This window comes from Manis javanica, chromosome 10 (assembly GCF_040802235.1).
Source record: "Manis javanica isolate MJ-LG chromosome 10, MJ_LKY, whole genome shotgun sequence".
NCBI classification, from domain to species: domain Eukaryota; kingdom Metazoa; phylum Chordata; class Mammalia; order Pholidota; family Manidae; genus Manis; species Manis javanica.
In genome coordinates this window covers 68478764-68622942 of record NC_133165.1, presented here as the reverse complement: position 1 = coordinate 68622942, position 144179 = coordinate 68478764, and the positions used below count along the sequence as shown (strand labels likewise).

General features: G+C 40.2%; 1 protein-coding gene across 2 annotated transcripts; it reads left to right on the top strand.

Moving 5' to 3' along the window:
• The first annotated feature begins 44635 nt into the window (after positions 1 to 44635).
• Positions 44636 to 122195, top strand: TSPAN8 (tetraspanin 8). 2 transcript variants are annotated; one of them, XM_073215598.1, is made up of 9 exons: positions 44636 to 44653; positions 91822 to 91990; positions 103406 to 103468; positions 108456 to 108593; positions 109923 to 109997; positions 110097 to 110204; positions 114036 to 114179; positions 117018 to 117101; positions 120876 to 122195. In XM_073215598.1, the coding sequence occupies exons 2-9, from the start codon at positions 91931 to 91933 to the stop codon at positions 120927 to 120929; spliced, it is 726 nt and encodes a 241-aa protein (XP_073071699.1). In that variant the 5' UTR covers positions 44636 to 44653; positions 91822 to 91930; the 3' UTR covers positions 120930 to 122195. The 2 variants fall into 2 exon arrangements, with proteins under 2 accessions (XP_073071699.1, XP_017495362.1); XM_017639873.3 differs by lacking the exon at positions 44636 to 44653 and having other exon boundaries at positions 91658 to 91990.
• Positions 122196 to 144179: the final 21984 nt, after the last annotated feature.

Genomic DNA, 144179 nt, shown 5'->3' with positions numbered 1-144179 from the left:
AGGTGACCCAGCAACTGGAAGGTGAAAGGGAGGGAGGGAGGGAAGGACAAAGGAATGGAGGAAAAGGGTGAGGAGGAAGAGACGGAGAGGAGAGAGAGATCTCCGTGTATTACTTCCCATCTTGGCTTAGTCTTTTGTTTCGTTTGCCCCTGTGATGAGCCCTAAAGTTTTTCCCTCACCTTCCTTCTTTCCTTTCACATAGTTGGTAAATGTAATTACTTCCATTATCTGCAGCGGCTGCAGTAAGACAAGATCAAACCAGAATAGTTTCTGCAGAGTTGTGGACCTCTCGGTCACTTCTTTTTATCACCTCCCCACTCTTCAGCTTTGGCGTCATACTTGTTGAGGAGGCGGTAAGCGAAACTGAGGTAAGGAAAAGAAAAAGACCACTTCATTCGGTGAATGTTCAATGACTATTTGGTATTTAAAACCATTCACTTTTACTGACTCAATGTCATGTATATGAAGTGATTCACACCGAATCGGGATCAAACAGCTTGTGTCCAGCACTGTGCTTCTTGCCCTGTTGCTGGGTGAACTTTCTTCTCTGACTCTCCCTGCTGAAGATTTTTATCTTATCACATTCCTATCTTTACTCCCTGTTTATTGTAATGAAAGCTGCTAGTTGTACACTAGCCAAGCCGTTCTCTTTAGTGGAAGGAAAGGGTACAATTTAAAAAAGACAGTAAGCCTTTGCTACAAATGTAGTGAAAATGTAATGTTTTAAAATATAGATTGAAGTTAGAGGTACCCGTCAAAAGATTGGCAACTGAAAACATTCACTCTATTGTGATGCATCTTTGTGTGTGTGTGTTCGCAGGTGCTCAGAAAGAAGGCTTAACTCTGTCATCAGAGAAAAACATATGGAATCAGATTTTTAGAGCTAGAGACATTTAGAAACAGATTTTTACTCTGATCTCTTTCTTTGACAGATAAAAAAAGCTAAAGGAAAGAAAATGTAAATGAATTACCCTCTCAGATGAACTAAAAAGTGTGAAACTTTTATATTATTGAAATTATATTTCATATGTTGGATCTTATGGATGGCATATTAGAAGGTAGCTTTCAGTTAAACATACATAACTTGCAAAGGTTTGTTATCTTAAATGTGATTATATGAGTTTTAAAATGAGACTTGTATTAGTTAAGGCCTCCGTAACAAAGTACAGACAGGGCAGCTTAAACAACAGCGGTATTCTTTCTCATAGTTCTGGAGGCTAGAAGTCCTAGACCAAGGGGTTGACAGGATTGGTTTCTTCTGAGGCCTCTCCTTTTGGCTTGTAGAGAGCTGTCACCTCCCTGTCTTCACAGGGCCTTCCCTCTGTGTGCATCTTTGTCCTATATCCTCATCTTACAGAGACACAGGTCATCCTGGATTAGGAGCACCCTAATGACCTCATTTACTTTAATTACCTCTTTAAAGCCCCTATCTCCACACACAGTCACATTCCAAGATACTGGGGGTAGGACTTCAGTATATGAACTTGGTGGTGGTGGGACACAGTTCAGCTCATAACAATACATATGCCAAAACCTTTTTGTGTGTGGATACATTGATAAAAGTATTAGGTAAGTGTGTAAGAAAATAGAATTTATAGGTACTAGCTAATAGAATTTATGAAAAATTTACACTAATTGTTTTAGGAATGCACTTAAAATAAGGAAGCAGAACTAGACAGAATTTTGAAGAAAAGTAAGAGGAAACAAATGAACTATGATGTAAATAAATGGAACAGAGAAAGACAATGAAGACTAAAGACAGAAGATTGAAAAAAAAAAGATGGTAGAAAATGACTAGAGACTAAAGTGGTTTTGTTTGTACGTTTGTGTCTGTGTTTTTCTAATAGTGATATTGGAATTGTTCCATGTGGTTCCTTTTTTTTTTTCTACTAACAAAATCTGATGGTTTAAGACATTAAAAATAGAGAATGGTAAAATATATTTTTGTAGCTAAACAAAATCCACTCCTTGACTCTGATTTTCTGAGGTTGGCCCCCTATAGACATTACTTTTGCCAACTGCTAGTACAACAGAAACCACCAAAATCTCAGGTGAAAAAAGAGCCCTAATAATTTTAAATTAAAGAAAATTTCAAATTGAAAACTGAATGTATTTTTGAATTATTATATGAGTATAGACTACTTATATTTCCAACCTTTCTTCTTACCATACACTTAGGATAGCATTCACTGTACCAAAAAAATCCGATTTAAATGTTGGAAAGATTGATCAAAGCAATAATTCTAGGAAAAAAAGCAGGAAATAAGCACATCCCTCTATCTAAATCTAGGACTCAAAAGACCCTACCAAAATGCAGAAATAATGTACAAGGTATTTTTCATACTTGACACACAATTTTAGCATAAGATTCCTCTGCAAGAATTTTCTAAAGAACAGAAATAGTCCCAAAACAGCTGATGCAAGTACCACATAACTAATCCATGAACAATTTAGTTTCACTCAAGCATTTAGGAGGTAAATGTTACCCATTTCCATGTATTTACATTTTTCGGCCCAAACTATTTTAACCACATAACTTTATAGCACACAGAAAAAATAATACACATAAAAGGGAAAAATGTGTTTAGCAATGAATCTGCAGCTGATATGATATGAGCGTGCAATTAAATGGGCCATGCTGAAGAGAGGAAAGATTGGCTCCTGGGTGGGTGCCAGGATTAGCCTTTGATGCCTCCTGTATATCCGGGTCAGGAAGGTAGAAAACAGATTTTACTCTTAATTATGGGGTTTGGAGGGAATGAGGCAAAGAACACACACTCGATCTGCTGTTAAATATTTCATTTCAAAACTGAGCCCGAAATTGTAGCATAGAATAAATTACTTTTACAGAATTTTTTTCTTACTTGCTTTTCCTGAACTTTGTTGTGGCATTTTTGGATGATGTAGTGTAAGGAGTACTAAATTACAAGACAAAAAACCGATGAGATGTGGCTAGTTATGTGACTAAAGGCTGGTAACTTAGGCATACTAGACCTCTGTGAAATGATAGATCTAAATGAGTATAGATTATATGGAGTGACCCTTGAGTAAATCTGGCTGGCAGATGTGTTTTTGGCCTTTGTGATGTTTCAAGATGCATTAACTAGTAACCAATATCAAAAAAGCAGATTTCACTAAAATATAGGTTTCTAGCTTTTCTTGAAAAATTGGAACAATCTGGTCACTCAGGGCCCATAGTTTTGCAAAGTAACAATATGTTGGTACTGAGTGCAGCAGATTTTTTTATCTGATCGGGAATGTTCTCTTTAGGCTGTCCTGCCTCCAGCCACAGGACCCATTCAACTTGATACATTATATTTTCTTGACCTCCTGACCGTTTTAAACATTTTAGATTTCCATCCCTTGTCTAGAGCAATGGTTTCTAAATGTGTCTTGCAGAGCCCTAGTCATTAGAGGAACCTCATCAGAAATCAAGAGGCCATGGATTGTTGTGGGGGTGGGGAGTCCAACCTCTCATCATACTTTGGCTTCAATCAAAGAGTTCAATTTTTTAATTTGTTTTATATATTAAGACCTAAAATGACCTCTGTCCTTCTTCCATAGTAAGTGAGTATCAGCTGGGCACATGAATGTTTACAAGAAGCATTACGACTCCCAGACTCCTTTGCCTCTAGGTATGGCCATGTGACTGATTTCTGGCTAATGGGATAGGAACAGATGTGATGTATGCAACATTCAGGTTGTGCCTGAAATAGGAATTGACGATGAGCAATCTTTTCCTACTAGTAATGGCAGGGCAACATGATAGAAGGATCCTGGATACCTGGATGACATCATAGACTAGCCTATTTCTTGAGTGTTACATAAGAGAAAGATTAATTTGCATCTTGCTTAAGCCAATGTTAATTTCATCTCTATTACATACATTTAAAAATGTATCTGAATCAAAACAATTTCTTGGGTTCTTTCAAGCTCCAAGATTCTTTAGTTTATTTTGAATTTGAATATGTTTTGACTGAAAAAAGGCAAATCATTGTTTTAAACTTTTTCTATTACTTCCTTGAATACTTTTTTTATTGAGTGGAACTTAAATAAATTTATTTTCTGTCATGCACATGGCTATATTTCTGTGAAATCATTATGCAAAAATGCCAGTGACCTAATGTATATTGAATAGGGAGTGTATGCTGTTTCTTCCAAATGATCAAATGTTATGGACACCCTTTACAGTTCCATTTCATCCAGAGAATGAATTTTCCCCAAGGGAGTGGAGTCAAATGTGCAAAATAAATGATGTGAGTTTGCTCTGTTTAACTACGTGGATGGCTTGAATAGAAAAATATAAAGTTACTTAAGCTGCCTTAGAGAGGTCTTTGAGGTAGACTGTTTCAGGCTCAATTTAAAATCTGGCAATGATGGTCCCTAAAACTTGGGCTGCTACAACTGTTGTTATAAATAAACAGAGGATTTCATTTTTTGAAGTCTGAGGAAACAAAATTTCTGTGCCAATGAATTTTATATTATTTTTAAATAGGGCACCTGAGTAGAGAATACTAATGTAGCTCATCATTTTGAATAAATGTAAACTGCCTAGCAGAATTCACGGATTGTTCAAGATAAGAAATAAATCCAAGACAAGTCAACCTTAGGTGTCATTGAAAGGGTGCCTTGGAAATTAAGTTTTCACTAAGTTTAATATCCATTCCCTCCCTGCCCAAAGTATGTTATATAAAAGACACAAGACCCTCAGAAACTTTCAAATCCTCAAATTTGGATTTTAGATATAAGAGCAACCACCGACAGATTATAAGATAAGAGCAAGTCTGATAAAACTTACATTTTGGGATAGATATGTGCTTGATCTTTGGAAAATAAAATTCTTTCTTCATGATGTTTACAGGATTTGAAGTGACATAAGCATCTCAGAACAATAAACTACACCTTGAACATAAACAAATTCTTTTAGATCAATAGACCATCTTAAAGAAAGGTACAGATATTTTGCATTAATGACTTAATTCATCTTTCACATGTCTCCAATTTGGTCACTTCAAAATTTGGCTTAATAGAGTACAAGAGACCATTCTCATAGAAGTCAGACAGAGAAAATCACTCATTTTTATGGTGTGAATTATTCCAAAACACATCATTACATGTATAGAATTAAAATAGGATCCCACTTTTTATGTGGGTTTTATCAGAATATTTGGAGCTAGGAGTTATTTTAAACAACATCTTTGTGCCCAATGATCAGGAGAATATTAGATTCCTTTCAGGGTTGAGTGTGTACTCTCAAGACTTATTGAAGGAAACCTTAATATGTTTCTCTAATATGCAGAGTCAGAAAAAGAAATAATTGATAAAAACATCAATGTCTCTCAGGAAAGTCTATGAATAGAAAGTTGGGTCCTTTGATTTCATTCTGAAATACATTTAAGTATGAAATTTTCTTTCTTATGACATGTAACTGAGAGAGCCATTTGCTCTTGGATATTTACATATTACCTATGCTAATGTCCTGAAATTCCTGTTGTATGTCTACATATATGAATGTGAAAGAGTAGGAGCCATCTTGTACGAAAACACAAGTGGTTTGGGCTCTAGTTTGTTACTTATTTTTAATTTGTTAAGTCCTTTAGCTTCTCCATGCCTCAGTTTCCCCACCCAAACAATGGAGATATATGCTTTCCTCCTTATTGCCTGGGGCTGTTGTTATGAGACACCCATAAACATATTACATCAAAAAATGCCATCAAATAACTGGGTGGCTACATTGAGCAAACATTGAAATAAGAGCTCTACTATAAAATAAGATGTTCTATTCTGAATGTAATTAAATATTGATGCCTGTGGCAACCATGAAGAAGAGCCTCCCAGAGTTCCTGTGGCAGAAGGCATAATTTACTGATGGGTCAGCTGCTGCACTCTAAATCTACCACTGCATTCCTGTGGAAGCCACACTGACCATAGGCTGCATTTAGTCTGTGATTCAATAAGGTAGAAACACCAAGGCACGGCCATTCCTGGGAGAGAAAGAACTCCTCTGGTGAGGCAGTTTGTCTCAAGGACTACCCAGCAACCTTGCTGAACTTCCTTGGAATTGCACTAAGTCTAAGAGGCTTCCCACCCAGTCTTCCAGCCTTCCTACTTTCCTTCACAGAGGTCCGACTTGCATCATAGTCTGACAGCCTTTGAGCCCCCTCTAGCTCATCTCCTCATTTTCCCTTGCAGATATTTCCTCCAGTAAACCTTTTGCATGACTAATCCCATCTTGATTCTTGCTTTTGCACAATTCCTTTTGGAAAAAGTATCCCTTTGAGATTGCACTGTGAAATTTTTCTATGGTTTTGTAATTTGGTAGCTAAGTTTCCTATCAATCTGCAGTATCCATTCTCAGGGGGATAAGCAATAACCTATTTCATACCATATTACAGCACAGACATTTCAAACTGTTACATTTTTTCTTTATGAATTCCAGGAATAGTTTGTAAGAAGCACATTTGATGCTTTTTTATGATACTTCAAAAGAACTTGGGTAACTGTCCTCTTAAGAGTAATAAGGATAACATACAAACAAAGGAAACATGCATATATGGCACGATTTCAAGTCATTGTGACTATTTTTTCTCTCATTTCTCCCCAAACACCTATCAAAACAGCAAATGCAGAGCTGTGGAAAGAATTTTTATATCTTTATAACAAAGATATAATTTCTGAAAAAATAAAGTGGAAATTTAAGGATTATTCAGCCATAGTTTCTGTTCCACTGAATTAACAGAATAATTGTGCTGCTAAGCAAAAGTACCTTCAGCCCTCTTTCTTTATTCATAGTTTTTATATAGTTAATCATACTGTTCCTAAAGTTTTATATTTCTTGTTTTCTCACTTATATGCACATTTTTCAATTGCTTCTTTATCATTCTCATAAGAATTATATAATTAACTAGAGGCTATATCATGGCTTACAGCGTCTATTATGTTGGATATTTAGATAGCTTCTAATTTTTTACTGCTGAAAATAACGCACAATTTTATAAGTCTCTCATAGTAAGGATTGTTTGTTTAGGATGAATTCCTAGGGGTATACCCATTAAGATTACATATTAACTAATTTGTTTAAAAAATATTTGGATCAATTTACATTTCCCACAGAAATTATGAGATTCTTTCTTTCACTGCACTCGTGCTAGCATTGTTTTCCTTTAGAGAACAAAATCTCTGAGTCATTTATGTGGAAAAGAGATTATTTCCCTAAAATGTGTCTAAATAGTTACCCATATGTTCACTACAAAGCCCTCTTTACACTTCTGTGAACCATTTTTCTTGTACTTTACACAATCATCTATTGAGCATTGTCTTGAGTCATATCCACAGTTAGCTAAAAAAGAAATTCCCCCTGGTCTACTGTATTGGCATCAAATATTTCCTGCAATTGGCTACACTCTCGTTTCCACTTCTGTTTGTTTTGCCTCATTCATTTGTTCAACCAGCTTTTCTTGAGCACTTAAGTTTTTTTCAGGCTCAGTGCTGGGAGCTGAGTATATAATTTTGAACAAAGACCAGTCTCAGGTCTTGTGGCTTCTACAGTATATCAGGAAAAACAGAAAGTTTAACAAGCAGTAATCAAAAACCTACAATATGTGCTGGGTCAGGGAACTAGGTACAGGAATCTACTGGTGTTCTTTATAGGCTTCTAACTCAGTTTAGATGGATCAAGGAAATGCAGGTGGATGAAGAGCTGAAAATGGGAGAAAGGAGCCAGCAGATGGGACTGGAGAAGTAGGAAGTAGTTAAGGTTGGAGGATTTAAGCCGTATTAAGGAGTCAGTTGTTATCACAAGGATTATGGGAAGTCATTTTGTGGTTGTTTAGCAGGAGAGAAACATGATGGTACTTATTTTAGAAAGATCATTCTGGCTGCTGTGTGGAAAATGGCCAGATGTGGAGGAGTAACCCAGGGGAGAGTCAATGATGACCTGCAAGGGCACTGTGTCATGGATGCTTTCCGGAAATATTTAAGGGACAGAATTAAAATGACCTGGGGATGGAATGTGGGCAACAAAGGGAGGGAGATGGCAGATTCTCAGGTTCTGACTTGAGTAACTGGAGCAGGGGTGACATTCTCTGCAGGAACATGTTGGCAGGAGAGTGTCAGATATAGACTTTTAAAAGCCATGTTTGCGTATAATAACATTCTTAGCTATTTGTTATTATATAAAGATTAATGCTTTGTCACCTTTATTTTAAATAAGTAACTTTGAACTTCTTTTGGCCTTAGTTAAATGGAGATTTGTAATTTGCTTTAGGAGAGACTTCCCAGTCTGTCTAAATGACAAGAAGTAGCTTCTTCACTAGGATTCCCAGACTGATGAGAAACTTTTGGGTATAATTATGCATTCTAATAACCCTGAAATTCAAGATTTAATTGATAGTAAAGACAAAGATGTTTTAAAAGAACAGGCAATACTTATTACCTCCAAGGAATACACATAAATACAGATCCAGAGATGATTTATGTTGCCAGTTTGAAACATCTTTACTGCCTTTTGCATATGGTGACTTCCAGCCAGTAAATGAGTCTGTGGTCTATTCTTATACATCTTTAGAATTAGATGAAAGATGATATATAGATGGATAAGATGTTAACTTCTTGAGGGGGAAAAGCTTCTTTCCCTTGAGGGGATGTATTCCTCCAATTGCTGGAGTAGGGATTAAATGTGTAAAGCAGAGAACCTGGGTAATCCTCCAAAGTATGGCTGCAAATATCTTGGCAAAAGGTCCTGGGACACAAAACTTTTACTACAGCTGAACACTAGTGTCTTTTGGGCTCACCTACAAGCACTAAACAAGTTGTTTGCTGGACAGCAGTTGGGGACATTTCTTGTACTTTATAACTTCCTCAATGGACTATTTGGAAGCTAAGTGAATTCCTACTGGGAGTATCATGTTCTCAGGTGGACTAGACGCTTGAGCAGAATGTGTACTTCTGAAACTGGCTATGATGACGTCAAACCCTCATTGTGGTAAAATAACGTTAGCATGCTCTCTCTCTCTCTCTGCAATCATGTAGTTTTGTAGGATATTGCAACAGTTTAGTTTTGTGTCCTACAAACCTTCACACCAAATAATAATCTTCATAGTTCTTGGATTGAATATGCAGTCTGTGCTTTCATAAAAGCAAACTAATGACTTTGAAAAGGGCATAGTGAGTGTGGGTGAGGGGTAGAGTCCTTAGAGCCAAATTAGAACCCACAATGAAACACATTTCTCAAAAAAAATTATTTGGTCTATCCTGTCAAAACTAGAGAAGACTCACATACAAAGCATTTGTTTCCTATCAGACAGACAGCCCAGATGGCCAGCTGGCTAAAGTAATTATGGGACTTTACATTCAGTTTGAAGCCTGTTCAGTCAAATCAGAAGTCATGTCTCTCAAGGAATATAGAGTTGTTACTTATTAATCTGATTTCATATGATATATATATTTCATTTCATATGATACATATATGAAACTTTGTATATATATATATATATATATATATATATGAAACAAGCTGAGATAGATATACATCTCTATATAAGTATATATACATCTGAACTCTAAGGCTCTCTGAACTAAAGCCCCTAGTTATCTTTCTGTTTAAAAATAGAACACAGCAACAATGCATTTTCTCATTTTTTTCAAGTTAACCCAATGGCAATGAGCCATAAGCAAGACTGTAGTGAGGTGTTTCTCAGGCTGTAGTGAGGTCTTCCAACATGGTTCAAAACGGGCTTCTGATTTTGGAAGAACAAAGTTTGCCCCTGGTTTTTCCTTGGTGATAAGGCAATTGTGAATAGTATTACCACTTCTTGAACCAAATTATTTGTTCAATATTTTTCAGGACTTAGGGTGGGGTGGTGTGGTGGGGAAGAACTTTGTCTCATGTACAATTGACTCCTGTTGAATCAGTTTTCAATTTAGCTATGCAAACGATTTTAATATTTCTTGAAATTTTGCAACGTTTTATTACTTGAGGGCTTACACTGAAAGAGCACATATTTTGGTGACCTTCTGGGGAGTGATGGAAACTTATGATAGGACCCAGTCTCACCAACTTTACTATTAGAATCCCGATAGTACCATTGCAGTCAAAGTTTCTAAATTTAAATATGTACATCCAAACAATTCTATTCCCAGAGTCTATGTATGTGATTTCATAACACTGTGACCTGTAAATACTGTGGAAGGGGAACATTTTGTACTTAGAGTAGTTTAGATAGAGAATGGGCATGTTGTTGAGACATACAAACTCGAGATGACTATGTACTTAACAGCTTAACAACCAGATAGGCAAGACAAAAAAACGCTTTGTTTAAGTGAATACTAACTAGAATTCTGGATCCCAGAGAAGAGATTTTTGGGGTTAATGAAGAGGGACAAAAAATGTCTTTTTCTATCTTTCGATTAGCAAGACAAAATTTTAAAACATATGAAATTTAATTTTGGCATCACCTCACCTTGCTTTCTACACTTCTCTCCTGCCATCTAGCCTCATCCTTGGAACTTCTACATTATGCCAGATGCTCCACGGCAACATGCTATTAATATTAGACCTCTGGCTCTCCCATGGCTCCATAAGCCATGGTTACCTGCCTCTCCTGGTCCAGCCAGAAATCCTGATATTTAATGCAATTCACCTTAACCCATCATGAAGAGGAAAGCCACTGGGTCAAGCAAATCATATCAAAATGTAATTGGAAAATACATAATCTTCAAAATGGTATCTACATTTTAAAGAGAAGATGCTTTTCTATCCTAAATGAATGCAAGATTAGTGTCATTCTGACCAGGAACACCATTAAGATCAGCTCTCCAAAGCTAGTTTAATTTTTCAGTTTTTTTTTCTCTACCCCTTTGTCTAAAGTTATTCAAGAGCTACAGACTTTTCTCAAGTGGCTCTCAGAACAACAGAGTGGGTGATTCTGGTTCAGAAGGTAGGAAATTGGTAAGATAGTCATGTCTGTGTATTGATAAAGTAAATGATATGTGTTTCTAAGTATGAAAATTGCCTGATTATAACAGAGTAAAGGTGAAAACTGTTCACCGAATCAGAAACCCCTACAAAAAGTTTTAAGTTTAATCGACTTTTTTACACAGATTGTTTACATACTACTCCATGCTTAAAAAATAAGCAAGCATGATAACATTATATAGGAGCTCAGATATAAAATCTGGCTCTTTGATACTGTTATGTGTGACTCATCTGTCATGTTTCAATAGGACAGAGAAGGTACCATGATTCTTTCCTCTACCCCTTTTCTATTCTGTTTAAAGTTGCATCATGTATTTATAATAATCTTTTAGTTACTTTGAACAACCCAGATAAAATGTCATATTATATCACAAGATTCCCAAGTCAGTAAATATTACCTTAAGATCAAAGAATTACCTTAACAACAATGGAGCTTATTAACCATGACACTGACTTTAGCTTATTGTAGGAGAATTTCCTGTTCCTAGTAGCAGTAAAGGAAACTCAACATTGTATCTATAAGCTAAACTCCAAGTAGAAAGATTGGAAATCAAGAGATGTGATGGATGGTTATGGAAAGATTGGCTAGAAACCATGTTTCTCTCTACAAAACTTCCCACAATACATAGGTTTTTCTTGGCTTGAAGAGGAAGACTTTGCATGCAGTAGCACCCAGTGTTTTTCAGTAATGATAATGGGAATTATAAGGTTCAACTCCATTTTAAAAGCTTTCTGGGGCTGTTAAAATTTGCTAAAAATTTTTCTCCTAACACCGCACATGATAAACATGAAAAAGATAGGGTAAATGTCTATAGAATTCCCGTATACTAGCCTTATTCATAGGTAATGTAGTAAGCTAAATGCATCCCACCAAAAATATTTTTTCTTCTGACTTCCTTGGGCCTGAAAAGCCACTATTAAAAATGAATAGTTTTGAAATGCTGGCAAGGATACAGAGAAAGGGGAACCCTCCTGCACTGTTGGTGGGAATGCCAATTGGTACAACCATCATGGAAAGCAGTATTGAGGTTCCTCAAACAACTAAGAATAGAAATACCATTTGACCCAGGAATTCCACTCCGAGAAATTTAACCAAAGAAAACAAGGTCCCAGATTCAAAAAGACATATGCACCTGATGTTTATCTCAGCACTATTTGCAATAGCCAAGACATGGAAGCAACCTAAGTGTCTATCAATAGATGAATAGATGTGGTACATATACACAATGGAATATTATTCAGCCATAAAAAGAAAAGAAATCCTGCCATTTGCAACAACATGGATGGATCCTGAGGGTATTACACTCAGAAATAAGCCAGGCAGAGAAAGACAAGTACCAAATGACTTCACTTATTTGTGGAGCATAACAACAAAGCAAAACTGAAGTAACAAAAAAGCAGTGGACTCAGACACGGAGAGGGGACTAGTGGTTACCAAGGGGGAGGGGCTGGAGAGGGTGAGTGGGTAGGGAGAAAGGGAATAAGAGGCAAAATTATTCACAATCACAATATACCATCACGGGGACAGTAGTACAGCACAGAAAATACAGTTAATGGTTCTGTAACATATTACTATGTTGAAAGAAAGTGACCATACTAGAGGGGGTGAGGATTTGATAATATGGGTAACTGCTGAACCACTGTGCTGAATATTTGAAACCAATATAAGATTGTATATCAATGAAACTTTAATTTAAAAAATCGATAGTTTTGGGTTAAACATTCTGGTTATCCTTATTGTCTTCTTTCAAAACCTAAATGCCTCTAAGGGGGAAAATTTGTGAAGGGTCATGGTTTTCAGGAGCACATCTAAATTTATTTGTTTACTAACTCAGCAAAAAGCTATTGGCTGTCTCCTGTGTGTCAGCTACATCACTAGCCCTGAGCATAGAAGAGTGAGTAGGTAAGTTTCCTGCCCTCAAAACACATATAGTCCTTTTAGCTGCACTAGGATCATGCATTTCTAGTGTCAATGGTTGAACTTTTTGATGGGTCTGTCAGCCTCTCTAGCTCAGTATATCTGTGATGAAACATATCTTTTCTCACAAATTGGCCATACTTTCCACCATTCTCAGTTCCATCAGTGGTACCCCCATTTTCCAAGGAAACTCAACTCCACATAATCTTTCTCTTCTCAAAACCCTTCTGCATTAAAATCAAAATCATACAGAATGGCACTCAGTTGTTCTCTGATTATTTAATATCTGATCAATTTGCTTCCCAGTACTGCTATAAAATGCTTAAGGGCAAAGATCACTTTGGCCTTTTTTATACCCAGATGAATATGAGTAAGCTAAAGTTTGAGAATCACTGCTTTAGACAGTTGTGTTTCAAATTTTAGTATGTTTACAAATCTTGGGGATTGTGTTAAAATGCAGATTCCAGTTTAGTTGGTCTGAGATTGTTCATTTCTAACAAGCTCTCAGGTGATGCTGATACTTTGGGGATAATCTGAAGATCAAAGAAAGTTTATCATCCTAAGTACAGAGTTTGGTCCATGAGAAGAGGTTCACAAATATTTAGTGATTTCAATCAAGACCACCTTGGCATGAATTAGTGTATACAACTGACTAAATAAATGTGTCTGCAGCTGAGAAAAAATGACATTAAGGATGAGGAGAGCAAAGGGAGATATAATTTACCTATGTAACAATTTTAACCAAAGGCTTACCTGAACCCCCAATCTGACACCTTTGTAAAGTCTTATTTTATTTTCTAATTTCTCTTATATCATTTTTTTAAAATATCCCTGTACAATAAGCAAAAAAGCTAATCTTACCTTTGAAGAAAAGTATGTCTACAGTGTTTATCACAAATGTCAGTCACTTAACTTGACACACCTTGTTAAATTGAGTTCCCTTAAGCAGACTCTTCCTTTTAGGTACAGAAAAAGAAAGTTATACTTCTTTGTATAATTTTAAAGCTTAGCACTAAAAATCATAGAACTTCATAGTTATGTTCTCAAAACAATTGAAAAATGTTGGAATGTAGTTAGTAATTGAATGGCAAATGGAAGAAAAGAAAAAAAAATCTGAAAGCAATAACTGGTGTGAAGTCCATGATTAATCATTAAGCCTTTTTATGGATACATAAATGAAATAATGAACTTCAGTGTCCTGGCCCTGAAGAGTTTTGTATTACACTGTGAAAATTGTATATCCCTGTTTTTCTGCTATTTCAGAGCTATGCTTTCTCAACACAAAGCACTGTCAGGCCTGGAACACAGGGCACTCGCCACGCAGTCAAAAACAATTAAATGAATGGCTTGGACAAAGTCAATTTTCATACATTTCTTGCACATTGAGAAAACAAGTTCAAGTAAACCTCAAACAAGACTTAAATTTTATAATGAGTGGGTTTTATATTTCCTGAGGCTCTTAAGCACAGAGGAGTAACACCTACAGCATGTTATTCTACATCTGTCTCAAAGTTGGAATAAATAGTTATCTAAATGATCCACTTTTGCCAAGATCCATAAATGTTATGACCTTCTCTGAAATTATGGCAAACAAAGCTTTTATTAACTTTTTTTTATGAAGAGGAGAAAGGGACAAAAGTGACACAATTTCCCTTTAGTGACTCAGATTTATGGAAACCTCTCCAAAAATTTCACCTCTAACTGCAGTGGAACTTGTTCACAAGGGCACAGATGAACATTCAGTTCAGGAACCAGCTGTAGGACTCAGAGGAAAAAAAGTAAGTGGACTAACGTATCTCAGATCAAACCAGAATGGAATGCTTTCCAGGGTTTTAAAGCATCTGCAAAATCTTTTTCATATTGTCCCTTCTCTTGGTCCTATCTTTCCACTTCTCTCCAAGATGAGAGGTGGGGGAAAGACTGAAATATCATGAGGAAGCGATATCCAGCTGAAGTTTATGTAAGAAGAAGTGATGCTTTTTCCCATTTGACTTCCATGCCAATGTCGCATACTTAAGGGCTGATCTTTTAAGGGTGCCAGCACTGCCCTGAACCAAAATAAGCAAACATCCAAGTACTTTGAATTCTCTTCCTCAAAAAAAAAAATGCTTCATGATCCTTGGATCTTGATAGAATAAAAGAATGCTGCTAAGTTTTAAAAGGGTTTCATGTTGATCTGAATATGCAATAACATTGAAGAATTTATATGTTGGATTTACCTTTTCTCATTTGAATCCTACCCTGCAGAATTCCTGACAGATCTGAATTATCATCTGTAGAAAGAAGAGGCCATCTAAAGAAATAGTACTCCTGTTCTCCCAGAATCTCAATCCACAGCCTAGTCCAGGCTTAAGGAGGTTTAGTCAAAGGAGTTTTGCTGTGCGACATTGTTCCCACTGACATGCTCACTTTGTTGGAAATCACTTGAATGAAGGCATTGAAGGCCCCCATGAACACACATTTTCCTGTTTTTTGTATGTAAGAGACCCCAGATGACTTGAGACTCGAGAACTTTCCACTGTGGCCCTCACAGATCCTTGTACCCCCTATTCTGACCCCAAAGCTGTTCTTTCCCAGCCCCTCTTTCATAGGACTTTAACCCGTAATTCTTCCTCTTCACCTCTCTCAATAAAATCCAGCCTGCCCAAACAATGACTCTTATTCCGCAAGAACAATCCTTCCATTCCCATTTCTGAAACTAGCTGGACTTCAGCCAAGCCCTGTCCTGCTAAGTCTAGCTGGACTTCAGCCAACCTCCTCTTGCTAAAGCTATGCAAAATTTTCCACTGTCCTTCTCCAAGTCAGAATGCTCCTTTGGAGCCTTCCACCACAGCCTTCTGCTAATGGCTCTCTAATTGATTTTCTTCCACAGTTTTGCTGCTGAGTTTTCAGGATTGGCTCCTTTGCTGCTCAGGCCAGGCCACTTCATAGAGGAGCAAGCCCTTCTATGCATCAGACCAGCGCTTTGATCTCTTGGCCTTAAGCCAAGGCTTAAGCGCTCCCTTTCTTCTTCCTCCTTATTGTCTTTAGTAAATATCTCTTAGTTTGATTTATTCTACCAAGAGAGGTTCTCATAGTCATTGTGGGGCCATAGGGCCAAGGAGATATTGTTAGTTTGTTCAGGACACTTGAATATAGGTTTAACATTCTAAAGATAATAGAGCTAAACATTGGAAGCTCTTGGAGCATTTTAGAACTTCAGTGGCCACCCTGGGGAACTTGGGACATGAATAAGACAATCCATTCGTATGGCATCTTAGCATCGCAGATGCCATTCAAATTTGAAGAGTCCATGTGTTCAATAGTCAGCAGGTTTGTAAGTGGCATGAAGAGGCCTCTTAAAGACAAAAAAAACCCTCTAAAAGACAGCAAAACTATCAAATTACTTCTATTAAGGACTCCTTAAGAAAGGCTAATAAAAATGTGGAGGATCTAAAAATGCAAACTTAATCCCTCTTTTTCCTCTTCTGCCCCATCTTCAGGCTGGATCTTGTCCTGGTCTCCTGTACCTCGGCTTCCGCCCTCCCTGCTCCGTCCGCCCCACCACTTCCTCCTCCTCCTGTGCCTTCTCTCACCCTCCTTCCCTGTCCTCCACTGCTGCTTCTTCAATACAGCCTTCTCACTGGAGAATATCCCTCATAATATCTTTCAATGGCGATTGAAATGGTCCCATAGCTTTAAATGGTCAAAGATCTGATTTCCATAATGTAGCAAAGGATTTTCTGATCCCTCCCAAGGAAAGACAGAGGTTAGTTGAAGAACTTAAGCATTGTCATAGGAATTTGGACTGTGGGGCTCCCTGATCTCTATCAATTAATTCATCTTTTTGTGGAAACCAGAGATGCTAGCCCTTGGTTTGAAAAGCGGAATGGATTGCTTACTAAAAGATATAAAACATGGGACAAAATTTAATTGCAGGTGGATATAAAAAGGATAAAAATAGGACAAGACCTCTTAGCAGCTATTCCTGAGGCCTTTTCTGTGGAAATGGATTGGTCAAAAATCCACTTATATGAGGAGGAAAAAAAATGAATCCACTCCTGGTTTCAGAGACAGTTAACTGCCACCATCTTCCAAAAAACTCTTCAAAAGGAGTGAAGATGTCATAGTGGCTCTAAACCATCTTCGTTATTGATCACTTAAGCCCGAAGTGACAGATTTATTTAGAAAACAGAAGGTAGGATGATAGATTGACTTTTTTTCTGAATTACAAGAGCCTGAAGAGCACTTTGAAGATAGGCTCAGAAAAAAATTACAGATTAATAATGCCTCAGACTAAGCAATTAGATAAACACAAGAACAAAAACACTAATTTGGTTTGTCTAGGCAAAGATCTGGATATTATAAGACAAAAGGACACTGGAAAAACCCTTGCTCTGCCTTAACTTGAGAGACAGAATCTAAAATGATAAAGAACCAACTTTGTGTGATGAAATGACTTTCCTTTGAGTAGGAGTTCCTCTGGTTTGTCCATAATTGCCCTTAAAACAAAATGAGGAAGTGTTCATGCAATTGCAAAAAATCTAGGATGTTCCTTCTTTTGTTGATACCACACCTACACATTCTACCATAAACCCACCTTTCCACAATTCCTTCCTTGGAGTAACCAAAACATTTCAATGACTGGAATCTCAGATACTCCTCTTACTAACCAACGTGCCTTTCTGTGTAGTGATTCCACTCTGGCAGATCTATGGGAGTAAGATCTCCTTTGCAAATAGGGTGTCACTCTTAAATGTGGGTGGGGCAGCCTATTTCTGGAACTCCTTAGATGAGAAGAATTATTTGATGTTAGCACAGATTGATTTCCCAGTACCTGACCCCTTGCCTGGGACAGACTCACCCGGAGACTTCCGTGACTAAAATAAGGCCCTTCCAAAAGCTTCTATGTTTGCACTCCCCAATTACCACAGGCCTTACTTTCTATTTGCATATGAAAGGTCCACAGATAAGTTTTGAGGGTTCCAACTCAATAGAACAATGGTCTTCAGACACCCATCCAGTATAACAACCTCTCACTTTACCCCTTAGCAAAAGCCTAACCTCTTAGTTTGTGTTTAATGCCAACTGCAGCAAAGTTAACTGAGGTTTCTGTTGACTTAATTTCAGGATCTCCACTTAAACTTATGTTACCTCATGTCATTCAGATCTTACTCTTGACTGAAAATACTCAGTGTTTTGCTGCTTCTAAATTGATCTTCTTGAAATCCTTTTTCCACCTGTGGCTCCTAAAACCATCCAACTTTCTTCCTCTCCTAGAGGAAGGAAACCTAATGACTGTCATACACTTATTCAGGAATTTTCTTTGCTTCATTCTGATCTCCTTGAAACTCTTTTAGCCCAGATTTAGAACTGTTTATGGATGAATCCTATGAGACAACTGAACAAGGAGGCTGCCAAGCTCAGTATAAGATCACAACTCCCTCTGACTTGAATATAATCCTTTCCAGAGGCCAAATCTGTACAAGTTTCTGAAATTGTAGCTGAAGGGCCCCCACCAGTAAGATGGCGAACTTCCGGCTTCTCTTCGGGGTCCTCGGTTCCCGCCGGCACCACCTGAAGCCCAATCACCTCTCGCCCCCCTCCCAATCCCAGCACCTAGCCAACAGCCACCAGCCCCATAGAAGTAACATCACAATCACTCCATGCCCCTTCTATATAACCCAGCACCTTTCCCTAATAAAGCGGATTTCTCCGGTAAATTGCTGCTGTGTGTCGCTCCTTTCCTTTCAGTAGCACTTACTACAACTGTAGCCTGTCAATTAGACAGAGATAAGAGAGCAAATAGCTATGCAGATAGAAAGTAGACTTTTGATGAAGGTCATGATTTTGGTATGTGATGGAAGCAATGTGGCTTCTTAACTGCATCTGGTACTCCAATTAGACATGGCAGCCACATCACAGCCCTATTAGATGCCTTGTTTTCCCAAAGGAACTAGTTATATTAAGGTTGAGACCCACAGCAAAAAGCAGACTCAAGAAGCAAAGGGTAATGCTTTAGCAGGTTACTATACTAAATGAGCTGGTTTAACACCTCCAGGCTGTCCAACAAATCTAAGAGGCAAAGCCCAAACTAACTCCTAACTATTGGTACCAGGGCTTGAGTTCACTTCAGTATTAAGGATTTGATTCTGCAGTATATTGGCAAAGATCAAATTGTTTTCTCCTCATAGGTAGGTAGGGTGGTACCATACCCTAAGTACTGAAATATATCTTCTCGGAGAGTGTTACATGTTGTGACCCACCTATGGAGAGGAAATTTTAAGACCATCATAAATAAGCATTGGTGGGGTCACTTTAGTAAGATTTCATAGGATATCTTTCGTGCATTTCCCATTTGTCAAACCTACCATCTTGAGAAAATTGTAAAGCTGGGGCAAAACACAGCCAAACCTTTAGGACCTTTTGAACATCTATATATAAATGGATTTCCTTCAGTTACTCACCTCATGTGGTTATGAATATGTCCTTACTGTTGTGTCTCTGTTTCCTGGTCTTCCAGAAGACTTTCATTGCCATAAAGCAACTGCTTTGACAGTAGCAAGGAAACAGACTCTGGGTTTTCCACTTGGCAATGCCCATCTATTTGTCTTGAATAGAGGCACCCCAGCTGAGACTTGTAAAACTATGTGAGGAACTGTAGTTGCCAAGGTCAAAGGCTTTGCCCTTAGTTCTCATAGCCATTTGGGCCAGTCTAACAGAAATTCAAAGATTATCCCCATGTGAGGTCCAAATTGATGACCCCTGCTTGCTGGCTTGTTACATCTTCGCAAGGCCCTTCCAGCTAGTGTACCCATCTACTCTTTCTTGGCTACTAGCAGTCTCTTTTTCCTCTTAATGTCCAATTTCTATTTTTGTTAGGTTCAGGTTGTACAAGTCTTGTGACATATGCATGACCCATGTGAACAGCCTTCTCTTGGGTGTGGCTTAGCCCAGGACACTACCAAGCCTTCATAAATAGATGTGAGAATCACAAGAGGAATTTAAAATAAAAATTACAGATCCTGGGAGCCTATCCCAGACCTGTGAAGTGAGAGTTTGCTGTCCTAGGACAGTCAGAAATGGGAAAAGGTAGGTTAGGAACCTATAGGTTTAAAAGAAATTCCCCAGCTGATTCCAGTGATCAGTCAGGCACAGAACATGTTGAATAGATTAATTTTGTGACTCAGGATTATTTTAAACCCTAGGATGTCAAGTCCCAGGGACATTTGACCCCAATGATCTTCTGATCCCACCATTTTCTCTTTGCTCTGCCATCAGCATGAGTGGTTAGTACAGAATACACAAATTGACTGGAAATATGGTAAAGAATTAGACCATCAATACAGAGAAATTCCAGACAGAACAACTTTAACATAGTTGAGGGAAGCGCCTCATAGTTTTGTCATGAATTAGCTAAACAAGTAAAAAATCCAAACTGTTTATTCAAGTACTAAATATTATTGGTAGAATGATCAGCACAAAAGAAAATGGCAACAGTTGAAACTGCGGTGGTAACATTTGTTAAAGATGAAAATTTGAATGCAGAATCATGTCTTGATGTTCACTCTGTAACATGCAAATAATTGAATGGAAAAAATAGACATGGCAGAAGTAATCAGCACTCAATAAAACTGCCAACAGCTAGACTGGCATATGATGAAGTTTATGAGTGCCTAAAAATCGATGAAAGCATCCAATATTTTGACTAAGTGTAGGTGCAAATAATTTGACCTGAGACAACTGGGTTTGGTACAAATAATGACCATAAAAGAAACTTGCAATTGCAGAAACTATAATCAGGAAGAATTTGATATGAGCAACAAAGAAAAAAAACATGTCAAATAACATTTTCATTTAAACCTTATGTGGAAAATAATTGATTCAAATGAAAAGAATTTCAGTAAATTAAAAATTAAAGTGGAAAAAATAGAAATGTCTTAATGCCTTAGAATAAAATTTGTCTTGAGAAATTAAAGTAGCTTAATAAAAGTCAGCTCTAAAAATACTTTCCTAATGAGTATTTATTCATGTAAACATAATTGGATGTAAAAGTTGCTACTCCTAAACATAGGGGTCAAAAGATTCTCAGATGAGAAAGTACATAGGGTCAAAATGGATAGCTTAAAACAAAAGGCTCAAGCGTTCCTACATCGTTATTTATTGTGGAGTGTCAAGAAAGGAGTGATGAGGAAAAGTGGAACATGGGGTAAACCCAAGGAAATTGGGTAAAACCCTATTCATGATGTCCTACAATAGGGGGTCTCTGGGCGTCCATATGGCAGTTTAAGGCAGTGTGTACTGGAGAGAAAGCACAGAGGACAAATCTTTAAAAATTTTTCTTATGCCTCTGTCTTCTTACCTAGTTTCTTATTGGGAGAACTGAACTGTAATTCTAAGCCTTAAAGTTGAAATAGTCATCTTTCTAAATGCAAATCCTACTGTAATAAAAAGGATAAATAATGACAAGTTTTGGGGATAATGTAGAGGAATTGGAACCCTCTGCACTGCTGAGGGGATTGTAAAATATCATTGCCACTTTGGAAAATAGTATGGAGCTCCTCAAAAAAGTTAAACATAGCTTATCTTATGACCCAGTAATTACATTCCTAAATATATACCCAAGAAAAATAAATAGAAGTGTTAACATAAAAACTTGTACACAAGTGTTGATAGCTGTATTGTTCGCAAGAGACAAACATGAAAACAATCCAAGTATTTATCACTCGATTAATGGGCAAGTAAATAGGTGGTATATCCATACGACAGAATATTATTGAGCAACAAAAAGAAAGAAAGTATGGATAATGCTATGACATGGATGAACTTGAAAACATTATACTTCATGAAGGAAGCCAGTCACAGATGACCACGTATTGTATGATTTCATTTATAGTAAATGTCCAAAATAGGCAAACATGTCCACTTTATTTCAAATGTCCAGTATAGACAGATAGGAAGTAGATTAGTGGCTGCTTAGGGTTGAAAGGTGCTGAGGAGGAAATGCTAATAAGTAGAAGGTTTCTGTTTGGGGTGACAAAAATATCTGAATTTTACCATGGTAATGCTTGCAAATTCTTTGGAAAACCATTGAATTGTACATTTGAATTGGTGAGTTATAGCTCAATTAAGCCTGTGCTAAAAATGTAGATCTCCATGAATGAAGTCACATTCTAAAGGTTTGGGAGGTTAATTCTGATCTCTGCTGTCAGCCTTTTCTGTGTAATGGCAATGATATTAATACCTGAAAAGGATGTTGTATGAATTAACGAAGCTATGTATGTGAGAATGCTTACAAACTGTATGACATGCATAATAGAAACAGCTAGCTGTGCAAGATCTGTGCTTTTCCTTCCATGGCATAGAATTGGCACAGGGAAGCAGTTGCCCTGGCAAAGACTACAATTTCCTTGGCCCCTGGCATCCAGTTGTACCATGATCTAGTTCTCACCGGTAGTATGTGAACAGAAGTGATGTGTGTGTTAACGTGGTTAGGCAACCACTGTGTCTATTTTATCCTGTTTTCTCTGACATCTGGATGCTGAGCAGTAGATAGAAAGGGTGGACCCATAAGATGGGAGATGCCTGGGTCCTTAAATTCCCAGCTGCATACACCACATAGAGCTCATAGTCTCAGTGAGAAATAAGGTTTTATTTGGTTGCAATGTTTTTGTTACAGCAGCCAGTGTTACTAATACAAAAATGTAAGAAGACCCTCAATAAATTTTTGACAAAAAATAAGACATCTTTGTCATTTGTTGGTATCTCTGGAGTTTTAAATGAAAGCCACTAGAGACCAAGAAGAGGACAAATATGGAAATCTGAAAAGTGGAGGACAAGAATGGGTTAGGGGAGGTCTGTTACTAACTTGATCCCACTCAAAATGTTTTTAAGTGCTTATTGTACCATTCATAGCTCACCTTACATAAGGCATTGGTGCACTTCATCGAATCCCTGGGGATATGGACCAAATGTCACATTAATTTTGAGTCCTCAGTACTATTGCCAGACCTAATCTCTAGAGTGAGCCTACATTCTTAAGGAAGGAGACAGACAATAAACCAAAGAAATAAATGAATTGTGATATATCGGTGGTGATAATTGCAATGGAAATAAATAAAGCAAGAAGGGAGTGTGGGAGTTCAGGATCGGTGTTCAGATTTTAAATAAGTTGGTCAAGGAAATACGTTATAGAGCAGGTAGCACGGAAGCAAAGGCTGCCATACAGTGAGGGAGCAAGTCACGCCTTGCAGCAGAGGGAATGGCAGTAATAAAGCCCCAGAGGCAGGAACAGGCCAGGAATGTTCAAGGAACAGGAGGCCGTCAGTGTGATTGGGGAAGGGTAGGCAGAGAAGAGTGACAGAGAAGGGGGTGGTGCCAGACACAAGCCTGGGGATAGGACAAAGGGCCTAATGGGGCTAGAGGCAGATGGCTGCTGTTTCTGACTTTAGCAGGGAATGCCAGCACAATGCCCAAACACAGCCAAGTCCAGCGTCACCTTAGCAGATGCTGTTAGAGCAGGCAGATAGCTAGACGGCAGCCAAGAGCAGGCTGGGGAGCACCGTTGGGCAAAAGGCCCAGAAGAGCCTCTAGCTAAAGGCCACCTGGGCTTCGCAGCAAAAAGCCCCCCAGGCTTTGTGGTCAGCACAGTTCCACCTTGTATTGCCACCACAGTGTGGTCAGACACATGCAGATAATAGGAAAATGACAACATTTGACTGCTGTATGACCTTCCACTGGGGGCACGCGACCAGGACGGGCAAAATAACCCAAGTTAAGCATGCACAGAATCTCCAAATCCAAACAGCGCCTGCGGCCGCGCCCAGGTCCAGCCAAGAAGCGCGCTGTGGGCTCCCTGCCCTGCCTGAGGTGTGGCTCGGATGGAGCTGCGGGCGGGCGGGGCAGGGAAAGACCCCCAAACCCGGAAGTCACAACCACAGAAAAACGAACCCTTGTGCCCAAAGAGAACACTCGAATCTTTTCTAGCTGCTTGCTTGGACCCTTCCAAGTGTACTTTCGTTTCTATCTAGTAAACTCTTTGCTGCTTTCACTCAGAACCTAGTCTCCCAACCGGATTCTTTCCTTCGAGAAGATAAGAGTCGGGGAGAGCACCCTGCGCCCTCCGGTAACAGCTTCCCGGTGCCGCGGCTCCATCACCGCCCCTGGTAAGCCTCAGAGCCTCGCCCCCTGGGCTGCAGGCGCCGCGAGCTTCCCTCCCACAGTCCTTTCCCCCTTCTCTGCCTCTCATGGGCAGAAACAGCGAACCTGTGAGCTTGGGTTGAGCACTTAAACACCATTAGGGCGCTCACCACAGGAAGACCCCTGTGACAGGACGAGTCGCCGACGGACCGGTGAGGATTGCACTGGGCTCCCCGCCGGCTAGACGGCGGCGTCTGGGCCTCGGAGGTCCACCGTATTAGACACCCTACCTCAGATCCCAGAGTCATGTTCAGTGTGGCCATACGGGAGGCTTTCCTTCCGGCTGTTGTGTCGGTCCTTTGCCAGTTCTACCCTTCCGCTCCACGGAGGCACTGTACCTGGTGGCCCCTCGCTCTGCCTGCACCCCGGACTCCCTTTCCCTCTGTCTCCCAGGCCTCCTCTCACTGCATGGCGCGCAGCCCCCACCTGCCATGTTTGCTTGCTACGCGGAGACATGCTCCGTCCCTCATGTCCCCGGAGGCTAATACCCGTTACTGTCCCGCCTATTCAGGGGACCTTCAGCACCCCCAAACTCCAGTGTTTTCTGACCCATCTTCAGGAGAAACACTGGGCGGAATCTTGGCTCCACAAATTTCTTCCCACCTATGAGCAACTCCTTTACCCCCACTCTCTCCAGGAAGGACCATTCCTCTGGTCATTACAGGGAGCCAGCTGCCTCCTGTATGTCTCCTTCTGCAGCTCACCGAGTTCCTTTCCATGCTGTAAACTAGCTCTAGCCCCACAATACGACCAAGGGAAATACTTCCTCTTACTCTTAAGGCCACTCGTCCCAGTTTCTGGAGCCCTACAATTTCTCCTTTATATGGAGTCCATAACCACTGCCCCACTGGCTCCCTAGGTATTGCCTATGTGAAGGTGTAAAGGCCTTTCATACCCTGGGATTTCAATGCACACCTCTTCAACATACCCTGGGACATGTAACCTACCTAATTCAACAAGTACGCTATCATCCTGAAGGCATCAATAAAACAAAGTGGGGAAAGAGTTCAAATGAAAACCTTCCAATCCTCAGATCGTACCCTGGTTCCTCTGACTGAAGAGGGAAATCACAACTAAGAATTACAGGGGAAGGCCCTCCAACCCTGTACCTTTGGGCTACCATCCAAATTTCAGATTCCATGGGTCATGGGAACGGGAGAGCAGGAACAAGCACTCACTCAACACAGGGGTCAGTGGTGGCAAGGGACTATAGGCCCATTGAGACAGAGACAGTAGGGCCCCCATGACTTGCGTTGGGGCCAGGGGGTACGTGGTATGACTGGTAAGTCTGAAACATGAATAAGGGGTACTTTGGCCTAGTCAGGTCTGAAACCCAGGGGTACATGGTAAGGGGTACCTAAGTCCAGAACCCCTTCTGAGGGCCAATGCAGGGGATGCCCTGCCCAGACCAATAAGATTTTGGGATGGATGAGAGGAACACCCCCTTCCTTCTGCTCTCCTCAGATGGGTAACCATGTCCCTGTCCCTCTAGCTTCCCTCTCATATGTATCCTGGGAAACTAAGATAAATTTGACCCTCAGACACTAAGAAAAAGAGGCTTATTTTCTTCTGCAATATGGCCTGGCCTTAGTATAAGCTAGATGACCAGGAGGCCTGGGTCAAACAATGGGACTATTACAGAAGTCTCTTATGTTCAGGTCTTCATGTCCCTAAGAGATAACCTAGACTTATGCAAAACTTGTAAAATGGACCCAACAATCATCACAGTCCTTAGCTGATCTCCAACTACAAATATAGGAGAAACTTTGGCTGGTCTCCCCCAGGCTTTTCCCCAAGGGGAGGATGGAAGAGGATAAAACCTTCCTCCCACAGCCCCAAGGCCCCTGAATACCAAGACCCAAAAGCGCAGAACCTATTCCACCTTATTCAGAGCCCAATCCCTGGTCAGACCCTCCCAGGCTATGCCCCTTACAAGAGGTTATGGGCCCAACAAGAGGTTATGGGCCCACTGTACCCACTCAGGTCCAAGTACCCTTCTCAATGCAAGACCTAAGCCAGATCAAAACAACTGACAAAGTTCTCAGATGACCCTGACAAGTTTTTGCAGACTTACAGTGAACTTTGACCTTGCCTGGAAGGACATTTCAGTCATTATGGGCCAAACCCTCACTCAAGAGGAACATCAAAATGTAACAGAGGCAGCCCTATGATTTTCAAGTGGACTGCATATGACAAATCTTGAGCTTACCTGGTGGGGGCCACCGCAGTCTCCACCCAGGAACCCACCTAGAACTTCAGTGCTCCAGCAGGGGTTTGGCCAGGGAATCACATGCTCCTGTGCCTGGTGGTGGGAGAGAAAGCCAGCAAATACAAGCCTACAAATTATACCAAACTAGCAACTATTGATTAAGGGTCACTAGAGAACCCTACTGCCTTTTAGAAAAGCGGCAGGAGGCCTGTAAAAAACACACCAACACCGATCCAACCACACCAGAAGGGGAAATGACCCTAAAGGATCAATTCCTCACCCCAGCAGCTCCAGACACAGGGAGAAAACTACAAAAGCTGGCCTTGGGCCCATGTATCCCCACGTCAGACCTCCTTAAGGCTGCTTCCTTGGTCTTTTACAGTCAAGACCTAGGGGAGAAAAAGGGAGTTTGAGAACAGAGGCCCAATGAGAAGTGACATGCCCAGTTGTTGGCCATTTCACAAGCCCATCAGCCACCTCCTGGTAACCCACACAGACCTCCTCTGGACACTGTCATCTCTGCAGTAAGCCTAGCCTTTGGAGAAGGGGATAACCAGAATGGAGACTGCCTCCCAAGATGCCCTGTCCCAGTTGAGGGAAAAGTGGCCGCTGGAGGAGAGACTGGCCCAGGGCTGAGGGGCCTACGGGCCAGAGTCTCAACCCTTGATGGCTGTAAACTAGAAGACCCTCTACTCCTGCCAGCTCCCAGAGCTAGCATCACAGTCGACAGGATGGAGCCAGGGACACTTGCACTTTATACAAGCAGAGCTTGGGGAAGTTTCAAAATATCTGGAAAACAGATTTTGTATAAAGATATTTATACTGGAATCGTGAGTGTATCAAAATTCGCTCAGGGAACAATTTAATAGACAAGGTGATTCAGAGGCAGCCTTCGATATAGTGAAAAGCCTTTGAAGTCTACTACTGCAGGAGTATGGGACAGTAAAACAAGAGTGGACAGCATCTTGTCCTTATTTAAAACTTAAGCATTTTTTCTAGTGCCCGACCAGTAACTAAAGCCTGGACTTGAGAGAAGAGTTATGGATAGAAACATAATCAAGCTTGCTTTGAGAACCAATAGGATATGTATATAAAAAGATGGAGATTTGTCATAGGAAACTGGCTCATGAGATATTGGAGGTTGGAAAGTTTTAAGATCAGCAGTGTGAGTTGGTGAAGCTGAAGGCCTAGGAGAGCCTATGGATGGTGAAGTTCTAGTCTGAAGGTCAGTAGGCTGAAGACTCAGAAAAAGCCAATGTTTCTTTTCAAATTCAGAGACAGGAAAAAGCCAGTGCACCATAGGAAGGCCATCAGGCAGCAAGAATCCCCTCTTACTTGGGGAAGAGTCAGACTTTTTATTCTATTCAGGCCTTCGACTGATTGGACGAGGCCCACCACATTATGGAGGCGGGAAGCCTGCTTTACTTAGTCTTCTGTTTTAAATGTGAATCTCATCCAAAATACCCTCACAGAGGCATTGAATAACTTTTGACCAAATACCTGACATCTTATGGCCAGTAAAGCTGACACATACAATTAACTATCATGCTTCTAATGTAGAAATTGTATCTGGAAATACCTGGATGATATGGTCCCTTTAGGGAAGGTTGATAAAACCTAGTGGCTGCCTCTTCTCAGTGTTTTGCTCAACTATCCATTGAATATGCTGAATACACTACAATCCCAGCCCTGGCCGAAAAAAAAGGCACTTTATGATTTGGTGATGATGATGAAGTGCAAGTCACTTAAATACTTGACAGCTATATTATGGAGCAAGATATTTCCTTTAATACTGTTTCATAGGCAAGAGGGGAAAATCTGCAAACATATTTTGGATAACATATAAATTTGTCAGGGTCTTGAGTTACACCATGCACAGAGTGCAGGAGTCCTTTATGTGAACACAGAACATTCACACTTAATACAAGCAGGGCTTGGGGAAGTTTAAGAATATCGGGAAAACAGACTTTGTATAAATGATATTCACAGTGGCAGATGAGTATTTCAAAATTTCCCCAGGGAATGGTTTAGTAGACAGGGTGATTCAGAGGCAGCCTTTGACATAGTGCAAAGCCTTTAAAGCCTGCTGCTGCAGAAGTATGGGACAGTAAAGTCAAGAGTGGACAGCGTCTCGTATCCTTACTAACTTATTTAAAGCTCAAGCATTTTTAGTGCCAGACCTGGACTTTGGAGAAGAGCCATGGATAGAAATATCAATCAGATTTGCTTTGAGGAAAGTTACTGATGTGGAGTACAAAACATCTGGAAACCTTGTCATGGGCCACTCCGGTTGGTAAATTAAAGGCTAGTATTGTGACACTGTCCTTTGGCAATTACTCCCTTTCCCTTTTCTCCTAATCCAAGCCATAGCATTGTATCTTAGAGTTGGGAGCATATTTAAAGACTGGCTAGTTTTTTTCTCCTACAGTTCAGACTTTGGGGGCTCATCAGTTCTGTCTGGGCTGCATATCTCACCATAGCCAAGCCATTTTCAAAATGCTGTGAGTGCACACCTTCGGGGCGGTTTTAATTGATCCAAGGAGAGCAGGTCTTCTCTCAGTCACATGTGTGCCATTGGTAGATGTACTCATGCTTCCTTCAACAACCACAGTTTAAAAATGTAGATGATTCACTCATTTCATTTCCTTCTTCATGTACAAGTGTTTATTGGTGCTTAGACACTGTGGCAGGCATTGGAGATAAAAGGAGATCAAAGATGGGAAAAGACCCAGTTCTTGGGGAGCTTATCATTTAGTGATTTTATGCAATTTTCATAATAATTTGTTACTATCTAGATCTTTTATATTAGGTCATTTATCAGCATAATGAGAAAAATAACAAAACAAATGAAATTTAAAATTCCCCCTGCTTCCTCTTTTGACTCTTAGTTTAAAAGTTCCTTTTATGTCATGGTCCTGTGCCTATCTTTTTACCTTCATATCAGTCAGGGTGTTCATTTTGGTCTCCACTTTGCATGTGTGAATGATCTTAGTAGACTCTTCTCTATGGATGTTACATCACAAGCATTTTACCTATCACTGTCTTCAAAATGATCATTTCTTTATATACAGATAGTTTGTTCTATAATTTATTTTTCATTATTTTTTAATTTGGGGGCATGTAGTTATATTCAGTAATAAATAACATTGTAATAGCTTCTTTTTTCTTCTGTTGAACTGTGCCTTTCAGAAACTAAAGAGTTGAAGTTCTGTGAATTAGAAAGGTGAGATGGTTTTCTCCTGTAGTGAGCAAGATGAGACATAGACTAGCATACTTTTGGGTCAATCGGTCTATCCTGGAATTCCAGTTGACCAAAGGAACCAGTGTGAAGCATAAAAACAAACCAAACATTTTGTCACCTGATGCATAATACAAAGATGTTTTCCTCTTCTTTTTATTAAAAAGAAAAAAGAAGATAGAAGGAAATATTTCTATGTATACATATTCATAGGATTACATGTACATGAGGAAAGAAACATTGCAACCATTGACAGGGTTTTAAGATGTATTTTTCCAAGTTTAAATTATACTTGTTACATTCTTATGTTAGCCTACTGAATTCTAAAATGTGAGCTCATCATCAAAATGACCATCATCTCTGGTAATATTGAATTATTTTTGTCTGATCTTGTGATAGGTCCATTGTTGGTTAATATTCTTTCCTTTGCCAACCGTACACTACTTCCTTCTTATAAAAATAGGTATTGACTTACTGGAAGAGAAGTCTGTGTTGTTTAACCTCTGCCAGTTTGATTCTCCAAAGGGTTACGGGTGGGAAGTTGAGGGCTGGTATTCCTTCCTACTGGGAGTCCTCATGTGGCTATCATGGGAATGTCACCAATAAACGACAAGCAGGAACTAATGAAGAGCAAGACACCTACAGCAGCTAAGCTGAGTCGTGCCTGCTTCCTCTGGATTTCAGCTGCTCTGGGCATTCTAGTAGCTTCTGAATCACCAGCAGCTGCTCACTGGCTCACTTTCTTGTCTGCCACAGCTGACGGCAGCTGTTCTCTTTCTTACTTTACATCCAGATGCAAACAGCTGTTCTTTCTTTCTTTACAATTGTCGGCAGTGGCTCATTTTGCCCCAAACACACGGACACCTGCAGCAATTGGAATTTTATTTTTCAGTTGTGGTGAAGTCCTGGACAGCTTCAGGGAATGAGAAGTGGTTCGGTGCAGAAGGGAATTCACATCTATTGAATGTTTACTGTGTCCCCAGTACTGTGTGTCATCCTTTACATAGGTTATCTCATTTCATTTTCATTAGGAACTTAGGAAATTGACTTTACTACTCCCATCTAGCTGGTAGGGAAACTGAAGTTGAGAGCATGAAGCTGCTTGCCTAAGGTCACACAGCCAGGGAATGAATGAGAAAGCCAGGACTGGACATGGATGCCCCCACTCCAGAGTACAAGTGTTCTTCACTACAGCCTGCTTCCTTACATGCTTTTTCTTCCTGTTATTCAGAGAATATTAATGTCAGCATTAGAAAATATTAATAGTACTAATTGGGTTTAATATTGTGATTGTAGAAGTAGATGTGTAATGGTCCAAAGGCTTCGTCTTCGATTGGAAATTGGTCCAAGCTTAACATCATCAATTTAAGCTTCAGGGCACTGGTACAAAGATGAAGGAAAAGACAGACACTGAGAGCTCATAGATAAAGTCGCTAACACAAAAATAAACTCTACACCCCCCAGGCTGTTTCTCTGTTGACAGTAAATTTTGAAAAGCATTTAACCAAAGGATGGCATGGAGGACTTGATACCCTCATTTCACATCCTAACTCCATCCATTAATAGCCAAATAATGTTAGTGATTATCTTCTGGAATATTGAGTAGGAAGGACCTGGCTGAAGCTCTAAGGAGGCTTCCTGTAGTTTAGGGAGCCAGTCGGAAAAGCTCCTTATTGTAAAAATTTCCCAGAATTTCAGGTCTGGGTTTCTGTGCTGGCCAAGAGTCAGCCTCAGTTAGGATCCTGCCAAGTTGGGCATCAGCAGCTCATTTGGTTTGGAAGAAAAGAAATGAGAAACAACTGACGTTTGTATACTTGAAATTATAAGCTGTTTCTCTATCAAAGAGACCAAACACTTTCGGCTTGTTTTATAGTAAACATACACATTAGACAATCTGATTGGTTAGCAGCTGGCTGTGCATATGTAAGGCATATGTGAACACGTATGGGTGTGTAACACATGGTCACTTGAAAGGACACTGTCAAGTCATTTTATGGCTCTTTTTGTTCTCTGGGCTCCATTTTTTATAAAATCTTAGAAGCTTAAAAATACTATTTCCTACTGATTTTTGTTCTTTTTTTTTCTTTAAAAAGAACAAGCATTTGGAATGACACCCAAATAAATGAGACTGGTTCTATTTACTACCAAATCCTACTTAAAAATATACAGCAATATATTTTCCAATCAGAAAGCACTAAGAAGGAGACAGTTCATTATGAAGAGAAAAAGAACCATCTCCTGCCCTCAGAGTAGGCATTATAGAATTGTACTCATAAGGTTATTCTCTGGCATTCCAGTGCTTTTAGTCAGTTTTAGATATCACATATGGACATTGGTGACTATGATAAATCCTTTTTTTCCCCATTTTCTATAGTATTTTGGCAATATTCTTCTAGCTTCTTCACTAAGCAAAAATCCTTTCAAAATATCTTTCCTTTGGGCAAAATCAAAATGGCCAAAAAACCTGGGAAGATGCTCAAAGCCAGAACCAGTTGGGAAAACAAAAAGTAAAATAATGATGAATTATCACATTACATCCATCAGGTTGACAAAGAGCAAAAAGCAAAAATACACATTGCTAGTGGAGATGTGAGGAAAAGGGCACTTTCCTATCTTGTTTGATGGAAAAGGGGATTTTAAACAGCTTTCTTGGAATTAAATCTGGCACCGCTTTTCCAATTAAAAATATGTTTATCCTGAAATCTAGTATTCCCCTCTTGAGAATCTCACTCATGGAGACAGAAGCACTAGAATATAGGATATAGATACAAAATTTCGACAGCAGCATTATTTATTGTGCTAAAACAACAAAAATTAAAACCAAGTGAATACCTTTCAGTAAGAGGCTGTTGTTGAATAAATTAAGGTATGTCTAGGCCATGGAATATTATGTATCTTCCCAAAGGGTGAATTGGAGCAATACTAGTTGCGGAGAATGATTGCTACCAGATAGTTTTGAAGGAGAAAAGCAAGATGTATAGAATGGCATATTATATGAGCCCATTTTATAAATCATTGATTAAAACTCTTTTCTAGGCATACCATTCTCTCTCTCCAATTTGTCTATATGCACACACATACATACATTTTATAAGGTTATATTGTGAGGAAAACAAATACAGATGGATACCTAATAAGTTGTTAAGATGGGTTGTTTGGAAAGAGGTGGGAGAAATTGCAGTGGTCATAGGTGAGGAAGATAAACAAAAAGGAAAAGGTGAATATAAGAAAAGTCTGGTATAAGAGATGTGGTAACATTTATGCCAAACTATATGTATCTATACATGCAGAGGAATTTTTGAAATAATATCATTTAAAAAAACATTTTCATCTTCTAGTTTTTAGGATCTCCATAGATTGAGATAAAGGAGGATATGAAAGGTCTGGAAGAGGTCAGATAATTCTGGAAAAAAATTGAACTTGAAGGTTATCTGAAGACTTTTATGAGGCTGAGGTCTAGGATTTTGCCTTCTGTCATTTCAGGGTACTGGTGCCACCAAGTGGTGTCAGGAGCAATTGTTGGTGGTGTTTTGTTAGCCTACTAGTGAAGGAAACTCCTGGCTTACCTATGCAAAGCACTGTGTGGAGGGCCCCACTCTTCTTTGGATGAAGTGCATATCTGTGATCCTGGCACTGATATGAACATGAAATATGTAAATAAAGAGGAAGCGTACAGCTTCTACCCTAGAATCTGAGTTTGCTCTGTTTTTTCCTACTGACAGGGGCTCTGCCATGCCTGACCTTCAGTTCACCTAAGTTTCCTGAGATATGTTCAATATTTTCTAATTATTTGGACTAATTTTTACAACCTGTCTGATTTCTTTGTCTGTTCTCTTAAATAAGTTTTCCCTTTTTATTGCCACCATCCAAGCTTGGCTTCTTGATAATTTCTTTTCTAATGCAATAAATACAACTTCGTGGACTTTCCCACACTCAGAATCTCTCTGCTCCTGTCCAGCCCTAAGCCACTTTCATACCAAGCTTTCTGAAGTTCAGGTTATTTAACGACACTTCTCAAAAGCCTTCAGTTATTTCTCCCTGTCCACCAGCAAACTGACCCTCAGAGCACAAGCTTTTAATAGGGTGACCATATGTCTCATTTTGCCCAGGATGCTCCCAAATTACTTCTGTTGTCCCAATGTAATTATTGTGACTTTTACTCACTCTCAGAAGTGCTCTCGTTTAGATAGTACATCATACGGACATCCTAGCTCTTAACCACTTTGTTTTCCTGCCTCTAGCTTACATATAGTAAGTAACCTAATGGAAGAATGTATAGAGTTTGTGAGAGATGGAAGAATTGGATCTGGGAAGAGAGAATAGCTTTTCTTTCAAACATTCAAAAGCTCAATATAAATTATTTGAGATTTATTATGCTATTAAAAATTTATTTTCATCTATCACTTAAATAAGTGGAGTTTTTTGTTTGAACTTTAGTAAGAAAGCCTACTAGATTTTGTTTTTCACAGATGAGAAGAGTCATGATGAATATCACATTTATAATTAATTACCCAATGTGAAGAATATTCAACTAAGTAATAATACAGTAATTCTAAAAATGTGGAGGCAGTGGAAACCCACTGAACTCCTTCAGCACAAAAGGTCATAGCATATTTATCAAGCAGTTAGTAGAGTGCTTGTGCATAAATGCTGTTGAGTAGAATTTCAGCCTAGAACTGAAATCTGGATAGTGCATTCTGGTTTGAGTATGGTTGTATTAACAGGTTGAATATATATTATTTAAGGAAATTCTTTGTCCTTATCTCACCATTAGTAAGAAGGTGCTGTGAATTTTTGCTGTAGAGCAGAATTTGAGCTCAGCCACCCACTGCCTCTTACTCAGTCCTTTTCATAACCAGTTAAAGACATTTTCAAGATAACTTGAATGGTTTATATTCTTGAAAAGGATTTTGAGTGAGAACTAGACCTACATAAGCTTGGAGCTGCGACTGCATTAACACCAGCTGCTCACCGAGTGACTAACGGTCCTTTAATACCTGCATACCTCCAGTCAGCATGCACAGCACTTTTTCTTTTTCTTATGGCCCAGATTTGAGCCCATCTAAACTCTAGGAAGTTGAAGACCAATTTAAACTACTCTTGAACTAATTGAGAGTCATTCGTTCATCATCATCCATTTATCTTCCCTGTGACCCGCCAGGTTCTGGGTGTACACTGAAGAGCTGTCATGAAATCCTGGGAGGGAGGATTTTCCAGCAGACACACCTAAACCCTCAATCAAGCTCACATGAGCACACCTGTATAGATGGGCACACGCAGGGCAACTTTGTCGTGTTAATGATAATGAGAAACTGCCCTGCTCATCTTCTTACATATAATAATGTAATTTCTTTGATGATACTTTTTTCTTGATTATACCAACATTACCAGAAGTAGAAACAGGCTTTAGACATGAAAGCAGAGCTACAGATATTTGGCACTGTGTCTATGTATCTGTCTATCACTTTACATATTTCTCCTTTTTCATTAAGTGTATGTTTAATGGTTCTGTATCATTTAGAAACAAGGCCTCACATTTGTAAAGATGCCCCAGATTATGAGTTTTTCCAGGTTGGGGACCGTATATTATTTCATGTATAGATTCTCCCTCTGACTGCCTAGATCTGAATCCCAGCTCTGTCAGTCAACAGCTTTGTGACCTTGGACAAATAATGTAAACCTCTCTGTGCCTCAGATTACTTATCTGCATATAATGGGTGGGGCTATTGATCTATCTCCTGGGTTTTAATTTTGTTTTTTTTAACAGCTTTTTTGAAATGTAATTTACATATCATGAAATTCATCCATTTAAAGTGTATATGCCAGTGTTTTCTAGTATATTTACCAATTTGTGCAACCATCCCCACAGTCTAATTTTAGAACATCTTTATCACCCCAAAAAGAGAACCTGAACCCATGAGAAATCACTCCCCATTCCAGCTCCCAGGTTTTCACGAGGATTAAATGAATGCATATGTGAAAAGCATTCAGTGTATTGTCTGGCACCTCGTAGTAAGTGCTATGTAAGTGATTGCCACTATTATCATTCATGTTATTATTACCAATACCATTACTATTATCTTTGTACCCTTGGTTAATGCAGTGCCTGATACTTACTAGGTCCTTGCTGAATAAATGAAATGTCAAAAGATAGTGGGCACCATTATTTCTTCAGCATTCTAACTAATGGTGAGAAGAATACTCTAGATTATGAACACTGCAGACATAATCTAAGGCACCACAGAATCTGTGTTAAAGCATGATACTTTAGCGAAGAAAGATATTTTTAAGTGGGCTTTTACCACATGGCTTGACATGGTGGTGTTGATGACCGAGGAGAATTAGCTCCAAGTCCTGAATGCTGACATGCAGCCTTACATCCTAGGGAAAGCCGCAGACTCAGCCTACATCTAGACTTACAAAGACTCTAGTTAACTGTACAGTGAAATGGGACTCAGTGAATGATTTCTAAACTTCCTCTTTCTAACATCCGGTGATATTGCCCACCAGTGTCGTGAGTATTTTATATATCATTTATATATGGTAACCTAGACACAGAACCATATGACACTCATTTTATGATCTGACTTGTTACAGTTTTCACAGTGTCTTGTGTTCCTAAGGAGAACATAAACATGGATCCGCTCCAGCCTTACATCCTCCATTGGATTCCTCCACCTGTAGGATAAAGTCCCACCCTCTTGGCAGAGCACGCAGGACTCCCGCGGGTCTCCTTTTGCCTGTGGAATATCCACCTGCAGTCCTCCTGGGAGCCATGCAGTCAACGTCAGCTTGCAGACGTTGATTCCAGTGGCAGCAGGCCTGCGGGAACGTTATTCAAGGAGCATTCCGCTCTTCTGGCCTGGATAAGCCAGTTCTTTCCTGGAAATTTTCAATTTTCAGTAAAGAGAAGGAAGGATTGCAATTAGTTGGAATGATTTGTGTAGATTCAGCTGCTGACATGTATTGTAGATTTAGTCCCTGTTACCTAGGTTCCTTCGGCTGTCTGCATCCTAGAATCCGTGGACTCAAGGAAATAGGAGGTCATTTTGTTGACCGCCTATTGCCAAACCATAGCAACTGAGCTCCTTGTTAGTGGTGTCTGCCCTCTGAAGCATCATCTCTGGCTGGCTGGCTTGCTTTTACTGAATTGGGTTGTTCATTTCAGTGGACCTCATGAGTTTTCCCCCCAAAAGTCAGGGTTGTGACCATGGATGGGTATGTTTGCTACCGTGGTAAATTAATAAGGCCTTGAAATGGGCCAAGGCAGGTGCAGGTATTAGTGAAATCAGTTTGGAAACAGTGTTAAGCTGAGGCAGGGCCTGCACATTTCTTGGTGAGGGTCAAGTACATAACGAAGGAGCCGTGGTTTGGTTACCTTCTCTGGGACAGAAAAAACTGGAGCAAATCCAAGAGACATTTTCAGCAATAGAAACTACAATATACAGTTGCCTGTTATTTGGATGTAGACCGGGGAGGGAGAAAAATGATCGGCCTTCTTGATCACAGACTGTTTCAGTGGCATGCATTCTTCTTGCTTTTCAGGGTTTAGCTGCCCTTTTATGTGAACTATTTTTGGAAAATATTGAGGGTGAACAAAATGTGCCACCCCCACATATGCCACATTTGGCATATTGGTTACTTCGAATTAAAGTTACCTAAGAAACACTGGGAGCAAGAAGGACACTTTGACCTTCCTTTGTCCCCCTGAAAGTAGGAAATAAAGCTCTCATGTGAAGGCGCCCTCCTATGCTGGGAGGGCAGAAGGCATCCTTGGTGTCACAGATGGAAACTCATTGCAAGAGTTATATGAACAAACTTTATTACATCTTCACTAATTTGCTACCCAGCCAAACCCCCTCATTTGTTACATCTTCACAAATAATGGTTTCTTTGTCCAAAATGTATACAAGCTGACTGCTTTGGTCACTTCTTTGCATCTCCTATCTTTGGGGCCTGGTGCATATGAAATTAAATTTGTTTTTCTCCTGTTAATCTGTTTTATGTCAATGAACTAATTGAACCAGCCAGAGAGCCTGGAAAGGAAGAAGGGAAAGGCTTTCTCCATCTATAGTATACACAGGAAGGCTGATTATTTTTCTCCCTCCCAGGTCTAGGTGCAAATAACAGGCTCCATGTACTTTTCTTCACTGGCTTGTCCCTTTCCTCTCAACCACGGCCACTATTAAATGAATGACAACTCTATATTGTAGGTTCTATTGCTGAAAATGTCTCTTGGATTTGCTCCAGTGTTTTTCTGTCCCACAGAAACAGCCTCTGAGTTGCTGACCTTGCTCACTGCCTCTTGCTCTCTCTAGCCCTTCCTCTCTCCCAGTGTGACTGGTTACTGTAGCAAAACCAATCCCAGCTACTCACCTGTTTAAAGTACCCGTATTGCCTCTCCATTATTTTCCAGATGGGGTCCCTTGCCGGTAAATGGATATTCACAATCTGGTTTCTGTTGGAACTTTAAGGAAAGATGTGATATAGACCACATATTCTCAGTGCTGTGTTGTCAGGAACGGTAATTTGCCTCATTGATGTGCATATGAAATTAACAAAAAAGCAGGCTTTTTTTGTTGTTTTGGAAATAAATATGTTAAAATGCATCCTGAAGCTTTGGTAGCTAGAATATGGTTAGTGATCTTCCAAAACTGAATTCTTCTAGGTCAATTGGAGTTCCTGTTTAATTGTGAGTGAATACCTAAGCAGAGGTGGCCTTTTCCCCTCACTTTGTTATTTTTCAGGAAAGAAAATGAAGCAAATCTTCCTCCTTCTGTGGAACACATTGAATTGGTTTACCTCAGTTATGTAAGTGTGAGAAAGCAGGAATCATTTCCCTGATGGAAGGGTGTGACTAACTTTTATGCTTGGATGTGTTTAGACCCACACCCAGGAGAGCTCCTCCAGCCTGGGGAGGGAGGCGCGTGGGCAGGGTCCTGGGTGCGCCCTGTGTGGAGGGAAGGAGCCGTGCTTTGGGAAGAGCCCTGCAGGTCCCCTGGACACCAGTGGCCATGGCGGACGGCCCAGGCCCTGTGCTCCAGTTGCTGGCATGGCAGAGGGTGCTCACAGGCTCTCCATCTTGCAGCTCCCAGGAGCCTCACACCCCAACAGGCCCATGTCCAGAGGGTTCCATTATCAGGAAATCAATAGCCTTCTTGATCCCGGAACATTCATCTTCACATTTCAATTTCATTAGTCATCTCTGGTGAAAAGAGATATTTGAAGTCTTGAGTACTGATGTGAGTCAAACATATTTTAAGTCCCCTCAGCTGTACCTCTCCCCGCCCCTGAAAAACAATAGCCAAAGGAATAGCTTCTTTAAAGACTTAGTCTGATGCTCTTCTTCAGTATAAGCTGGAGTTCATACTCCCAGCATTGTGAGTCTGCCATAGTACGTTAGGTGTGGGTTTTTAAAAAACTTTCAGTTTCTTCATGGCCCATGGCTCTCTCTAGCCTTAACTAGAATTGCAAGGTCCTTCATAGATGGTGCATTTATGGCTTCCAAGTGCAAGGATTCCTTTAGTGGGCTTCTCTCAGATGGCAGAGCAAGGATGGCTCAACTTGCAAGCAGAATCTAAGCTGAGAGGGGAGGGGGTGGAGGAGAGGGGAGAGCGGGGAATGGGGGAGCGGTCCTGCAGAACTAGCTGAAGGAACAGATCTGTAATGGGACCTTAACAAAGAAAAATGCCAGTGGACTAAATTGTTTTTCTTTCCTTTCAGATTTTAGGAGAAAGAGGCTAATGGTCACAGCATAACTTTACAACAGAGATTTATGTGCATTTTTAAAACAAGCAAATGACTTTGGAAGTCTAGCTTACATGTGTTTCCTCTCACCTAGAAGGAGGGTGACAAGTGCTTGGCACATTATAATACTCAATAATGTATAATGTATTATTGAGTGATATATCTTATCTTAATTGATGTATCTTGCCTCTTTATTCATTTAGCTAACTCCCTTATACTGTCTCAGTCTTTTTGTTTCACTATTTTCTCTATATACACTCATCTTTAGTGTCCAGAATGTTAATGTTCATTCTTGGCTAATTCTTACAAACTTACATGGGATTATTACTGTTACCAGGTTATATAGACATACACACATATGTGTGTAACATATACATATGTAACATATATGTGTGTGTATGTATACATATACACGTGTGTGTATTTACACAATAACCCTAAGAGCCTAAGAGTTAGGTACTGTTATTATTCTGATTTTAAAGAGAGGACTGAGGCATTGAAAGGGTTAAAAAAACTTGTAAAGTCATATAGCTTGTAGGTGACAGGAGTCAAATCTAGACAGTCACTGTTGGTTGTGTTACCAAACAAAAAAGTCTCTAGACCTCTTCCTCCAGGCCTGCTACCTTGAAACAGGAAAGTGAATCCAGGTCTCTCAAGGACTGAGAGAAGTAGATTGGTGTATAACCTCAGTTTATCAGAAAGCAGTGACTGTGAGCTTGACTCTGACCTCCACGACTTTCAAATAGAAACTCGCATAATCTGGAGAGCTTGACAGTGGTTGGAAGCCTGCTTTGTGCCAGATGCCGTCCTGAGCCCTTTGACAGATAGTGGGTCATGGGACACTCACAACAAGCCCGTGGATCACCCACACTTTACAGATGAGGACAGTGAGGCCTGGGGAGTAGATATCACTTGCCGAAAGTCACACTATTGTTTAGATGGCTGAGCTGGACTTCAGATCTGGGTCTATCCAACTCTAAAGTTTATTCTACCCCTGTTATTATCCCCTATTTTTTAGGCATTTCCAATTGATCTGCTTTCCAAAGTTGTTTGGCAATATGGTAATTGATGTGTATTTTAATGAGCTGAGTATTCCACAGATAATTTCTTCAGCTTTGTTAAATATTAGTGAAGCAAATCCTTACCAAACTCAAATTGGGATCATACCTGTTATATATTTTTCTTGTGCATGGTTGATTAATCATTACTACCACTACATTAGTATTGAATAACCAATGTATTCTAGTTCCAAATGTGGAAAAAATAGAAGCAAAAGAAGCTGTTAGGCAGTCACTTCAGTCTTCACTATACTGCAGATTTCATTATGGGTTATTTTGAATGAAAATGGATACTTCCAAAATTTTCAATGAACTTTGGCTTTCTTACCAGACTGCAATTGACCTTTTAGTGTAACATTATCTGTTATTAACACAGGAAGAACATTTTAGTCATACTTTGTGTGTAAGCATTTGTAAGCACTGTGAAGGTAAAGGTCCTGGTTGCCAAGCACTTTGAATTGTGCAGGAGCTTCGTAAATGCTAAGGAATTAATGGCAAGGATCCACTTAGCCTGAACTATGAAACTGACAAAGTTTGAGTGCTTTCTTCTCTTTGGCCTTTCTCCTCCTTGAATGCCTGATCCCCAAGCCCTTACCTGCTGTTCTTGTTTGCTCCAAGCCCTGTGTTGTATTGAGTAGGGTAACCTGGTCAACACTAATGTGGGTGACTTCTTGAGTTATTTTTTGAGAAGTATTTGCAATCTCCAAAGGAGGCTGGAGACAAGACTGAGTATACGTGGTAGATTTTTACTATGCACAGTGGACAGAGGACCTCCAAGGCCTGTCAGACCAGCCTGGGAGCAGGCGACCATTGATGCATTAGATGAGCCCTTTAGGGTGGGCGAGCGTTAGCATGGATTGCTTTCATGGGTCTGCACTCCTGCCTCTCCCTTTCCTCTAGTCTCATGGTGATTCTGTGCCGTGGGAAGGATCACATCTCAGAGTACCCGCCACCTGGCTTAGGACTTGTTGCACTCCACTGCTTGTCTTCTCCCAGTGCCACACTAGAGATTTTTTTTTATTGCAGTGGTATGCATTTTGTGCACTGTCCCTGATCCATGGGCAAAATCACCCTACATTGGAAAGGGTTAGGGTTAGTGGTACTGAGAACAATTAATAAGCACACAATACAACCCAAACAGACATCTCAATAGAGCCCAGATGAAAAACCTCTATGATTTCCTAGCAGTCATCTAGGAATTGGCAAACTAAGACCCTTGGACCAAGTTCTGGCCAACACCTACTTTTGGACACCCAAGGGCTAAGAATGGTTTTTATATTTTTAAATAGTTGAAATAAAAATCACAAGAAGAATAATGTTTCATAATATGTGAAAAGTAAATGAAATTGAAATATCAGCTACCATGAAGTTTTACAGCCATACTCATTCATTCACATATTATCTATGGCTGCTTCTGTACAATAGCGGCAGAGTTGAGTAGTTTTGACAAAGGCCCTCAAAGACTAAATTATTTATTATCTGGCCATTTACAGGAAAAGTTTGCCGAGTGCTGATTTAGTCACCCATCTGGCATCAACTAGGAGAGCTGCCTGGAAATCACTGGGAAGCAGATCTCTGCCATTTTCTCCTTGCAGGCATTTGCTTTCCCAGGAAGCTCTGCCTGCTTGATTAATTCCATCCATGGACATTAATACTGGACAATCAAGCGCGTATTTGCCTGTGCTGCTGAGCTGTCTAGGTTGCTTAGGAATGGTTGTGTGTTACCAGGGTGCCCTGCAGGGAAATAAAGAAATTATTAAGAAGGAGATTATATATAATAACTTCAAGCTAACATTATTCGTTTTATAATATAATTTTGCTGTCCTATTATACATTTCAGTAACTGAGTTTAAAAACCATTATGGGAGCAGGACAAAGCAAGGCAAACAAGTTCCTATCCATTCAGAAAATGTCAACAAAGGACAGCCCAGGGAAATTAAACAGCCTTCCTACATCACTAGCTACTGAATGGGAAAACCACGGCTGGACCCCAGGTATCCTAACACCTCATCCCATTATGCTGCTTCTTGTTGATGACACGGCCATATGTATGACACTGTGAAGAATGTCCTTATGGATTTCAGACTGTAGCTCTTCTTTTTACTCATTTCCTAGGGAAAACAATGAAGGGTCATTTTGCTAATTAAATTAGGCCTAATCTATTCACTTTCTTCCTTAGTAGGTAATGAAATTAACAAGGTCTTGGGCAGTTTTCTTCCAACTTTGTTACTGGAGAGGACAGGATTATTTACTCTGTAGAATTTGTTTGGGATTAATATTGAATGCATCTATGGCCCTTAGATTGTCACCCTCATTCTGTGGATGGAAGATGCACACACTTATTTTCTCTACAGATTTTTTTTTTTTCCTAGAGATAAGACCCTCTGACACCATAGGATGTGCTCAGGTGGGGATATACCTGTGGTCAAGGGTACCAGGTACCAGGTACATAACTGTTAATGATGCTTTGGCAGCATGAGCTGGAGTTAAGCGCTTTTGACAGTGAAGTTTTTGCCTGCTAGGGATTTTTTTCTTTTTCTTTTTTTATAACTATAACTGTAACTCCTGGGGGTCATGAGTTTTTACTCTTCTGAGTATGTTATCCCCAAAAGAGGCATATGTTTGCAAAGCTGCATCCTAGGAAACTCCAAAGAGTTTTAGTGAACAATACAAAACTTATGGCCTTAGCTAGTAATTTTTATATATAGCAATCCACAGGAATAAAAGAGGACCAGATGTGTAAAATTGAAGAGAATTCAAGTGTTAATGCTATACATTCAAAATGTGTGCAAATTTAGTGTCCTCATTTCCTTTAACTGATTTCCAGGATTCAGGCTTGGCACTTCTACTTTATTGATGGTGATTCTACGTACAGTGTATGGATGAGCATCTCATTAATTTATTAAAACAGAGTGTATTTATGTTAACAGTTAAGATGGTTTCTTTAACTTATTCTTTGACTTCTGCCCATATAGCTCTGTTTCTGTAGAAAAGAGTTGGTTGAATTGCAACCTGTTTGAAACAAAGTGTACTGAAGTCAGATTATTCAGATAATGGCTAGGCAGTGGAAGGCTTTATGCCTCTGACTTGGGCAGCTTCTACTCATTGGTAAATGATGTCATGATAGACAACATGTGTTAAGATTCATCCCTATATTTCAGGTACTGAAGCCAGCAGGGCACACGGATATTCTTGCCTCTGCCCTGATTCCTGTCCCAGGGTAATTGATTTTTGCTAATGATAATACAACTATTATGTCAATTAGCCGTGCCAAAAAAAACCCAGAATAACGGGGGTGAACCCTTATTAAAAAGTCCCTTTTCTTCCCTCCCTCCCTCCCTCCCTTCCTTTCTTTCTTCCTTCCATTCCGCCATTTTAACTGTGAATAACTTGTTCTCCCTATACCAAGTACATTAATATTGTTCATCTACTCTTCTGCTCCCCTGGGAGAAACAGCAATTAACTTTGAATGTGGGGATGGGTGGCTAAGCAGACTTTTTGCAAGTCTGGCTAATCAAGTCTGGAAATGGAGCAAAAAGGAATCCTCAGTGGTACTAATGTGAGAGGAGGGACCTGCGCTACGGCTGTTCTCAGTAAGCTCCTAGAAGGTCTTTTAAATGAAACAAACTGTTGGCTTTGATGGAGCTGCAGCACATGATGTAGCATAAAATGGGAGAACACAAGCCTCCAAAAGTCACACAAGTGATGGGATTTTTTAATTTGTGTCCTTCCCTTGGGTGAAATGGCCTCATATGTGGAATGCTTTGCGTAATTATGAATGTGGAACTGTTTTGTATTTTAAAGGCTGTTGTGGGTTTAGCTGGCATCTGTGTGCAAATTCATTCTGTTTTATTTTCTAACAAGGTAAGCCTAGATAGTTTTTAGACTCTTCCTTGTGGAAAGAAAAAAAACAACCCGTTGAAGGAGGCGGAGTTCTGCAGGCGGCCCCTCCAGCATGCACACACACGCTCGGTTTTTTTGGATGCCCCTAATGTATCTCTGGAGCTGCAGTGTATAGTAAGTTAGCCTTAGAAGGAAAACAGAGTTTTTATGACTTTAAAAATAAGTGAATTTTCCTTTTTTAGCTTTTCTAGCCCCCTCCGGGCCTGATTTATTATTAAAATGGGCCTGTGCTATGCTGCCTTTCTGGGTGCTCGAACGGAAGTAAACAAAACCAGGGCTTGTTCAACAGCCAGAGGATTAGATGTGAGGAAAGTAAAAACCATGATTAAGCAGGTCAGGTGTGGAACTTTCTCCTGAAACTTTGTCTTTGGAGAGGGAGCGCCCAAGGAGAGTTTTCACATTGATTCGACTTCGAAAACATCTCAAGGTCAGGTTAATTTTGTGAGGCAAGTTTTTGAGGGTAAACAATATTGTGTTCTGGTTTGTTGTGAGAAAAGATTGTCCTTTGAATATTGTGAGGCAGGGAAACTCGTTATTAGCATGATTGCTTTAGCATGAGAGAAATGAAGTTGTTCAGGGAAATGCCTTTGTCCTTTTTCTTTTATCAAGTACCATTGATAGACAATCTTATGTTGATTTCAAATATACAACACAGAGTTTCAACAGTTACCTGTGTTATCAAATCCTCACCCCTCCAGTGCAGTTACTATCTATCAACATAAGTAAGATGTTACAGAATCATTGATTGTATTCTCTGTGCAGGGACCAACTTATATGGTGATTGGAAATGCCTTTGTCTTTTAAAAGGAGCCTGCACAACTGCTTGTAGTATCTACATGGCATTGTTAAGCTTTACATTGTACTATGTAAGTCCTCTGAAAGAAAAACTGTTGCATGATCTTACATTTATGTGTAATGAACATCCTTGATTGGTTCTTATATCATGCAAAACAATGAACTGGGTTTAACCAGACAATCCTGCATTTGAATTGCAGGGGAATTAGGACGCACTCTGTGTGTCTCTTTGTATTATCATATATATATAAATGTGTGTCTGTGTGTGCGATTTCCTAAATGGGTATGTTTAAAGTTAATACAAAATATTACACATCAACATCACCTCTGGGACACGTATAGAAGAGCAACAGAGAGAACTAATGAATACAGCTCTACACAGTATATTCCCAGCTACTCATTCAAAGCTTGCTCAAGAGATGGCTCTGTTGCAGACTGTCTCTCAAACTCTCAGGACTAGCAGTCTCAAGCTGTTTGAGGGGGCATGTCGCTTAGCCACTCTGAATCTCCATTTTCTTGTCCATTGAAACAGGGATAACAATATACAACTCATAGTGTTATTGTCAGAGTTGATGAAGCAATGTGTTAATAGTTTCTGGCGTACAAACATACATGTACAGACACACACACACAGAGTTATCACCAAAACCTCAAGAATTCAGGAGGGATGTTTGTTATAGGAGGGAGTGTTTACTTAACTTTGTAGTGGATGTCAGCTGACTGAGTCCATACAAGGACTTGCATCAAATGTGCTGTGGAGTGAAAGGGAGATGGCATCTATGTGCCTTTCCCAGTGGGCCATTGTCCAGGTTAGCCCCTCATTCTTTTGCCCCCAGACCATGGCAGCTGAACTGGTGGCGGCACCTGCAACTCTAGTACTTTGGAGGGAACAAGGCTTGGGTTTGAATCCTGGTGCAGATAATTCAAATTCCTTGAAGTGGGGCTGATATTCTACTTATGCTCTAGGGTGGCTGTTAGGAGAATAACATAAGTTAACGAATGTAAAATGTAAAAAGCTTAGCACATGTATCTGACACACTGTAAATTCTCTATTCTTGTTAGTTATTTGTGTTTGAAGTACAAAGGGGAATGACATAACAAAAGGCCCATTTATGTGAAAAAACTGAGCTGAAAATTAAAAGCCTTGAAAGAGGGTGGAGGTAGTCGATTACATACTGCTCCAGGGTTGTGACATCATATGGAAGATGTGACCCTACAGGACAGTGTTGGTGGCATCCTAGATCAAAATAGCACTAGAAATACACAGAAAAGCTAGTTTGATGCACTTACTGTTGATCTGCAGTCCCTGAGTTAAGTGTAGAGTCTCCAAGTGCTGAGCTGGGAGCTGCCACAGATACCGTTGTTGCCTTGTGTCCTTGACAGATGAAAATAGGAAGAAAAATCTCTTTTAGTTACAAGAGAATTCCAAAGCCCTCTTTGCTATTGTATCAGCATATTTTTTTCCCTGAAGGTATATTCTCTGTAAGCAGGTGCCTTTCAGAGAGTAAAAAGTATGAGTGTGTGTACAAATGCAAGTACAAACCCACATTTACTGTTGCAGGTGTGACTTGAAAAAGAGCAAGAACACTAGCCAGAGATTTGTGGGTGCATGGATGGATCAAAATTTAAAAAAAAATAGCAGAGACAGATTTTGGAAATTAGGAAGATTATGTGAAGTGCCTAGTGAAGATTCACCCACGTGCACTTCCCCTTCCTCCCCTGAGGTCTCAGAGGAGGCTCCCCTCCCCTGTGCACAGGTGTGCTCTCCAGGTCAGCCCGTCCACCCCATCAAGGCCGGGACCTTGGTCCTTCCTTGCGTTCTCTCCCATCTGCATGTTCAACCTCTCTTTATTTTCTGATGCTGATACTGCACCTCATATACGTGCTCAGGCATCTCATATAACTTGTGTCCTTCTTTACCTACCTCCTTAGCTCTTACCTTTCTTCCCCTGTCAAATTCATCCCCAAATCATGTGTGCTTATCTCTACATTGTCACTCCAATTCACTTTTTAAAAATTAGTTTCTGTTTTTATCAAAATGTAAAATCTGGTAAAAAGTTTAAGGTGTCAGCTGCTTCGCTGACACTTGTAATAAAACCCAGCCATCTCCCAAGCTTGGCCTCTCTTGTAGCCCATAGGCAATACACTTCCATTTCTTTTGTCTCTGTTCCCTTCATATTCCTATATAACCTGCTACTCCTGGATTTTTTCATTGTCAGCAATATCTATTGACTCCTGTTCTGTGAAAGATGAGGCTTTTTCTCTAATACCGTGCTTCACATATATACTTCCAAATGCTCCCTTTCTTATATAGCTATAAAAAACATCTTCCAGGGTCTTTTCATGGTGTCATGTCACTGTGACTGTTAAATCTCATTTACAGGTGAATCACATGAGTATGTTTCCCTACCTATACACCTTTCCCTATTCCCTGGAGTTAACAATTTTTCTTTCCCTTATTTGCTTAGTTTTTCTATGTTCTTCAATCCCACCTAAGCTGTCTAGATCTGCCCCTTATTGTGTCCAGACACATCAGGGATTCTATCAGTTGCACCTTTTGAGGATTTCTCTCCTGGAGCTTCCTGACCTGCTCCAGTTTGGGCTGGTTGTTACTCACATCCTGGAAACAGCTGTCCTTCTGGAATCTCTTCATCACTCCTGATTTCCTCTGCTTCACCCTTGAGGTAGGGTCCAAGTTTCCACACCCTCATTTTGGTAGAATGCTTTCAGTAATTTCCAGAGAAAGGGTGCATGGGGGATGCATGTCTAAAAATCTGTACAGTCTATCATCATATTTAATTGCTAGAATGGCTGTATACATATATAAAATGTGAAGAAAGAAGTCACTGGCCTTCAGAATTTGAAGCCATTCTGCCAATGTTCCTTTGTTGTTAAGAAATCCAAATTCTAGTTCCTGATCTTTTCTATGTGACTTAATTTTGTTTGTATTTTCATTTTATTGTGTTTTTCTCTCTCATTGCCTTTTAGAAACGTATTTGTCCACAGTGTTCTGCAGCTTCCCAGGGTGTGCCTTGATGTGGGTATATTTTTATCTGCCATATTTTTTTCTGGACACTAAGTCAATGTAGGAAATGTTCTTGGATTTACTGTTTGATGACTTCCTTTCCTCCATTTTATCCATTCATTCTGAAACTTCTGTTATTTGGAGGGGGGAGGGTCCTATTCTGTCTATGGAGTAGTTGGCTCTGCTTTGCTGTGTAATCTGTACCTTCTACCTCCTAGTTTGTAAACAGGCCTCCTGCTGTACCTGGTGCGTGCTTGATTTCTGGCCTTCACGTAGCTGAGAACCCTCCACTTCGACGGCTCGGGTCTCCCTTGCTCTGTAACAATACATTTCCCCTCTCTGACTGTATTAAGAGTAGTTTTTTGAGGTTTTCATCTCTCTGCATAGTTGATTATTTGCTACTTGTTTTGTTTTATTTCATGTGAGAGGCTTTTGTTAGTTGTCTGGGGATCCTTGGCTGTTTATGTCTAAGGTGATACAGTAAACAGCTCAAGGAAATTTCTGAAGGGTGCGTTCTGCATGCTGGACTGTGGGCTTCATGGTGGAGACCAGGTTGGGTTGTTTCTTTTGAGAATCCCTAATGTCAGTATTTTTTATTTTTTATTTATTTATATTTTTTATTTTTGAGAGGGCACCTCTCATATTTATTGATCAAATGGTTGTTTACAACAATAAAATTCTATATAGGGGACTCAATGCACAATCATTAATCAACCCCAACCCTAACTCTCAACAGTCTCCAATCTTCTGAAGCATAATGAACAAGTTCTTACATGGTGAATAAGTTCTTACCTAATGTCAGTATTTTTAAGTCTTTTTCCCTAGTTAGAATCTCTGGAGAAGCTGTTTTAGTCTCTTGCCTGGAAGAGACTAGATAATCCTAGATGCCAGTTTTCTGGGGCCAGACTTGAGGAAGAGGGATAAAGGATTCAATATTCGGTATGAAATCTTCCTTTAAACACCCCCTGAATACAGCATGTCTCTAATGACTGTGTCGGTGTGTTCTAGCTCAAGAGGTTTTTTTACTCTCTGCAGAATATAAATTTCCAGCCTTTCATGTAGCAGTGAAGCCTATCTGGTGGCAAAGTGATGTCATCTTGGAGTCTGACTTTTTTATACAAACATTCAAATAATCCTGTTTTAACCTTGCCTTCACTCAAACTTCCAGTGGCATCAGACTCTGGTGCCACCACCTCCAGAATATTTGGGTGTGAATTGGTTGGCGTCTTAGTTTTCCTCACTGTTGGTTTATGATTCTTCTTTCCTGACTTTGTTAAATCACTTACCAGTTACTCATTAGTTTTCCAGGTTTCAAAATTTTTCTGTTATATCCTTGCTTGTTTGCTTCATCTTCATAGGTTTATAGCTTTAAGAAAATCTCTCCACTGTTATCTTGGTGGATTCAGAAGAGAGAAAAGGTAAATGCATGGTTTCAATCTGCTGCCTTTGCTGCAAGGCAGTCCAATCTGGGGCAATCGTCCTGCATGCATTGGGAGACCTCAACTCGGGGGAGGATTCTTGACTCTGATGGATTAAGAATTCTCAAACAAGTAGGAGGAGTGTAGGTAAGGAAGGAATTCATTAAAGTGAGAGTAGTAGAAGATGACAGCAGCCATGCAGGCAGCAGAGAGCAAGGAAGAGCAGAGGGAGGAAAGGGAAGCTCATTGAACTTCTGGTCGGCATTGAGCAGATCCCTTCCAAGTCCTGAAGCCAGGTTTACCTGGCATCCAATGTCCATTTGATCTGCACAGTGTGGGAATTATATCCCTACCACCCCAGAATCTGTGGGTGCTGTTGGGCACTGGATGGAATGAGATGATGTTCTGAGAACTTCCCAAAGCAAAGAAAGGAGATTTTGGGGGAGGCTGTTAAAGAGCATGATCGTACAGCTGCAGTCCTGTCTGGGTCACCCAGGTGACAGGAACTTGCAAGCCCAAATCAGAGATCTCAGTAGCTCTTTCTTGTCTGAAGTAAACCAGGGAGAAAAAGTAGACTTGTGCTTAAGGCTAGAAAATGGAATGAAGTAGCAAAGTAATAAAGACACCACCAGGGCTGGAGGTTCATGAGTTCTTGTCTTTATCATAAAAAAGAGTTCAGAGATACATTGCAGTAGGTTTATGCAACAAGAACATATATTTGGTAAGTCAGTGCATACTGAGACAGGAGTGCAGATGACCTCAGGAGGCATGCTTAAAGGGTTAGGATTGGGGTTTTTAAGGATTTTGGGAATGGGGTAAAGGATGAGGGGAGTATAAGCTGATGTGTGGTCTCATGATGTCTGTCTCCGGTGAGAGAGACATTCTGTCACCATCTATAGTCAGTCCTCTAAATATTTTGTAAGATAAACTTAACAAAGGGATTTATTGGTCCTGTTCTTCTAGATAATGGTTACCTTCAGGCACTTACGACTGTCACCTTGCTTTACAATAGGGTGGCTGTTGGCTCATCACAATAAAATATGTGAGGAATCTTGCCTCCTAACTCCCTGATTTTTAAAATGGACCTTAGCTTCAAGGTGGAGCGCCTCGTCTTCTTGCTAACTATTTATATCTAAGTATTTTTCATCATAGTCAGGAAAAATTAGTCATGATGCATGTCCCATGTCCCTGTTCTGCCTCACCTTTAGTGAGGTCTTCCTACTCACTTTCCAAGTCACTTTTCCAACCACACTTCTGCATTGTTGATGCTGCTCCAGCAGTGGACCAGGTGACTCTGGGCTCAGCGGCATTTGTCTCCTTGGGGATATTTGAAATCAGCGATTTACATCACCCATGAAACCATTCCCCTCTCTGGGATTTGTGACTCGCTAAATCCTGAATCCCCTCCCACTCTCACTTCCCGGGTCCTTGCTCTTGGTCCACATGTTGCTGTGACCCAATATTCTTCCTCTGTCTTTTCTGTTTGGATTTTTATGCCTACCCAGGGTCATTTCATTCCCTGTCATGTTCTCAACTACCTCCTTGCTCTGATGGATCATGAATCTCTACCTGTGTTCAGAGTTTCCTCCTGAGCTCTAGTCCATGCTACCCAACTTTCTTCTGGATCTTTTTACCTCAACTTCAACATGCCCATAACCAAGCTCAACTTTCCTCCAAATCTGTTTCTTCTTTCTTTTTTCATATCTAAGTGAATTATATCATGTCTCTCAGTAACTTAAAATAGAAACTTTGTTATAAGTCACATTAAAATAAGTCATCTTAAAATTACTGGACTCTGACAACCCTCTATCTGAGCTCTGTCACATCTACCTCCTTCACATGATGTGTGTGTTCCTCCTCTACATCGCCCATCTTGCTGCCTTGGCGTAGGTCTTCATTATCTCTTGCCTGCCCTACTGCCATAGTTTCCAAAGATGATCTCAGCTTCTAATCCATCCTCCATATTGCCATCCAAAGGATAAGAGAATAGTTCTTTCTAAAAAGCAAAATTGGTTATGATTTTCCTCAGCTTTAATAAATTTTCAGTTATCCATTCACCATAGATAAAGTTAAACATTTTTAGTTTGACCATGATTTGGCCTTCTCATAGCAACACAGGTCTTGCTATGATGGTTCATGTGGTTCTCTTTCTTTCTGGAAAGCCCCCATCCCAAGCTGTTGTACACCCCAGTCATCTCTCAAAATTCAGTCACTTGTTCTTCAGTTTCCCCCCCATATCCTCACCCAAGGTAGAATTAGGTACTCTGTCCTCTGTGATTGCATAGCATAGAGATTGAAGTATGAGCTCTGGAATCATTCTTGGGTTTATATTTTGGCTCTACCACTTATGACCTGTGAAATCCTGGATTTCTTTAATTCCACTGTACCTCCATCTCTTCATCTATAAAATGGGGTTAATAATTGTACCCATCACATGTGACTATGAGGTTTAAAGGAAACAACCATGTAAAAGCATTTAGAACAATTCCAAACATGTAAGCCTTATTGAAGATTACTCATTATATCTATCCCCACTGTGTACTGTATAAACCTTGATTATCCTCCTGGCACTTTCTTTTTACCCTCATTTGTTTGCATGTGTGCCTCTCCCTGGGATATTTTAAGCTTTTTGAGGGCAGGGACTATGTATGATTCACCTCTGGGTCACTAGAGATTAGCAGTCTGTCTGGCATACAGGAATATTTCAATTTACATTTGTGGATGAATGAATATGGGAATAGTGGTGGAAAGCATATGTGCCATTTGCACTATAGGGAAACATTTGTGCTTCAGTGGAAAACTTTGCTTTGGTTAAAACACTCTCTTCTGGGTTATCCACTTCTGATTTTATAGAGGCTCTGGGTCTTCTGTTGCCTTGGAATCACTTTACAATTCTGTAAATTGTAGACAATTGATAGCAATGAATAATAGTTCTTGTTTTAGGCATGCAAATTAATTCAGCACAGTAGAGATTCAATTGACCTCTCCCTCACTGTGGAAGTAGCTAACTTTGCCTCCATTTGCACATGTATTTCAATGTTCTTGACCTACAAATTGTCTTTGGCATCTTCTTTAAACTGCTTGTAGCTTCTTATCAACTCCTTCACTAATGATGAATTAAATAAAATCTTCAATACATGTTTATTTGCTATCTGTATGAGCATCATGACTTTATCTTTTTTAAAAAAAATATCCTTTAACAGTGCCCCAAACTTGTCTAATGATGATCTTAGACATTTAAAAAATATTTTATGAGCTGGTCTGAAATAAGATACACTCTAGAGATGATCTAAAACCATCTGTCCTATGGAACCTCAAGATTGTCATTCAAGATTAATGAAACACATTAGTCATTCAGTTTGAAACCTTTGTCTAATGCGAGGCCTGACTTCGGGATCTCTGGGCTAAAACTTGCACAACTTTTGTAACAATTCCTCTCATCCCATGAGCCAGAGAACAAAGACAATTTTTTTTTAAGTATGTAGAGAATCATATGGGCCCCTTATGGGGCTCTGGACATATGGAATCAGAGATGTGGGAATAGTCTTGAGGATTATAGGAAGGAAGGTTTGGCAGAATAATAAAGGAAGGGAAATTACAATTTGAACACCCTTTCAATCTTTATCAAATTATAATTACAAAGATCATTTAAGCATAAAAGAGTCCATCTTAATTGGATCCACTAACTTCTGGAAAATGACAATGAATAAATAATGAAAAGCTACTAAAGGAAAGCAGGTCAATTTAGGGGTGGCCACACAGAAAACTCTAATTAGGAATAATTGAAGAAAAAAATTTAGAGTTAGTGGCATACCTTATTTGTGGCAAACTTTGACAAGGCATATAAGTTTATGAAAGTCAAGTATTACAGAGTAAGATCTTAACTTGCCTTGCTTTAATGAGAAAAATCCAAGTAATTTGTAATCAACACATTAATTATATGCAAATGTATGTGGTTAAATCTGCTCAGAAACAACAGGTTTCCTTAATTAAATTAAGCATCGTGCCTCTTTACATTTTGATTACATTATTCATTTCCTTCCCAGAACAAATTTAAAATCTCTAATTATCAGCATATGAATTAGTGAGGTTTTGTCATAATACTGAAATCCAGATGAATGGCTAATCAAGGAAAGAAGAGAAAAAGAAGGATGCCTAATTTCTCATGAGATTTTTCTCTATGTTTTGTAAAATTTTCTATATATTTCCTTCTTGTTTAAAGATTTAACTACTGGTGCTTATTATTTGAGTGTCTGTTAGGGTTTAAAAGATCTCCCAGTCATCTATACACTTTTATAGGCTGGCTACCCAAGGTATAGCCAGCAGCCATAGCAATAACAAGAATGATCACTTGCTGAGACTTAAAGGGCCGGTCCTGTGTCAAGCAACTTTAAGTGTAAACTCTAACAAGCACATATGTCTTGTGAATGAAGTAAAAACACTTTTTCTCTCCCTGATTAACACTCTTAAATGGCTGGCTCCTTATCTCAGGTCAGCTAAAACATTACCTCCCAAGATGTATCTTCAAAGTAGCTTACTATCACCGATATTCTTGACGCTTTTCCTTCGCCTTCAGAATACTTATCGTAATATGTGAGAAGCTTATTTTTTGTCTGTGCCCTGCTGATTGTAGACTATGCGCGGCTGAGACTATATTCACCTGTTGAGTAACATATCCCTGGAACCCCGCACTTTTTAGAATCTAGCACTTAATATTTCTTGAATAGACAAAAGCACAAAGTTCTCTGAGCTCTAAGAAGCAGATTCTTACTTTTAGACTTGGGACTCTGCAAAGACAAAGCCCTTGCATTTGCAAAGAGCATTTGGCTTGTGCCTCCCTCTCTTTAAATAGCTTGTCATCCCCTCTTCCCCCACCAATCCCCCTTTCACCTTGCAGTGTCTCTGGAGGAGCCTTCTTGTCTACCCTGAAAGCTGAGCTGCCTTGTATTTGACTGTTTCTGGAAAAGAAGTTGTGAACCTTTCATTCTTGAAAACATTGTGTTATTCTGATGTCAGTGGACACTGTTCTCAACCTGCTCTCTGTTAGCTTAATTGGAACCTGCTCTGCTCTTGGTATGGCCGGGTTCTGCAAGGTGACGTCACGATGCACAATGCTAGCATGAAAGCGCTCAAAAGATGTCAAATAGGAAAGTTGGAGAAAGATTCTAGTTAAGAGATAAAAGGGATAAAAATAGGGATGTTGACAGGTCAGAATGCAGGTTTAGGTTTTACTTTGCTACTTTCACATTAGGTTAAAATACTACAGCAGGTTTAATAAAAGGAAGCCCTGGTTTTTGTGCCAAAACAACCAGAAAGTCTAAAATATATCTCTGGTTTTGGTGAAGATGAGAAAAAGTTAGTGATCTGGGGAACAGTTATTTCAGTGATAAAAGGTGATTGTTTTTCAAAAGTCATACCCTCTACTCTCCATAGAAATTCCTTAGGAAAAAGACACTGCTCCTGGTATGAGAGACACAAAGGTGAAGGAATAGAGACCCTGGTTGCTTGCATGCTAGCAGACAGAATTACAAATTCACAACTAACTCTACTAGAAAATGCTTAAACTGAGTTATGGGTAAAAAAGTACTATAAAAGTTTAAGAGAAGGAAGAGATTAATTTTTTAAAAATGTTGTGTGAGAGGTGTCATTGAGTTAAGAATTGAACAGATCTAGTTGTATCATGGAAGTTGTTGATAAGGGGAGAGCATTTGAGACAGGGAGAATGGAAGGAATAAAAGGACAGAGCTGGCAAAAACAAGGCGAAAAAGCCCATATTGGTTGTTGTGGATGGTACCCTTTTGGAAGTCTAGGAATTAAGATTAGAAGGGGTGTTGGGAGATTGGTGTTGAGGACCTTAAATGTTCTGCAAAGGAGTTCATAATTTAGTTTAGGAAATAGAGAACTATTACCGACATTTTTGTTAAATATAAGGAGCTATTTAAAACTAATTTCTTTTTCTGATTGTCCGCCATGAAGTGGAGATGAAAGATTATGTTGGGAGAGAATTCATGAGTCTCTCACAATTCTGCATATCTTCTGAGCAAAGACATTGAAAGAGTGAAAGCTTTTGCTTCAAGTATATTTTCAAGAATGTCCTTGGAAGATAGAGATTGTGTCTTGCTTGTGTCAGACAGAGGATTTCAAAGAGGAGATTAAGAGCTTGGAGTTTCCTAACCTCAGGGGTCCTCAGTGTGATAGAAACTTGCTGCTCAGCGTCCATGTGCTCCTCATCCCCTGCATGGGACTTAGGGGACAGAGAGAGCTGATATAAACATGAAGCTTAGAGAGCTTGCAGTGCTGTGAATTATACTGTGTCATGTTTCATGTCTTCTAACATTAAAACTGTGGCAGGCTCACTTGTTAGTTTGAAAGTAGAGTAAAATCTCAGAGTCTTTGAGGTTCTTTATAGGCTGAAATCTTGAAGTTCTAGGAGACAATTATTATAGCAGTTCAATAAGGATCAATAAGGTATTGGCAGTGAACATGAGACTAGAGTTTCCCAGAGGTAGAATTAACAAAATGTGTCTATAAATTAGGAACAAAAATTAGTCAAGAATTGTGGTTTTTTAGTTTCCTATGGGTTGGTGCTTGTCTCATTAAAACAAATAGGATTACGAGAATGAAAAAAACAAGCCACAAAACTGGAGAAAAATATTTGCAAAACACCTATGTGATAAGAGATTGATTTCCAGAAACTTAATAGGAAAACAACCCAATTAGAAACTGGGCAAAAGACCCAAAAACACCTCATGAAAGAAGATAGTACAGATCGCAAGTAAGCATATGAAAAAATACTCAAATCATGTCTCATTAGGGAATTGCACAATAAACCAATAATGAGATACCACTACATATCTATTAGAATTGTCAAAATCCAGAACACTGAAAACATCACATTCTGGTGAGGATACAGAGAATCAGGAATTCTGTCACTGCTGGTAGGAATGTAAAATGGTAGAGCCACTTTGGAGAGAGTTTGGTAATTTCTCACAAAACTAAACATACTCTCACCATGTGATCCAGCAGTCATGCCCCTTGTATTTGCCTAAATGAGCTGAAAGCTTATTTCCATACAAAAACCTGCACATAATAAATATTTCTAGTAGTGTTATTCATAATTGCCAAAATTTGGAAGCAGTCAAGATGGCCTTCAATAGGTGAATGGATAAGTAAACCGGTACATCCATATGTTATTCAGTATTAAAAATAATTCAGTTATTGAGCCTTGAGAAGACATGAAGGAGCCTGAAATGCATATTACTAAGTAAAAGAAGCCATCCTGAAAAGGGTACTCTGAACTGTTTTTACTTGCAGCACTTCTGATACCGAATGTGTGGGTTTTTCCCCCACCAATTGATTTCCCAACTCTCTAGACACCAACTGGGTGTCCTACAATTCAATTCAGTTTTGACACTGACTACTCAGAGTCAGCACAGATCCCACAGGTTAAGGGCTCAGTCCCATAAGAGTGCCCACCATCCCCCACTTGAAATGCAAGTCACAAGTGCCAGGTCATCACTCATACTTTGACCTCTGTATACATTCTGGCAGTAAGTTTGTGAGGTCCCACTGAGGTAGAGCAGGGACATGAGGCAGGCATCATGATTAATTTTTCCTGATTATGATGAAAAATGCTGAAATATAAATAGCATTGTAAGAACAGGAGGGACTCAATCCTAAGGCTAAGATTCCATTTTAAAAACCAGGGAGTTAGGATTAAAGGTGTCAATGTGAGAGGTGAGACAGAGGCTTCCTCCTAAAACCACATATAATACAAAAATATAATTAATACAACTAATCCTGAAAGAGCAACAGGAAAGAAGACATGGCCAGACTGCATACAACTGGAGAAAAGAGCAGACCTGGAGGGACCCAAGCCCTTCCCCCACCCCAGCTCACCCATGGGAGGAAGAGAAATGGAGCAGGGAGGGAGAGGAGGCCTGGGACTGTTGAATACTTAACTCTGGAGATCTGCTCTGGGAGCACAAACCTACATTTCATGGTGCTTTCATGATGCTCTCATGAATAGGGGATTGGAAAGCTAAGACAGGTGGAATTCCTGGAAAGACTGAGATTCCAGCCATTTGTGGAAAATAGGGATCCATATCTGGCTGCTCTGGGACAAAAGAAAGGCAGGCAGTCTGAGAGACTGCCTAACAGCAAGAGGGCTGCTAAATGGGCAAGGATTGCACAGAGCTTACTGCTCAGGAGAAAGAACAGGTAGACAATGTCTGGTTGCACTCTGCCCAGCAGGTTGGGAGCTTTCATAATTTTCAGGTACTCCAGCTCCCTGGCTGGCTACACAGCTCCAAGGACACCCTTAGTGATACACAGCCTACTGTACCTTTCTCCTAGCCAGCCCCACCTGGCTCACAAAATGGCAAACCCTACCCTGGCATTAGGCCAGCCAGAGGGAAGATCTATCTACAGCAACTACAAACAAAGCATAGAGGCTTATATCTGTGTGCTCAGCCCACTGGTTCAGGCAGTAGAGACAGGCATAGCAGCTGGGAAGCAGGAAACAATGCTTTCCCCCCTCACAGGCTCCAATACCACTCCCTTACGACCCCTGACATGGCTTCAGGGGCTGAGTAGCTCCAGAGAGTAGAGCTTCTGGACACTAGAGGGCGCCTTCTACAAATATGAAATGCCAAAGGAACCTGGTTCAAAGTAAAATTATTAATACAACTCCTGAGAAAGATAACATCAACTTCATGAATCTTCCTGAAAGGGAGTTCAAAATAAAAATCATTAACATGCTCATGGAGGTATGGAAAGATATTCAAGAACTCAGGAATGAATTCTGGTTGGAGATCCAATCATTGAAGAGCACAATGGAGGGTATTAAAAGCAGATTAGATATGGTGGAGGAGATGATAAATGAAATAGAAACTCGAGAAGAGGAATACAAAGAATCTGAGGCACAGAGAGAAAAAAGGATCTCTAACAGTGAAAGAATATTGAGAGAACTGTGTGACCAATCCAAACGGAACAATATTTGCATTAAAGGGGTACCAGAAGAAGAAGAGAGAAAAAAAGGGATAGAAAGTGTCCTTGAGGAGGTAATTGCTGAAAACTTCCCCAGTCTGGGGAAGGAGATAGTCTCTCAGGTCATGGAGATGCAGAGATCTCCCAACACAAGGTACCCAAGGAAGACAACACCAAGACATTAAAATGGCAAAGATCAAGGATAAGGACAGACTACTAAAAGAAGGCAGAGAGAGAAATAAGATCACATACAAAGGAAAACCCATCAGGCTACCATCAGACTTCTCAGCAGAAACCTTACTGGCCAGAAAAGGGAGTGGCATGATGTATTTAATGCAATGAAGTAGAAGGGCCTCAAATCAAGATTACTTTATCCAGCAAGATTATCATTTAAATTTGAAGGAGAGATTAAACAATTTCCAGATAAGCATGAACTGAGAGAATTTATCTCCCACAAACCATCCCTACAGTGTATTTTGGAGGGACTGCTATAGGTGGGGGTGTTCCTAAGGTTTAATAGCTGTCACCAGAGGTAATAAAACCACAGTAAAGAAAGTAGAACAGGTAATCACTAAGCAAATGCAAAATTAAACCAACTATCCCCAAAGTCTACCAAAGGATAGACAAAGAGTACAGAATATGATACCTAATATATAAAGAATGGAGGATGAAGGAAAAGGAAGAGAAAAAAAGAGAAAAAAACCTCTAGATTCTGTTTGTAATAGCATATTAAGTGAGTTAAATTAGACTCTTATATACTAAGGAAGTTAACATTGAACCTTTGGTAACCATGAATCTAAAGCCTGCAATGGCAATAAGTACATACCTATTGATAATCACCCTAAATGTAAATGGACTGAATGCACCAATCAAAAGACATAGAGTCACTGAATGGATAACAGAACAAGACCCATCTATATGCTGCCTACAAGAGACTCACTTTAAAGCCAAAGACATACACAGACTAAAAGTGAAGGGATGGAAAAAGATATTTCATGCAACTAATAGGAAGAAAAAAGCAGGAATTGTAGTACTTGTATCAGACAAAATGGACTTCAAAACAAAGAAAGTCACAAGAGACAAAGAAGGACATTACATAATAATAAAAGGGTCAATCCAACAAGAAGATATAATCATTATAAATATCTATGTGCCCAACACAGGAGCACCTACATATGTGAAACAAATACTAACAGAATTAAAAGGGGAAATAGAATGCAATGCATTCATTCTAGGAGACTTCAACACTCCACTCACTCTGAAGGACAGATCAACCAGACAGAAAATAAGTAAGGACACAGAGGCACTGAACAACACTAGGACAGACGGACCTAATAGACATCTATAGAACTCTACATCCAAAAGCAACAGGAAACACATTCTTCTCAAGTGCACATGTAACATTTTCAAGAATAGATCATATACTAGGCCAGAAAAAGAACCTCGGAAAATTCAAAAAGATTGAAATTGTACCAACCAGTTTCTCAGACCACAACGGTATGAAACTAGAAATAAATTATGCAAAGAAAATGAAAAAGTCCCACAAACACATGGAGGCTTCACAACATGCTCCCAAATACCCAATGGATCAATGACCAGATAAAAACAGAGATCAAGCAATATATGGAGACAAATGACAACAATAATTCAACATTGCAAAATCTGTGGGATGCAGAGAAGGCCGTGCTGAGAGGAAAGTATATTGCAATACAGGCCTACCTCAGTAAAGAAGAACAATCCCATATGAGCAGTCTAAACTCACAATTAATGAAACTAGAAAAAGAAGAACAAAGGAGGCCCAAAGTCAGTAGAAGGAGGAACATCATAAAGATTAGAGCAGAAATAAATAAAATCGAGGGGAATAAAACAAGAGAAAGAATCAGTGAAAGCAAGGGCTGGTTCTTTGAGAAAATAAACAAAATAGATAAACCCTTAGGTAGACTTAATCAAGAAAAAAAGAGAGTCTACTCACATAAACAGAATCAGAAATGAGAAAGGAAAAATCACTACAAACACTGCAGAAATACAAAGAATTATTAGAGAATACTATGAAAAATTATATACCAGCAAACTGGATAACCTAGAAGAAATGGACAACTTTCTAGAAAAATACAACCTTCCAAGGCTGACCCAGGAAGAAACAGAAAATCTGAACAGACCAGTACTAGCAACAAAATTGAACTGGTAATCAAAAACCTACCTAAGAACAAACCCCTGAACCAGATGGCTTCACTGCTGAATTTTATCAAACATTCAGTGAAAACCTAATACCCCCCCTCCTTAAAGTTTTCTAAAGAGTAGAAGAAGAGGGAATACTTCCAAACTCATTCTATAAGGCCAGCATCACTCTAATACCAAAACCAGGCAAAGACATCGGGAACAACACAAGGGTGCCCACTCTCCCCGCTTCTATTCAACATAGTCCTGGAGGTCCTAGCCATGGCAATCAGACAACACAAAGAAATAAAAGGCATCTGGATTGGCAAGGAAGAAGTTAAACTGTCCCTGTTTGCAGATGACATGGTATTGTACATAAAAATCCACTCCATAAGGAATCCACTCCAAACCTACTAGATCTAATATCTGAATTCAGCAAAGTTGCAGGATACAAAATTAATACACAAAAATCTGTGGCATTCCTATACACTAACAATGAACTAGCAGAGAGAGAAATCAGGAAAACAATTCCATTCACAGTTGCATCTGAAAGAATAAAATACCTAGGAATATACCTAACCAAGGAAGTGAAAGAACTGTACCCTGAAAACTACAAGAAATTCATGAGAGAAATTAAAGAAGATACCACTAAATGGAAACACATCCTGTGCTCATGGATAGGAATAATTAATATTGGCAAAATGGCCATCCTGCCTAAAGCAATCTACAGATTCAATGCAATCCCTATCAAAATACCAACAGCATTCTTCAATGAACTAGAACAAATCATTCTAAAATTCATATGGGATCACAAAAGACCCTGAGTAGCCAAAGCAATCCTGAGAAGGAAGAATAAAGCTGGGGGGAGTATGCTCCCCAACTTCAAGCTCTACTACAAAGCCACAGTAATCAAGAAAATTTAGTACTGGCACAAGAACAGACCCAGAGACCAATGGAACAGACTAGAGAGCCCTGATATAAACCCAGTCATATATGATCAATTAATATATGATAAAGGAGCCATGGATGTACAATGGGGAAATGACAGCCTCTTCAACAGCTTGTGTTGGCAAAACTGGACAGCTACATGCAAGAGAATGAAACTGGATTATTGTTTAACCCCATACCCAAAAGTAAACTCAAAATGGATCAAAGACCTGAATGTAAGTCATGAAACCATAAAACTCTTTGAAGAAAACATAGACAAAAATCTCCTGAATATAAGCATGAGCAACTTCTTCCTGAACGCATCTCCTTGAGCAAGGGGAACAAAAGCAAAAATGAACTCATGGGACTACATCAAACTAAAAAGTTTCTGTATGGCAAAGGACATCATCGACAGAAAAGGCATCCTACAGTGTGGGAGAACATATTTGTAAATGACATATCTGACAAGGGGTTAACATCAAAAATATATGAAGAACTTGTATGCCTCAACACCCAAAAAACAAGTAACCTGATTAGAAAATGGACAGAGGAAACGAAGAGACAGTTCTCCAAAGAAGAAATTCAGGTGGCCAACAGACACATGAAAAGATGCTCCACATCACTAGTCACCAGGGAAATGCAAATTAAAACCATAATGAGATATCACCTCACACCAGTAAGGATGGCCAGCATCGAAAAGACTTAAGAACAACAAATGCTGGTGAGGATGCAGAGAAAGGGGAAACCCCCTACGATGCTGGTGGGAATGTAAGCTAGTCCAACCATGGTGGAAAGCAATATGGAGTTCCCTCAAAAAACTAAAAATAGAAATACCATTTGACCCAGGAATCTCATTCCTTGGAATTTACCCAAAGAACACAACTTCTCAGATTCAAAAAGACATATGCACCCCTATGTTTATCGCACCACTTTTTACAATAGCCAAGATATGGAAGCAACCTAAGTGTCTATCAGTAGATGAATGCATAAAGAAGAGGTGGTACATATACACAATGGAATACTATTCAGCCATAAGAAAGAAACAAATCCTACCATTTGCAACAACATGTATGAAGCTGAAGGACATTATGCTCAGTGAAATAAGCCAGGTGGAGAAAGACAAGTGCCAAATGATTTCTCTCATTTGTGGAGTATAACAAAGCAAAACTGAAGGAACAATTAAGAGCAGACTCAGAGACTCCAAGAAGGAACTAGTGGTTACCAAATGGGAGGGTGTGAGAGGGTGGGTGTGGAAGGAGGGAGAAGGGGATTGAGGGGTATTATATTTAGTACACATGGTGTGGGGGATCACGGGGAGAACAGTGTAGCACAGAGAAGGCAAATATTGAATATATGGCATCTTACTACACTGATGGACAGTGACTGCTTTGGGGTATGGGTGGGGACTTGATAATATGGGTAAATGCAGAAACCACATTGTTTTTTCATGTGAAACCTTCATAAGAGTGTATATCAATAATACCTTAATAAAAAATTTTTTTTAAAAAGTGGAGTTAGGAGGTAAGATTCCTAACATATTTTATGGTAATTAGCCAATAGCTGACCTTGTCTTAAGGCAGAGCAAGTGGTTCTAAATATGTTTCCACTGCTTAAGGGTCACCATTATCTTGGAGAACAGGACCAATAAATTCCTTGTGCTAAGTTTGTCTTATAGAATATCTGGAGGACTGACTGTGTTAATGTCTCTGTCACCTAAGACAGACATCATGAGATCACACCCTCAGTGTACATTCCCTTGGCCCTTTACCCGATTTCTGAAATCCTTCAAAATCAGAATCCTAAGCCTTTAAGCACACTTCCTCTCTGAGGCTGCCCTCAATCCCCTTTCTTCAAATGTGTGCTTTTCCTTATGTAAAGCTTTCTTTTTTATTTTATTTTATTTTATTTTATTTTATTTTATTTTATTTTATTTTATTTTATTTTATTTTATTTTATTTTATTTTATTTTATTTTATTTTATTTTATTTTATTTTATTTTATTTTATTTTATTTTGGTATCATTAATCCAAAATTACATGAAGAACATTATGTTTACTAGGCTCCCCCCTTCACCAAGTCCCCCCTACATACCCCTTCACAGTCACTGTCCATCAGCGTAGTAAGATGCTGTAAAATCACTACTTGTCTTCTCTGTGTTGCACAGCCCTCTCCATGCCCCCCTACTCAATATACATGTCAATCATAATGCCCCCTTTCTTTTTCCCCACCCTTATCCCTCTCTTCCCACCCATTCTCCCCAGTCCCTTTCCCTTTGGTAACTGTTAGTCCATTCTTGGATTCTGTGATTCTGCTTCTGTTTTGTTCCTTCAGTTTTCCCTTGTTCTTATACTCCACATATCAGTGAAATCATTTGATACTTGTCTTTCTCCACCTGGCTTATTTCACTGAGCCTAATACCCTCTAGCTCCATCCATGTTGTTGCAAATGGTAGGATTTATTTTCTTCTTATGGCTGAGTAATATTCCATTGTGTATATGTACCACATCTTCTTTATCCATTCATCTACTGATGGACATTTAGATTGCTTCCATATCTTGGCTATTGTAAAAAGTGCTGCGATAAACATAGGGGTGAATATGTTCATTTTTACTTTTGTTTCCCTTGCCTGGGGAGATATGTTCATGAAGAAGTCACTCATGTTTATGTCCATGAGTTTTTTGCCTATGTTTTTTTCTAAGAGTTTTATGGTTTCATTACTTACATTCAGGTCTTTGATCCATTTTGAATTTACTTTTGTATATGGGGTTACACAGGGATCCAGTTTCATTCTCTTACATGTAGTTGTCCAGTTTTGCCAGCACCATCTGTTGAAGAGACTGTTATTTTCCTATTGTATGCCCATGGCTCCTTTATCTTATATTAATTGGCGATATATGTTTGGGTTAATGTTTGGAGTCTCTATTCTGTTCCACTGGTCTGTGGCTCTGTTCTTGTGCCTGTACCAAATTGTCTTGATTACTGTGGCTTTGTAGTAGAGCTTGAAGTTGGGGAGTGAGATTTCCCCCCCACTTTATTCTTCCTTCTCAGGATTGCTTTGGCTATTTGGGGTCTTTGGCAGTTCCATATGAATTTTTGAACTATTTGTTCAAGTTCATTGAAGAATGCTGTTGGTAATTGGATAGGGATTGCATCGAATCTGTATATTGCTTTGGGCTGGATGGCCATTTTGACGACATTAATTCTTCCTAGCCAGGAGCATGGGATGAGTTTCCATTTGTTAGTGTCCTCTTTAATTTCTCTTAAGAGTTTCTTGTAGTTTTCAGGGTATAGTTCTTTCACTTCCTTGGTTAAGTTTATTCCTAGGTATTTTATTCTTTTTGATGCTATTGTGAATGAAATTGTTTTCCTGATTTCTCTTTCTATTAGTTCATTATTAGTGTATAGGAAAGCCACAGATTAATGTGTGTTAATTTTGTATCCTGCAACCTTGCTGAATTCCGATATTAGTTCTAGTAGTTTTGCAGTGGAGTCTTTAGGGTTTTTTATGTACAATATCATGTCATCTGCAAATAGTGACAGTTTGACTTCTTCTTTACCAATCTGGATTCCTTGTATTTCTTTGTTTGTCTAATTGCCGTGGCTAGGACCTCCAGTACTATGTTGAATAACAGTGGGGAGAGTGGGCATCCCTGTCTTGTTCCCGATGTCAGAGGAAAAGCTTTCAGCCTCTCGCTGTTCAGTATGATGTTAGCTGTGGGTTTATCGTATATGGCCTTTATTATGTTGATGTAATTGCACTATACGCCTATTTTGTTGAGAGTTTTTATCATGAATGGATGTTGAATTTTGTCAAATGCTTTTTCAGCATCTATGGAGATAATCATGTGGTTTTTGTCCTTCTCTTTTTTGATGTGGTGGATGATGTTGATGGATTTTCAAATGTTATACCATCCTTGCATCCCTGGGATGAATCCCACTTGGTCATGGTATATGATCCTCCTTATGTATTTTTGAATATGGTTTGCTAATATTTTGTTGAGTATTTTTGCATCTATATTCATCAGGGATATTGGTCTGTAATTTTCATTTTTGCTGGGGTCTTTGCCTGGTTTTGGTATTAGGGTGATCTTGGCTTCATAAAATGAGTTTGGGAGTATTCCCTCCACTTCTATTTTTTGGAAAACTTTAAGGAGAATGGGTATTATGTCTTCTTTGTATGTCTGATAAAATTCTGAGGTAAATCCATCTGGCCCAGGGGTTTTGTTCTTGGGTAGTTTTTGAATACTGATTCAATTTCGTTGCTGCTCATTGGTCTGTTTAGATTTTCTGTTTCTTTCTGAGTCAGTCTTGGATGGTTGTATTTTTCTAGGAAGTTGTCCATTTCTCCTAGGTTTTCCAGCTTGTTAGCATATAGGTTTTCATAGTATTCTCTAATAATTCTTTGTATTTCTGTGGGGTCCGTTGTGATTTTTCCTTTCTCGTTTTTGATTCTGTTGATGTGTATTGACTCTCTTTTTCTCTTAATAAGTCTGGCTAGAGGCTTATCTATTTTGCTTATTTTCTCAAAGAACCAGATCTTGGTTTCATTGATTTTTTCTATTGTTTTATTCTTCTCAATTTTATTTATTTCTTCTCTGATCTTTATTATGTCCCTCCATCTGCTGACCTTAGGCCTCATTTGTTCTTCTTTTTCCAATTTCGATAATTGTGACATTAGACTATTCATTTGGGATTGTTCTTCCTTCTTTAAATATGCCTGAATTGCTATATACTTTCCTCTTAAGGCTGCTTTTGCTGCAACCCACAGAAGTTGGGGCTTTGTGTTGTTGTTATTTGTTTCCATATATTGCTGAATCTCCATTTTAATTTAGTCATTGATCCATTGATTATTTAGGAGCATGTTGTTAAGCCTCCATGTGTTTGTGAGCCTTTTTGCTTTTTTTGTACAATTTATTTCTAGTTTTATACCTTTGTGGTCTGAAAAGTTGGTTGGTAGGATTTAAATCTTTTGGAATTTACTGAGGCTCTTTGTGTGGCCTAGTATGTGGTCTATTCTGGAGAATGTTCCATGTGCACTTGAGAAGAATGTGTATCCTGTTGCTTTTGGGTGTAGAGTTCTATAGATATCTATTAGGTCCATCTGTTCTAGTGTGTTGTTCAGTGCCTCTGTGTCCTTACTTATTTTATGTCTGGTGAATCTGTCCTTTGGAGTGAGTGGTGTGTTGAAGTCTCCTAGAATGAATGCACTGCATTCTATTTCCTTCTTTAATTCTGTTAGTATTTTTTTCACATATGTTGGTGCTCCTGTATTGGGTGCATATATATTTATAGTGGTTATATCCTCTTGTTGGACTGACCCCTTTATCATTATGTGATGTCCTTCTTTATCTCTTGTTATTTTCTTTGTTTTGAAGTCTATTTTCTCTGATAATCGTATTGCAACACCTGCTTTTTTCTCACTGTTGTTTGCATGAAATATTTTTTTCCATCCCTTGACTTTTAATCTATGCATGTCTTTGGGTTTGAGGTGAGTCTCTTGTAAGCAGCATATAGATGGGTCTTGCTTTTTTATCCATTCTATTACTCTGTGTCTTTTGATTGGTGCATTCAGTCCATTTACATTTAGGGTGATCATTGAAAGGTATGTACTTATTGCCATTGCAGGCTTTAAGTTTGTGGTTACCAAAGGTCCAGGGTTAGCTTCTTTACTATCTTACTGTCTAACTTAACTCACTTGTTGAGCTATTATAAACACGGTCTGATGATTCTTTATCTCTCTCCCTTCTTATTCCTCCTCCTCCCTTCTTCATATGTTGGGTGTTTTGTTCTGTGTTCTTTTTAGGAGTGCTCCCATCTAGAGCAGTCCCTGTAAGATGCCGTGTAGAGGTGGTTTGTGGGAGGCAAATTCCCTCAACTTTTGCTTGTCTGGGAATTGTTTAATCCCGCCATCATATTTAAATGATAGTCGTGCTGGATACAGTATCCTTGGTTCAAGGTCCTTCTGTTTCATTGTATTGCATATATCATGCCATTCTCTTCTGGCCTGTAAGGTTTCTGTTGAGAAGTCTGATGATAGCCTGATGGGTTTTCCTTCGTAGGTGACCTTTTTTCTCTCTCTTGATGCCTTTAATACTCTGTCCTTGTCCTTGATCTTTGCCATTTTAATTATTATGTGTCTTGGTGTTGTCCTCTTTGGGTCCTGTCTCTCGGGAGTTCTGTGTGCTTCTGTAGTCTGAGACTATTTCCTCCCTCAGTTTGGGGTAGTTCTCAGCAATTATTTCTTCAAAGACACTTTGTATCCCTTTTTCTCTCTCTTCTTCTTCTGGTACCCCTATAATGCAGATATTGTTCCTTTTTGATTGGTGACACAGTTCTCTTAATATTGTTTCATTCCTGGAGATCCTTTTATCTCTCTCTGCGTCAGCTTCTATGCGTTCCTGTTCTCTGGTTTCTGTTCCATCAATGGCCTCTTGCATCTTATCTATTCTGCTTATAAATCCTTCCAGATATTGTTTTACTTCTGTAATCTCCCTCCAGATGTCATCCCTTAGCTCTTGTACATTTCTCTGCAGCTCTGTCAGCATGTTTATTATTTTTATTTTGAATTCCTTTTCAGGGTGACTGGTTAGGTCTGTCTCCACAGATTCTCTCTCAGGTGTTGTCTGAACTATCTTGGACTGGAGTAAATTTTTTTGCCTTTTCATGGCAATAGCAGTAGCTGTAGGCAGGTTGTGGGTGTGTCAGCTGGGAGAAGAAAGTCCTTTCCTGCTTACTGGATGCCTTGTCCTTCTCTGCTGCCTGTGTCGGTTACCTGCACTCCTGGAGCAGCCACCGGGTTAATCTCCTAAGCTGCTGTGGGCGGAATCTCCATCAGAGCTGCGTGGAGCCCTGCACGAAGTCGCAGGTATGCCAGGTGCGCTACTCCGCAATAGCAGTGCCCCTGCTGGGCAGCTGTGTACCAGCAGCAGCCTTTAGGTCTGGCCCTGGCAGCTGTGTGTTGGGCTGGGATTCTGTTCAGCTGCTGGGAGTGCGGCTGCTCCCTCTTGCACCACTGCAGGTGCGCATGGGCCTCTCCCATGTGGACCTCTCCCAGGCCTCTCTGGTGCCACTGCCACCGGTGCGTGTGGGCTGTCCAGTCGCCACTGCGGCGGGCTCACCCAAGCTGCTCCCAGTCCCCTCTGGCCCCGCAGCTCCCAGCACACGCTGTCACTCTTCCACTACTGGGCCGGTGTGTCAGGGTCCTTGCCAGTTGGAGGAATGACTGGCAGGCTGCTTAGTGCCGTGAGGGGCTTCAGAGCTGCTCTGCCCCCTCAGGGTTTAGGACGCCTAAAGTTCCCCGGGATTCCCAGCTGCTGGCTAAGTGTGCCGGGACACCTTCGTCCAGCTGTGGGGTCCCTGTCTCTTTAAGACTTGCATAAAGCACTCGCTTTTCTTTTGTCTCAGGGGTGCCAGTTGTGGGGACCTGCCCACAGTTTTTGCTTTTCCGTTTCTCTAATATCCAACACCCCTTGCACCTTGTGTCTGCACTATGTGTGTGGATTTCTAGAGCTGGTTGTTTAGCAGTCCTGGGCTTTCACTCCCTCCCCATTCCGACTCCTTTCTTCCTGCTGGGTTCTGGGGTGGGAGAGCATTTGGGTCCCACCTGGTCGTGGCTTGTATCTTACCCCCTTCATGTGATGTTGAGTTCTCACAGATGTAGATGTATCCTGGCTGTTGTACTGCATCCACTGGTGTCTCTTTTAGGAATAGTTGTATTTATTGTACTTTCATAAATATATATGTTTTGGGGAGATTTCCACTGAACTACTCACGCCACCATCTTCCCATGATCTCTATGTAAAGCTTTCTTGCTGCTCTACTCTACTGCATGTTGTCTCCACACGTCTTCCAAGCCTCTCAGGAGATTAATAAGAGACCCTTTCCCAGTGGTCAGCATCTCTGTTAGTTCACTATTTCATTTAATTTCCTAGACTTAAGCTCAAGTCTTCACTCTCTTTTCTACTTCTGACAAGAAGGGAAGGGCTACTGAGATCACTTGGGCTTGTATTATCCTGTCACCTGGGTGACAAGGACAGGACCACAGCTGTACAATTATGCTCTTCTAGTATAAACTACCTGAAAGTCTTCTTTCCTTGCCTTTGGGAAGTTCTCAGAACATGTCATCCATCCAGTGGTCCATGGCTCCCCCAAATCCTTGGCAGTAGGGGCATAGTTCCCACTCTGCGCAGACTCAAGTGGACACTGGACGCCTGGTGACCCTGGCTTCAGGAGTTGGCAAGGGATGTGCCCTGTGCTGAGCAGGAGTTCAGTGAATGCCCCTTTCCTCCTTCTACTCTTCCTTTCTCTCCACTGCCTGCATGGCTGCTGCCATCCACTGTTACTCTCATTTTAATGAATTACTTCCTTACCTATTGCGTCAGACCTGTTCATTGATTCTTTCTCAATCAGTGTCAAGAGGCCTCTCCCATTTGGGTTGAGATTTCACCTAGGAGCAGGGAGAGACCTCTCCAGATGCAGCTGCCTGGCGACACCGCATTCCCTCCTCAGTTTTGATCGTTTGCTAGAGTGACTCACAGAACTCCAGAAAGTGCTTTACTTACTATTTCTGGTTAAAGGATAAACTCAGGAACAGTCAATGGAAGAGACGCATAGAAGGTACAGATGGCAGACTGTGTGCGGGACTTCCATGGCCTGTCCAGGTGTGCCACGCTCCCAGCACCCTGATGTGTTCACCAACTTGGAAGCTCTTTGAACACAATTTTTTTAGAGACTTTTTATAGAGGTTTTGATACTTAGGTAAGACTGATTAAATCATTGGTTCTTAGTGATTGACAATCTCTAGCTCCTCTCTCCTCCCTAGAGGTCAGAGTGGGCCTGAAAGGTCCAATCACACTGTCAGTCAGGGGAAAGGAAATCCCAGGGCAAAATACTTCTAAAAACTAAAATCAGTCAAAGGGAGAAATAAAGTTTAAAACCCATTTATTTCTCACAAACTGCAGTCCCAGTCCGTCTTTCTTCTCTGCTCCAGCAGCAGCAACACTGGCTCTCCCCCTCACCTCTCAGGTACAGATAAACCCTCTGCTGCCCAGGTAATCACCCATTGATATGGAGATGAACTCCTCCACCCCTGAGGAAAGATGCAAATGCACTAAAGCCACATTTCTTTCCACCTCTGAACGCGTATTGATATGCAGATATACTAAAGCCAGGCGAGATATTCTGGAAATGCTGCAATTTTACCCACACACACCTTGGTCTTTTCTGGCGACTGCCCACGATCCAAAAGCTAAAGCTCTTCAGGGACTCCTAGGCACCAGTCAACTCATTAGCATACAAAGACATCATTATCCCTCCTGAAGTTTCAGGGGTTTTAGGAGCTCTGTGCCAGGCACCCAGGACAAAGACCAACTATGTATTTCTTTTTATGCCACAGATAAATACGTAAGATTCCAACGATATCACATTCTGAAAAAGGCAGAACTATGGAGACAATAAAAAGATCAGTGGTTGCAAGGAGTTGGAGGGAGAGAGTGGGGAGGGAGTGGATCAGTGGAGCACAGGGGAGTTTTAGGGCAATAAAACTATTCTGTATGTTATCATAATGGTACATACATGTTACTACATTGGCTGGTACCCATGGAGTGTGCAACACCAAGGGTGAACTCTAAACTATGTACTTTAGTAATTATTAATGTATTAATTTCGACACATCAGTCAGAACAAATGTGCCACATCAATGCAAGATGCTAATAAGGGAGAAACTGTGTTGGGGGCAAGGGTGGAAGTGTTTGGGAACTTTGTACTTTCTGCTCAATTTTTCTGTAAATCTTCAAATGTTTTAAAAAATTAAGTGTATTAATTTCAGAAGAATAGTGAAATAGGCGATGATCGCTTGTTAGAACATGAAAGGAAAGGAGTGACACATAGCAGCAATTCACCGGAGAGTTCCGCTTTATTAGGGAAAGGTGCTGGGTTATATAGGAAGGGGCATGAATTGATTGAGGTGTCACTTCTATGGGGCTGGTGGCTGTTGGCTAGGTGCTGGGATTGGGAGGGGGGCGAGAGGTGATTGGGCTTCAGGTGGCGCTGGCGGGAACTGAGGACCCCGAAGAGAAGCCGGAAGTTTGCCATCTTACTGGTGGGGACCCTTCATTCCCCCTTTCTCTTCTATGGGTTTGTGGATGTTGCTTTCTCTCTGGCTGCTTCCTGCTGAACAGGGGCGGAGAAGGGAGTGAGGGCTTGAGGATTGGGAGGAAAGGGTTGATAGGACTCCCCGCAGTAAGGACGAGTAGATGTGGACTTCTTCACGTTTGGAAATCAATGAAGGTTCCCTGTAACCATAGGTTGAGGACCTGTTGATTCCAATGGTGCCAAGAGGATATGGGTGTCAGGAGCCAGGCGTCTGTGGCCATTGTTTCTAGGAACAGTTTCCAGTGGAGAGAGGGGTCCATCACAGCGTGTGGTGAGGAGGTCACCTGAGGGTGAGGGATCTTCTGTGGCCAGAAGCTGGTAGTTCCTGAGTAAAAGCTGGTTGAAAGCTTGATTAGAGATTTTTCCGACTTGGGATTTGATGAACTTTATTATACAGGGTAAGAAGAGACAGACGAGAAGAATGATTATTATGGGGCTTGCAATGGGCCAGAGCTAGGTGAGGAGGGGGTTTGTTAGTATTGAAGAGAATGGGTTGGAATTGGAAGCAGAGTGGAGGCTGGAGGCAAGGTTGGTGAGTTTGGTAATGTCAGTTTCTACAATGCCGGAATAGCAGCACTCTTCCCAGAGGAAGACGCAGGTGCTGCCCTTCTCGGCTGTAAGCAGATCTAGGGCCCGCCGGTTTTGAAGGGTGACTTTAGCTAGCGAAGTGACCTGTCTTTGGAGAGAGGCTAGAGAATCGGCAGTGGATGTCAGGGCTCCCTCAAGTTTGGCGTTGAGATCTCTAACTGCCTATAGAGAGTGACCCAAGGCTTCTCCCGAAAACCCTGCCTCAATGGCTGAGGTGATCAAAGAGCTACTGACCATGATGGGAAGGAAAGCAGCTCTTTTTGTGAGCGAGGGCAAGGGAGGTTGGAGGTCAAGAAATTCTGCCATGCTGTTAAGTGTAAGCTGTGGGATTAGGGTGACGAGAATGCAGGGTGTATTAGAGTTAAGAGGCACTGAGTTGAAAAGACTGCCATTACACTAAAAGAAGTATCCCGGTTGCGTAAAAGTCTTAGAGCCGGAGGTAGGGGTGTAGATAGAGAGGCAGTGAAGTGCGCTGGAGGGGGGTGGAGTTGGGCTTACACAGTGGTGGATGGTGAGATTATCTGCGTATTTTGGTTCCCATAAGGGTATGTCTGCCAGGGGGCAGAGGGGTTGTCTTTCTGCATGGAAGGAGTAGTTGGAAATATTAAGGGGCACGGCGGCCAGCAGTGGGTGCACAAGAAACAATTGGCTGTGTTAAGGGTGTGGTTGAGAAAGATGGTGGTGTCCTGAATGAGCTGTAATGAAGAGTAGGAGAAATGGGAAGAGGGGCGGGGATAAGAAGATGAAGAGGCGCCGTCAAGAGTTTGGATAATGACTTTTTCGAAATGTCTGATATCTGATACAACTTGAGAGATCTGGGAATGAGAGGGAAGTGACTCTGGCAGCCCATCGAGAGTCCCAGGGATCTGGGATTGATAAGGAGAATGAGCTGTTGGGATATTTCATGAAACAGTTGGAGGAGTAATACTGTGGGTACTGGAAGTTACCCATGTAGTGTATGGCACAAGACCAGTAGGGACATCTCCTGTAGGTGTCTGGCCATCGCCTGCAATAGGCTTGTTTTTGGTCATAGAGGAAGCAGAGGTACGGAGAATAAGGGTAGCTGCTAGTGAACACTTCAGTGGAGGGAGGAAAGTGGAGGTATAAAGGCTCAGAGCAGCTTTTCAGAGGGCAGTCTGGTGTGGCAATGAGGGCAGTAACTTTTGTTTGATGCTGTGTGTAAGTCTGTCTTGAATCGCCATACAAAGGAGGCTGGGGTGGTGGGGAAGACAATAGGAATGAGGGAAAAAAAGCGAGAGCGCAGTAAAGGAGGAAAAAGTCATGATTTGGGTATGGATGGCAAAGGGGGTGAACGGGATTTTGGAGGAAAGAGGATAGTAAGGTAGTAAGGTCAGGAGTCTGGAGGGAGGGAGAGTCTGTAAAGTTTTGTAGGTTAAGAGATCTTTTAGGTGATGTGGGGACAGATGGTAAGGAGCGCCCTGAATGTCAGTTTATGAGCTGCCTTCTGCAAGAGCTGTCTAGCGGCTAATGCTCGTAGGCAGGGGGCCCCATCTCCGAACTGTGGAGTCTAATTGCTTGGAGAGATAAGCTACTGGGGCAAAGGACGGGCTATAATATTGGCCTAGGACTCCTAGAGCTTGACTGGACTCTTGCTGAGGTCGTATAGGGGTCTTGCCAACAGGGAGAAGTTAGGGATCTACGCTCTAAAATATTTAGCCAGGCCTAGAAAGGAAAGGATTTCTGTCTTGGTTTTGGGAATGGGCAGGTCAGAGAGGAGCCATTTTCTGTCTAAGGTAATGGACTTTCTTTGTTGAGATAGAAGGAATCTGAGGTAAGTGACAGGAGGGGAAGAGATTTGAGCTTTGATGGGGGATACTCGGTAACTTCTGGAAACTAGAAGGTTAAGTAGGGAGGCAGTGTCAAGTTGAGACTGTTCCCACGAGAGACTGCAGAGTAGAAGATTGTCTGTGTATTATAAGGTGGATTTGGAGTGATCATGATGAAACTGTTTGAGGTCCTGAGCTAGGACCTGTCTAAAAATATGGGGACTATCTCAGAAGCTTTGTGGCAAAACTGTCCAAGTGAGTTGTTCAGAATGTCTTGTGTATGGGTCCGTCCAGGTGAAGATGAAAAAATTTTGGGAGGAGGAGTCTAGAGGGATAGAAAAATGGGTCCTTGAGATCTGGGACTGAGAAGTGGGATGCTGAGGCTGTATGGATTTGGAACTAAGGGATGGATAGGGACAATGGCTCTGTTGATGAGGCGAAGGTCTTGGACAAGGCGGAAAGATCCGCTGGTTTTTTTAACAGCTAATATGGGGGTATTAAATGGGGAGTGAGTAGGTCTGAGGTAATTTATGTTTAAGAGATCTTGAATGATGGGTTGGAGGCCTATGAGGGCTGAAGTGGTTAGGGGGTATTGGGCCTGACAGATATACTGAGAGGGGTCACGTAATTTGATAGAGGCAGGGGGACATAGGGCCACGGAGGGGCTTGTAATGTCCCAAACTTTGGGATTTACAGAGTGTATGAGGGTAGAACCGGAGCTTTCATTGGGTAGAGGGGGGTTGTCAGCTATGAGAGCCATCAGAAAGGAAGTACTGGGGGCTGTGGGAGTGGATATAGTTATGGAAACGTGGAGGAGGGAAAGGTTGTCTCATCTTAGTAAAGGGATGGGACACTGGGGCATAACTAGGAAGGAGTGGGAGAAAGGTATGGGACTGTCTAGGATTGTGCATAAAAGGGGGGGGGTTTGAATGGGAAAATCTGTTTACCTCCTACCCCGACTATAGGAGTAATGGCTGGCATGGTAGGGCCCCGGTATTCTCGCAAGACTGAGAAGGTGGCTCCTGTATCTAGGAGGAAGGAGATGGGGCGACCGTCTACTGTTAAAGTAACCCTGGGCTCCTGTTTGGTGATGGAAATGGTTGGGCGAGAAGCCCCCAGGCCCCGTCAATCTTCTTCTGCCAGCCCCACTATGGCGGGCTTAGGATGGGGGTTGTTCGTCCAGCCTCCCCTTCGGGTGGTTGGGCAATCAGACCCCCAGTGGCCTTTTTTGTGGCATCTGGGGCATGGGGTAGTAGGAGATCTGGGGGAGGGGCACGCCCTTGACCAATGTCCCTCTTTTCCACACTTGAAACAAGCTCCTGGGGGGGGCTTGTTTGTAGAGGGGTGCCCAGGTTGTGGTTTTATCAGCTGGGCCAACATCTGGAAATTGGCCTGATCAGCCTTTTGTTTACGGCGTTCTTTCTCCTCCTCCCGCTTATGGAAGACTTTAAAGGCCACTGTTAGGATCTCAGTCTGTGGGGTAGTGGGGCCCTGTTCTAACTTTTTGAGTTTAGCTTTAATGTCAGGGTAGCCTTGAGCTAGGAAGTATGTCATAAGGACATGTCTTCCTTTAGGTGTTTCTGGGTCTAGGCTGGTATACTGTAATAGGGCTTGAGTGAGTCTGTCTAAGAACTCGGAGGGGGTTTCATCTCTCTTTTGAATTATGTCTTGGAGCTTTTGAAAATTGACTACTTTACGAGCTGCCTTTTTCAGACCTGCTATTAAGCAGGAGGCAAAAATATTTCGAGAGGAGAGACTCATGGCGGTGTTATAATCTCAGTGTGGGTCTTGTTCAGGGACAGCAGTGGGGCCAGGGGGATAGGTGGGGTCAGTCTTGTGGGTTTTGGTAGCGTGCATTTGGGCGAAGTCCCAAACTCGTCTATGCTCTTCAGGGAGGAGAGTATTGGCCAGGAGCATGAAAATGTCATGATGTGTGAGGCTGTAAGACTGGAGGGTCCATTGAAACTCCCTGATGTATGTCGTGGGATCAGTGGAAAAGGAACTTAGGCGTTTCTCTAGTTGGGCTAAATCTCCTAAGGAGAAAGGGATGTGAACGCACAGGATGCCTTCGGATCTTGCTACTTCCCAGAGGGGGGCGATAATTTTGGGAGGCCCTCAGGACCGAGTCTGAGGGGGACTGAAGGGTTCTGGCTCAGTCTGTGGGGGAGTGACGTGGTCTAGCCATGCCTAGTTGAGCAGGTCCTGAAGTGCAGAAGGGGGGGCAATGAAAATAAAGAAAGATAGAATCGGACCCACATGTCGCCAGCTAGCAGCCCAGCTGCTTGCCTCTGCTGCTTTAGTTGGGCTTGAACTCATGACTCTGAGGTTAAGAGTCCCATGCTCTACTAATTGAGCTACAGCAGGGCTCCAGTTAATTGCTTATGGAATGTGTTGTTTTCTATTCCTGCCACATCGGCAAGTGGGGGAAGGGCATAGCTAGAAGCAGGGGCGGTGTTTCTACACATCGTTAAGGTCTCCCTATTTTCAGAGTGAGGAGTCTTGGCAAGATATGTTTTTGTGGACAGATAACTTCAAAGGACTGCACATGTTTTTGTGGACAGATAACTTCTAAGGACTGCACCGGTTTTTGTTTAGCTTGTGCTTTCCCATGCTGCATTCAGACATGGGGGGAGGTGCTTTCCCATTCTCTCTACAAACATGTGAGAAGACAAAGGCGGTCCCTAACAGGGGAGAAACAGGTGATGAGGGCAAAGACGGAGGAGGCCCCTGGGACCTAGTTAAAGGGGGGCTGAAAGGCTCAGGCTTAATCTGCAGAGGACGAAGGCAGAGGAGGTGAGATGGGGGAGGAGATGGTGGGGGAGGAAGGGAGAAGGGCTGTTGTAGGAGAAGAAGGGGAAGGGAGTGAACGGGAGGCTTCTGCGGGGCGGCAGCTTGCAGGCTAGGAGAACTTGGAAGGGGGCGGGGAGAGGAGGAGGAGGAAAGCTTCGATATAGGGAATCTCCTTCCATTTTTTCAGGCGCTGGCAGTAGTTAAAAAGATCGCGAGTGATGTTAGGATCAAGAGTTCCCCCTGCGGGCCATTGGTTGTTATTTTCTAGGGGGTATGTCGGCCAATCTTGGGAGCAATATTTACAGAGAAGTTTTGGCGTCAGGGAGAGGGTAGCCAGATGCTTAAGCAGGCATTCAAGAGGTGAACCTTCAGGGAGGGATGAGGAGGCTCCCATGGCTAAAGGACAGAGAAGGAGACAAACAGGGGAAGACGAACAGAGATCCTCGGACTGGAAGCAGACTGCAAGGAGACAAAGGGCATCCCTGATGATCCTTGGTGGTCTGCGGAAACTCGTATATGAGTTGGAATTTCTTAGGAAGTGTGGGTCGTCACCCAGACTTCCCTAAGAAGGCAGAGTGCCGGAGTCACGAGGTACCTAGCGCTAGGTGTTTTCGGCGGATGGAGCAGAAGGAGGAGGGGGGGAAAGGGAGCGTTCTCATTTACAAAGGAGGCACCTCGTTTATGGCTGTTGGAGGGGGTTGCCTGAGAGTCAGCCGCAGCTGTGAAGGCCTGAGGCGGGGATTTATGACTGTCGGAAGAGGGGTTTGAGCGTCCGGTGCAGCCGTGAAGGCCTGAGGCGGGGATTTATGGCTGTTGGAGGAGGGACCTGAGGGTCCGCCGCAGCCGTGAAGGCCTGAGGCGGGGAGAGTTCCCTCCTCATCCCCGAGCGTCAGGGCCTTGCCGGACGATCACGGTCAATGGCACTGCGATAGCTTGGGGAAGAGTGGCCCACCCCAGGGAAATTTTGCTTAAAAAGTTTCAGCACTGATGGAAGGGATGGTGAATGCGTTTATGACTATCGGAGGAGGGGCCTGAGCGTCCGCCACAGCCGTAAAGGCTTGAGGCGGGGATTTATGGCTGTTGGAGGAGGGGCCTGAGGGTCCGCAGCAGCCCTGAAGGCCTGAGGTGGGGAGCGTTCCCTCCTCATCCCCGAGCATCAGGGCCTTGCCGGACGATCACGGTCAATGGCACTGTGATAGCTCGAAGAGTGGCCCACTCTGGAGGGAAAACTTACCTAAAGGCCAGAGAGGAGTGGTGAGTGTGAGGAGCCAGTGCCGGAAAAAGAGGACGAGGGCAAGCTGCTGCTGGTGTCGGGGGGAAGACGGGGCCCAGTTGGGGTGTCCCGTCTCCCGGGTTTTGGCACCAATGAAAGGAAAGGAGCAACACATAGCAGCAATTCACCGGAGAGTTCCGCTTTATTAGGGAAAGGTGCTGGGTTATATAGGAAGGGGCATGAATTGATTGAGGTGTCACTTCTACGGGGCTAGTGGCTGTTGGCTAGGTGCTGGAATTGGGAGGGGGGCGAGAGGTGATTGGGCTTCAGGTGGCGCCGGCGGGAACTGAGGACCCCGAAGAGAAGCCAGAAGTTTGCCATCTTACTGGTGGGGACCCTTCAGAATGTATCAGTTTGATTTGATAGTTTTGAGTTTGCGATCCTGAGGTATATAAATATTGGTATGGTTCATAAAGGAATTAAACAGAAGGAAAAGGAGCCTGCCTAGGAAACCCAACAAAATGCTTGTGAAACAGCAACAAAATTGATAGCAGTAATTTATCCTGGTGGTGGGAATAGGGGGACCACCCACAGTCAGAATGCTGTTTGTATCTGGCTTATGTAGGTAGTAAAAGACATAATAGATCTGGGGCTCAAACCCTGAGTGTCCTTGAGAGAAAGGAGTCCTCTCACTTTGCTGTCATGATTGGCCCTCAGTTTTGGCAGAACCCACTTTTTTTGTTCTTCTTGAGAATAATCTAATGTACTAAATTTGTTTTTATACTCTGAGAAAAAATTTTAAATCAAAGCATGGAACAAAATTCCCCTGTCCTAGAAGGACATTGTTCTCTTATATATGTATCTGCTTGCTTGCATCATATCCTGAGATAATTGTGCTCCTATTCCCTATTCTGAAAAATGTTAGAAGTGTTTGGCCTTTGATCATCAACTTCCCCTTTATATATTTAGGCTCCTTGTACGAGCTCATACCTTGCTGGTTGTCCTCTGATGTGACCTAAAACAAATCTAAATACCATGTCTGCTGAGCCCTATTCAGTTATCTGTCTTCTCAGCTTTGAATTGAAATGCTAAGGTCTTTAAAACTTAATTTTCTGGGTAGCTAAAACATTTGCATAGCTCAAAAAGAAAAAGAAAATAGCATGAGGAGTCTTGCCCCACTGTATAACCTTAAATCACCTTGTTTGTTTGTGTGTTTTACAGTTATGATTATATTTTTGTAAGCTGCCTGAGATTCTGCTGGAACAGGACATGATATAGCTATTTAGGGGCCAAGGGACGGTGATACAGCTCTGCAGGGACAAGGGCAGACCACCCCAAGACATGCGATTGTGACATGCAGATTATTTCAGAGTTGCGAACAATCAAGACCTAAAAGACTCTGAAAGAAACCCCCCTCCCCCTGCCTAAAAATAATTTTGATGAAGGAGATGCTCAGGAAGAGAGCCATCACCATCACCATGGAGAGCTACATTATAATGTAAACTAGGTATGGTAGAAAGGGAGGGATGTGGCTAAATCTGTTAAAATTCCTCTTTCTGCCCCTTCATTGTTTCTGTGTGGCCCAGTGAATATTGTTTATCCAACATTCACTCTTTTCTATTCCTGTGAATTGTTTCCCTTTTCCTTTGAAGTTCCAGACCCCTACCCACTTCTCCTTGGTTCAGGATGACATGTATACCTCATTCTCCTTGACTGTCTTTTAAACCCATGTCTATGGGTATATAAGTAAACTTTGATTTTTTTCTCCTGTTGACCTGTCTCATGTCAATTTGATTTTTAGACCAGTGAAAAGAACCTCTCGAGGGATAGAGGAAATTTCTTCCTTCCCAACATCTACTACAGTTCTCACCATAGGATTTCTTTAATTTCCCATCCAATACTTTTAATATTTGATTGGATTTATTAATTCAGTTGATACATACTGTTTCTTATTGATCTCTATTGTGTTAGGTACAATTCCAGTTCTTGAAGCATTGAGAGAAATTTGTCCAAGAGCCTATGGGAAGTTATTATCCAAGAAACCCTATATTTCTTTTTTTTTCTACTTTCATATTACAGTTTGCTAAGCTGTGATCTACATTTATGATCTCCTACAGGCTTTCATAGATTCAGTGAGGAGTTTAATTCTACATGATACACTGTCATAAACTTAATTATTCATTTGATAAGAAACCCTCCCATTTAATTCATATAAGAACTTATTTTCAATACATCTGAAATTCCCAATGGGGAATTGATCTAGGGTAAAGCACCTTCCAGAGGGATGAGGCCTTCCACAGAATTGGGGAAGGGTGGAGATACCAGAAGCTGTGGAATTAGCCCTCCCTGAGATAGAAGACTGCTTAGAGGCCCTGAGTGGCCATGTAGCAGCCAGATGTGGGATGCCTTCTCCTCAAGATAGTGGAAAGGGTTATCAAGGAGAGGAATGGGCTATTGAGGAGAGAGAGACTTCAGTGTTGCATGGAGAAGCTGGGTGTTGACCTATGGGATACCCTTAAGAAAGAGAGACAGTTATTGAGAAGACAGGTCACAGTCCTGGAAGATAGATTAGCAATGAGGGAGGAGGTAGCATGAGAAACTGTGTTGCAGGAGGCTGTGGGGAAGGGGGAGGAAAAAGCAGTGCCTTCATCCCTGGAGATGATAGAGGAGATGTCAGGAGAGGATGAGGGTGTGGGGCTGAGGACCCATCTGTTGCTGAGGCCACTGCCCCAGGCACCAGCCTCACCTGTATTACAGGCCCACCCAGGTGTAATTAAGAAAGTAAAAATGTAACAACCACGAGTTCCTCAGGGGGAGGAACCACCCTCTCCCCAGGTTGTGGAGCACTCCATGCTTTGCCCCTATACCCAGCATGAGCTGGGTGGGCATGAGCATCCAGTTTTGGCAGAAGTGTCAGGACCTCTGCCTACATGGCTTTTGTGTCTCTGGGATATGCAGATGGAAAACATTGTTATGACAGGTTCTGAAATGAGTAGACTGGCTTCCCTAATGACTCACCCTTCTCTCTAACAGCAGTTGTAAAGTGCCCGTCACACCTCAGGGACCTGGGTGCTTCTGGATTGGCTGACAGAAGCCATCAGGGAAGTTTGGCCTAATCAGAGTGATTTACCATATTTACCACCAGCAGGAAAATGTATACAGAGCTCCAGCAGGTGTTACGGGAGCTGAGCATGAAAAATATCATCTATAATATGGACCCCCAGGGCCCTGATGAAGAGTTGCTCACTGTAGGAATGAGAAATCTGGTGCTCTATACAGCTCCCCCATCTCTCTTTGGGTCCCTATGACTATTCTTGCCTTCCTCACAGGGCAACCCAAAAGTGAGGCTACTCATGCTTTAGCAGACCTGGCAGAGGTTGAAACAATAAGAGCATGGAAGGAAGTACAGGCTTTGATTGAAAGGAGATGTGCAAAGGGCTCCAGGAAGGTCTTGAGAACCCAGATGTGGGTTAATTTGATAAAGGCCAGGGTGGTGAAAGAAAAACTTGATGGGAAGCCCAGTAGGATCTTGTTAGAACTGTGGCACCAATTAAAGCCAGAGCAGAAGTTCTAGCCACTGATATCCAGGGCAAGGAAGCTGGGGCTAAACCCCATGTCTGGCCTGTGTCCCTGAAAGACTTCCTGGGGGATGGTACTCAGGCTCCTCCTGGGCCCTTTTTCCCACAGGAAGACAATTGGAGTGTCAAGATCCTCACCTTGGGGGACGTGGTGGGGACCAGAGGCCAACTGTAGAATTAGCAATTCATTGGTCCCCTGTGAATGTATAACATTTCCTGACACTGGTGGACACAGGAGCTGAATATTCTCTCATTTACGGCAACCCTGAGTGTTTTCCTGGGACCCCTACTGTGATAGATGGCTTTGGGGGTGAGGCAAGTAGAGTGAAGAAAGCCCAAATCCCACTGGGAATAGGGCATTTACCCGGAAAGGAGTATAGTGTGTACATTTCTCCCATCCCTGAATATATTTTGAGGGTAGATATCCTGCAGGGCCTGTAGTTAGACCACTGCAGGTGAGTTCAGACTGAGGGTACTTGTGGTAAAGGCAGTTCCGAGGGGACTTGCTCAGCACCCACCTGTAGCTCTGCCTGTACCTCAGCGAGTGACAAATACTAAGCAGTATAAACTGCCTGGTGGGCACAAGAAAATTGGAGAAACTTTACAGGAGTTGGAGAAGGTGGGCATCATAAAGCCCACTTATAGTCCTTTTAATTCCCCAGGGGTGGACAGTGAAAAAGCCAGATGGCTCCTGGCATATGACAGTGGACTACAGGGAATTGAATACAGTCACATCCTATTTGCATGCTGCTGTCCCTCCTATAGCAGCCCTTATGGACACCCTTAGTCATGAACTAGGGACACATCATTATGTTGTGGACCTTGCTAATGCTTTCTTCTCTATTGACATAGAAGAGCAAAGTCAGGACCAGTTTGCCTACACGTGGGAAGGCCGGCAGTGGACATTCACTGTCCTTCCACAGGGATACGTCCACAGTCCAACCTTTTATCATGGACTTGTAGCCCAGGACTTGGCCACATGGAAGAAACCAGAAATGGTGTGGCTGTATCGCTACATTGATATTATGCTCACATCTAATTCTCTTGCATATTTAGAAGGGGCAGTTCCTGGACTGCTGCAACATCCACAGGAGAAAGGATGGACTGTGAACAGCACCAAGGTTTCAGGGACATGGTTTGTCTGTAAAGTTCTTGAGGGTTGTCTAGTCGGGTAAAACTAAAGTTATCCCAGAAGCAGTCATAGACAAGATCTAGGCTTTCCTTACCCTTACCACTGTGGCAGTATTACAAGAGTTTTTGGGTCTTTGGGGCTATTGGAGAGTGTGTATCCTGCGCTTGGCACAAATTCTGAAGCCCTTATACTGGTTGGTATGAAAGGGCATCAGGTGGGACTCGGATTAGACATGTGCAGCTACTTTTACTGCTGCTAAGTGAGCAGTCAAGGCTAAACAGTGGCTTGAACAAACATGCCAACCTATTAGATTCTGGTCACAACTATGGAAAGGAGCAGAGGTCTGGTACACCTTGAAAGAGAAGCAACTGGCTGCTGTGTACCACGCCTTGCTGGCTATGGAGCCCATCACTGGAACAGTTCTGACTAATAACTGCCCCATCATGGGTTGGGTGTGAGACTGGACCCAAAGGCCTTGGAGTGGCGTGGCACAGATGTCTACACTGGCAAAATGGGGTACATATTTACAGCAGTGCAGTGCCCTCTCCACTAGCCCCTTAAGTGGAGAACTCCAACACTTATTGGGGCCAGTAACATATACCAGTGGAAAGCAGGAAGAACTTGCTGTTGAGCCAAGGCCGAGAGTCCTTTTCAGGTGGGAAAACCCCCTATACCTGAAGACACTTGGTATACAGTTGGCTCCAGTCATGGGCAGCCCCTGAAGTGGAAGGCTGTGGCTTTCCATCCTAAGACTGAGACAATATGGACGGAGGATGGAGAGGGGAAGAGCAGCCAATGGGCTGAGTTGCAGGCTATATGGCTTCTGATCACCCAGGAGCCCTCCCTTGCAGTTGTCTGCACTGACAGGTGGGCCATCTATCGGGCTTGACCCTTGGCTATGGACATGGTACCATGTCAACAGGATGGTTGGTCACTGGCCCCTTTGGGAGCAAGAGTGTGGCAAGACCTATGGACCTCTGGTCAGACTAAGACAGTTACTGTACATCATGTGACTGGCCATTTGCCTTTGGCATCCCCAGGGATTGATGAAGCAGACACACTGGCCAGGTGCATTGGTTAGAAGGAAAGCCTGCCTCTGATGTAGCCCTGTGGTTTCATCAATGTTTGTTGTATGTGGGGCAAAAGACAATGTGCGCTGTAGCCTGCTGGTGGGGCTTGCCATTGACCTTTGAAGAAGTCAGCAAAGCCCGGAAGGAGTGCCTTGTGTGCTCTAAGAGGGACTTATACTGAGTCCTGCAGCAACATGGGGCAGTAGTAAAGGGGCTGATACTCCTTGTCAGGTGGCAGATAGACTATTATTGGGCCTCTGCCCATATCAGAAGGGTATCGATATGTTTTGACTTGTGTGAACACAGCTACTGATCTGTTGGTTGCTTTTCCTGCATGTTGTGCAGGTCAGCAAACCACCAAAAGGGGCCTAGAGCATGTCTTTGCAGCCTATGGCCAGCTGCCAGTGATTGGGACTGATCAAGGCACCCACTTTACTGGACATGCATTACAAGGATGGGTGCTGCAATTAAGAATAAAGTGAAAGTTTCTTGTATCATATAACCCTATCGGGACAGGCATGATAGAGAGGTACAATGGTTTATTGAAATATGGCCTGAAATTGGACACCAATAGTCTATGGGACTGGTCAGTTTATGGACAGTGCTACAGCATTTGAATAACAAGCACCAAAAGGGAGCCCTTGAGCCCTTGAGGGGAGAGAGTAGAGCAGTTACGGGAATTCTCCAGCTCTTGGAAGCCTCAAGTATAAATATGGTATAAATAAATTAGTATGCACAAAGAGCTTGGGTACTTTCCACAGTCAGAAAAAAAAAATCAGTAAGTTCTCCTTCAGAGTATTTTCTGAAGGCTTAATGATTAATGTAGGCAAAACTAGAGGTCAACGTGATCACGTGAAGTAGAACAATCCCTCGGCTGTTTTACCCATAGGCACTTGAATGACCCTGAGAGTAGCTTATTCAAAATGTTTTTAACTTCCTCACATGGTTGGCCTATGAATGAAGCATTTTCTGAGTCAATCAGCATGTTAATAAGTAAGGGAATTATTGGGAAGTTCAGGGAAGGACACTTGAGTGCCTGAGTATGAATGAAGAAAGGAACCAGAAAAGAATTCTAGGAGAAATGGGGTATTCCATGCTTGGTCTCTGAAAAGATTGCATTTGGATATTGTTTTCTTGAAGATGTGCATTTATTTGCTATGGATTGAAATTGGAGTGGCAGCAAAAACAATGCGGGCAGGCCACCTTGCTTCAGGAATGGTGGTTCAGGTGTTCAGTCACAGGTTTCCTGGGGTATCTTGGTTTCTTTTGCTTCCTTACATTAAAACAGAATCAGATCTTCCAGTGCTCAAGGAAAATCTAAATAGGACTCTTCATGGTTTAAAAAAATGCAAACCAGAGTCTGAGTTCTTTTCTACCTGAGCTTATTTGGGATACATTTTGTTGCTTCTTAAAAAGGTATAAAAAGGAAGTTTGGGGTTTCTTGATAAATGACCTTTTACAGTGACTCCCTGTTATTTTGCATTCCCCTGGGAACCCAAATAGCCATGCAATGCATTCCTGCTGTGTGAGACTGAATAAGCCTTTCTAATTTAGAATTAGTAGCTTGTAAGATCCTAATTAGCATTATGAGTAAAATGTTTGTTTATTTCTGACCAGTCATAGGATAAGCCTGGGTTAAGTTCAGTGTAACATTTTGTTGGCTTCTTCAGTTGGAAAAGCTGGTGTCTGATATGAGGTTTAAACATTGCCACCCTACTCTTTCTTCTTTTTTCTTTTTTCATTCTGTGTTGGTGGCCTTTGCTCACTTCTCTACCTCCTCACCCCTGTTCTCTTAGAGCTTATTCATGCCCAGGAGCTGATGTGTACCTTGTGAACTGGCCAAACAAAGGTAATTCAGAGAGAACTCACAGGAAAGCAGGCTGGCATTTAAACTTTAAACTGAAAAAGCAAACAACCAGGCAAATATTCAGCACAAAAATGGAGTATCCAGCAATCTTGGACTGGTTACAACAGCGCTGCATTTTGTGCTTTTTATTCTGTGGTTGGGTACTATTGTCTGTACATGGGCATACGCCCAATTTGGAGAGAAGGAAAATAAGACTGAGAAATCAACTAATAATGTCTATAAGAATGGACCAAGACAGCAGTCATGTTTAAGTGAAGAATTTGCAAATACCTAAGAAGCAATTAAAATGTGATCTTGGAATCAGCACTGAATTGTGGTTACAGTCTGGTAAACGGACACCTAGTCAATTTTCATGTCTCCTCGCCTGGGGATAGACTGTGATCATAGAGGGGGCATGGCCAGAATGTAATACAGAGAAGGCAACCTGGCAGAGAGAGAATTGGGTGGTGTGTTATAGCGGTATGCAGGGAGAGATGCTGCCCCAGCCGAGACCGTCCTTTGGAGGATTTGGTGGCTGGATCCCTGGCATGACTCTACTCTGCTAAGCCTATCAAATCTTGGCAATGCGTCCCCCAAGTCCTTCACCAACTTTGTCGCCCAGGGAAACCATCTTTGCATGCTCTGGCTTTGGCGCTGCTTTCCTACAGGGAGACAATTTCATCTTTGGCCACTATCTTATGCTGGATGACTGGATGGGTGCGCTTCTCATGAAAAACAAAGAAATTGACATTCTGGCTCCTGTGAAGTCACTTAAGGTGAATTTGTCTGGAGAAGCAGATCATTTCAGGAAAAGTTGGCAGAGCTGAACTTTGGGGGCTGCCAAGCCAAGGACCAAACCTTAGACCCCACCCGGCAGCTGACCTCTTTGTCATCTTTCTGTAACTATTGCACCTAGGGAGGGAGTATAAACACTGCAATGAGGATTAGCAAGAATTCATGGGCATCTCTGTTCCATCATGGTCAGAAACTGCATTTTTGATCACTGTGTCATTTTGCCTCAGCCTTTACTTACAAACATTTATCAATAAGTACTGGTTAGCTAACGTCTATTTTCTTATACACATTTTCATGTTTTTTCTTATGTGATCTCTGTGGTTAGTAACTTTACATCAGGTGTGAATCATTACTATTTTATATCTATAAAATATATATAAAATAAAATATAAAAGATATATAAAATAAAAGGGGAAGAATATTGGCTATCCATTGTTCATAAATACCATATTGCTACTTCACAATGGCAATTCCAAGCCACACTTTATTTCTGAGCTGGAATTAATTCTACAAATAGATGTTGTTTAAAAATGACCTGCAAAGGAAGGAGATGGATGGATCATTCTCATACCAGATGCTTCCCATCCCCAGTGGGAGTATGCAAAAGGTTTTTATGAGCCAGGCTTCATAAGCACACAGTATAGGAAGCATAGAGCATAGCGTTCAAATGAAAGCATAAGAAAAATCCTGGTCTTGGGAATGCTGGAACTGGACTAGAAGACAAGAGTCAGGGCTCTGTTCCTATAAAAAGGATCATAAAACTGTTAAGTGAGCAAGCTCAGTTTTCCAAAAAGAAGAAAAAAGTTTTCAAAATGAGAAATGCTGAAGAGTACCAGAACTTTCTCTTCATTCTAATTTTTTAGAATGTATGACCTCATGATTTCATGCACTTACACACCCACACTTCAGTACAGTCATAAGGAAGAGAAACTTCAAATTTACTTTCTTACAACTCTTACCTTTGAGAAAATGAATTCAAATACTGACAATGCCATAAAAAAACCCATATACGTTAGAGTGACAGTGATAAGCGAGAATGTGGAAGATGAAAGAGAACATAATCTTTTCTCTAAAACACATGATTTGGTTTTTCAGGTACCTACTCCATTGAAAAAATAATTGGGCAGTGATAAAATAAGATTTGTCACTGACACTTTGTATTATATATATATATATATATAAAATACCCTATGAAGGTGGGGATTTTTATCTTGTTTTATAAACCTATAGTACCCACCTGGACTATAGTAGGCATTCAGTATAGTTGCTGATGAGTTACTGGGTGTGGTTTGTAGAAACAAACATGATTAGGATGATGAAAATACAAACCTCTTATCTATGCCTGTTTTCCATTCAAGTCCCAAATGGAGGCCTGACTTGCTTGATGACCTAGAGAAAATGCCCCATTTTGTGTTGGGTATCTGACGGTTCTATTCATGCCCTTCCCTCTACACTGAGCACAGAGAATCTGGTTTCTTTTCCTTGCCAGGGCCTGTGTACTGCTGTGAAAGCCTAATGCAGTATGACGGCCTCATAGAGAGTTTTCATGATTAATCAAATTTGAATCCTTATCCTGCTTTATCCTACATTCACTATGAGTAACAGTAATTGACATGATGCAGCATTAGGAAAACTTTCTCTAAATTCACTGAGACTCTCCTGCTCCTTCCTTCAGCTGTTATTTCTTGTAACATCCCACTCTCCATTGCCTCTCCTTCTTGGCCTGGTCTTTCACTGAGCCTAAGATTTATCCCTGACACTTCTATTCCACCCCTCCTACCCCAACCTACCCTTCCTACCCCAATCCTCCACTGTTAAATGTCTGTTATATGACAATTTCTCAACATCTAAGATCTACAATACTCATCTCATAATCACACTACAAAACTCAAGAGATAGTTGATACAAGCGGACAGAATGCCGATCTGATCACTTTGAGACCTCATTTCTAGAAAGAGCTCTGCCGCTAGCCAGTGCTGTGACCTGGACTACTCCATCTCCCTGGGCTTCACTCTTCTCATGTATCAAGTGTGGAAGTTTGTCTAGTCTAGTGTTTCTGTAAATAAGCACTGTACCACTGGTCCAGCGCTATGTCTTTCAAAACTTTGTTCTGGGGTCACATTAATTTGGGGGTTGCTGTGCATTTTGTCACCTTCTTGAATATTAGCAAGTTAAAATTCTGATGAATCTTGAGATAAAGCAACTATTTTCCTTTACCTGATAATTGGCTTTTTACTGGGGAGGTGGGTAACACACTGGTAGTTCCCAGGAGCTCTAGAAGGGAATCCCTGGGGGAACATTCTGGGAATCTTGGCTGCAGCTGCACATCCTTTATCTCCAATGCCAGTTGTGCTGTGGGCATAAAGTAGTGGGGTCAGGACCTTGGTCTTTCAGGCATAAAATGTCAAATAAGGCAGAGACAAAAATCAATATTATAAAGGGTGGCAATTTGAGACTAAAGGTTGGTTCAAACTATAATGGGCCTGAGGACTGAGAAGCAAGTAGATCTGCCCAGAGCCGGGGGCCAGCAGATCAGGAAGGGGAAGATTTAGCAGGTGAGGTAGGATTTGAGCTGAACACCAAGGGGTGTTTGCAGTAATTCATATAAAAGGTAGAGAAGGTGGGGAAGGATATTCCAGGTGGAAGGAAACACATGGTACAGAGGCATAAAATCCAAGGGTATATTCTATACCTGTGAAATACTTCTGTGGTTACAGAACCTAGAGTGGAGGCTGCTTACAGAGAGAGGAGTAGGAGAAAGTTCTGGGAGATGTTACAGGCCTGTTTTACTTTCAGTGCCATTCTATGGAGACTGAAATCAATCCTGTAGGCAACAGGAAACCATGCTTAGATTGGTTTTTAAACAGGGAATTACGTGACCAATAAGTATTTTATAAAGAGAACTAGGCAAAGAAAAAGAGAAAATTTTGGAGTGCTAAGGCAGACAGGAGAGAGAAGAGACTGGTCGGGAAACTGGGAAACTAATTATGATTCTATTGAAATGGCTTAAGTAACAGATGATAAAAGGCAGCATAATGACAGTGGTAAAAGGATGAGATGGAGGAAACAGATATGAAGGACATTAGGAGCACAACAGACTGTGGGAGCTGATTAGATATGAGACAAGGAAGAAAGAGTATGGATACAAAATGACTCAACATTATTTAGCTTGGGCAAATGTGTAAAGTTTACTGGGATAGGAATTTGGAGAAGTGAACTGTTTCAATAGATTTTACACTGGACTAAGGATTCTGTTACATAGAGTAAGTTTCCTGTAAAAACATTTCCACTAATTTTTGTGTTTCAGAGTTCAATAATGATTTAACTAAAGACTATATTATTTTTAAGAGGATCCAAACACATTTTTTCTAAACTAAGATTTAGTATGTACTCAATATGCTCTTGTCAACAAAACAGCATTTTTGTCTATATATCTCTTTAGATTTTACCTCTAAATGATAAGTAATTATTTCTAGGATTACAGATCCATTTGGCTCTTCATACAATCAAGAACTCTTTCACCACAGATAATCCTATATACACTGAGACCTCAGCAGAAGTTTATGAAGTTATTTTCATTTTCTAGGATGAAACAGCACAGAACACCAACAATTTTAGTGATTATTTAAATATTAAATAGCCATTGTTTTGGGACTAATATAAAGTTTGGCTTTAAGTATTATTGCCTCTAATACATTAAAAATATATTGTGTTTCTTCAGCATTTTATTTAAAAAAATAATAATAATAATAAGGGACAAATGTGGGATTCACATATAAATCAAGTATAAAAATCAAACTAATATTCATATTTGACCTGATTGTTTATAGTTTATAATGCGTGATCAAAACCAAAAGTTTCTGTGATGACTGCCCTTGTACTGTTTGTTCACCATGTAAGAACTTATTCACTATGTAAGAATTTGTTCACCATGTAAGAACTTGTTTGTTGTGCTTCAGAAGATTGGAGACTGACGAGAATTAGGCTTGGGGTGGATTAATGATTGTGCATTGAGTCCCCTGTACAGAATTTTATTGTTGTTAACTGTTAACCATTTGATCAATAAATATGAGAGATGCCCTCTCAAAAAAAAATTATATATATAATATATATATATATATATATATTGTGTTTATAATTAGGGAGTTAGGGATTGTTTCAAAAGCATCTTTGTATGTCAGTGAAAATTAGAAAAATATTCTTTTAGCTAATCAACATTTTAGAAAAAGTCCATGCATGCTTATTGTATAGAAATTAACAAAGATTTTAAAGAATTATTTTCCCCAACAACTTTCAGAAATATAGGGTACATTTATTTAGAGGAAAAAGAACTTCCTTTTAGAGGCAGGATGTGGAAACTAGCATGACCCAAATTGTTTACACAAAAGCAGTCCACACCTCCCTGATTAGGGCCAGAGAATTTTGCCTTTACCTGCAACCAGCTGCCTTCTATTAGCACAAAAAACAAATTGTAAGATCTATGGTCACTGAACTATGACTGCCTTCTAATTTGGAATTTTTTGTCCAGGAGATTGGAAATTTAGAAACAGTTGGGGGAGAGGAGTTGTTGCTAGACATAATTTTTCAGAGGAAGAGAAGCACAGTGTCTTAAAAATTGGCTGAGCTATCAAAATGGCTGCACATAATAAAATGAGCACAATGGGGTAGTCAGAGAGTGACTCCTGAAAACTTTTTTTCCTTTTATACTACAAAGAAATGAAGGAAACTGAATGGTCTTGTGGTAGGCAGGGCAGCCTCTCCCTCCCCACTTCCTCCAATTACCCTACATTCTCAGCAATAAATTTAGACGCTTGGAAAGCAGGTGCATGTAATGGTTGTTCCCCATATTCTCGGGTGAAGAATAAAAGATTGCTGCATCCAAACCTTCAGATATTGCAGATTTCTAAATGCATTTTATTGCACCTGGAAGAAATTTTATATCCTTGAGAAAATGGAATGCAAAAATGAGTTGAGACACAGGTCCCTTTATCTCTGAGCAAAACCCTCTTATTTCCCTTAGTTGAAATGAAGGGCAGGGAAGTCATGTTGTGGTTTCTGAAACCCAACAACCTAGTATCGCTGTGCCATTCTCTCCCAGACCCAGCGCCACTCCCTTAATTTGATATTTGTTTACTTTACAGGAGGCCGTTTTTGAGAAAGGATCATAAATATGCTGGCCCAGAGCCCTCTGAGCCATGACTAGCAAAAGAACATACCCACCTAGAGATAGTAGCCCTTGTGATACTTAAATGTGTTGGTTAATTTTTTATCTACTTTAATAACTAAATTATTCCCCCGCCCCTGCTTTCTCTGCCTTCTCTTTCTGCTCTGAAGCTGTGGGCACAGAAATCTCCGCAGGCAAATTACTCCAGAGCACATTGCAGGACAGTCCTATAAGGAACAGTTCAATTCATCACATCTCGGTGCCTGATCCTTTTCTGACATGGCAGGTGTGAGTGGCTGTTTGAAATATTCTATGTTTATCTTCAACTTCGTGTTCTGGGTAAGTGTTTTTCTTTTAATTATCAATTTTATGCAAGAAAGAGGACTTCGATGTCAATGTCATAAATGAGAGCAGACTGTGCACAAGAGAAACAGAGGGGGCGAGAAAAATGTATTTTCCATTTACTTGTTTGGGTTTGTTCGTTCTTTCTTTGGTTATCTCAGTAACTGAGAATGAGCCAGTGACTCAAAAAAGTGCACTTCAGGATCTGGGTGGATAAACATTTCATAGATGTTTTGATATTGTTACAAAACAGTCACAGGGAAAAAAATACCTTAATTAAAGGACCATTATTCTTAGCTGTGTATCATGCAGGCCTCCCTAGTTTAAGGACCCTGTGGAAAAAGCTGCTTCCATCAGGAGCCCAGCCCCAATCCTAATCTTTACATCTGGTTTTGAAACAGGTGAATGGTGGGGTGCTGGATAATACAGACCCGAGAAGAGGGTCATTTTCAGAGGGTCACAAAAACCTTGAGAGGGAAACACTAAAATTATTTCATCATGAAAAGTTAAAGCCACTAGGTTTGTATCAACAACTTATAGTTAGTATTTTGATGTGTCATTACTCCACCATTTAATCAAGAAGGTTTGTATTTTAGCAAGTTCGTATGTTTCTCTTGAAAGTCTGTTGGCATAAGACATAGCAAATAAATTAATAAGTAGCATCTAACATTGGAAAATGGAAAAATAAGATAAAGGGCAGGCTGGGATGCTAAAGTTAATGTTCTCCTTTTTAGCATATACGGTGCAATTAAAGATTGTTCCAAAGTAAATCAGTAGAAATAGCGCAAATGCTTAAATGAAAAAATCACTTTGTATACTGGATTTTAAAAATGGCCTATGCAGTATAAGCAGGAGAGAGTTCTGGTTTTGTATTTTACCTGGTTACCTTTAGTAAACAGGCAGCTATTATCTCTATGCTGATAAATTTTTGTCCTATTAAAATAGTGATGTTCCTAAACTCAACTCCTTGAATACAGTCTTATTGTACAGAATTACTTTCCATTCATTGTCAGTAGCCCTAATAAGGTCAGGTGACACACTGGTGAAGAAAGTATGTCAATAAATAAAATAAAGAAGTTTCGTCCCTTGTACTTCTTCCATTCCCTAGGAAAATGGGCTCCTTTCGCAAATATTAAATGAAGCTCCTGAGTATATGCCAGTTTTTTTTTTAGTTAGTCCTGATAAATTTCTTCTCTTGAAATATTTAAAATTGGTTAAACATTGAGAGTAGACTATAAACAAAGAAATGCCTGCACACTTGGATTGGCTTTGTTTTTAGTTTTTTATTATGGAGAACTTCAAACATTCACAAAATAAAGGAAAATCAGCCTTATCATCCAGCCCCAACAGCCAGTCTTTCTTCCACTTCCCACCCTATGCTGTTTTGTAGCAACTCCCAGGTGTATCATTTCACCTAAAAATATTTTACTATGTTTCTAAAAGATAAATAACTCTTTAAGGAAATATAACCTCAATGTCATTATCACACTAAAAATTTAAGAATTTTTTTTATTAAGGTATCATTGATAATACAGTATTATGCACATGAGTAACATTGTGGTTACTACGTTCCCCCCTATTACCAAGTCCCCCCCACATACCCCATTACAGTCACTGACCATCAGCGTAGTAAGGTGCTATAGAGTCACTACTTGTCTTCTCTGTGCTATACTGCCTTCCCTGTGCCCCCCTACATTATGTGTGCTAATCATAATGCCCCTTAATCCCCTTCTCCCTCCCTCCCAACCCACCCTTCCCAGCCCCTTTCCCTTTGGTAACCACTCGTTCATTCTTGGGTTCTGTGAGTCTGCTGTTGTTTTGTTCCTTTGGTTTTTGCTTTGAAGACTTAAGAATTTTTAAAATAAATTATCAAATATTCATCCAAGGTTTAAACATCCTATTGCTTCATAAATGCTCTTCTTTGAATCCAAATCCAAATAAGGTCCACACATTGTGATTAACTGACAAATGCCTGTTTTCCTCTTTAGGTTCTGCCCCCATTTTCATCTCTTTTTTCTCCCTTGAGAATTTTATGTACTGTGCATGTTGTTTGTCTTACCCCATTTCCCATGGTCCGATTGTGCTATTCACCTCTTCCTGGTGTAGTTTAACTTGTCCCCCCAGCTGTTAATGATTATCTGTCTGCTAGCATCTCTAATTTAGTAGTTGCATCTGGCAACTTGATAAGATTTAGGTTGTTGGTTTTTTGAGGGGCACAACTACTTTATAAGTGATACTGTGTTCCTTCATCAGGAAGTACACACACTGTCTGACCATGTCACCCTTTGTGATGTTAGTAACCCCTGATGCTCAAGAACCTAAATCCATCAGTTCATTAAGAGTTTCAAATTGGTGATATTCTATTTCTGTCATTCTTCATTTATTAGCCAGAATGTCTTCAGTAAGGAAAAATTTAGCATTTACTGATTGGTTACCAGTAGTACCCAGTTTTTATTACAAAGAAGGCAATATAAATGCTTCTTACTCTTTACCTAGGTTTCAAAATGATGAGTTTATGTTCTGGTATCCTACAGCAGTGATAAGCAAGTATATCTTTAAGTATCCTCATGAAATCATAGATTTAAACTCCATCACAGTTCTTATTGCACCTTGTTGGTGTGCAGTACATTTCATCTTTGGCCAATGGGGAGCATCATCATATCCTTCTGACATGATCTTAATAACTTTGATTACTTTGTGACAAGACATTCCAGGCTCACTTCCCTATTTTCTCCTCCAGAACTGGAATTAGTTATTTCTCCAAAAAGTCTTGATATCTGTTTTTTAAAAACTGTAACTGTTGTCTTTTTATGACACAGAATATATATGGGCCATTTAAAACCAACCCAAATAGGAATATGTTAATAAACACATGACTTCTATTTTAATAAGGTGTCTCACAGAACCCAAACCAGTAGCAATCCTCAAGTTATGAAATAGTTAAAATATGTCTCTGTTGTATAAAAACAGTATACAAAATGCTGATGGCTCTTGTGAAAACATCAGAGGTCAGTATTTCATTAAATAGCTAATCAGCAATTTGAAATAGACCTGAATTTTAAACTTAAATGATAAAGACAGTCTAGGGAAGGAGTGGGTTACAGGTTTAAGATTATATATTTAAGACTAGAGTTCAAGGTGAGTTGTAGAGATCTGTACCATGCTGAACTCAGATACTGTCACTGTTTTCCTGGGAAGCTTTGATTATTTTATGATCACCATTATCTATTTTTTCTGATAATAAAGACAAAGTCTTTCTGATGCTCTGTAGATTTCAGTTATGTATTTCTAACTTCCCTGGGGGTAAAAGGCCTTGTTCTTCCCATCAACACGGTGGTGGAACCCTATAATCTCTGTATGAGGCTCTTGAAATGGAGTCTTTGAGTAAGAGCAACAGTTGTTAAGACCAGTGATGACTTCCTAGCCACTAGATGACAACACTCTAGCCAACTAGAGACAGCAGAAGGAGTCTCTGAGGTTAGGGAACCATTCCTATTTCTACTCTCCCCTCTACCCCCAAGCTAGAGTTGTCAGTTGGAATTTTATGATTATTCATAGGAAATTAGCAATTTGTCACATTTCTCATGTTTACTTAAGAAAATATTTTAACGGTCCCACTGATGTGGATTTCTTGTAGATAGAGCCTTATGTTTTCAGATGCATTCTTTCTGGTGCAACTTGCAAAACTAAGCCTTTGCAAAATAGGGCCAGATGTTGAAATATCTCTAAGATATGCATATGGTTATTTAAGCTTAACATACCAGTTTCTTTTGTAAGAGGACTTGAGATATGCCATACAAATACACAGGGATTTCCATTTTGTTAGAATTAGTAATTGAAAAAAAAACATGTGAAAGTGAAAATCATTCCCAATCACTTATGCTAGAGTTTGATGCAAGTTAGAGTGAATTGGAGGTGCTATAGATAATAGATCAATTATAGGAACAAAACCTGTTTCTCTGAGTCTTGAGTCAAAACAGATGAACTGCCCAAATATTCCTGTGTTCCTCCCAGACAAGTCAGGCTTGAGAGTATTTTAGATGCTTGGGGTGACTTAGGAGCCCACGTTAGCTTGGAGCACAAGGCCTTGTGGGCCTGTGGATGCAGCGGACTCATGGCCAGAGCAGAGAGCTATGGAGAGGCCAGCACTTCATGAAGGAAGGCAGAGTGAAGTAACATTACCAATCCCAAATGAGGTAAGGTGAGGAGGAGGAGGCAAGCTGTAAAGTTGAATGTATCTGCAGCTGAAGGAAGCCAATGCATGAAGTGGTTTGAAGGGGGAAGAAGGAAGTCAGAACTGGGAGAGAGTCCAGGAACCAGCATTTTAATGTTCATCATTGTGTTTTATGTGGTGCCTGGGTCTCTTGATTGAATGTCCTGAGAGCAGTTAAAATAGTTGAGGCCAAGCCGGCATAGCCATGAGATAGGGGAAGATTAAAAAATACAGCATGATTATATTTCATTATGTCAGTTGATGAAATCCCCCAAGATAAAGATTAGACTGTGGCTGAAATGTGTGAACTTTGCAAACACAATGCTGTCCTACCATCATGGAGTCTCCATGGAACTGTAACAATGACAAAACGCATTGAAGCACAGTGGTTGGGATCTCAGGCTGAACCTAAGCTCCTTCATCACTAGCTGTGTGGCTTTGGGGATATTAGTTAACCTCTCTGTGCTTTAGTGTTCCTCATCTGTAAAACCAGGGATTGTAGTAGTATTTATCTCAGAATTATTGTGAAGACTAAGTAAGTCAATACATATAAAGAACTCAGTATTAGCAATAAATAAGTGTATAAGAAATAGACATTTCATCAATATGGCATAGGCATCTTTATGAGACAAAAATAATATGAAACCACTCTGCCTAGTAATGAAAAAATTTCAATGCTGGATTTTGAAACAGAGGAGGAAATAAGATAGCAAGGATTATGATAAGACAGGAATTCTTCTATCATAAATTAGGAGAATGCAAAGAAAATGCATTTGTAAACAGACAGATTGAGATTCACATTCTAAATTTACTTCATATTGCTTTGTGGCTTGGAAGATGTTCCTTGATTTTTCTATGCTGCAATTTTTGCATTTGAAAAATGAAGATGATAATATTACGTGGCAGGATTAATTGTGAAGATTAACTAAGATGCTCTATGAAAGCCTATAATTAAGGGCTGACTTATAGTAATAGTTCAATTAATGCTATTTTCCTCAATTGAACCATCATATTACTTTTTAATTTAAAAGTATTGGAATCTGGTGTGATAGTATTTTATATATAATGGGCTTTTAAAACTTAATTTTAGCCCTACTCTGACCTCTGACCTCTGACCCTCCTCTGGCCTCATGGGACAGGGAATCTGTGGGGAAAGAGAAATATGCTTACCCTGGGCCTGGCCTCCACCTTGGGTACCCAGGACCACAGAGGTCCTGCCCAAATGGCCCCAGGGTCTGCACAGGCCCTTCTACAGCAGTGATCAAAGGGGGAGTTGTTTACCAGAAATGGCAGCAGGTTGTTAACAGAGCTGATTTGCAGGCTGAGGTATTCCTACCCATGCCCCTCACGTCCCTCAGAGCTCAAGATGGAACCAGGAGTGAGGGATGGAGCCAGAGCTGGCTCTCCCCAGGCTACCCCTTCTGATAGCAGACCCCAAAGAGTCCAAGAATTCTAAATCAAACCTTGTCTTCCAGGCCATTAAGTGGGCATGTTTGACAAGGCAGGAAGAAAGAACCCATTATATATATGTATATTACCTTGAGTTATAATTTCTCAACACAGAGACCTACAGCCTGTCGACTGTTATTTGTGTCTTGCCCCAGACCCTGCCCCAGTGTATGTACAGGTCTGCAGGTGTTACTTATATGGCAGTTGTACTTTTGAAACAAAATGATGAAACCATTCCTGAATTTGCATCATTTTATGATTCAGAAACATTAGGATGCTAATCAAATGCTGAATGTTCTCTCTCTTTACACATTTTGAAGTTTTGTGAATTTTAGTGATTTTATACTTAAGTACAGGAAAGATAAAAGAATGTTTACCCAGACCCTATTTGTCTCAGAAAAAAATGTGGTTGATTTCTTTCCCTTAAATGTAGAGCTATTTAAACTAGAATTTGCAGCAGTCATACTGGGTGCTTGCCTTACTTGTAGGTTTAGAAGATGCACATAAATGCAATACAGGGACTCTTACTGTGTACTTAACCACTCATTGGTGTAATAAATATTCATTTGGGGTGCAAGATAGAAAAACCATGATGGAAGAGTCTACTAAGAGTTGAAGTTTTCAATTTGCTCCACTAGTTTACAGAATCAGAAAATCAGATATTATGTGAAGGGTAGGAGGCCATCTCACTAAATCAGAGTTGCATTGGGCCATACCTATAGAGAGAATGCATAGCAACCTCTCCTCCAACAGGAGATCTGAGAAGTACAGTAACCCATGTTGTTAGGCAGCAAGGCAGAGCATATACCCTACTCTCAATAAATAATAAATCAAATAGGTCTCATCTATTCAAGGATGAATAAGGGAAAACCTAGTGTAAGTCCTAATAAAAACACTGTTGAACAAGTAAAAGAGAATGTTACCTGAAGCCTTAGAGGACAAGTCCATATCCATGAAAGAAACACTCCAGGATCCTAAAAAATGTTTCAGGAAATTGGTATCCATAATGCAGTGCCAGAAAATAAGCCCTCACAAAATAGTGGACAGCCATAAGAGATCAAATTTACTGGAAAACTAAAAGATGAAAAGGGAAATGGATAAAATAAAGAAGTACTTCAAGTAAACCAGAAACACAGTGATAGAATTAAAATCCACTCTCAAAATTACATTAAATGGAGATAACGATACAGAATCCCAAACTGAGAAGCTCTTCCAGAGGAAAATCAGAGATAAGTGATATGATAGAACAGAGAATGGAAACACAAAGCAATTTGTATTCCTGAAGAAAAGGACAAAATATACAGAACAAAAACAATACAAAAATTCTCTCAAGCAACATTGTATACTCTGCATCATCTTACCACAATGCAATTGGGCTAGACTTTTAAAAAATGTTTAATGATAGATAAAACTTAAAAATTAGAAGTACGTCCTAAAATATCAGGGCTGTCAGGATCGTTTCCTCCTATATTCATGGCTTCTAGTGTTTCTGGGTTATCATAAAAGCAAATCTTGTTACCCAGGTTATCCACTTGGATATTTTCTTATTCTTTTATAGCCTCTTAGGAGCAGCATGGGAAGGTTTCCCTTAAGCTTATTTTAAAAAGTGTCCATTTTGGACCAATAATGATAGAGCTCACAGTCCATTCTTCCTCCCCGCATAGCACTACGTGCTTTCTTCCATTTTCAACACTCTTCAAATACACTTTGGTAAACACCCAATTCAAAAGATAGAATTGAAAGGGAGGGAGTAGGGATGATTGGAGGACATGTTATGAGAGAAGAGGGCAAATCAGCCTGTTCTCTACCATTTATCCTTGTGCTGGATGATGCTTCCTGTTTCTCTCCTGGCATTTTATAGCTTTTAGATTCTGCCCAGTCTTGGTCTACTTGGGCTACTGAAACAAAATGCCATGGACTTGGTGGGTTTTAAACTATAGAAATTCATTTTCTCACACTTTTGGAGACTAGGAGTCCAAGATCAAGGTGCCACCCAATTTGATTTCTGGTGAGGCCTCTCTTCCTGGCTTGCAGATGGCTGCCTTCTTGCTGTGTACTCAGAGGACCTCTCCTCAGTGCACTCACATGTGTGTGTGTTTGTGTGTGTGTGTGCACACATGTGCATGCAGAGCAGAAAGAGGAAGAGAGGAAGAGATCCCTCTACCTCTTGTTATAGATCACTAATAAATTTTCAGTTTAGGACTCCACCCTTATAACCTCATTTAACCTTAATTACCTCTTAAAAGCCCTGTCTTAAAATATTCACATTGGTGGTTAAGGCTTCAATATGTGAATGTAGGGAGAATATAATTCAGTCCATAGCATACTCATAGCAAACATCAAAATTACCTAATTTATTCAAAAGCTGGCTGAGAACAACTGCATCCTATCCATAAAAAGAAAGATGTCCCATGACAGCTGAATGACAACCACAGAGAGTCCAAGAAACCAGAAGGTGGGGTATGGGGGATGTTGGGGGAAGTAGATCTAATATTCATTGTCCACTGTCCACTGACCTGGGGGCTTGACATACCCATTTCCTTTTACAACCTCATCGAGAGAAAATAAGAGCTAAACACTTATTTCTTAATTTATATTCCCAATTATTTAAAATAGTATAAAAGATCAGGGAACAAACCCTTAAAGCCAAACTGGACAAGGGCTCAAAGAATCATTATGATGGCCAATCTTACAATTGGGATAGAGTAGGCTAGTATCAGTCATGACTCTAGAATGATTATTCTTGATAGAAAATTTAAAATTTCATTTTGAAATAATTAAACAAATGAATAATTTCATGTTTTTAAGACTGATTTGTACATGTTAATTTTTTCAATAAAATGAGAATGTTATATTTTAAATGTTTCTTTTTGTTTTTAAGGTGAAGTTGGAGGAAAGCATAGACACAGGGATGGAAATGATAGTTTGGCCAAGTATAAAATCCCTAAAAAAAATTTCTAGTTGTGAAGATTGAACTTGGGCCAGATTCTCTTGGCTTCTGAAATAATTGAATACTCTTACTTTTCCTTTTTTAAAAGACTTATTTTGTTAAAGCAGTTGTATGTTCTCAGCAAAATTGAGAGGAAGGTACAGGGATTTTCCATATATCCCCTTGCCCCACACATGCAAGCCTCCTCCATTATCAATATTGCTCACCAATGTCACCCATCAGAGTGGTACATTTGTTATAATTCATGAACCTACATTGACATATAATCACCCAAAGACCATAGCTTACATTAAGATTTATTCTTGGGTTTCTGTGGGCTTAAACAAATGTATATGACATTGACATGTATCCATCATTCTAATATTATACAGAGTATTCCGACTGCTCTAAAAATCTTCTGCATTCTATTCAGTCTGTTCCCATTCTACCTACCCCAGTTTTACTGTCTTCACAGTTTTGCCTTTTCCAGAATGTTATATAGTTAGAATTGTACAGTGTGTAGACTTTTCAGATTGACTTCTTTCTCTTAGTGATATGCATTTAACCTTCTGCCATGCCTTTTCATGGATTGATAGCTCATTTATTTTTAACACTGAATAATATTTCATTGTCTGGATGTATCACAGTTAATTTATCATTTACTTTTTGAAGGACATCCTGGTTGCTTCCAAGTTTAAGCAATTATGAATAAAGCTGCTCAAAATACCCTTGTGCAGGTGTTGGTATGGTAAATACCAAGGAGCACAACTGTTGGATTATTTAATAAATGTGTGTTTAGTTTAGTCAGAAACTGCCAACCTGCATATTTCAAGGTGGTGGTACCATTTTGCTTACCCACCACAATGAATGAGGGCTTTTGTTGCTCCACCTCCTTACCAGCACTTGAGGTTGTAAGTATTCCAGATTTTGGCCATTTTAATAAGTGTGTAGTGGTATCTTGTCATTTTGATACTACTTTTAAAGTTAATATTACAAATAGCTTTCAGTGGCTGAGAAGACTAAAAGTTACCATTGGAGGGGAAATATAGTTGATCTAAAAATGTACTCAAAATTTACAAATTTACACAGAAACAAAAAAATTTAAATGTTTAAAAAAAAATTACCCTGTTAGTCTCTAAGAGTTCTTAAAGTTTTCTCATTAATAGTTTCATAAAGGCATTATCAGATAAGGGTGGTAACCATAATAGCTATTTGGATAATTAATAATTATCTTCTGTTAAAGCTAAAAGCCAGAGCAACTACTAAGACAATAATGTAATCTACTTGAGAAGAAAAAGAAAGAAAATAGCAATGAACAAATTGAATAACAAAAAATCCAGCTGCTATGAAATTACTGAAAATCTCAGAGGGTCTCATTATCAGTTGACATAAATTCTTATAGACTTACTTATTAACAAAGAACTGCTAAAGTGAGCACTTATTTCCATCTGCAAGTGAAATTAGGATTTGGTGGAAAGGGGGAAAAAAAAGAAGGAGGGTTTGCAGCCTCTAAAGCTGTTTTTTTTGATGATTTGTATTTTATAGTGTGTGCATGTGTGTGCCTATCAGATAATTTGATTGTATAGGTTATTTGGTGATTTGATAAAGAGTTTTGGTTTTCCATTGTATTCATTATTTTATTGAAGCAGGATTGGATTAATAGTGGAGCTGGATTTTCACCATATGACTGTTACCTCTCAGGATTCTAGTATCTTTACCTGAAATTAAGAGTTTGTACCTAGATGATTTTTAAGGTCTTTTAGGGGAGACAGATTCTCTGGTTTTTCATTTACTTATGGCACTTTCATTCCTTAACAAAGCTCTTGTCTCTATTTCTATGGCAAACTTAATGAGAAGCCATTAAAAGTCAAACTGCTGTTTTGGGATTCCAGGCACATGGTTCAACATTCATGAAAGCAATCAAGCTGCGAGGTCACCAGGCTTTGGAGGACTCAGGCATTTCTCTGTCAGAGAGAGGTGAGGCCAGATTAGGTCTACAAAGTCCTCCAAGGCCTGCTGTGTCAGTTACATTACCAAGCTTGTTTGCAATATCTCTGATAATAGATCTTTGATTTTTTTTTTGAGGCCACAATATGTATATCTTAAAAAAAAAAACAACCTGAGAGACAAGGGTTTCCTTACCCAAAAGTAAAATGTGTTTCCCATTTTATGTGTTGGCCTTGGTCCAAATGAAATAATCTGGTAAAGTCATTAAAGAATTTAAGACTGTAAGTACTGTTCCTCATTGTTCCCCTTACTGGGTAAGCTTTACTACCTAAAAAAGCTTATTTTTAAGTTTACTTCAGTACAAAAAGTATTGGAAACTCTTGTTGCTTAACTGCAAATTTTGTCAAGCATTCTACTGTTCCTGTCTATCCCAGCTTCTTCGCTTCTTGAATCTTGAAAGAATGTTTGGTAATCAATCAGTTATTCCCTTCCTTTTTGGTCTAAGACAGTTTCTCAGAGACAAACGAGGGGCCTGATTAGGGGTATTTTGTGTTTAAACTGTTATGACTTATTTTTCCTATGTTACAGTCTAACAAAAACACAGAGGTGAACCGTGGCAAATCATTTATCCTCTCCCCTATAGCCGTGATGACTTTCTGTCTGTGGACCCTGGATTGTGGATGACAGTTACTCTTATCAAATGTACCAGTTACAGTGGGACATTTTAGTAGTTACTTGCACATGAATATGCTTCATGTATGTCTTTCAGGTAGCAGTGGTATGATTAATGATAAACCATTGTTACCAGATGGGGAAGGGTGTGTGGAATTACAGTTGCAATTTATCTTCATTTAATCTTTTTTTTTTCCTATAGCTATGTGGTATCTTGATCCTGGCCATAGCAATCTGGATACGAGTAAGCAAAGAAGGTCAAGAGGTAAATAGATAAATACTAGCTTCTCCGTTTCCAAGGTAGTATATTTCTTTTATGATAATGAAAGTAATGACAATAATAATAGAAGACTTTCTATAGCACTTTCCTTAACTGCCTCGTGTAACCATATGTGCTGATAGGTGATTTTATAATTTAATTCAATTTAAATGACCACAGTTACTCACTGTGTGCCAGGCACTGTGCTAGACATGGACAATCCCTCTGGAGAATGGAGAAGGTGTTGCTTTGAAAGTAGGGAGGTTGCAATGAAAGTGGAGATGGGAAGGGGCCAAAGTGGAAGCAGCCTCCTTTGTTACTTGCTGAGGGTGAGCCTGGAGTGTGGCTGGAGGATACGGATCACGGCTCCTCCTCACCAAAAACAGTTCTTGCAGTGCAATTACTTGACTTATCCCAAGGTGGGGTGGTGGTCCAAAAGGAAAGAAGGTGAGAAATTCTCTTGGAGAAGAATTTGGTCCATGTTTAAAGGCACCAAAGTACCAAGATAGCTGCTAACTGCCTGGGGCAGTTGGTGTTGAGAGGAATGCCGTATGACAGTGAGTCCAGTCACCCCGCTGTCACTCAGCTTCTTGCTAACTATGTAAGATGAGCACAACCTCCTTTCCCCGACCACATGCTGTTCCATGCCCTGTGGCACAGCTCTTAGCAAAATTTCCATAGGTTTGGAGGAAGTTTAGTTCATATTAATTCTGGTTCCAGTCTTTGGATTCCACATGGGCTGTTTCTGTATCATAGTAAGTGTCACAGATGTGGAAAGAGTGTGTAGTGGAGGCAGGGGTGAGGGTGGAGAGGGTTGTTTGGTTAGTTTTGCTCAACATCATCCCTGGACCATTTCCTGGCTCCCTTGCTTCCATTCTTCTCTTCTTCTCAGGGCCTCTCAACACCTAGATTATTTTGCTGACCTAATGCAGGGCCATTTCCTTGTTCTCTGTGCTCTGAGCGTTTGCCCAGATTCAGGGTCACACCTTCTACTTCCAGATCCGTTCCAAGATATTTGCCCAAATAAAGTTTCCTTTTCTAAGGGGAATTTTGATTCCTATTTGATAATTACTAAGCTATATGAAGACAGCAATTAAGGTAATCGTTTTCCACAACTTATTACCCCCTGATGCTGCCGAGTGCCTTTGGAGGCAGCCTAGCTGAAAGAAAGGTTAAAAGCAAATTAACATTTGTTCTGATTCCTTCCTTAAACTAGGTAGCCCTTTTCTCTCTTCTCTCCTCTCCTCCTCTCTTTCTCTTTCTCCCTTCCTCCTGCTTCCCTCCCTCCCTTCTTCTCTCTTTTTCTTTTTCTTTGTCTCTCTCTCTTTCTTTTAAAATTGACTTTCTACCCTCAGAGAACCCAGAGAATTACAGTGGCAGTTAGTCACTTCCTCATTCAGAGCCTCCCCATGGTGAAGAAACTGGGTGGGAGAGAGACAGGTGCAGTAACTAGTTGGTGACATCATTTCCCCCACTACTGGGTGAAGTTTAATGTAAGACCTTGTGCAGTGAGGATGGGGAGGCAGGCAGAGGAGCACAGGCAGGCTCTTGGAGGCCACGTCAGGGGCTGCTGAGCTGCCCTTGAGGTCGGTGTTGTCCATTGTTTCACTGACATCACTGAGGTCCTTGCTGTCACCACCACTGTCCTCAGCAGTCAGGTCCTTCCAAGGATGGGCCTTTTCTGAGCTTAGAAGCAAGTTGCCCTTGCCCTCCACCTTGTTCTTGATGGAGCCCAGCAACATGGGGTTGCCCTTCTCGATTCATGTACTGTTTTACACTGATAAATATAACTCTGACTGCCTGATGGACTTGGGCTCTGGGCTTGAGCCCAACAAAGGTATTTGAAGATGTGCAGAATCTCTATTGTCTAGAAACTGGTATCTGACTTTGGGACTCATAATTAAGCACAGTGATTAACAGCCACCTATTTAGAGGTTTGTAACTCTGTGGGGAAAATAAGTTCCCAGCCTGGGGCAAATTACCTTTGAAGCTGAAATCAGTCAGAAGGAGAAATGAAGTGGGAGAAGCTGGTTCATTGCTTACAGACAGTGTACTTCTGTCACTCCTGACTCTTGCAACCCAGTTGTAAAAAGGGACCCCACCAAACTTTACTGGCCCAGATATACCCTTGCTTCCTCCACCCTTTTAATCACCTATTGATATGGAGATGCACTAAGGCCAAGTGAGAAATTCTGGAAATATTGCAATTTTACCCACAAGGTTGTTTTGGCCCTTTTAAGATGTGTAATGAATCTGTATTTTATTTAATTTTATTTAAAAATTTTATTTCTGGTTTATAGGGGAAAAGTTTCTCCCCCCCACCCCCACCCCAGCGCTTCTAGTAAACAAATTTGGTGTTTAGTCTGTTAAGAAGTTACACACATTGAAATTATTAAATGAGAACTGTTGTCCTTGAGAGAGTGTTACTGTACATCTGGGGATAAACAAATGAATTAATAGAGCTAGACAGCATCGTTAGTTATATTTTGACTCTTGTGCTCTGTCAGCTTCTAACTGGAATGGAAGTCAATAGCTGCCAGGACAGTTTTAGTCTGCCTGACTTATGTGAACTTGGCTTGATTTGAATTTGCCCAAAGTCAGTGACAGAGGATCAAGACTGCAAAAAACTGAATCTCGCTAGTGGAGGAACAGAAGCATCAGTTTTAGGAGCATGAACATAGACACATAAGAGACGGCGCATGGAGGTCTTTGTGCACATCTTGTAGGCACTCTCTGGGCTGAAGTTCTAGGAATGCTTTGTTCTCCCTCAGGATAGACTCGGCGCCATGAGGCAAATCCTTTGGGCAGCCATTCTTGTCCCAAGAGAGCCCTTAGAATCCGTAGAGGACCCTGAGTCTCTTCTTGAAGATTGAGCCATTGTTCTTTAGAAATCCCCCCTCTTGCCCTAACACACACACACCGTTCATCCAGCACGGTTTATAAAGCTCTGCTTTCCTTCTCCTGCAGCAAGCAACCTAAACTCAGACTTACACTTCTTACCTGCAAAGGTCACCCCTTGTTGGACTGGGCTTGAAACAGTGACCCCAAGCCAGCCAACACACCGTCTTCTGGCCAGTGTCTGGCTGTGGGTCACCCTGCCCAGATAGGGCTCACTGACGTGTTTTATTACCTGATAAGTAAGTGCTGGCTGCACTCTCCAGGGCTCACTCGTAGATCTTTGACCTCTTATTTCTCTGTCTGGGCTATCTAAGCAGAGTCATGATAACTCAGCCAGTGAGGCCTTAACCCTCTCAGATGCCTTGGAGTTCGCCTACTCTGGCTGCAATGTTCTAGTGCCCCCGCATTCCGTAGTGAGTGGGCGGGGCCGGTTTCCTAATGCTGCGTTTTTGTCATTATCTGTTTTGACCCAGGTGTAATGCCTGTTTATTAACAAAATGGACTTCTTACCTTTGTAGTCTTAACAAGCAAACAAACAAAATTCAAATCTCAAAAACACTGAAAACCAAGCAAAAACTCTTCAGGACATAAGCAAACTTTCTAAGCATGTACACTGAAACAGTATCTCTTAGGCAGGCCTTAGGTGTCATAGGGGCTGACCCAGTTCCTTTTATAAATGGGAAACTGGGGCCCAGCAGGGTTCCTTGATTGTTCCAGGATTAGAAACTTAATTACATATAAGGACCCTGACTAGAATATAAATCTTTGTCTTAATGCTTTTTCAACTGTCAGCACATTTCTTCCTACTGATTGTCAAATAGAGGTTTCCGCTAGGTTCTGCACTGATTTAAAAAGTCTTTAAAAATGTAAAGGTCAGATTAATGATACCAAAAAAAAAAATAAGTAAAGGTCATTAACAGTGATTTTTAAATTTTTTCCTGTTTAGGTGCTGACCTTATGCTGTGTGGTACATTCTAGGTAGCAGAGTCTCTAAGTTAGTCGAAGACCTCATGCTCTGTCTAGAAATTGCCCAGTAAATAGAGGTCATACAAGATAGACGGGCTGCCTGCGGCAATGAAGTGTAACAGAAGCACAAGGTTTTACTTTTAAGTTGGGATTTACTTCTCGACATATCTGGAGGACAAGTGGTAGATTGAGGCTAGTTGTCACGAAGGTGATGAAGAAGAGTACATTTGTCAGGGAGGGAAAAACTGAATTATGCAAGATGGGTAACTCAACCCTTCAGAAAGGGCTCAAGGATATTTTCCTGAATATCCCATTACCTAACAGTCAGGCAAAATAAAGGGTTTCTGGAAGACTTTATAAACCCTACCTTCTGGGAACAAGGCAATGTCAGGAATTAGACTTTTATTTTCTTAGCTCACATTTTTTTTTGGTTTGTTTTGGCAAATATGTAGACTTGTGTAATCGCTCTTATAATCAGTATGCAAAGCATTGTTATTAACCCATAAAAGTTCCTTCATACCCCATTGCAGTTAGTTCTTCTTACCTTCCTACTCTGCACAAAGTCAAGCATTGTTCTGATTCCTATCACCATAACTTAGGTTTGCCTGTTCTTGAACATCATATAATGGAGTCACATGATAATCACTGTTCTGAATATGGCTTATTTAGCTCCACAGAATGGTTCTGAGGTTCATTTATATTGTTGGGACTATCAGTAGTTGGAGGAATGTGGGCTTTGTAATTTAAATAATTGAATTGCCAAAATACTGCAATGCTACTCTTATGTATAAAACACAAAATAGCCAACTCAAAATCACATCATAGATGAAAGTGCCTGTCCTTCTAAGCTTTTTAAAATAATTGGTGTTTTGAAAGCCTATTGCATTTCTTCCATCCAACATCTAATATCTCATCATAGAAAAGTATAAAGTTGGAAACATTATTCAGACAAGTACCACTTCAGTAGGAGGTACACTCCATGAGGTCAGGGAGTTTTGCTTGTTTAGATCACTGAAGTATCCCATGGTCCTAGAACAGGGCCGGCACATAGTAGGTATCCAAAGGATATGTTTAATAATAAACAACAAGGAAAAGGATTTTCTGTGGTTAATCTCTTTTTTGTTTCCAGGTTCTCACCCAGGGGAGTTCCGGTGGGAATCCCTATGTTGCTGTAAATATCCTGATTGCTGTGGGTGCTGTGATCATGGTTCTAGGCTTCCTGGGGTGCTGTGGCGCTGTGAGGGAAAGCCGCTGCATGCTTCTGTTGGTGAGCTCTCCACCCAGATACCAACGTCAGGCTTCCCCTCCCCATTGTCTGTCAGAGGACTTGCCGAAGTTGATGCAACTCTAACTTTTGTTTGGAGAGTTTGATTGTGGAAGCTAATATGTTTACCCTGAGAGAAGACAGATTTCATTCATTCATTCATTATTAATGAGTACCTGGTATGTGCCAGATACTGTGCTATATGATACCTAGGCTTTAAAAGGATTGGAATCCATCAGGGAAGATTGACAAGTAAACAGCTACAGGGGCTGTGGCCCAAGAAGGGAAAGGCAAAGATAGAGGAAGGAACTTTTGAGCCAGAAGCAGAAGTGAATAAGGCCCTTGTATGGGTGAGGATGTGATGAGCTGTGCAGGGAGAGAGACTGACAGTCCAATGCTAGCGTGTTTGGGGAACTGCCAGGCCTTGGGTATGGTATAGAGGGGCAGAGACTATTTTCAGTAAGTGATAAGAGATGGTCTGCGCATGGACTGTGGCCAAATCACATTCCATGCTAAGAAAATTATGAGATAGTGAAATAATCAGATTTGTCATTTAGAAAGCTTTGGGGGGCATGTATTGGGTTGGTATAACCCACAGACACTCATGTTTAACTTACACAGTGGATAATAGTAAATGGATAGAAAAATCGTAAGTACTTATTAGACATAAATCTGACCTGAGACTTTATCAGAGCTCATCCAAGTGTGTTTCTCTAATAAAATAAGTACTGTTCAGTCACTGAAAAAAAACTTTTTAACTCCTTATTATGAGGGAGGGTAGAAACAGAGTTTTAATGGGACTCTAACAGCATTCCTTGATTAATAAGACTCATTTTCAATTTGGGGAATTTAATTATTTGAGGAGCTTCTCGTTAAAAAAACTAACTTGTGGGCTGCATTATTTTAAGTTATGATTCAGTAGATCTGAGGCAGGTTGCAGGAATCTACATTTATAACAAGATCCCAGGTGACGCCGATAGTGGTAGAAGTTTTGTTTTGAAGTCATTCTGAAGTTTGTGTAAGTTTGTATTTGATGAAGAAAGAGAAGGAGAAAGATAATATTCAGATAATTTCACCTACGTTTTCAAACTTCCCTCCTTTCAACATCATACTGGTGCCTACAACCCTATTAATAAATTTTCATTTTAACCACTTTCCTTAGTCTTTGGAGCAAATGTTTCTCAGTATTAATGACCCCAAAATTTGTTCCTTGAGGCAAGGGCAGAAGAAATGAAACATGTGGTTAATACTGCAAATGTTATGTTGATCCCCACTGCAGAAAGTAGCACCCTGGGGTAATATATATTCCTTTTCCTTTTTTCCTATTTCCAGTTTTTCATAGGCCTGCTTCTGATCCTGCTCCTGCAGGTGGCGGCAGGCGTACTCGGAGCGACTTTCAAACCTCAGGTATGTCCACGCAGGATACTTGATAATTTTGGAGAAGTTTGAAGAGTGGAAATGCTATATTCTTACATAAATAATTCCATGATACTTTTCAATTTTCAGTCTGCGAGCATTGTGAATGAGACTCTCTCTAAAAATATAGAGCTTTTGCACACAACAGATGATAATGGAAAAGCATTCCAGAAAGCCCTCGCTGAATTTCAAGAAGAGGTAATTATAAATTGTAGGTCAGGTAGGGAGTTGGACATAGTTTTTTTGTTTTTACCTAATTTTTAGCAGGCGTATTCCTTAGCGATTGAAAAATGTCTGCATTTTGAGATTTTGACCAATTATTCTGTTGCCAAACAGCAAGAAGAATCCAAGAATATTTCTGTTTTTTCCAGCTTCTTTAAATGGACAGAAATTAGACGATATTTTCATGGCAGATTAAGCCTCAAGTGGGCCAAATCGATAATTGTTTTAATATTTACATTTAGATGGACAGTGTGTATGGGGCATCTGGAGAGTCTTTGTCTCTGTCAATCTCTCTCTCTCTGCCACCAGGCCTGTCGCCTTACTCATAAAAATAATTATAGCTATCATTCAGTGCTCCCTAGTATGTACCAGTCTTTACATCCAGCAGCTCCTTTAATTCTTATAACACTTCTGTGAGGTGGATATTTTTTATTTTATCCTCATTATTCCTTTTTGGGTTAGGGTTCAGAGAGGCCTGACAGCTAACAAGTGGTAGTGGTAGAATTTGAACCCACATCTGTCTAACTAGTTAATTCTTTTTAATCAACACAAGCTCCTCCTTTTATTAATTTTTTCTTTATTCAGGCTGCTGTGCTATCTTTAGGGTAAAATCAAAACTTGGGCAGGCATTGCAGGTGTTATACTATCTAGCTGCAACCTCATATTTCAACTTTGCTAAATACTATTCCATAAAGAAAACACCCTAGTCCAGCCAGGCCTGTCTACTCAGGATCTTTTAAACAATTCTGCCCTCTGGCCTTTGCATCATTCCCACCTCGGAAAGTGCTTACGATTTTTCCCTTTCTACCCAAATGGTACATGTATTTTAAGTCTTTACTGAAAGCGTGCTCTGCGAAACTCCTCCTAACCACACCCTCTTTATTCAGATTCCTGTCACATTAACCACATGTAGCATCCATGTCACATGTCATAGGAATTCTCAAAATCTTAGAGGAGAGCTGAATTTTGTAGGACATTTAACCTGATTTCCCATGGAGTGAAGTATTTTATTTTATATGTCCAAATTAAATATTGAAGAGTTGAACGTTTACCATTTTTTGCCCATTTTGTCTTATCCTATATATACCCAAGTCTGATGGTTAGTGTATTCTTTCTTAAGTTGAAATAAAATCTGCCTCCCTAGAATTTAGTCATCATTTAGTCCTAGTTTTTCCTTCTGGAATTTCAAAGGAAAAAGAAAATCTACTGATGCTTCTACACAGTACAACCTTTTCTTTGAAAATGGGTATAGTGTGACTTCTAAAAGCTTTGCTCTTCAAGTTGAAACATCCTTGGTTTCTTGAGCTATTTATCAGATGACATTTTTTCCAGAGTGTTCCCCAGTTCCTCTTTGGATAGACTCCAGCTTGTAAAATTCTGCTTCAGCATCATTTCCAAGAGCCAAAACCTGATATGATTCAGTCCCTGTTTAACTTCCTTTGTGTTGTGCTTTTCCTAGCTCCCCCATAGCTGCATGATCCTCTTTCCTCCAAGATCAGCATCACTCTAGAGCCCAGCTTCACCCAGGTTCAAAGCAGGAAGAATTCAGGCAATTCAGTTTCTCTGCTAACAGGGCTGAACACCCTTGATCCTCCCTGGGTTGATCTGGGGCAAAATGTACTGCAGGTAACACCAGGTCTCTGGTGTGGGTTCTGAGTCACACTTGCCACACATTGTCCTTGGTATTCAAAGCCTCAGTGCCAAACATGGGGTTCTAAATGTTCTTCCTGTTAAAGCACAATTCTGAATTACTTCTGTTCTTATACAAATCCTATGACTGAAGCTCCTTGTATCCACACTGCTTTGTTTTTTCTTTCTTATCCACCTGGACTATCTTTTTAAAAATAACCTTTCTTTGGTAAAAGAATCCTACCCCAAACTTGGCTGGATGACCTGGGGCCCCACCACACACAGACGGAAGTTCTAGATACTAAGCGGCTTCGTTTCAGGGAATTCCCACACAAAATCTCTGCTAACATTCTCATGACATGAGCCTTTCTTGGATTCTTGGTGAGGACTGTTTGTCTCGAGGTTATTGTATCACTCACTTCATAACGCCTTGTTTACCTAGCAGTTATAACACTTTCACTAAACCCTGACCAACTTCTTCCTGCACATATGATCTGGTGACCAGATAACATACCATATTTAGCCTTTCTACCTCCTACCCTACCCTGTCTTCTGCATGTCTGTATGCCTCCTTAAGGAATCCTGAGGTACATTGTATTCTAAATGTGAACTGATCTGTGAATGCGTATAATGGGACTTTTTATTCTTTGTGGTCTGGAGTGTTTATATCAATTAATATATTGTTAAGATTATTTTGTTAGAAACCATGAGCAATTTATCATGTCTACCATGGAAACAGGAGGGGGATTGTTTCAAGATTGCCCTTTTCATTCATACTGATTGACCTTGAGACCTATTGAGATCTCCAGCTCTTTGCCGTATGAATGTGTGCTGAGCTCATATATTTGTGCAATTAAGTCTTTGAGCCAAAGTGCAAGACTTCATATCTGCCTCAGTTGAACTTGTTAGTTTAAGTCCATTGGACTATCTTTGGAACTTGATTTTGTTCTCCAATGTATTAACCGTCACTCCCAGCTCTGTGTCAATGCAGAGTTGAAAAGATACTTTCCATGTCGTTACCCAAACCATTAATATCAGTGTTGTGTGGATCATGTTCATGTGAAAGCATAATGGAACAACACCCACAAAACAAAAACCACCACCATAACAGCTGACACAGTGGCCCCTTCAACAAGCGAGGCCCTGGGCCAGGCACTCATCTCTTCATGTAGGTTTTCACATTTCTATCTTTATAACAAACCAACAAATTAGATACTAGTATTAGCAAGCATTATTACCTATATTTTACAGATGAAGAAACTGACACAGAGAGATTTAATTAATGTAGGTAACATGGTCACCCAGCCAATAAGTGAAATTTCTTTCAATATTCCAGCATTGCATCTGAGCCTAGAAAAAACCATCCAGTCTTGGTTCTGTTTTCTTTGCAAATTCCTTTTCTACCTTTCTACATGAAGAATCTTCTCCTAATAGAACAAATAGAACAAGATGAAGGATAATTACTTCTCTCTCTCTCATCTAACAATATATGCTATACAATGTGAGTCTTTGGGCTTATCACTTGTTTTTCTTCTCAAAACATGGCCACAAATTCCCTTCATGTTTGCCCATGTTTCTGTTTATTCTGGGCCTTGACCTTCCTGATGTTATTCTTAGAGTTTCACCCCTCATTTGTCTCCCCTCTCCTATTTTACAGATGTCCATGTAAAAATCAGCTTCATGGGTGGGAGACTCATTAAACATCTTCTTTGGCCTTGGAGATGCCTGGTACCCTTTTTTCTCTTATTTTCCAAAAATGATCAAAGACCGTGAAATGGAAATTTCATTCTTAAAACGTCTCATCTCTATTGAGCAAAAGTTCTTTAAAGAGCTCTTGACTTCCTCGTGAATTTTTGGAAGCTTCCTTCCTGAAATCTGGGAAAGATAGATCTGATTCTGCCCCTCTCTTGTCTAAAAACTAGAAGATGGATTTTTCATCTTCCTCCAAGTTCCTCAGACTATTTCATCTGCAACCCTATTTTTCCTTCATTAATATTAAGATGGAAATAGAAGACTCCTTCATTCATGCTTTTACATTTAGAGAGGTGGGTGAGGTGACAAACTATATTTTAGTATAAAAAAATCTTGATAATGATTTTAAAGAATATGATTCAATGTATTGACAATATTTTTATCTTCTTTAATGACTGCTTTTCATATCTACTTTTCACCAAACAGTTTAAATGCTGTGGATTAGCCAATGGAGCTGCTGATTGGGGAAAAAACTTTCAAGAATATTCCAAGTCATGTGAATGTCCAGCTACGTCAGATATGTCAGATTCTTATTGTACATTGTATGATCATAAAAAGGTTTATAAACAGGTAAGAACAAATCAAATTTGGCACAGGAAGTAATTCTGTTAATTTTTTTTTTTTTACAATGAAAATCTTTATAAGAAATTAAATTGCAGCACTTACAGTGGGGATCATGACATCAAAGTCCCAGGAATTTCCCAAATAAAAAGAAATCCTTATTTAAATGTAAAAACAGATTTAAAAAAATGAAAGTATTTCACTTTTGCTATGAGTCTGGCATTATTTAAATTCAGCTTTAATAAATCAAAGAAACATTTTACTGCAAGGAGAAACAAAAGTACAAACTAACAGATAAATGTTTATTTTGTCCTCTATTTGATGACTTTAATAATTATTCTCCTCTCTTTTTTCTATTTTAATGTAAGTTCTAGAAATCTATATTTTCCCTTGAATTGTCAAAGTAGAGCTGCCTTTTTCTAACTAAAGGTTCTTTTTCTCAAGTAATTGTACAGGCGTGAAGAAAGATCTTGGCTTTTAGGGGCTTGGTCCTTGATGTTAAGTGTACCTATCAATTTGCCTAATTATTGCTCCAACTGAGAAGTTGCCTCAGACATTTAAAGTCAGTTGGAAAAGCTGGATTTATCTTTTATGTATTGTAGATATCATATTTATGTCCCTTGTGGATGTGTATGTCCCACATATTGATGTGAATGTCATGTTTCTTATTGTTGCTTAATTCATTAAATATTTACTGACCACCTCCTACATGCCATGCACTTTAACTAGTCCCAGAAGATCCATTCCTGAACAGGGCACAATGTCTGCACTGATGGAGCTGGTGCTCAAATAAGGGAGAGAGAAAGATAACTAGGCAAGCTCTTCCAATGAACTTTTGGCATATTTTGTGTGGGGGCAGGCACAGATGTTATGGGACCCCATCCATCCCAGTCTTTGGAGTCCAAGATATGACTTCCTAGGAGACATGATATCCTCTCTTACCATGTCTTCATGGTAATTTGGATTCACATAATTTGTTCTTTCTGCCTTAAAAGAATACATATGAAAATGGCAGTTGATATTAATGTTTCATTTACTCGCTGTTATTCTTCAATGCCTGCTATGTGTCAGATAGACACTTGCTAAAACCAGACATGCTTCTGGACCCTCTGAGAGGTTATACTCTAGTTGGGAAAGAGATACATACAAGCTATTGTAATATAATGAATTGCTTTCTGTAATATCTGAAGATTATTTTCAATTTAGCATTGGCTTTGTAATGGCTTATATTAGGAATTGTAATAATTGTATATATTGTATAGTAATTGTATATTAGGAAATAGAAAGTATCTCAGGGGAAATGTCTTTCCTGCTGACTATCACATTTCTTTTACTAATCAAATCAAAATTAAGAAGATTCTGTTCTGAAGGCAAATTGCTCTTATAAGTAATTAAAATAACTCACAGGGGAGAAGTTACTCACCAGGCTATAGAGCTCCTATATCATTTCATCATTAAAGTTGTCACGCTAAAGAAGTTTTATCCTAACTTGTTGTATTCCTCCCTACTTAATTTTAGTGACCCAGTATCTACAAGGAAAAGGGTAAATAATATGGTGTAAATGAATGTAGTTTCCACTTAGAATAATGAAGAAATTAGTAAATTCAATTGCAGATGGCTCTCTGCTGCCTGTTAAAGAGTCAACTCAAAGGTGATTTTCCTCAGCATAGATTTTGAAAAGCTCTAGCATTACCCCCAAAACTAATGCACATTCTCTCCAAATTCACTCACAATTCAGCTGAAGATAGGCTGAGAGCTGCACCAGTTTCCCAAAGGGAAGGTCATAAATTCATGAAATACTTCCATCTCCCTGGTGTCATTTGCAAGAAGTCTGGAACAACAAGAAATCTGGAATGGCCATAATTCACATTTCTGCCACCCATCCCAAACTTTTGCCAAGATAACCTGGTTATCTAGAGGAGAAGGGGGAGAAAACTTCAAATATAATTAATGTGACTCAGTAGATATGATCATTAATCTCATAGTTAAACCTAAATGATGTAATAATTTCCTCTAATGTTTACCACTTTGATCAGCTGCAAATGGAGAAAGTCATTACATTCAGTAAGGAAGGGGAAAAGACTGTCTTACTCAGCCTTCTGAGAACTTTTTAATTTAACAAATAGCAATATATTGTTAGCCCTTTATGTGTACAAGATTATTATAAGGATGATACATTTTCTGGCAATATAGATAATGCTGCTGTTACATTGTGTAGTATTTTTCATTTTTAAAGTTATCCTAATAATTTGTGACTGTTGGAATGTTTAGGTCTGGTCTGAAATGTTACAAGCTTGGAATTGCATGCTGGTTTGAATAGATTTCAACAAATGTGGCAGAGAGGCAACTAACTAAATTCTCTTTTTCTAAGATCTAAAGTAAAGGTATAATAGTGGACATAATGATTTTTTTCTATTTAAGGTAAAAATAACCTTGTTATATATTATGATTTTAAAACCTTGTTTTAAAAATGAAAATTTATACTATAATTAGTTGAAACTCTGCCCAGGGAACTCTGTTACAGATTACAAACCTAAAAAAATATACAGTCAAAGTGATAACTCTAAAATGAATGAACAAAAGTAAGGGTAAAATTATCATTTTTACCTAAAGAGCCCTAGATTCACCAGTTACGCAGCTGGAACACAATTTTGCTCCTCCATGCTTTCGAATGTATGAACAAACCATAATAATTACAATTGTTTGGAGGACGGAGGAATATGGAGTGGCTGGAATAATCCAATTCCTTTTTTATTGAGTATGTCCTTTAATAGCAATGTAAAAAGTCAACTCAATAGGAAAAAAATCTTGATTAAAGGTGACATTTTATGTGTTTTTTTTTAACAGCCATGCATTACTGTTATAAAAGATTTATTTGCAAAGCATATTATCATAATTATTGGACTAGCATTTGGACTGGCAGTTATTGAGGTACAGTATAATCTTGCCTTATTGACCATTCATTCCCTGTTTGTTCATTAAGTCTTCTAACAAATATTTATGGTGAATCAAACACAAACCAGGTGCTTCAGAAAAGCACTGTGTCCCTTATGAATTAGGTCTAGAATCTCCCTCTATCAGCCCCCGCGGAAAGGATTACAGTCTTAGGAATTGAGTAGGGCTGTGGTTATTGTTTCTGAATGATCTCTTTACTGGGAAACAAAAACTGAATTAATTTCCATACAGTTCTTCATCCCAGATACACTTTCCCATTGAAAACTAGCACCAGAGTTAAAAGTTCCCTGAACTTAGAAGAAAAAGCACCAAACAAAACCAAATCTTTACAATTTCTTCTCTCTCTTCCTGATTTTGAAATATAAAGCAACTGAACTCAAGAGTGTGGGGAGCTATTTCCTGTTGCTCTATCTAGAGAAATTGAGTAAGTTCTAAAAATTAGAGACAATTGCCTTTGTTTTTCTCACTGTAGGGAGTAGGCACCCACTTACAGAAGTTTTCAAAGAAGCTTAAGGTTTATAGATTTCTCTAATCAATTTGATTTTTGATATTGAAAAAAAAATCCTGGACTGGGTTTTTGTCTTGATGGACTTGCTTGGAGGGGTTTTTTAAAGATCCCGAATGACGCTTTTTACATGGCCTAAAATTCTGTGCAGAGAAAGATGAAATAAAATTATTTTAGAGAAGTATTTTTAGAATCATCCCAGATCTTGGTTAATTTAGATACCAAGTGAGTCAGATTCACTCACGATCACATTTCAGGGTGTTGTCAAGAATCCTAAGAATCCTAGCAATGTATGAGAGTGCCTCCCTGGTTAATGCCTCTTAAGAGCTGGTTGGCTCAGCTGAGTGCCTTATGCTTCACTGCCATGGAATGCTGTACAAGGTCTCTAGTGGGATTTCTGGTGACTTTCTACCTCTTGAGCCACATCTTTGCCAGAGAGGAATTTTAGCTGGAGTTGAAGCATATTTAGTGTTTTAAGTGGTCATTTAGTTTACTGGTGGAATTTCCTAGTCAACCATTAGAGAAAGGTTAGGGACTCTGAGCTGCACATTGGATTGTTGAGTATTACTTCCTTGTAGCTCCAATGAATAGGTCCAAATATGAAGCATTATCTGTTGGTAGATATGGGTCTGTCTTTATGTCTGAAACATAATCAGAGTCAAATGGTGCTCTGCCTTAGGTCTAGTTCTCTTGATTTTGCCTTATAAATATAAGCTAATCCTTACAGAAGGGAGTGAGGAATCAAACACATATATAGTCATACATTTATAAACATAATGAACTCACATATACAACTGATAGAATAGACTTTAAATGAATGACTGAAAGAGTAGGCTTTAAGTGAAGTATTCAATGTAAGTATCAATATGAGTCAAATTCCATATTAGACTAAAATTCAGACAATTGACTCTGTCTACAATCCACCAATGGTTTTAAGAAATTTCTCCAAAGCAAAGCCAGAGACAATAAAGACATAATCACACAGGAAGATTGATGTCTCTCATATCGTAGCCAAAGGCATTGCTATGATTCTGAATATAACTAATGGAAACTAAGATTGCCAGAGGAATAGCATTTCAGTATTTTAAGAAATTGGTACACTTCATATGTCTGTTGCATATTTAGATACTTTATTGGTTGTTCTAAAGCTATATAGAGGGAAATACCTTAATAAAATCCTTCACTCCCTCAATCTAAAACCTGCCCTCTAAAAATTTAAAAAGAAAAAACAAATCGTTTTATGTTCTCTCTCTTTTCATTTAAGAATGAGCTTTGAAAATAGTCTTCTGAAGTGAGTTCCATGGTGTAATGGTTAGTACTCTGAAAGGAGTCTTCTGATATCTAGCCGATAAAAATATACCCCCAAAATGTACATTAGTCTGTCTTATAGGCATTAATGCTCATTGCCTGACATGAAGCCCATCTCCATTCTCTGTTCAAATTCAAGAAAACACAAAGATACATAGAGAAAAAAATACCTCTAATAAATATTTTTAATAAGGAAACGAAAGCAACTATGTACCCAGAAAATATATTCAAACTGTCTCCATAGAAAAATATGAAAAATCACCCTTTGACATTTAGACCTCTGGGGCTAGTCTGTTTAGGGATAGGCTCTGATGGGGTGGGCCAATAGGTTTTCAAGGCTGTGAAGATCACATACCTGAAGGCTTCTTCATGAAAAATGCTTTATTTTCTAAGAAAATTTTATTCTTTAGACATTGGAATTTTCATAATTCTGAGTTAAATAACTGGATTAGCCTATCTGTCCTTGCTTGAATACAGCAACTTATAAGCATAAATAATGATTAGCACTTTTTCACCTAACTTCAGTTAAGAAAAAAAGAGTCATTGATGCTGATCATCATCACTTTGTAGGATGAAAACTATCCTGACAGGAAATCCCAGGAATAGAGTAACTAAAAGAGAAAAATGATTATTTTACAACATATTTTAGATTGCTTCAGGATATGGGAACTCGTGCACACTACTTAGCAAGTTTATCCTAAGTCTTAGTGTATATTACTATATGCTAAACCTCTTTTAATTATTTCCTATTTTATGAGCAATGATAAATTTTCAGAGGCAGGGAAATGCAAAAAAATGTGATCGTACTGTCTACAGTCTGATGAATGGTGGGCTTCTACTTCAAGGATGTGACAGTGAAAGATGATAGCTGCTTCTTATGCCAATATTTTGCCCATTTTCTCTGTTCTTTTCTGATACAAGTCTCTCCGACTTAAAGCTTGGGACTGAGGCAAAAAGACTTAAGTTTCAAGGCTTTTTCAAGTCATTCTAAAAGAATGACTTTTAGAACATCCTGAGTGAAAATTACTATTTTTGCAGAAAATTGGTGTCTACTTTTTCTTTTTTTTAAAGAAGAAAGAAGTATTGGTCAGCATGTCTCATTTGAAATGCATTTCCAGGAAAGAATTAGTAAGCCAGACGTCTCAGTGCAGAGGAGCACTTGAGGTGACTCAGCATAAATGGCACCTTGCCCTCTTCTGCCTCCCCTCAGAGCAGGCTGTTGGGAAGAACGCTCTGATCTGTAACACCCACGGGTTCTGTCTGTCATTTCTAAGTCAAGGCCACAGCATGACAGTCACCGACTGCAGAGCAAATCAGGGCAAGTTTTGAGGTTCCTCATGCTTGGGAGAGCCACTTACTGAGATGGAAATTTTGCCCCAGATTTTCAGCTGTGCTTTCTCACTTCAAAGGTAATCCCTGAATTAAGTTATTCCCCATAGATTTAGAAACTTTTTAGGAAAAAAGTTATTTTTTTCATCCCCAATGCCTAAAAATATGGCAAGAAAAATTCTAGGTCTCCTATATTTTTAGGCAGATGATCTAAAACAGATGATCGCAGCTCTTTTATGGAAGCGGTAGGTATATTTAGGGCTCCAGAAGCCTGAGATCCCCAGAGCTCCGAGACAGATACCCTACTGAAGGGTGTGTCTGTTCCAGAAGGGCGGGTACTCCCGTGGCAGCCGCTACCACACAATCAAACAGGGCCGGTTGGAAGGGGATTGGCAAATTGAAAACCCAGATTCAAACACAAGAAATACTCAGAGAGCTTTCACAATGTTCACTTGTCCCACTGGATTATCTAATTTTTCAAGAAGAGAGATACTTAGATAAATAAAATAGAACTGTCAGTAGCCAGAGTCTTTCCACATATAACAATCTATAATGTCTCCAGCATTTTCCCTTAAATTCTATGTTGATCTTGTTATTTTATTTCCTAGATACTTGGCCTGGTATTTTCTATGGTCCTATACTGCCAGATCGGGAACAAATGAATCTGTGGATGTGTCGAGCTGTCATCGATCAGTGAAAGCCCTTTAAAATCTTGTTTTGGTTTTGTAACTTTAAATATTTGAGTGCTGCATATGTTAGGAGCAGCTATCCTATTACAATGTCTCATTTAACTAGACCACAGATATCTTTCAGAGGTATTGAACATATTTAAGATTTGAGTGACACAAGGAAAATAATATGAATGTGATTTTTACTTAAAATAAAGGTAACATTGTTTACATCATACTTTTTCCTGACTAATCTTTATGTTCAGGTGGCACTGTGCTTAAAACATTCCTCTGGAGCCACCCAGCGGAATACTCTCCATCTCTAAGCGACAGGGCCATTGTTAGTTCGGGCAGTGAGTTACTTTTCAGAAGTAACACTCTCTTTTGTGTGGCGTATCAAGCATTGGCAATGAGATTGAATTAAGTCTCGTTTTGGAAAGATTGAGAGTGGCTCAGCTAAATGACTCACCATTTCTTTTCTATTTAAGCCAATGTCTATTAATGGTGTCTCTCTTTTCTCCATACCTGTTGTGGGGACAAGAAAATGTGAGTGCTGCCTTCCAGCTATTGAATCGCTGGCTCTTCCTCTAAGCTTACTATATGCCTAAAAATATATTTTATCTTTCTAGCTCTCACAGACATTTTTACTTTTTTGTTGAGGTATAAATATACATGCCATAAAGTGAACAAGTCTGAAGGATTCACCTCTGTGAGCACTATTCAAATCAAGATACAGAACATTTCCCACACACCAGAACTCCCCTCCGTGTTAACCTCTCAGCACCCTGCAGAGCCGACTATATACATACACACCTCTTCCTGACTCACACTGGGAGCTTGAGATCCACCATGGTGGGAATACTTAAACTATAGACACTGACAAATAATATGAAATCAGGGCTTTTTTTTTTTGAGAGTTGGTTGTTTATTAAACATTTATTGTTAAGAATACACCATTGTCCTCAGTAAATGCCTCCCTAAAGGTAACCATTCTTCTGATTTCTATGACTATAGATCCATTTTACCTAGTCTTGAATTTTCTACAAGTGGAATAGGGAAATGTGCACAGCAGGTTCTTTTGCTTAACAATTTGTTTTGAGATTCATCTATATTATTACATGCAACTCTACTTTATTGTCATTGCTATGTAGTATTCCACTGTATATGAATATATCACAGTGTATCTCGATTCTCCTGTTGATGTATGTTGCATATGCTTCTAATTTGGCATGAATATGAATAAAGCTGCTATAAATATTATGTTTTTTTGGTACATATTGATACTCATCTGTAGGTATGCAGGAATGGAATTATTTCATATACATATAATTGCATTTACTAGATTCTGTTATGAAATTTTCTGAAGGGGCTGCACTAATTTATACTTAGAAAAGTATGATAGGCCCATCTCCTGAGGAGGAAGAGGAAGAAAGGCGGTATTATCAAATGACTCAGTGTAGGTGAGGAGTCGGAGACTTGGGGGAGCCCTGGACTGAGTTAGGCTTCCTGATGCTGAGCTCCCGTATTAATGATCAAGACAGCTATCCTTTGAGTGTATATCATCTTCCAGAAACTACATTTTTATCTTGTTTCTTCTCATCAGTGTCCTTATTAAGTAGATACTGATATTATCCTCATTTTTCAGGTGAGAAAATAGAGGCTCAGAACTTTCCCAGAGCCAAACTATTAGTTATTATGGAACTGGAAGTCAAACCTTGACTGTGGATCAAACCCTGGCTGTGAACCTTGCTCTATTTGGCTTTCTCATATGTCTAGTCAAATACTTGCCAGATTTTATTATAATTACCTGCTCAAGTGTTTGCCTCTGTTAGCATACTGCAACTCCTTGATGGTATTGATCATTTCTTGCTTCACTTTATGTCCCCCCAGTACTTATGGCAGTGCTGGATACAGATATAAATGGGATAAGCTATAGCTGAAAATAGTACTTAGATTTGAGAGCTTACTATATGACTAAAAATAGTCTAAGCACTTTGCATAGTGTAACATAATCCCGAACCACCCTTTTATATTAGTGCTAAAATTAGGCCCATTTTACAGCTGAGGACACCAGGGGCTAACATTAGTTAGCTTTTCTTAGGTCAGGCAGTTGTGATTTACTCTAAATGACTCAAAACCTGTGCTCCTTATGTCATACCATTTTGCCCTATGTTACAGTGCTGTGAGGAAAAATAGATAAGGAAATGAATATAGAAGTGCCTTTTACACAGTGTCAGGCATGTATTAGGATGTTTTATGGTAAATATTTTATGGTATCAGTAACAGACTGTCAGTCAATGTAGGCAGGAAAACTAACCATTTAAAAAAATGGAAATGTAATGCAGGGAATTGTTGTATTCATCAGTTTGGGCTGTTGTTGGGTGACTTAAACAACAAATTAATTTTCTCACAGTTCTGAAGGCTGGAAATCCAAGATCAGGGTGCCAGCAGATTCAGTTCCTGGTGAGAGCGCTCTTCCTAGCTTCTAGATGGCCATCTTCTGGCTGTGTCCTCACATGGCAGAGGGGGAGAGAGAGTGAGCTCTCTCTGGTGTCTTGTCTTATAAGCACATTAATAAGGGTGTTTATAAGAATCAGGACTCTACCCTTCTGACCTCATTGATCCTTGATTACTTCAGTAGAGCCCCATTGAGAGTTAGGGCCCAAACAGATGAATTTGGGGGGACATTATTCAGTCCAAGCATAGGTGCTAAACTTTTTGATGAAGGGTATGAAAGTTGTGGGAAATAAAACTGAAATTTACCATTTTCATGAGAAATTGTACAAAGCATCCTGGATTATTTTTGCTGGATAGAAATTAAAAGCGTTTTGAGGATAGAGAAGATTTTAGAGTGGTTGTTCTTAACTGGGAGCCATCATCCCTCAAGGGATATTTGCCTGTGTCTGGAGACATTTTTAGTTGTCATGCCTGGAGTGGAAGGGGAGTGTTGCGGGCATCTAGTGGGCAGGGCCCAGGGACACAGCCAAACATTCCTGCAATGTACAGGCACACGCTCCCATAACAAAGAATTATCCAGTTTAAAATGCCCAGAGTGCTGCAATTGAGAAACCTTGCTTTAGTGAGTCACATCTGAATAACAAAATATCCTCTTTCTAGGGGAAAGTATGGTGCATGTTACCATGGAAAGTGAACTGAATTGAAGTCAGGAGTCACAGTAAACCAAGCTTCAACTGTTTGCTGGCTTTGTGACCTTTGCAAGTCAATTACCTTGAATTTTCCTCAACTGCTAATAAATCTTATTTAGAAGAAGATATTTATTTGCTCATGACAGTTTATTGAGGTTTTGATATTGGTTTTTGGTGCTGAAGGTGATTATGAGGGAAGCTTTTACTCTATTGAAGGATATTAAAATCAGATTTAAGAATAAGCTCATCCTTACCTGCATGCTTCCCAGAACAAATACAATTTTCAAAGACTTAACTAAATTTGATTAAATTACTTAATAATCATAGCAAGAACAAAATAAAAGGTAATTCATCAAATTGATAATTCAATGTAGATGGAAATGTTTCCTCCAATTAAGAGAAGTATCAGAATTATATTCATTATGCTGAAGACTGTACAATTGCACTAACTTAGATACATGAACTTTATATTAAATTCTAGCAAATGCTTCTCAAATCTGTCCATGTCTCTGCTTCCCTGTTGCCACCATCCTATATTATCTTTCACAATCCCTCCTGAGGCAGTAACAGCTAATGATCTACTCAATATCCTTTCTTAGTCTACTTTACAGATATATCCCTGATTCTATTGGGTTCTAATGAACCTAACTAACATTTTATTTCCTACCACCTACAGTAGTGAAACTCCTCTGGAACACACCTAGCAAAACACAAACTAAAAATATACATAATTAGTGTTTCTTGTCTTCCACAGCAGCAGGCTGATCCTGTTTTTAATTAATCTTGTATTAACGTAAGAGCATCTTTTAAGCAACTGAAATTATTGGACACCACATAGAGCTTTAAAATAGAATTACATCATATTGATAAAAGTGACACTTTCTGCCTGGTGCCTGTAACCTAAATTGACCAAAAGATATAATTCGAACTGTACACAGTTTTAAAAAAAATGTAACTTTTTTTGTACTGCAACCTGGAAAAGACACTATAAGATGGCAGCTTAGATATAATGCAAGTCTTTCTTAAGCACTTACTCTTGAGACTTAGTTCTGTACTAGACAAACATAGTGAGCCTGCTGACGAAGGTGGGATGTTGTTCCAAAGCCTCCAGGTCTGTTTCTGGGTGGTTTTGTTCTATCCTTGGACTGATACCATACTGTTGAACATTATAAGGCTTGATACAAAATAAAATAAACTCTCTCACTTTGTCATTTTTCTTTAAATGTGGTTACACTTTGCTCCTGTATTTTTGTAGAAATTTTAGAATCAGCTTTTCAGTTTACACATACACACACACACACACACACACACACACAAACATTACTACTAGAATTTTTATTAAGATTGCTTTGAACCTAAAGTTTACACTGGGAAGAACTGACATCTTTACAGTATTGCATCTCCCCACCCATGGTATAGTCATCCACTTATTTAAATTCTCCTTAATTTCTAATCTCTTTACATAGTATTTTAGAATGCGTTGTTAGAAATCCTTCAATTACTTAAGTTAATAAGTAAGCCTAGCAAAATTGCTGGATTCAAGGTTAACATACACAAAATTGTATTTCTATATATGAACTGCAAGAAAATTGCAAACTGGAAAAAATTTAAAAAGATAGCACTTATAAAAGAATCATGAAATGGGAAATACCTGAGAATAAGTCTAATGAATATTCAAAGACATCTAACAAGAAATTTATTAAACAGTATTAAGAGAAATTAATGTATATAGAAATATAATTTTTTTCATAACAACATAGTCTTTATTGATTAATTGCTGATAGAGCTCTATAATATATATTCCTACATTTTTTTTTTTGAGAGGGCATCTCATATTTATTGATCAAATGGTTGTTAACAACAATAAAATTCAGTATAGGGGGGTCAATGCTCAATGTACAATCATTAATCCATCTCAAGTCTAATTCTCATCAGTCTCCAATCTTCTGAAGCATAACGAACAATTTCTTACATGGTGAACGAATTCTTGCATAGTGAATAAATTCTTACATGGTGAACAGTACAAGGGCATTCATCACCGAAACTTTCGGTTTTGATCACGCATTATGACCTATAAACAATCAGGTCAAATATGAATATTCGTTTGATTTTTGTACTTGATTTATATGTTGATCCCACATTTCTCCCTTTATTATTATTATTTTTTTTATTTTTAATAAAATGCTGAAGTGGTAGGTAGATGTAAGATAAAGGTAGAAAACATAGTTTAGTGCTGTAAGAGGGCAAATGTAGATGATCAGATGATCAGGTGGGTGCCTATGGACTAAGTATTAATCCAGGCTAGACAAGGGCAGCAAAACATCCACGGATGCAGAAGATTTCTCTCAAAGCAGGGGGGGTGAGGTTCTGAGCCTCACCTCTGTTGATCCCCAAATTCTCACCTGATGGCCCCCCTGCGACTGTGCCTGTCTTAGGTTGTTCCTCCCTTGAGGAATCTTACCCGTCTCTGGCTAACCAGTCATCTTCCGGGGCCATACAGGGAAATGTAAAGTTGGTAAGTGAGAGAGAAGCCATAATGTTTGAAAAGGTTAGCTTTTTACTTCTTTGCAGATTTATGCCCTGTGGCTTCTATGCCCAGCACTTGTCTCGAGGTATCTTTACCACCTGGAGGAATTATGATACTCAGTAAATTCCGTATGAGGCACGAATTCTATTTAAGGGTTGTAATTAGGAAGAAAGAAGAAAAGCTACAGATGTAGCATATGGAAGGAAACATGGGAGGATTGATTATTTCTTTGACATATCTTCTTGTAGAGTACCTTAAGTATGTATAGGTTTTAAACTACTAACTAATTTGCACACACATATTAACATAATAGGAATACGGTGGCATAAACAAAGCAAATCTATAATTACCATCCATCTCCAGTGAAACCAAGAAAACCATTTAGGCACCCTAGGCATTTGTGAAAATTTGTCGATGATATGATGGATATTGTCCAACTGTACTTGAACAGTCTGAGAAATCAGACAAATTAAAGCAGCCCATTTCTGGGATCTGTTCACATCCCATATGTTCCTTTAACTGTAGATAGTCTATAGTCATAAGATTTTGGAGTGCTACAACTTGCACCCCTCCCAACTCCTGGTTGAGTTCCAACAGTACAGATCCGGTCAAATTCGTTGTCTCATTGTATGCACATGCCAGCCTAGACATCTCCCTCCTCATTCCTATGGCAAGTCCAGGAGACGGTAGGCTGGATGCAGCCACAACCGCAGCATCGTCCGGATCTCTGTGGAGGCTTTTTGATGATCATCCCCAGGCACAAGGCCTCCAGAGTGCTGATGCTGGAAGCTCCTCCTCATATCGTATCTTAGTTCATTTTCTGGGTATCCAAGCTAGGCCTTGATCTTCTGCATGGAAACAAACAGACCCTTTGCCCACACTTTGACATGCCCTCTATACCACTGTGCAGAACTCATTGGAGGTCAGCACACAGTAACTGCTTTTTTTTTTTTTTTTTTTAAGAGAAAGGAATATTATCAGAAAAGAGTACCTCCATAGCTGATCATCTGACACCCTTTAAGTGATCAACATTAAGGATATTTAAAGCATGCATTGATCTTTGATTTACCAATAGTTTTATCCTATCAAGGAGTAATCCCAATCCCCCTTTTCTTTCTTTCTTTCTTTCTTTCTTTTTTTTTTTTTAATTTTTAATCTATACTTACATGAAGAATACTATGTTTACTATGCTCTCCCCTATATCAGGTCCCCCCTAACAACCACATTACGGTTACTGTCCATCAACTTAGCAAAATGTTGTAGAGTCACTGCTTGTCCTCTCTGTGTTGTGCAGCCCACCCTCCCCCTTCTCCCTCCCCCCCATGCATGCTAATCTTAATACCCCCCTTCTTCTCCCCCCCCCCCCTTATCCCTCCCTGCCCACCCATCCTCCCCAGTTCCTTTCCCTTTGGTACCTGTTAGTCCATTTTTGGGTTCTGTAATTCCACTGCTGTTTTGTTCCTTCAGTTTTTCCTTTGTTCCTATACTCCTCAGATGAGTGAAATCATTTGGTATTTCTCTTTCTCCACTTAGCTTATTTCACTGAGCATAATACTCTCCAGCTCCATCCATGTTGCTGCAAATGGTTGGATTTTTCCACTTCTTATGGCTGAGTAGTATTCCATTGTGTATATGTACCACATCTTCTTTATCCATTCATCTACCGATGGACATTTAGGTTGCTTCCAATTCTTGGCTATTGTAAATAGTGCTGCGATAAACATAGGGGTGCATCTGTCTTCTTCAAACTTGATTGCTGTGTTCTTAGGGTAAATTCCTAGGAGTGGAATTCCTGGGTCTAATGGTAGGTCTGTTTTGAGCATTTTGATGAACCTCCATACTGTTTTCCACAATGGTTGAACTAATTTACATTCCCACCAGCAGTGTAGGAGGGTTCCCCTTTCTCCACAGCCTCGCCAACATTTGTTGTTGTTTGTCTTTTGGATGGCAGCTATCCTTACTGGTGTGAGGTGATACCTCATTGTAGTTTTAATTTGCATTTCTCTGATAATTAGTGATGTGGAGCATCTTTTCATGTGTCTGTTGGCCATCTGTATTTCTTTTTTAGAGAACTGTCTGTTCAGTTCCTCTGCCCATTTTTTAATTGGGTTATTTGTTTTTTGTTTGTTGAGGCGTGTGAGCTCTTTATATATTCTCGACATCAAGCCTTTATCAGATCTGTCATTTTCAAATATATTCTCCCATACTGTAGGGTTCCTTTTCGTTCTATTGATGGTGTCTTTCGCTGTGCAGAAGCTTTTCAGCTTAATGTAGTCCCACTTGCTCATTTTTGCTGTTGTTTTCCTTGCCCGGGGAGATATGTTCAAGAAGAGGTCACTCGTGTTTATGTCTAAGAGGTTTTTGCCTATGTTTTTTTCCAAGAGTTTAATGGTTTCATGACTTACATTCAGGTCTTTGATCCATTTTGAGTTTACTTTTGTCTATGGGGTTAGACAATGGTCCAGTTTCATTCTCCTACATGTAGCTGTCCAGTTTTGCCAGCACCATCTGTTGAAGAGACTGTCATTTCCCCATTGTATGTCCATGGCTCCTTTATCAAATATTAATTGACCATATATGTTTGGGTTAATGTCTGGCGTCTCTAATCTGTTCCACCGGTTTGTGGCTCTGTTCTTGTGCCAGTACCAAATTGTCTTGATTACTATGGCTTTATAGTAGAGCTTGAAGTTGGGGAGTGAGATCCACCCTTCTTTATTCTTCTTTCTCAGTATTATTTTGGCTATTCGGGGTCTTTGGTGTTTCCATATGAATTTTTGAATTATTTGTTCCAGTTCATTGAAGAATGTTCCTGGTAGTTTCATAGGGATTGCATCAAGTCTGTATATTGCTTTGGGCAGGATGGCCATTTTGACAATATCAATTCTTCATAGCCACAAGCATGGGATGAGTTTCCATCTGTTAGTGTCCCCTTTAATTTCTCTTAAGAGTGACTTGTAGTTTTCAGAGTATAAGCTTTTCACTTCTTTGATTAGGTTTATTCCTAGGTATTTTAATTTTTTTGATGCAATTGTGAATGGAATTGTTTTCCTGATTTCTCTTTCTATTGGTTCATTGTTAGTGTATAGGAAAGCCACAGATTTCTGTGTGTTGATTTTGTATCCTGCAACTTTGCTGTATTCCAATATCAGTTCTAGTAGTTTTAGAGTGGAGTCTTTAGGGTTTTTTATGTACAGTATCATATCATCTGCAAATAGTGACAGTTTAACTTTTTCTTTACCAATCTGGATTCCTTGTATTTCTTTGTTTTGTCTGATTGCCGTGGCTAGGACCTCCAGTACTATGTTAAATAACAGTGGGGAGAGTGGGCATCCCTGTCTGGTTCCCAATCTCAGAGGAAATGCTTTCAGCTTCTCGCTGTTCAGTATAATGCTGGCTGTGGGTTTATCATATATGGCCTTTATTATGTTGAGGTACTTGCCCTCTATTCCCATTTTGCTGAGAGTTTTTATCATGAATGGATGTTGAATTTTGTCAAATGCTTTTTCAGCATCTATGGAGATGATCATGTGGTTTTTGTCTTTCTTTTTGTTGATGTGGTGGATGATGTTGATGGATTTTCAAATGCTGCACCATCCTTGCATCCCTGGGATGAATCCCACTTGGTCATGGTGTATGATCCTTTTGATATACTGTTGAATTCTGTTTGCTAATATTTTATTGAGTATTTTTGCATCTACATTCATCAGGGATATTGGTCTGTAATTTTCTTTTTTGGTGGGGTCTTTGCCTGGTTTTGGTATTAGGGTGATGTTGGCTTCATAGAATGAGTTTGGGAGTATTCCCTCTTCTTCTATTTTTTGGAACACTTTAAGGAGAATGGGTATTATGTCTTCTCTGTGTGTCTGATAAAATTCCGAGGTAAATCCGTCTGCCCCGGGGTTTTGTTCTTGGGTAGTTTTTTGATTACCATTTCAATTTCTTTGCTCGTAATTGGTTTGTTTAACTTTTGTGTTTCTTTCTTGGTCAGTCTTGGGAGGTTGTATTTTTCTAGGAAGTTGTCCATTTCTTCTAGGTTTTCCAGCTTGTTAGCATATAGGTTTTCATAGTAGTCTTTAATAATTCTTTGTATTTCTGTGGAGTCTGTCATTATTTTTCCATTCTCATTTCTGATTATGTTGATTTGTGTTGATTCTCTTTTTTTCTTAATAAGTTGGGCTAGAGGCTTATCTATTTTGTTTATTTTCTGAAAGAACCAGCTCTTGGTTTCGTTGATTTTTGCTATTGTTTTATTCTTCTCAATTTTATTTATTTCTTCTCTGATCTTCATTATGTCCCTCTTTCTGCTGACTTTAGACCTCATTTGTTTTTCTTTTTCCAGTTTTGATAATTGTGATGTTAGACTGTTCATTTGGGATTGTTCTTCCTTCTTCATGTGTGCCTGGATTGCTATATACTTCCGTCTTAAGACTGCTTTTGCTGCGTCCCACAGAAGTTGGGGCTTAGTGTTGTTGTTGTCATTTGTTTCTATATATTCCTTGATCTCTATTTTGATTTGTTCATTGATCCATTGATTATTTAGTAGCATGTTGTTAAGCCTCCATGTGTTTGTGAGCCTTTTTGTTTTCTTTGTAGAATTTATTTCTACTTTTATACCTTTGTGGTCTGAAAAATTGGTTGGTAGAATTTCAATATTTTGGAGTTTACTGAGGCTCTTTTTGTGAGCTAGTATGTGGTCTATTCTGGAGAATGTTCCATGTGCACTTGAGAAGAATGTATATCCTGTTGCTTTTGGATATAGAGTTCTATAGATGTCTATTAGGTCCATCTGTTCTAGGGTGTTGTTCAGTGCCTCTGTGTCCTTACTTATTTTCTGCCCGGTGGATCTATCCTTCGGGGTGAGTTGTGTGTTGAAGTCTCCTAAAATGAATGCATTGCAGTCTATTTCCCTCTTTAGTTCTGTTAGGATTTGCTTCACATATGCTGGTGCTCCTGTATTGGGTGCATATATATTTAGAATGGTTATATCCTCTTGTTGGACTGATCCCTTTATCATTATGTAGTGTCCTTCTTTATCTCTTGTTACTTTCTTTGTTTTGAAGTCTATTTTGTCTGATATTTGTACTGCAACCCCTGCTTTCTTCTCACTGTTGTTTGCCTGAAATATGTTTTTCCATCCCTTGACTTTTAGTCTATGCTTGTCTTTGGGTTTAAGGTGAGTTTCTTGTAAGCAGCATATAGATGGGTCTTGCTTTTTTATCCATTCTATTACTCTGTGTCTTTTGGTTGGTGCATTAAGTCCATTTACATTTAGGGTGACTATTGAGAGATCTGTACTTATTGCCATTGCAGGCTTTAGATTCGTGGTTACCAAAGGTTCAAGGTTAGCTTCTTTAGTATCTTACTGCCTAACTTAGCTCGCTTATTGAGTTGTTATATACACTGTCTGGAGATTCTTTTCTTCTCTCCCTTCTTATTCCTCCTCCTCCATTCTTCATATGTTGTGTGTTTTGTTCTGTGCTCTTTTTAGGGGTGCTCCCATTTAGAGCAGTCCCTGTAGGATGCCCTGTAGAGGTGGTTTGTGGGAAGCAAATTCCCTCAGCTTTTGCTTGTCTGGGAATTGTTTAATCCCGCCATCATATTTAAATGATAGTCGTGCTGGATACAGTATCCTTGGTTCAAGGCCCTTCTGTTTCATTGCCTTAAGTATATCATGCCATTCTCTTCTGGCCTGTAGGGTTTCTGTTGAGAAGTCTGATGTTAGCCTGATGGGTTTTCCTTTATAGGTGACCTTTTTCTCTCTAGCTGCCTTTAAAACTCTTTCCTTGTCCTTGATCCTTGCCATTTTAATTACTATGTGTCTTGGTGTTGTTCTCCTTGGATCCTTTCTGTTGGGGGTTCTGTGTAATACCATGGTCTGTTCGATTATTTCCTCCCCCAGTTTGGGGAAGTTTTCAGCAATTATTTCTTCAAAGAGACTTTCTATCCCTTTTCCTCTTTCTTCTTCTTCTGGTATCCCTATAATACGAATGTTATTCCTTTTGGCTTGGTCACATAGTTCTCTTAGTGTTGTTTCATTCCTGGAGATCCTTTTATCTCTCTCTATATGAGCTTCTATACGTTCCTGTTCTCTGGCTTCTATTCCTTCAATGGCCTCTTGCATCTTATCCATTCTGCTTATAAATCCTTCCAGGGATTGTTTCACTTCTGTGATCTCCTTCCTGACATCTGTGATCTCCCTCCAGACTTCATCCCACTGCTCTTGCATTTTTCTCTGCATCTCATCCCATTGCTCTTGCATTTTTCTCTGCATCTCTGTCAGCATGTTCATGATTTTTATTTTGAATTCTTTTTCAGGAGGACTGGTTAGGTCTGTCTCCTTCTCAGGTGTTGTCTCTGTGATCTTTGTCTGCCTGTAGTTTTGTCTTTTCATGGTGATAGAGATAGTGTGCAGAGCTGGTACAAGTGACCGCTGGAAGAGCTTCCCTTCTTGTTGGTTTTTGGCCTTCCTCACCTGGGAGAATAGCGACCTCTAGTGGCTTTGTGCTGGGCAGCTGTGTGCAGACAGGGCTTCTGCTTCCTGCCCGGTTGCTATGGGGTTTATCTCCGCTGTAGCTGTGGGCGTGGCCTGGCTGGGGCTGCTCCTCCAAAATGGTGGAGCCCTGTTGGAGGGGGAGCAGCTCGGAGGCTATTTATCTCCGTAAGGGGCCTCTGTGCTCCCTGCTGCCCAGGGGGTTAGAGTGCCCAGAGATCCCCAGATTCCCTGCCTCTGGTCTAAGTGACCTGTCCTGCCCCTTTAAGACTTCCAAAAAGCACTCTCCAAACCAAAACAACAACAGCAACAATAAGAGAGGGAACAGAAAAAAAAAAAAAAAAAGGAAAAAACACGTGATTTTTTTTTTTGTCCTCAGGAGCCGGTCCCAGGCACCCGCTCACTGGTCCTGCTGCCCTGTCTCCCTAGCACCAGGGTCCCTGTCCCTTCAAGGCTTCCAAAAAGCACCTGCCCACTGGTCCCGCAGGGAAAAACGCGCGACATTCTTTGTCCTCAGGCACCGGTCCCAGGCACCCGCTCAGCAGTCCCACCGCCCTGCCTCCCTAGCACCGGGGTCCCTGTCCCTTTAAGGCTTCCAAAAAGCTCTCATCAAAAAGAGAGAAAAAAAAGGGGAAAAACGCGCGATTTCCTCCGTCCTCAAGTGCCGATCTCAGGCACCTGCCCACCGGTCCCGCAGGGAAAAACGCGGGATATTCTTTGTCCTCAGGCGCCGGTCCCAGGCACCCACTCACCAGTCCTGCTGCCCTGCCTCCCTAGCACCGGGGTCCCTGTCCCTTTAAGGCTTCCAAAAAGCACTCGCCAAAAAGAGAAAAAAAAGGGGGAAAAACGCGCGATTTCCTCCGTCCTCAAGTGCCGGTCCCAGGCACCCGCTCACCGGTCCTGCCACCCTGCCTCCCTAGCAATGGGGTCCCTGTCCCTTTAAGGCTTCCAAAAAGCACTCGCCAAAAAAAAAAAAAAAACACTCCGGTTTCTTTCCACCCGCCGGGAGCCGGGGGGACGGGCGCTTGGGTCCTGCCGGGCCGGGGCTTGTATCTTACCCCCTTCACAAGGCGCTGGGTTCTTGCAGGTGTGGATGTGGTCTGGATGTTGTCCTGTGTCCTGTGGTCTCTATTTTAGGAAGATTTTTCTTTGTTATATTTTCATAGCTCTATGTGTTTTTGGGAGGAGATTTCCACTGCTCTACTCAAGCTGCCATCTTGGCTCCGCCCCAAAATATAATTTTTGAGATGGGAAAAAGATGTCAGTGTGAGAAGTGACGCAAAAACTTCCTCCCAAAACCACATGTAACATGAAAATACAGCAAATACAACTAATTCTGAAAGAGCTAAGCAAAGACTGCAGCACAGAATTTCTACATTTGAGGAAAAGAAAAGACCTCACAGAAAAGGGTAAAATAGCAGAGCTGCAATCTGGCAGGACCCAAGCCCTCCCCCTGCCCCAGCTCACAGACAGGAGGAAGAGAAAAGGAGAGGGTAGAGAGTAGAAGCCCAGGACTGCTAAACACCCAGCCCTGGAGATTTGCTCCAAGAGCATGAACCTACATCACATGGTATATTGGAGACTAGTGGGGTCAGAAAGCAAATACAGGCAGAATACTTGAAGAGACTGAGATTCCAAATGTGTGGAGAATAGGTACCCACAACTGGTTGCTCTGGGACAAAAATGAGGCAGGCACTTTGAAAGGCCCAACAGCGAAAGGGGTGTTAAAGGGGCAAAGATTGCACAGAGCTTGCTGCTCCGGAGAAGGGGAAGGTGGACATATCATCCCAGCACACTCAGCCCAGCAGGTTGGAACTCTCAGGAGCTTTGGATGCTCCATCCAGGCTGGCAATACAGCCCTGAGGCCTGTGTTCCCATGATATGAAGCCTGCTGCTACTTCCTCCTGGCAGTCACCAGTCCTGCACTCCTGCTACCCCAGCATCGGGGCAGGTGGGGTGGAGGGTGGCCCTGCTTACAGCAGCTTCAGGGGAGTAAGGCAAAGTCTCCTCCCTGCACACACAGCCCACTGGACCTGGCAGAGGAGGCAGGCACTACAGCCAGGAAGCAGGAAAGAGCTCTTTCTTCCTAGCAGGCTCCTGTTCCACTTGCCTGCCAACTCCTGCCATAGCTACAGGTGCTAGGCAGCTCCACAAATTAGAGTTTCTGTGCATGAGAGGATACCACCTACAGCATCACATAAGAGTCATTAGAAAAATGAAAGGACAAGAAAATTTTGTACAAACAAAAATAGTGCAGAAGACTCTAGAAAAAGAGCTAAGTGAAACTGAAATCACCAATCTTGATAAATATTTCAAAATAAAATCATAAATGTGCTGATAGAACTACAGAAAAATATTCAAGATCTCAGGGAGGACATCAAAAGAAAGAAACTGAAAAATACAGCACCTCAAATAAAACACAATGGAGGGATTTAAAAGTAGATTAGAGGAGGAGATGGGCAATGAAATAGAAATTAGAAAACAGGAAAACAAAGAAGCTGAGGCACACAGAGAAAAAAAGGATCTCTAGGAATGAAAGAATAATAAGAAAACTGTGACCAATCCAAATGGAACAATATTTGCATTATAAGTGTACCATAAGAAGATGAGAGAGAAAAAAGAGATAGAAAGTCTCTGAGAAAATAATTGCTGAAAACATCTCCAATCTGGGGGAGGAAATAATATGTCAGGCTGTGGAAGTGCAGAGATGTCCCAACACAAGGGACCTTTAGGAAGACAACACTAAAACATATAATCAAAGATCAAGGACAATGAGAGAGTATTAAAAACAGCAAGAGAGAGAAAAAACATCTTGTATAAAGGAAAATCCACCAGGCTGTCATCAGACTTCTCAGCAGAAACTTTACAGGCCAGAAAGGAGTCACATAATATATTTAATGCAATGAAACAAAAGGGCCTCCACCGAGAATACTCTACCCAGCAAGATTATCATTTAAATTTGAAGCAGGGGTTAAACAATTTCCAGATAAGCAAAAGTTGAGGGAATTTACCTCCCACAATCCATCTTTACAGAGCATTTTAAAGGGACTGCTATAGATGGAAATGCACCTAAAGCCATCGAAGAAAACAAATCCTACCATTTGCAACACCATGGATGGAGCTAGAGGGTATTATTCTCAGCTAAATAAACTAGGCGGAGAAAGACAAGTATCAAATGATTTCACTCATGTGTGGAGTATAACAACAAAGCAAAACTGAAGGAGCAAATCAGCAGCAGACTCACAGACTCCAAGAAGGGACTAAGTGGTTACTGAAGGGAAGGAGTTGGGGAGGATCGGAGTGGAGGGAGAGAGAAGGGGAGAAGGGGATTAATGGGCGTTGTAATTACCACTCACAATATAGTTCAGTCAAAGGGAAGGCAGTACAGCACAGAGAAGACAAATAATGACTCTGTAGCATCTTACTTTGCTAATGGACAGTGATTGCAATGGGGTGAGGAGGACTTGATAATATGGGTGAATGTTGAAACCACAATGTTGCTCATGTGAAATCTTCGTAAGATTGTATATCAATAATACCTTAATTTAAAAAATGTATATATAATTTTTGTGTGTCCATCTTGCATCCAGTAATCTTGCTAAGCTTACTAATTAAGTTAAATAATTTACCTGTAGATTATCTTGTGTAAGGATTTTCTCTGTATACCACAGTCATTGAATAAAATTGCTTGACATTTTCAAACACATTTCTTGCTTTATTGTGTTGACTAAAACCTCCCTATGCAATGTTGAATAGAAATAGTGTCTTCATGGGTGTGCCATGTAAGTATAGGTTTTTACACATTCTAGAATTAGGGTATACTTCCGCTAGTTTCATCAGTAGCCAAAATTACACTAAAATTTAACATAGGACTAATGATGTACATAAAGAAAAAGCCATTTTAAGTAACATTCTTGATTAGACGATTTGTAAATCTGGGAACAAAGAGATCTGTAGGAAGGACTTGGATGTAATGAAATAGGAACTAACAGGGGCCAGATTCCCAAACATATATTTTTCCCCAAGGAAAATGGTAATGGGCATTGGACTGGAGGGAAACAGATGGCCCTGAACACATTTATATTTTATATTGGTTACTTCCACATTTCTCATTATGTGAGCGTTCAGCCACTTGGAAAGCAGTTTGAATGGGAACATGACCTCTGGAATAAAAAAAAATCTAGGTTTAAATTCCAGCTCCATCATTGTGTAACCACAGGCAAATTGCTTAATCCATTTGAAGCTCAGTTCCTCTCCTGTAAATTGAGAATAATGATTCATACTTATCAAGATCATTATAAAGATGAAATGAGATAATATATGTATGTTAATGGTTATACAAAAAGAGTACAATAAATGTTAGTTTTCTGCCCCTTTTTGGTTTGAATTCTTTATCTTGTGTTGTTGTATAATATTTTTGACATATGAAACTATGTTCTTTTATCTTGATTTTCTCTTTCCTGTCTCACCACCACCCCTCAATTTCTACACTGTTCAAGCACATAGTAGGGACCCTTGAGGAGGAAGTGATGGAATGGAAAGCAGAAATAATCTGCTACACTTCTAGCTTCTTAGAAAACTTTAAACTTTAAGGTAGATGTTTTAAACTCATGGGTTACAGGCTGTATTTCAGATGTGTTTTATATTGCCTCACAGTGTTTAAAATGTTAAATAGTTCCTAGCACTTAAAAGTTGGGTTGCTTAGTATAAAACTCTGGACCATCTGGCACAGTTTGGTCTGCAGTTTCACAAGGAAGAACTGGCCAGAATGCTACAGTGCCGGCCCCCAGAGATGGACTGCTGGAGCTCCAGGTTGGCAAAGCCACCATGGGCCTGCTTCGGTCATCCAAGTAACCTGTGCAGCTGTTGTCAGCGTTCAAGTGTGTGTGTCTGACCTGGGACATATTCTGAATTTGGGGTATAGACAAATCTTTGGAAGAAGCAAGGGGTGAGATTAGGGCATTGCCAGCCCCTCACCAAGTTAGAAGAGCAATCTCCCAGACTCAAACTGTGGACTGGAGTGAACGAGAGGAGAAAATGTGTGAGTGTGCCTGTGTGTGACTCTGTGTGTGTGTGTAGACCCGAGTTAGACATTTTGGCTGTGCACCTGGAGAGGCAGGTAGCCCTTGGAGAAGGAATGGCAGCATGATGTGTCTAGAATAGGCATATAAGAGTCCCAAACAGCCTCACGCCCCACCTGTGGCCCTGAACAAGAAAAGCCTTGTCCTGTACCTCAGGTATGGATTTGTTCCTGCAGCGGTCATGAGAGCTGAAGTGAGGTTTCCTCATGGTGTCCTGTGTGCAACTGTAGGACCTTATTACCAGCTAAGCTGATAATTGGAGGAGCTTAGCTCCTCCAACACCCCCATATCATGGCACTGAAGATTCCAGAAACTTCCTCAAGTTAAGTTTCTATCTCTATACCTTATATATCCTCATACCACTCCCCACAATGGGAACTTAGAGTACAATTTGTTTAAATTTCTTTCTATGAATTGAGAGTACTGTCTTCTACTCTTTTCCTGACCTCTTTGCCCGTCACCATAACTTTCTTAAAATCTTGTCTTGTAGCTACTATGGTTCTACTGCCAATTCTTTCTCTCCTTTTCCATCTGCTTCCAACAATCTTGTTACCCCTCCACGGCCACAGCCAGGCACCTGCCTTGGCTGTTCTTTCTGTATCTATTCTACATTCTGTTACTCATTTTCTCTCTCTGGACATCCCTTTAACTTAGGAGTTTCTCAGGCTTCTAATTTTAGTCCTCTTGTTGTTCTACTTCCTTTTCCTAGTTGATTATAACTTTCTAAATCCCCAGTGAACTTTCAGGACTTCAAAATCCACAGCCCTCATCAAGACTGCCCTCCTGAGCCCCCTGAGTTCAGTTTTTTGCTGCTAAATAGGGGTGGCTTAATGTAGCTGCTTCTCCTTCTGCCTTTCTGATTCTGATCATCAGCATTAACAAATACTTGGTCACCCAACCTAGATATCTCAATGTCATCTTCAACATTTCCTCTTGATCTACCATGTCTAATTGGTCACTCTGTCTTGTTGATATTTCTATTGTATCATCTCTTTTCCTCCTCCCCTAGTTATGGCCAGATTCAGGCCACAGTCATTTCTCCCTAAGATCATTGCAATAATCTTTTGATGGGTTTTTCTACCTTTGTTAGTTCCCCCAACATTCCCCATGGTGCCTCAGGAGTGATATTTCTAAAATGCAGATGTTATCATGTCATATTACTCTGTCCAAAATTTAGAATTGCCTACAAGGCTCTTCATGAGAACTAACTCCACTTTTTCCCTGCTCATCTCCAGATGCCCTTCTATAAGCATCACATAAGCCTTCAACTTTCTATGTTTCTACTACCCCTTCATATCTTTGCCATGCTGTTCCCTATGCCTGGAATGACCTTGGTCACATTTGGTTGTATTCCTTCAAGGTCTGGCTCAAATGTCACTTCCTTAAAGAAGTATTTCTGGTTCCACATAATTAATTTTTCCATTCATTTGCATTTTCCCTTAGCACATTATATTTAAATACCACTTATTCTAATGTATTTTGGCTAGATTTTTGTCACCTCCATGTTATTATAAGCTTCTTGAGTATTCATGAGCTCTTGAATTAACTTTGTTCCCCATACCCTGGCATGTTGGCTAGAACATATTAGGTGCTCAATGACTGCATATTGTCATTAATATCAGCTGGTCCATTTGAAGAAGGCATCCATTCTCACTTTATAAAGTCTTTCCATGAACATCAGTATTTTTATTGATAATTATAACAATAGCTAATACATATAGTGCTTATTATAGGTGCTGCTCTAACAAATTCATATATATTAACTTATTCAATTCTCATCATAATTCTTTTATTAAAATTAAACTCATTTTACAGATAAGGACACTGAGCCACAGAGAGGTTAATTAAGTTGCTCAAAATTAGTGGAGCCAAACCCAGCTACCCTGACTCCACAACTGACATTCTTAAGCCACAACACTATATTATATCTCTTGGAAAAAAAAGGTGATTTGTTTAAGAGTTCAAATTCTTTCCAGAGTAGCTGAATTGCTGAGGCTAATACCTGAACATAAGAATTGGACGTATTGCCATAAATTCAAATGGCCTGATCTCCTTTCTCCTACCCTTACATTTTGTGTGCACCCCATGGTAACATTTATCACACTGTATTTCAAGGCTTTTTTCCCAAGTGTGACTCTTTTATCTGATTGGGAACAATTTGAGTAAGAAATTTGTCTTTTTCAAATTTATGTCCACCCACATATAGTGAGGTACCCGACAGATGCTTGCCCAACCAATGTTTATTGAGTGCAAGAAAAGAAGTACGTTTTTAAAGACATTAAAATTGCCCCATCCATAAATGAAAGTAACAAACCTTATGCCTTACAACTAATTAACTTAACTCCAAGAGATGCTGTCCTTTTTCATGAGAGGAGTTCGTTTAGTTACCACTTTGATTTCCCTTTTATTATAATGGGTAATGTTTAAGAGCCATAGAATCTGGAAACAGATGTGTCCCTTCCCATCTCGGCTTCACCACCCAGTAGTTGAGTGAGCTTGCGCAGGTCACTTCCTTTGTGCCTCCTCTGGAAACCAAGTATACAAAGAAATCTCTATAAGCTTGTGATGAGATTAAGAGACAATGTAGGCAAACTGTTTAGAACATAGAGTACAGGTAGTACTCGGTAACTGTTAGTAGCTATAATATCATCCCTATTATAAGAGTAAGTGGACTTAGCTTTAGTATTTAAATATTTACTTATCAAGTTTTGGTTTTGATTATGAAGTTTTTTATACTTTGAAGAAAGTCCAGGGCCATCAAGGACTTGATCTTCAAAGATAGGAATTTGTGAAATGGATTTTGCCAGAAGCTCCTCCATGGAATGATAAATCCTCTCAGAATCTCTCCCAGACTGCTGTCCAGCGATCATGTTAAGGAGTAGAACCAAAAAGACAGAGAAGGGATAATGGGCCAGGAGCTGAGCTGTGCAGAGTGACAAACAGTAAAGGGAAGGGATTTAATCTGGGAATCATCGCAGTGTTAAACAGCATGCATCAAGCAGAGTGGAGACACAGCTCTGTCAGCTTTGCTGGCAAGGTGAGACCCAAATAAGTCACGTCTATTTAATACGATCTGATCATCAGTTGTGGCAAAGCCAAGAGCAATGACTAACCAAGGTGAACATCTGGCTCGTGTGATCTCCAAGTGTAATGTGTGACACTATTTCAAGTGTTCCAACAGAACATGTTGTTCTCTGCAGAGATTGTGATTTTGGGAAATAGGTTAGAGTTCATGGCAAAATTTGAGAGGAAAATGGTCAGGAATGTTATTAAAAAGGCTAGAAATCATTAGTAAGTTCATAACTGGAGGCTACAATAAAGCAACTGGACCTTGTTTTTTTTGAATAACCAAAAAAAATGCATAATATAGAAATAGACAAGTCAAGAAAATGAAGCCCAGTAAGTATTCAGACATAAAATGAATATCAAATGTGTATAATGAACATTAGGATATAGTGAGTACTTGCTGGCCTGGAAGACAGTCTCAGGGGTCTGGAAGCTGGAGTTATGGTGTTAAGTCAGGCTGTGGGCCTGGTACTGCACAATGCTGGCTGTACCCCAATACCTTTTTATCCTAATTAATTATCCCTCAGTGGTTTAAAATCCTGGACTTTGGAAAGCACTCTCAAAAGATCTAACAATATAAAAATCCTTAGATAGAAAGAGCAAGTTTCTGATGGAAGAACCAACTTTCTTTCCTGGGAAGCATCCAGCCATTAAAAAGCCTAAAAATATCTTGGAAACAGCATATATTTGAGCAATATAAAGCAGAAATTCTGTTTTTCTCTACTACCCAGATTATTCTCACATGTAATGATCCCGTATCTTTACAGTTAAATGGCAGTCAAGTGTGTCCTGGTTAGAGAACTGAGAAACTTGTTTTTTTTCAGTGTAAGAGAGGGGGAACAAGAGGGAATGAGATTGGGATTATGAGACACAAAGTCTCCAAAGAAAAATACCTCTTTGAATAAGCTTTTCTGAGACTGCTGGATTAAATTGCAATGTTGGATTACCTTTTGTGAAAAAGAAATGTTGAAAAGGTAATTTAAGTTTCTTAGGTAACTCATCCAATCATTCTAGGAAAATAAAAGACAGCGTAGTGTAGGAGAGGGAATTGGGGCAGGCACCAGCATGCACTTAGTAGATTCCAGCCATTCATCAGACTCAAGGCTAGGCACCTTACACACTTTATCCCAAGTCCGTATCTCCATACCAGTGCTGGGTCCCACCTCTAGAGATTTTGAATTAGTTGGTGATTATAAGGTACAGCTTCAGTTGAGCACATGCCCTTAGAGGAGTCCAGGGAGAGCTAGTCCTTGCTCCCCAGTAGCTTTGTCCTTGTGCTGTTGGAATTCCATCAGTTCTCTCAGGCCTGTTCCCTCCGAGTGCCCGCGTGCCACCTACAACCACAGGATCACCTTGAAACACACCCAGGAACTCTTAAATATTTACCACTCTTGAGCCTATGTACAAACCTCATAAATTCAACATTAGACCTCCCATGGGTTCCATCGTGGCCCTAAATTCAGAGGGGAATTTAGGCAGGTGACTCAATAAGGGTTGCCTTTCTGGTGACCAGCCGCAGCAATTCAGAGCTGTTATCTCCCCACTGTTCTGTAGCTCATGCAGGACTCAGCAGTCCTGCAGGGAAAGCAGTGAACATTGTTTTGTCTTTCATCGTTTAATGCGGGGCGACTGCCTTGTCTTCAGACTTGAATCGGCCTCAGCTGCACCTGTGGAGTAAAATACAGCGGCCTGCATTATAAAGCCTCCACCATGTGGCTGAGCTTGGTCTAATGGCATACATCTTTGCTGAGATTTGCACTGTACCTCCTCATTCCAGCGCAGCCCAAGGAGTATTATCTCCAGCCCAACATTTGGTTTATGTGCTTTGAACACTGAGTAATAAAATTGGTTACCCCAGGCCTTTGTTGTGACCCAAATGGTCAAACTGTTTGTGAGAAGTGGCCCATGCACACAGTCCTTTCTCTGTGAAACAGCCATTTGCCTGTGGACAAAATGGCCAGAAGCAGCCCTCATTTGTCAAGGTCAAGCTGCAGGGGTTAAATTACAATCATACAATGATAAAGCCCTCTCAGCATACTGTAAGGACAATATAACGAACTGCCAAGGGGCATTCCCTCCCCACGCACCCATCTCTGTGGTCCATGAATTCAAGCCCTGTGAGAATCCTCTTCACATGTTATTTTGGTCTATAAATTCTGTTCCCAATTTTGTTTCTCAGTGTTCAAAGCACATAAACCAAATGTTGGGCTGGAGATAATACTCCCTGAACTATAAATTTGTGCCATGGAGTGAGCTATCCAAGAGCCATTCTGGCTTCCAAAAGGGGATAAGGAGGAATTAAGCCGAGCAAGGACGTTAATTCATTTCCAGTTTGCCATCAGATGGGGACCCTACCTTCCCTGGGGAGGGAAGGGCTGTGGGACATTGTGGTGTTGGGGGTGGAATGGGGAGGGTATGCTGAGAGGCTTCAAGAGTTAAACTAACAAGAGTTCCTGAAGAATATGGAAGAAATATCAGATATGGGGAAGAAGCGCTTCTCCTTAACAATGCTCAGTTGAAAGAATATTTTATAATTGTATTATTTTAAACTTCTACTTGAAGTGTGGTATATATTTAGAAAATTACAAGTGTGAGATTTTTAAAGTGTGTCCACAAATTCTTTGCTACTTCTCTTCCAAAGGTGAAGCCCAATTCTGCTCCCCTTGAGTGTGGGCCTGACTTAGTGACTCACTTCTAATGAACAGAAAATGATGGGAATGACAGCGTGTGACTTCTGAATACTGTGCAAGCTTACACAAAGCACATGGCTTCCTCCTTGCCCTTGAACCACTTGCTCTGGAAGAAGTGAGATACAAATTGTGAGGATACAATTGCCCTTTGGGGAAATCTGTGTGGTGAGGAACTGAGGCCTCTTGCCAGCAGCCATGAGTAAGCTTCCTGGGAAGCTGATCCTTGAGCCCCGGTCAAGCCTTC

What these genes read in the sequence shown, in the direction of transcription:
- TSPAN8 (XM_073215598.1), top strand. Translation starts at nt 91,931, where the DNA reads ATGGCAGGTGTGAGTGGCTGTTTGAAATATTCTATGTTTATCTTCAAC. An exon ending in GAGCGACTTTCAAACCTCAG is followed by an intron (nt 109,998 to 110,096) that starts GTATGTCCACGC and finishes TTCAATTTTCAG; the next exon opens with TCTGCGAGCATTGTGAATGA. An exon ending in TTGGACTGGCAGTTATTGAG is followed by an intron (nt 117,102 to 120,875) that starts GTACAGTATAAT and finishes TTTATTTCCTAG; the next exon opens with ATACTTGGCCTGGTATTTTC.